General features: G+C 45.9%; 10 protein-coding genes and 3 long non-coding RNA genes across 25 annotated transcripts; 6 read left to right on the forward strand and 7 right to left on the reverse strand.

Moving 5' to 3' along the window:
* Positions 1-2,853: 2,853 nt before the first annotated feature.
* Positions 2,854-5,780, reverse strand: socs3a (suppressor of cytokine signaling 3a). Of its 2 annotated transcripts, NM_001267658.1 has the most exon segments (3): positions 3,889-4,624; positions 5,197-5,256; positions 5,284-5,359. In NM_001267658.1, a coding segment is annotated over 1 exon segment (618 nt). In that variant the 5' UTR covers positions 4,516-4,624; positions 5,197-5,256; positions 5,284-5,359; the 3' UTR covers positions 3,889-3,897.
* An 11,038-nt stretch (positions 5,781-16,818) lies between these two features.
* Positions 16,819-46,672, reverse strand: cyth1a (cytohesin 1a). Of its 6 annotated transcripts, none has more exons than XM_078083743.1 (14): positions 46,370-46,652; positions 35,911-35,962; positions 28,305-28,387; positions 26,575-26,639; positions 25,665-25,731; positions 25,451-25,569; positions 24,209-24,289; positions 23,892-24,004; positions 23,058-23,206; positions 22,841-22,952; positions 19,441-19,517; positions 19,290-19,358; positions 18,734-18,888; positions 16,819-18,534 (listed from the first exon to the last, which is right to left on the reverse strand). In XM_078083743.1, the coding sequence occupies exons 2-14, from the start codon at positions 35,936-35,938 to the stop codon at positions 18,456-18,458; spliced, it is 1,197 nt and encodes a 398-aa protein (XP_077939869.1). In that variant the 5' UTR covers positions 35,939-35,962; positions 46,370-46,652; the 3' UTR covers positions 16,819-18,455. The 6 variants fall into 6 exon arrangements, with proteins under 6 accessions (XP_077939869.1, XP_077939868.1, XP_040047143.2 ...); XM_078083742.1 differs by lacking the exon at positions 46,370-46,652 and adding an exon at positions 42,105-42,559; XM_040191209.2 differs by lacking the exon at positions 35,911-35,962 and having other exon boundaries at positions 46,370-46,672.
* LOC144384526 (uncharacterized) lies at positions 41,441-42,380 on the forward strand. The gene is made up of 2 exons (XR_013451315.1): positions 41,441-41,844; positions 41,983-42,380. It is a non-coding gene; the product is annotated as an uncharacterized LOC144384526 (long non-coding RNA).
* A 587-nt stretch (positions 46,673-47,259) lies between the features above and the next one.
* On the reverse strand, positions 47,260-60,292 carry usp36 (ubiquitin specific peptidase 36). The gene is made up of 20 exons (XM_040191207.2): positions 60,100-60,292; positions 57,124-57,389; positions 56,768-56,989; positions 55,989-56,099; positions 54,692-54,794; positions 54,396-54,463; positions 53,645-53,715; positions 53,441-53,523; positions 53,236-53,347; positions 52,998-53,138; positions 52,712-52,812; positions 52,494-52,632; positions 52,025-52,393; positions 51,631-51,837; positions 51,048-51,172; positions 50,220-50,930; positions 49,841-50,070; positions 49,380-49,559; positions 49,157-49,272; positions 47,260-49,038 (listed from the first exon to the last, which is right to left on the reverse strand). Exons 2-20 carry the CDS (start codon positions 57,374-57,376, stop codon positions 48,907-48,909), a joined length of 3,474 nt encoding a protein of 1,157 aa, XP_040047141.2. The 5' UTR covers positions 57,377-57,389; positions 60,100-60,292; the 3' UTR covers positions 47,260-48,906.
* On the forward strand, positions 59,589-66,580 carry LOC120827969 (uncharacterized). The gene is made up of 2 exons (XR_005713470.2): positions 59,589-59,752; positions 64,703-66,580. It is a non-coding gene; the product is annotated as an uncharacterized LOC120827969 (long non-coding RNA).
* Positions 61,102-67,871, reverse strand: timp2b (TIMP metallopeptidase inhibitor 2b). The gene is made up of 5 exons (XM_040191216.2): positions 67,350-67,871; positions 62,849-62,949; positions 62,646-62,751; positions 62,423-62,547; positions 61,102-62,333 (listed from the first exon to the last, which is right to left on the reverse strand). Exons 1-5 carry the CDS (start codon positions 67,477-67,479, stop codon positions 62,136-62,138), a joined length of 660 nt encoding a protein of 219 aa, XP_040047150.2. The 5' UTR covers positions 67,480-67,871; the 3' UTR covers positions 61,102-62,135.
* Positions 67,872-72,891: 5,020 nt separating this feature from the next.
* LOC120827963 (galectin-3-binding protein A) lies at positions 72,892-76,821 on the reverse strand. The gene is made up of 6 exons (XM_040191208.2): positions 75,721-76,821; positions 75,372-75,474; positions 74,878-75,084; positions 74,598-74,732; positions 74,233-74,524; positions 72,892-74,107 (listed from the first exon to the last, which is right to left on the reverse strand). Exons 2-6 carry the CDS (start codon positions 75,454-75,456, stop codon positions 73,045-73,047), a joined length of 1,782 nt encoding a protein of 593 aa, XP_040047142.2. The 5' UTR covers positions 75,457-75,474; positions 75,721-76,821; the 3' UTR covers positions 72,892-73,044.
* LOC120827968 (uncharacterized) lies at positions 74,918-76,318 on the forward strand. Its single transcript, XR_005713469.2, has 2 exons — positions 74,918-75,168; positions 75,314-76,318. It is a non-coding gene; the product is annotated as an uncharacterized LOC120827968 (long non-coding RNA).
* cant1a (calcium activated nucleotidase 1a) lies at positions 76,013-81,712 on the reverse strand. 7 transcript variants are annotated; one of them, XM_078083749.1, is made up of 5 exons: positions 79,060-79,184; positions 78,761-78,873; positions 77,522-78,178; positions 76,909-77,112; positions 76,013-76,821 (listed from the first exon to the last, which is right to left on the reverse strand). In XM_078083749.1, exons 3-5 carry the CDS (start codon positions 78,153-78,155, stop codon positions 76,451-76,453), a joined length of 1,209 nt encoding a protein of 402 aa, XP_077939875.1. In that variant the 5' UTR covers positions 78,156-78,178; positions 78,761-78,873; positions 79,060-79,184; the 3' UTR covers positions 76,013-76,450. The 7 variants fall into 7 exon arrangements, with proteins under 7 accessions (XP_077939875.1, XP_077939874.1, XP_077939872.1 ...); XM_078083748.1 differs by having other exon boundaries at positions 79,056-79,173; XM_078083746.1 differs by lacking the exons at positions 78,761-78,873; positions 79,060-79,184 and adding an exon at positions 81,505-81,712.
* A 1,175-nt stretch (positions 81,713-82,887) lies between these two features.
* On the reverse strand, positions 82,888-85,709 carry syngr2a (synaptogyrin 2a). The gene is made up of 4 exons (XM_040190999.2): positions 85,510-85,709; positions 84,647-84,884; positions 84,345-84,481; positions 82,888-84,242 (listed from the first exon to the last, which is right to left on the reverse strand). The coding sequence occupies exons 1-4, from the start codon at positions 85,606-85,608 to the stop codon at positions 84,033-84,035; spliced, it is 684 nt and encodes a 227-aa protein (XP_040046933.2). The 5' UTR covers positions 85,609-85,709; the 3' UTR covers positions 82,888-84,032.
* A 71-nt stretch (positions 85,710-85,780) lies between these two features.
* On the forward strand, positions 85,781-92,889 carry tmc6a (transmembrane channel-like 6a). Its single transcript, XM_040190998.2, has 17 exons — positions 85,781-86,632; positions 86,971-87,233; positions 87,333-87,576; positions 87,665-87,752; positions 87,835-88,083; positions 88,156-88,346; positions 88,423-88,567; positions 88,971-89,114; positions 89,731-89,879; positions 90,249-90,339; positions 90,496-90,593; positions 90,690-90,785; positions 90,867-90,942; positions 91,026-91,159; positions 91,336-91,512; positions 91,624-91,702; positions 92,166-92,889. Exons 1-17 carry the CDS (start codon positions 86,529-86,531, stop codon positions 92,265-92,267), a joined length of 2,430 nt encoding a protein of 809 aa, XP_040046932.2. The 5' UTR covers positions 85,781-86,528; the 3' UTR covers positions 92,268-92,889.
* A 2,458-nt stretch (positions 92,890-95,347) lies between these two features.
* On the forward strand, positions 95,348-96,811 carry LOC120827614 (uncharacterized). Its single transcript, XM_040190657.2, has 5 exons — positions 95,348-95,617; positions 95,779-95,892; positions 95,977-96,072; positions 96,187-96,327; positions 96,437-96,811. The coding sequence occupies exons 2-5, from the start codon at positions 95,809-95,811 to the stop codon at positions 96,569-96,571; spliced, it is 456 nt and encodes a 151-aa protein (XP_040046591.1). The 5' UTR covers positions 95,348-95,617; positions 95,779-95,808; the 3' UTR covers positions 96,572-96,811.
* A 763-nt stretch (positions 96,812-97,574) lies between these two features.
* Positions 97,575-99,126, forward strand: cenpx (centromere protein X). The gene is made up of 5 exons (XM_040190658.2): positions 97,575-97,687; positions 98,282-98,333; positions 98,422-98,475; positions 98,561-98,649; positions 98,959-99,126. Exons 1-5 carry the CDS (start codon positions 97,652-97,654, stop codon positions 98,971-98,973), a joined length of 246 nt encoding a protein of 81 aa, XP_040046592.2. The 5' UTR covers positions 97,575-97,651; the 3' UTR covers positions 98,974-99,126.
* The last annotated feature ends 30,842 nt before the right edge of the window (positions 99,127-129,968 follow it).

The raw sequence follows: 129,968 nt of genomic DNA on the forward strand, positions 1-129,968 counted from the left end.
TCTCTCTGTGTTTGCCAACCGTGGACCTGTACACAATCATTTTGTGTCGTCTATTTGGAGAAGCTAGAGTGCACAACATCCCACTTCCTGTTTGTAAGACGACCAAGAGGCTGACGTGAATGGATTTTCCCAGTCAATGTAATTTCTCATGAATTGATTAACGTTAATCCACCATGACATATTAAGCCTGTCTAAATTCAGTAATAGTGTGCTCGGGGAACAATTATCTTGAATGAAAAACGATCTAATCTATAATATTTCAAGGTCTCTGCAACCATTATACTTAAAAATAAAAACAAAAAAAAGTAATCTTAATGAATTGAATGAGGCAAATTGAAGAGATGCTGGCTGAAAAGCAGTATAATTAAATGCCTGTATATTCTCGGCACTTTAACAGAAACAACTGTGTAGCGACGATCATATATATACACACTGCTTGAGTGAGCGGCGCTCTGACTCTGCAGTGCTGGTTCTCTAGAATCACGTGACAAAGGAGTACCAGCGAATTTCTGCAGAGCTGCAGTTCAAGCTGTCACCCTTTAAATAGGCCAGACTGAACCTCAGACAGGTTCCAACTGGCCCAGTGTTCATACTGCATTATGCGATTTGTTTTTCATTCTTAAGGATGATTTTTAAGGATGTGCCATTTTACAGCAGCCTGCACTTATTTGGTATTATTATCTGTCCTAATCCTGCACTCTCCCCTCATTCAACCAGAAATTGTGATTCACTATGTTTCCAAAATCCTGTGAACTAAAGCATTTGATTTTGTTTATTTTTACCAGTAAAGCAAATGTTTTTCTAAAATTGCCATTATCACGTTTCACGAGTCACGTTTTTTCAAGTAAGTAACTTGAACCATGTAGGTGGAGATTGAGACACAATTGAAAAACTCACAGCACACAAATCACCTCAGAGACCCTAATCACCTTGAAACCGCCTCACTAAGCCCCTTTGCTGAGGGGAAACAATAAAGTGCTGCGAAGCACGTAGAGCAGGAGGCTGATTCCCGTAATAACGTCGGATACGGAGGTTATTGCAGATTCCCGTCCGCCCTCGTTTTAGCCGTTTGCCGTAAACGTGGACGTGTTCCTGGCCGTGTAGCTGCTGGTTATGAAGGACAGGAGGGCTCTGAGCTTTAATAGTGTATTGAAGAAGACACATCAGGGATGGCAGTTCATTAATGCATCTTTGAAGTAAGATTCATTAGATTCGTTTTTTAATTTAATTGTTTTTTTTAAACTGATTCATGTGTCCCAGGCCCCGCTGATCCTCACTGTCTTATCGAATTATTATTCTGACCCAATTATTAAACCCAATTTTGTAGAATAGCGTTGACGTGGTAATCCCTCCTTTGCCGCTAACTGGGTTTAGACATTGAATGCAGGTACAATACATAGATAGACATATATGGACATACAGTATTTAAAAATGTATAAGACCGGAATATCTTTGATGCTACATGATGATGACAAAGAGGTTGACCAGAATCTCTAGATATCCTATAAACAGTCTGTTCATAACAGACTTCTGGGATGTGAGAATATTGTATGTTGTATAATGCACTATAAAGAGCAGTCACACATGCAGATGTAATTCTGTAACATCGTGCCGAAACATGTCATCAGTTAAAAAATTATGTTCAGCAAATCTCACATAATCCGTTAAATCAAGGGGGTCTAGCTTCAGATTTCACTGACAATAGGAAACTAAAGCAAATACACACAAAATGATGAAAAACAAAAACTTCCTTTCGGAAGAGGGCCGGCGAGCACATGTGTCCGATGTGATCAATCCGAGCCCAATCTCAGCTGTTTGAACAGACATGACATCTTCCTCGAATGTGCACGTTGTTGGCAGGTGAACAGACCGTGTACAGGAAACTTTGAACACGTTGTTCCAGAGAATTGGCAGCATGATTACCAGCAGTAAGGTAGCCTGAGGTAATTCCAACCGCCCCTAATTTACATTAATAGGAGCCCAGACACGTGCACGCTGATAATTATCAACAGCCACAGTGAGTAATAAGATGCATTTGACAAACAATTGGAATGTAAATAATCACTAATGATTTACCAAATAATTTAAAGATCTCGCAGTGCAACCACTCTGCCTGCACTGTCTATACGGGACTATCGGAGGATAAAGGGATATTTCAAAGAGACCCTAAACGGGTGGTGGCCCTCGCGGCCGTACCATGGATCCCGTTTCCTCACACGCAATCTTGCGACAGTAAATACAACTTCTCTTTGAATGCCTTTGTGCCGAGGCATGCACACATTCACGCACTTCTATGTACGTATTTGTTAGTACAGGGCGGGGGACACTTCTCCGAAGTGCTAAACTTGTGAGAGTCATGCACGTTACAGGAAAGAATGATCTTTTGTGTACACGCAAGAACATGTAAACTCACGCTATCATCCACAGAGGATCCTGTGAGTCACAGCTGATCAAAGGAGACGCTCATTCTTCTGTGTATTGCTTGGTTACAGCTCTGGTGTATTGTGTTTTGTCAACTGCTCAACAAGCTGTAGGCTGAGAAAATAAAAAGATGTATTGTTTTTGCTTTAACAGATGACATGAGGAGACTGATAATTGTTAGAATTGACTGCACCTCTAAAAAGGAAATGAAATAAAAAGGAGTTTGTTGTCCGGTCGAGGAAGAAGACGATACTTCATGAGGACACTGGTGGTCTGACCTCCGTTAACTAAACCGAATACGATGATATCCGAACTCATCTGAAACATCAGTGCAAATAGTATGTAGTGTGATACACACACACACATTAGTCAGTTTGTCGCGCCTGTGGAAATAAACTGAGTCATCATGAAATAAATCAAAGACAGATTTAATTTCATAGAAAAATATGTCCTTTTTATTATAAATTAATGAAATGTTCATACAAATATAAATAAGTGCAAAGTCGTATCAGTCTGTTTGCTTTGTCACACACATCTCTTCACGCATCTACAGCCAGTGGTTTGGCAAACAAAGGTAAATCTTTATAAAAGACACCGAAAACAGTCTTCATCCATTTAAACTCTACCCCCTATTAGAAAAAGTCACATACCATGTTTGATACATTCATTTGCAAATGATGGCAATTCTGTTTGTGCCACTAATACCAAACACATCTTTTGGCATGTCGATATCCATCTCTTCGCTACTGAAGGCATATTAAGAAGTGGTACTGTTGTCTCAAGTAAGATCCCATGGGATTCAGTCATGTCGTTGTTTCAACAAGCTGCTAGTTATAGTTCTAGTCTAGTTTGGCGTCTTCTTTCAATATTTTCTCCTCTTAAAATGTCTTGTAAAAGTCTGATATGTTTTTCAATGTTTTTTCTATGCACCCTGCAGCCCATCCGTGTCCACCGGTCGGCTCTCTTAAGTTTCCGTTGTCTGTGAATCTCCTGAGTGGTCGGAGATTCCAGGATGCTGGAATGACGTCTGCAAAACGTTTAAGATTATCAGCATTTTTTTTTTAAACCAGACCGGCTTAAATGGACGGCGGATTCCATGAGGCCGTTGCATGTGATCCCGACGAGCCTCACAGCGCACTTGGTTCGCAGCAGCAGGGAGGAGGAGGGGGGGGGAGGAAGTTGTGTGTCATCAGACCGTAGACAGCTGACTGGGAGTCTCACTTCAGCTTTCGGTAAGCTGAATGTCATCAGTGAGGCAGAGGAGGACGTCTCTCGTTTCACACCGCCACATTACAGCTGTGCCCTCTTTCTCTTGGCGCCCCCTCCCCCCGCTCGTCGGTTAGTCCCCCAATCCAGTGTCTCTTTCTGGAACATGGACCTGCTTCCATGGACACCGTGTGTGTCTTTGAACGTTAGCCGCACCTAGCCGTTAGCCGTTTAATCTTTGCCCCTTCGAGAGCATCAGTCCTACACGGTCTAGATGGGAGCGTCATAGTCTTGAAGGAACTCCCGAAGAGGATGAGGAAGTTGGTCTCTTTTAGCAGAAATGTCCAAATGTCCATTGACTGTTTTCCGGCACAAGTGCTGCAAGGTGGATAGGCTATCGGACAGAGGTTTGACGAGTTCCAGGGGGATCTTCTCCCCTCCGGAGTAAATGAAGTACATATTCCCACCGCGAGAGTTCACTTTACTCTGAGGCATGTAAAAATGGACCAGCTTGAGGACGCAGTCAAAGTGGGGCACGGAGTGAATGTTCTTGGGGTCCGTCTGCAGGTAGAAGGACGAGGCGTCACATTGGATGCGCAGGTTCTTGGTGCCCGACGCCGTCTTGACGCTGAGGGCGAACAGGTGCCGGTTGTCGGAGCTGTCCCGGACGAGGAACGTGCCGATGGTCTCGTCCGCCAGCATGGCGTTGGCGTCCTTGCCGGTGATGGCGGCCCAGTAGAAGCCGCTCTCCTGGAGCTTGTGGAGGGTGGCGAGGACCATCTGGTACTGGGCCTTGGAGGCGAACGTCTTGTAGCGCTGAGGAAACCGCATGCTGGAGTCCAAGAGGCTGCTGCTCATCGCGGAGTCAAACTTGCTGAGAGTTACCATGGCGCTATGCCCGTTCTTCTGGGCAGCCCGGGGAGCACCGAGTGCCGCGCAGACAGGAGGAGGAAAAAAGGAGAAGTTCAGGAGGGTCGCGAAGCTGGAAGGGAATCACCTGAGGAGATAAAACGGAGGGGAGAGTTTTAGTTTGAGCTCAGTGTGACGAACCATGATGAACATTCAAAATGCAGTTTTAACGGTTTTTGAGTATTTGGAGTATAGCAGTTTTTTTAATAAAAAGGTCTAACGCTCCTCAACTCCAGCCGCCCTAACGGAAACTACTTTTCCAGATGTGGAGGCTCTTAAAACATCTGCGCCATTTCTTTCTTTTGTCATCTATAAAAGAAAAGAATGTACCCAAACTTAAATGATTCCTCGCTCAGGAGTTGTGCCTTTAGATAAAAAAAAATGCCTCTATGTAAATTCCATTCATTTCGGGGAAACTTGTGTGTGTAATGTGCCCTCGGGACTCGGTCAGTTCCAGTAAAGACGCTGGAATCCAGATTACGCAAGTCTCACGGCGCGAGCGGCTTCACCTCACTCAGATAGCACACGCCAAATGAATAAAACGTATTCATCAACATTCAACCTTACATCTTTGCATTGGTGAGGTTTTTTTTTTTAACGCTATTCGGGCAACAACAAAAAAAAGCAGAAGAAAAAAAAAACGAGAAAACGAATCCTCACCTTCAACGTTCGTCCGAATTCGCTCCTTTGAATGAAACGCGAGTAAATCTCGGCGTAAGTGGTCTCAGTTCACAGACGCTCGGAAGTTCTCTGGCGATAAACTCCTGACTTTGAAGGACTTTTTTTCTCTTGTTTGTAAGCAGCCCGACTGCTGCCAAGAAGTGTGAGAGTGTGAAGCGAGGAGCAGCGGCGTTATTATAAACGCGAAGGAAACTCCTCCCTCCCTCCCTTTGTGTTTCTCCGAGCAGCGCCCTCCCCCCCGCTGCTTTTCCAACACGAAGTTAAGGAGGAGTTCCAAGCAATACTTATTTACCGTTACTAGGAGTCATTGTTCCTTTAGGGTTACGCACACGCGTTTGAATAGTAGCAGTTCTCTTGTGTCATTTTACATTCGAGGGACCGAATAGAAACAAAGTATCTTACAGAGACGCGCTCGCGCTCTCGGTGAGTCTTCCGCCTCGAGCTGATGTATGAGGTAATGATTCAGTCTTAATTTAGTGTTCTCGGTTTCCCAGAAATTCACAGCAACGACAGGCTGCATGCCCCGCCCCCCCCCCCTCTCCACAGGGGGCGCCACATCTCCCAAACGGCACCAGTGGTAACCAGGGGCAGCGGGGATTATTTACTCACTGTTTGTTTTTTTCTTGCAGCCATTAGAAGCATATTTTAGTCCCATTCTAAGATCCGTAGCTAAGTCAAGTTTAACACATTAAATGATAAAATATGTGCTTTAATGTTGTTCTTAGTTCAGTGTATACGCAAGTAATGAAAATGTTCTGAAACACAGTTGGTTTGAAGAGTACTGTTGTTGATTACATCTAGCAAACGACTCAAATGTTCTCATAGGCTTTTAGAACTAAATTATGGTGTGTTTTGAACAATTGATTTAATCTTCATAGTGATTATCGCCGCTAAATCACTGTGTCTTATGATAATCCAAGAGGTTTTAAAAAAAAAAATGTAAATGATTGAACAAACTTGCGTCCATTCAGATTTTTGATCCCCGGAAGTCATCATTTCACAATAAATTCTAATCAGTATTAGAATGTCGAAAGGAAGCTGACCTCAGATCCTCATTTGAGAGGTCAGTCCTTTCTTTTTGCAGAAAGTCTAAGCTTTAGCAACATGCCCGTGACTGATGGACTGCTCACATCCCTCCTCTGCTGACTCAGCGATGAGCGGCATCGGCCTGACGTGAAGGTGTTACGGCACACTAACTGGTGTCATGTCACCCTTTGAAACACTTTAACCAACGCACCCGTCACAAAGAAGAGTGAAAACCAGACAATATATCTAAAGCTTCTCTTCTCTCGACCACAAACCTCTGAACTGGAAGGGGAGGGGGGCGATGGACGTAAGCCCGCTGACCTCCAGCGCGTTCTGGTAAAAGGCCGGCGGTGAGTCAACCGACAAACCAAAGGCAGTGTGCAGTTCACCGGAGGTAAACCCGGAAAATGGTTGGAACCAAGTGACCCCGAAAGCTGTGAAAGCGCTCTGCTGCGTGGCTGCAGCACGCGACGGGACCCCGGCCAACCATCTGAGCTCAGCATGCAGAGTCTTGCCGACGGCAGAGTTGGCTCTGTACTGTAGTGTATTTGCTTTCTGTTTCTTTTATTTTCTCCAAGGTTTGTAGAATTTAAGTAGAAAAAAAGCCCCTAAACAGCCTTTTGGCCGTGTATTCTTCTAAACGTGCAAACACCCTCGGCTTGACACACAAGGAGCCAGAGATTTTCAATTCACACAAGGTCAATGAAGTGGACTTTTATGTGGAGGATGAGACGAGGCCTCCAGTCGCAGCTCTAAACCAATGTTTTGATTTTCCAGCACCGACTGAGGAATGGATCCCGGCTCAGGTTCCCGTAAACCCACTGTGATTGAGGGAGGGGGGGCTCTCAAATGGATGGAGGGGCTGAAAGCCAAACATTTCCATACAACTAAACATTTCGGAGAAGCTCGGTCTCGCAGGGGTCCCACCACACAGGGAGATCTTTTGAAAGATCTGCGTGTTAGGGCCAATTTCCGTGAAATTGTTTGTTTACAAAGGCGGGAGTCCCTTATTGTTTGTACAGCTTTAGAGAGTGAGTTCAGGATGAGTCAAAAACATCAACAGTGTGTTAATTATTGAATAGAATCTGCCATTTTGCGGGGTTTTCAATAACAATACAAGCCGTTTCACTCAAATTGAGTAAAAGGGCTGTAAGAGGAAACGCTGTTGTTAAGACTCACTATGTCATGAGTCAAATGATGTACATTACAGTGGAACTGTTACAGATATGCAGGTAGGTTCCCAGCATATCGCTAAATCTAATTCCTGTTAACTCAGCTTCACTTCCTGCTTGTGCGGCACCTGCATGTCTCCCTTAATGTCACAACTCGCCACTATTGCTTCTCTGTAGTACTTTAAAACTTCCTTGTTGGTTGAGCAAGACTACAACTGTGTGTACTAATCATTCAGTAAGTTTCCTGGTATACCTCTCTCTCTCTCTCTCTCTCTCTCTCTCTCTCTCTCTAGGTCACCGTCTGGCTCAGCGTGAGTCTCGGCTTTGTACTGTATTGTATTGTATTTATCTTTCTGTTTCTTTTATTTCTAGAAAGTTTATAAAATCTAAATAGAAAATCAAAACCACTCTACTATTGGCCGTGTTTTCTTTGGTTTTGCCCTCTTCCTCTCTCTGTCTGTCTCTCTCTCTCTCTGTCTCGGTTCCTTCAGAAATGTCAAAATTGTAGGATATTTTCTTCACAAAGCACATTCTTTGCGTTGACTGGAACCGCGCCGAGGTGTAATCTCGTCCTGTTAAGCGTGGTGACATTCATTCTCTTAAGAAGGTGTTGTCCTTCACGGTGACTCTTCCTCGGAGCTTACTGTAAATTCAAAGGGAAGGACACGGTGTGTAAACCATCACAGGGAACCGACAAAGAGAAACAAACAAAGTAAGCAAAGTAAAACGGATGATTGGCATTAGAGAGAAAAGGAAATCAGAAAGGGCAGGTGAGCCTCCTCCCATTCTGGTACACCGTGCACAGTACAAACTGTGCAGACTGCTGTATCTCTGTCATCGGGGCAGATCCCATCTGTCTCCGCCCACTTTACCCCTGATACGGGCGTTTCCTCAGATCTATGAACAGGTTTGTACGAGTGGAGGAGTTCTCTTTGAGGGCGCGTGAGGTTGAGCGTGAAGTCTGACGCAATGTGCTGCGCATGCTTTGCACATGGCGCACTTCTCTGGAAGCTATTTATGGAACGCCCCTCTCCCACACACACTTTATACACCTTTAATACATTCGAGCATGATGTTTCCTGAATAGATCAATATCAATTTTGTACCTGGTCAATGTGGAGCAGATTTCCCCTCCTTCATGAGCTAATGATACTTGACTGTGAATGACTGAGTCTTTCTCACAACAGCTGTGAACCTACTTGAAAGGAGCCCATTGGCAGGGCCGGAAATGCCATTTTAATATATTATCTGATTCCTGTATTGATGACGTACTTTCTGCCATTGTTAGCCAATGACCCTGTCAGCAAATGACCAGCGGACTTTTCAACCCCGGGCGTCCCTCCAATATTTATACATCACCCCGCTGAGGGCCATTGACAGGGCCGGAGCAGGATCTACCCCTGTCAAGGTCAACAAGTGGAGGAGGAGGAGGAGGAGAGCGTTTGCCGTAAAAAAAGAGCTGTGATAAACTTACAGCACGTTGCCTTACTTCCGCATTTATTTTCCTGGCATAAGCGACCGAATGTTCAGTGTTGTTGTGGTAGCTTGCAGCTGGAACGGCACATTGACACGGGTCAGTTGCCAAGATTTCAGCCATGTGACGGTGAGCTGGGAACGTCGGCTGGGGCCGTCATTGAGACCGTCTTTCCAGATGACATATAGCTAACACAGTTGGGACAAATTCAGTGGAAATTGCTACAGGAATCGCACACTATGGGCCGAGTGATTGGGTTCAGTTTGACGGCACGTGTAGAGGAAGGAGTTAAAAAAAGAAGTGAACGTCATTAGGGTCTGACTTCCAGTGTGTCGTTATTTTCCGCCACGAGCTGGCTCGTGCTCGATGTGGTTGTGAGGAACGTTACCAGAAGGTTCAGATTATAATGTGTGAATCAACACATATCTCATTCCAAACCATCCAAAATGATAGATGATTTTCACATCAAGTATGAAACAGTCTTCCAGTTGTTGGGATACAAATAGATGTTACGGTGTAGTCATAGGTCTTACTTACGTCAAGGGGTTGTTTGACATCAGGGAAAATATGCTTAAGCTCTGTTTTGCCGAGAAGTAGGCGATAGCATTTATGTGCTACTCCCATGTCATTAAATAGGAAGCTGGATTTGGCAGAAGTGTAGCTTGGCTTAGCTTAGTTTAGCTCAGACTGGAAACAGGGTGAAACAGTTTGCAGTGAATAGTTGACGTCTTGTTTGTCTCATTTTAACCGGAAAATATCCGCAAAAGCCATACATTTACTGGCCTGTTTATTGTTCTGAAACCGTTGCCAGGCAACCATTCCAGTAAATTACTCGACTCGAAAAATAAATTGTTTCCCCACAACATACATTTTTCCCTCATGGATTTTGTTACTTTTGGCCAGAGCTAGTCCAGCAGTTTGCCCCTATTTCCAGTTTATGTTCTAATCTAAACTAACTGGTCGCCAGCTGTAACTTCTACCATCTCTCATCTACCATGAAGGTACGACAGTGGGATCGATCTTCTCGGAATAAAGTAAATATCCATATTATCAACCTGCTCTTTCAAAGTATTTTTCAACTTGTGAGTCACGTGAAAACCAGAGGTGAAATTAATTAACCACCCCTTCACCCCTTCCATCCCGACACTTTCTGACAGAAATTAGCAGAAATGCGCACGTGACGCCATCAGAAAACGCACACCTGCCACGTTCCCCGAAACTGCCGGCCCTCCAGATTGCGAACAAATGCCTCATCAAACCTTGGGATTGCATCATGCCCGATAATATGATTGATTAAAGATGACCGCCTGTCTGGGCTGGACAGCCTCTGCGGCCTCCGTCCGTTTATCAGTATCAAGTGCTTGGAGATAAAAGGAAGCCAATGACATAATGGGGATCCTTCAAAATGGACCATGATTCCCACAAACCCCAGAAATAGCTGGCTGATGTCATTGTGCAGATTGTAATAAATCTGTCTACACTAATTACAGCAGGTTGGCTGAGAGATGCTGTTACACACACACACACTTGTTTAGATGCATTCAGCAGAGCACAGAGCACACACACCCGCGTGCATGCAAACAGTACCCATTTGCATATGGAATTGCATGATGGGTAGGTATGTATACCTACACTCATGCGCAAATGGAAACTCAAAGACACACACTTCCGCTATAACACAGTAGTAGTAACTTGATCCTGAGCTGTGCCAGTAAGTCTGACATTTCCGGATGGATTCAGTGTGTGTGCAATGTACACACACGTCTTTGTGGTTACTGTCCAGATAAGAGTGCTGACAGCAGCTAGCGATCTATGCTAGGCACAGGACAAGGTCTTGGGAGGATCGGCGGGGGGGGGGGGGGGGGGGGGGTATTTACCTTAGAAGATGTCCCGTAAACCTAGACGAGCCTGATCTTTATTCAAACTTTTTCCCTTTTCCTTTTTCTTCACTATGCACATGTTTCTGTGACTCAGTCGCAGATGTTTGTGGATACTACCCAGGATGCATCACTTAGCGGAGGGCTTTGATCCTTGCCATTCCCTCATTTTGTAAATGTTTCCACGCGCCTGAAGGTCTAGGCCACCGAGGACTTACGAGAGGACTGTGAGCTGAAGCCACTGGTAGGCGTGCAGGTGTGTTTCTGTGTAGTGTGAGTTACAGGGCCGCTCTCTCATCTGCCACCTGCAAGTGTTTTTGATAGCTTCTAATAACCTTGCGGCTGTATTAAAGGTCAGTTGATGTGTATTCCTTGTTACAGGTCAGCTCCCTTGATTTTTAGCCGCACTAATCCCATTTTGCACTGATGTATAACTCCCACACATTGATGTTCGCAAACAGCAGCTCAGCGTGCCTAACTGAAGGAGCTCCGCCTACAACCTTCAGATGTGTATTCTATTTGGAAGCGTCACACAGAGCTCAGTGAGCCTTTTTCACTTTGACTCGGACTCTCAAAATGCTGCGGCAAACAAAAAGAAAAGGCCTGTCATACTTCTCTCATAGAGGCATTTCCTTTTGGCCCCTTCTAGTAAGGCGGTCCCTATCATTTGGAGGCTCTCCAATCCACGGCCTCCTCTTCCATCTTTTACTAGAAATCTCGCATGGACAGTACAGTCTGTCCCGATCTCAGCCATGCATGCAAAAAACAAAACAATATACAGTTCGAGAGATTGCTCCGTCTTATCAATCTACAGCGGCGCTCAATCTAATTTCCGCTACGCCTGTAATCACTTACTGTAGCTGTACAAAATACTGCAATCAACGTGAGATAATATACAAGAGGTTCCTTTGGCTCCTGAGATAAATCATAAAAGACTCACAGGAAGACATTTGCCGCTTTTTGCCGCACATTGAAAGTTTCCCAGAATATGAGCCACCCACTGTTCAATGAATGTGCAGGAAAGAACTACCACAATCCGCCCGGGACAAACAACCTTTTGTCTTGTTCACACAGTTATTCGGCAGCCTTGCATCAGCAAGTTCACTGGCAAGAATTATTGCACACAAAGAAAAAGTAGATTTTTCTTTTCCAGTAAATCTCATAGATGTGCCTCTCTTGATTCAGTAATCTACGCTAAACGCATTGTCTATCGGCTAAATCAGGTCCAGTATTTTCTTTTATTTTCAGCACACTGGATCTTGAATCAGAGTTTACGCTTTTGGTTAAAATTGTAGCAGGGAGGTGTGATATAACCTGATTTGATCTCCATTCTCTTTTATTACCTGAACAATCTCATATCTAGGTCACCATGTCACCCAAGTAAAGGAAAAAAAATGACGGCTCGGCATTTGACGTCCTGAACAACGTTATCTATTCGCCAAAGACAGCTGCTGCCCTTTTTCAACCACTTTAACCTCCCGAGGTACAATCCAGTCACGTTATTAAGAACAGACGCCATAGATCTTCATTTCCTTTTGGGCTTCAGCTTGTTTTAATGAAGGGATCTGCTTGTGGGCAATATGTTTAACTTACACTACAGTATGTTTGTGGGGAAATTCCCTGAAAACAAATCAGCATGAATTCCACATCCCAGCACTGAGCCCAAAATTTGACTGCCTATCAGTGTTTCACCCGCTCACCCCCTCCGGCTACGATGCTGTGATACACAGTACAAATGGGGTTTGCATGGTTATAGGAGCGTGTGTGAAGCAGCGGGAGTGAAAAAAATAGCTAGCTGATGTCATTGGAGAGCCAAAGGGGGAAGGGCGAGGATTTGTTTTGGTTTTCTCTTTAAGTCCCTTTCTCAGAATTCCTTCCCAGAGGAAGAAATTCTTCTTCTGAGCAGTAGATTCCTGAAGTGATTTATTTTTTCCAGTAAAGCATTGTTGCATCTGTCCACACAGCTCCTTAAGTGTACCTAAAACACTCCGGCACACAGCATCTCAAACAGTTCTGATGTGCACTTGGCTCCAGTCTGTCTGTGTGTAGGCTTGTCACATTTGTGTATAAACATGACCGTTTTGTTAAGGGAGAACAACAATCATGGCTCACACGATACGACGCAATTCATCCCCCCCCCCCTTTGAGAATCCCAAATGTGTGCGTGCACCGGCCCGCGTGTGGCCCGAGCCAAAAAGCGAGTGCCCCCTCTTCGGCTGAGGTCAGGTCAGGACACGGCGGGGTGTTTCCCCTCCACCCGGCGGGGTGGGGGGGGCAGAGAGGCAGGGGGAGGCCTTCAGCGCTTCTGGGAAACAGCCTGGGCCTAATTGGAGCCTCACATGTCTCCACTTAGCGGAGGATCCCACTGCCCAGCCTGTGAGACCGGTGCCGTTCTCCCGTCATCAGCATGACCGCACAGCAGTGAATTCAGCAGGCAGGCTCGACCCGACACCACTGACTGAGCCCAGGGAGCATTTTTTGGTTGAAAAGATGTTTAAAAGACGTCTATTCGTAGACGTTGAAAAGACGTCCATGTTTAGACCACATTTCAACGTGATTTTTATACGGTAATATTTTGTCCCCGCTTGTGTGCTATATCATTATTTTAGAGGTTTAAAAAGAAACTACGTCCACATTTGTAAGTTTACCACCGATATTATAAATCACGTTGAAAACTATGGAATGCCGTTTTAGTCACTTCTTTTGCACACGGCTCTGTTGTCTGTTCTGAATGTTAGATGTAGCCACGCCCCCTGATTTGCATATAAGAACGTGAAATGTAAAACGGCATTATGAAATAAGACTCTGGAAATGAAAAACGGCATTATGAAATAAAAGACTGGAAATGAAAAGTGGCATTATGAAATATAAGACTCTGGAAATGAAAAAAGGCATTATGAAATAAAAGTACCATGAAATGAAAAGTGGCATTATGAAATAAATATATTCATAAAATATTTATGTATTTATTGCCTCATTTTATTTTATGATGTATTTCAAATGCATATTTCATGTATTTATTAATTTATTTAATTTTGACTAAAACGCCATTCCATAGAAAACGGGTCTATACGTGAACGTCTTTTCAACGTAGGTGTGTAGAGTATGAACGACTTAAAGATGTACAGTGCTTTCAAATCCTTTGACAGAAATTATTCTAATATTGAGAGTAGTAAGCCAGGTGTAAGGCAGGACCACTGCAGGGACAACCTCCATCAGATGTAACCTCCGTCAGATGCAACCACCACCCACAGAAACCTGTGAGGAGGGAAAGCACTTCAAGGAAAAGACAAATCTGGTCATTTGGGTTTATGACAGTAATAAACTAATAACAGCAGCAGGTGTGTTATTAATTATAATAACACAAATTTATAGATTGTTTACTTATAACATTATAAACAAGATAACAATTCATCTGCAACTTATGGTATTTCTGGAGTAACATTTCCAGGTATATTACACAGTATCATGCTTTAAGCAGCAGTAACTTACAATGTGTTGGCCCTCTTGTTTACAGACCACAACTTGTTGAATTCAGCCTTCACCCTTGCAATGTATTTAGCCCCCATTGCTTTAAAAATGTATTTTCAATGTGAAATGCAATAATATTTATGGGTACGCATTAGCAACACCAAACACACAAAAAATATTCTGGGATGTTTACTTTTGGTCCAGGTCACCATGCTGCACACTATCATGCTCCAAGCTAGCATGCTAACTAGTAAACTACCTGCGCTAACGCTAACTAGCTTAACAAAAAGGACCGTCTGTCCCGTATCGGGTGGGCAGCACAAGTAAAACACCCGGTTATAGTTCCAGGTGTGCTTCATCCAAACACTCCCGTACTTACAGAGCATTGGAGCCGGTAGTCGTGGTTCTATCAGCCCGTTCATGTCGCTCTGCTGCCGTAACTTCGCCTCGTGCTGCGTCCGCTCGGAGCTCTGCAGGCGTCTAAGAACTCGCGCATGCGCGTTACAGATGTGAGCGGAGTTTTTAAGTTAAGTAATGTTTGAACCTGCCCGCATTATTATGCCTTAAACGCATCTTATTAACAGCACGCAGTCCGTAGTTTCATATTTATGACGTTTTAAGTGAAATATTAAATACGTTGAAATAACGTCTTCGCGTAGACCAAATTTCACCGACCAGTTCATTAATTATTATGAAAATCTTAACGTTAATATCGTCTCTCTTTCAACCTTACGTTACAACATGACACATTTATCAACAAATTGACGTTTTCTGGCACGTTGATGTTTTATCCCATTTTTAGCCGGTTGAAATGACGTTGAAATGAGGTCTTAGACGTTCAGACCTCATTTCAACCCGATTTCAACCATATTTCAACGTTGAAATTACGTCTTGTGCTCACTGGGAGTGGTGTGGTCGGGGGGGCCGTCTCGGTGCAGTGAGGTCAGGTGGGCTATACAGAGCGTCTTATTATGTTTCAGAAAGAACACAGTGACCTTGATGCCAAATGGGTTGCAACGGCTGCTCATCTGGGTTTTTCCGTGCAGAGCGCGGGACCCTCCTACGGACGTTCCCCTCTCGCCTCGTTCCTCAGCACGCAAATAAAGCCTGAACCTGACACAAAAGTAAAAGCACGTCGTCTTTGCATGTGCCTGTGTATGCAGGCTGCACAGCGAAATACAAGAGGAGCGCCGAGGGTGAAAAACAAAGACGGCTCTTCTCCCGCCACCTCACAAACACACACTCAAACTTTTTTTCCGTGTTTTTTTTTCCCTCCCTCTTTCCATGGCAACGGGCCTCTCGTTTCCCATCAGTCAGTCACCTCCTTGGCCCCGCTCTTCAGTTGTGACTCAAAACAAATTTAATATCGGAATGCGCAGATGCACACCAAGAATTTACCAAATACCTGTCTATTATAGCGTTGAAATGCACTGGAATAAACCCTTTCGTGATATGGCCACATTTCCCCCCAAACCATGCGGACAAAGGCCCAGCCGGAAAACAAACCTATTCATTTAGTTCTCAAATGTCTGACATGGTCTGATTTTCCTGGGAAAACAGCTACTCCAATCTTTAACACATCAAAGGGCTTCTCAAAAGAGATTAAACACGTCTCAACTTGATAAGTGTCAGGTGTGCACGAGACAGCGTCGATATACTTCATCACTGTGCTAACTACGCTTTCAGCACCACCCACGGGCCTCTGTCACTACAGCGCATGTCAATGTCAATGTCAAGCGCAATGAAGCGTTAACGGTGAATATTCAATGGCAATTTTCACTTAAAAAGTTTTGGTTTTTCTTCACATCACTTCCAAACATGCCGAAAAAGTTTGTCTCAGCGGGTTCAGACTGCTCGAAACTTGATGGAAAATATAAAGGTTAAATGCAGGAATGAAAACAACATGAGTCACAACTTTTTAAGAACCGACGTTTTGGCAACCGGGGTGTCTGCCTCTCGTGAGGCAATCACTCTTTTTATGGTAATAGACAAAAACTCCACGGAGGTCAAGATTGTGTTTTTTAGAAGGTCATTTAATACATCCCACAATATCCAAGGCTCCGTTGACACTAACCAACATCCAGCGGGGCCTGTGCAGGTTTCCTGCTTGCCCCTTCCATTGAGAAAAAGTCATTGCTATTGATTGCTTTTCCAGGCATCATTTAATATGATACACATTCACTTGTAAATATCGACCTTTCCCTGCTGCCACAAATACTTTAAGGGCAAGCTCGTAAAAATATATGAAAAGGTTATGGGACCTGTTTATAGTCTGGATTGAAACAAAGATTTGTGTCACAGCAGGTAAATGTGGTTGGAATAATTCAAACGTTGGCAAACGAAACAGGGAGGGAATTATCCAATTTCCAGTGAAAGCAGTACTCCATATTCATGGGGACCCCACATAACCCGTAATTTCATCTGTGATTAATTGGGCATGTCTGTAATTAGTAGGCGGGGAAACAGCAAGAGTTCAACTTAGGGTAGTTCAGATGCCGTGGTTATCACTTACCGCCCCCTGCTGGAGGAACGTTAGTACTGTAACAAGAGCTGCAGTTTAAACAGACATTCACAGCCAGCGTTTGGGACAAATTGGGCTTTATTTCAGCTCGATTATACGGCAATGATACAAACCTCAAATCAAACATTAAATGGAATACTAAAATAAATGGCGCGACTAACAAGAAACAAACAGACGACAAAATAGCCACTATACATTCACGTATGTACAACTTTGATAAATAAACCAATACTGTCTGGAATTATGATTGCTTTGCATTCTTCCATTTGTCTGTAGGATCCGTGCGCTGGGAGGAGCAGAGAGAGGAAAAGACCGCCGCTCGATGAGCGACTCGCAAAGTGGGACCTCAACGCAGTTGGGGGTTGTTTTGGGGTTTTTTGGGACAAAATGACGAGTCACTGCCTCGGTGTGACCGACCAGCTTTCCCGACGTCCACCTTTTTTTTGCTACCCACAGTACATTTCTGACGCAGCCGGCAGTTCTGCGTCCTGCTCCAAAGCCTCTAAAACAATATGTCATATATTATGTCCTTTACATAAACAACCTGAAGCACACAGTGCAAACTACTAATGAGGTCGGGCCGGCGGCCGGAAATAATGTTTAAATCGATAAATAGGTAACCCTCTATAAAGAAAGGACTCATCCAGGTGATTTACTGTCGCTAACCAGCAGCTTCTCTCATCACGTTTCATCACCGGGCGGCCGTGACGCCGGGAGGCTAAGCACTTTGAACAGGAGATTAAGGAAATCAAAGTGTTTGAAACAAAAGAGGAGAAAAAAAAAGCAGGGCCACCGGTTCTGAGTTTCCAAAGAGTTTCTCAAAAAGAAGCCTGAGGGGAGAGGACAGATGCATCTGCAGGACCTTCAGGCATCCAACAGTGACAGCCGGCACAGACGAGCAGACGCCTTCATCTGCTCGGCCGCACGCTGCCGCGTTACATTTACAAAAACGGGCGAGGTCTCGGACACCCAGTTGGCTTTCATTCCTCACGCAACAGAATCTGTGTCAACGGCGACACGGAACGTTTCACAACATCGGAACAATCTCCTGAGTGGCAACTTTTTTTTTTTTATGTATATACAGTTTCTTTTCTCTATAAAATAAACTGTTGGTAGATCAAACTCTCCCTCCTACGACCTTTTTTTTCCTCTACAAAAGCAAAGCAAACAAAAAAAGACTAAAGAGGAATTGACATTTAAAGCTGTAAAAACACAGGACACGTATTACCGTAACACATCAAAGCGCTTTAAGAAAGGGAAGATTATTTTGGTTTGAGTGCCCCACTTGGTCAGACCTGCTGAGTTTTAAACGACGTGTGCTACTGGGGAACAGCGCGCATGCCGTGTTTGTGCACAATGTCAATGGGAACCGTGTTAGTTTTTAAAGCATCTTCAAAAAGGATTTTGAAACAGAGGCTTTTGCCTCACAGCAACACTTCCCGACGACCTCAAAACGGAGCGCACACAAAGCACAGAGAGAGACAGAGAGAGAGGTTAAGAAGACGCTTTGGCCACAGCGTGTATCTAGAAACCCCCTGCATGCTTCCCATTTGTCTGTCCTGCAGACGTGTGTGTATCCTAGACAAATTCCCCCGGGGGAAGGTCTGAGTGGGACCTCCACCACCGACCCCGGCAGCGCCAGCGGGTCCCGGGACCCTGCTCTGCCGAGGGCAACATCTGCAGAGCTGGAGCAGCTCCTAGTGCCTCTTCATAGACGACACCTTCTTCTTCCTGGCTGCCAGCATGTCGTAGAAGGGGTCCCGGCTGATGGCGGCTCTGTGGGCACAGGGGCGGCTCATAGGTAATTGATTGGGCATGGCTTTAAAATGGCACCAAGCTGTCCAAAGGTAAAATAACAGGCAATCCACGACTGACTCACTGGCTACATGAAAACAAGACGCTTTTACGCCGTTTACGCCCCCTGAAAACTCTTCCATCGAGTAGCATGAGTATCAAACCATGTAAAAACATTTACTTGATGCTGTTCATCCATTCCTCCTTCTCCTCGGCCGTCGGTGCAGAGATGCGGTAGAAGTTGTGTTTGCCCTCGACGACGCGCCCGTCCGCCTCGGTCTTGCACGCTTTGATCACCTGGTCCTTGTTGTCAGGGATGAAAAGCTCGAAGCAGTTCTACAGAAGGGAGGAGGATGCAGGTTAGACGGTATCAGCATACCGGCTTTCATTGAACATGCTATAAACTGCTAGCTCAAATATCTATATGGGTCTAATGACTTACCATCCATGTACGGCGTCTTATGGTAAATCTCAACTAAGAAGCTGCGGCAAATATGGATGTGTATGTAACTGCACCTACCCATCAATTTAATGTTTAAATATATATTATATAAATAGGTTTGCACGATTTATAGTTCAACCTCAAATGTTACGAGCAAACAAATAATCCCAGGAGTCAATTTTCTAAAAAGGGACGGCTTCACTGTCCATTTAGGAAATGTGTTGAATGAAAGTCCTCATGTCGGGCCTGATTGTGTGTAATCACAGGAGGAAGCAGCAGAGGGAGCTGTGCTTACAGGCTTCTTATCCTCCACCTCCTTGATGCTCAGGTTCTCCAGGGGGATGATTCCTCGGGGCTCTTTGTCCTGGACACAAGAACAAAAAAGGCCTGTGAGGAGCAGCAACGGCCAACACGGGAGAGAGGCGACGCTCTCGAGCTGTACTCACCGTGGTGTACTCAAAGTAGTAAAGACAGTTGTCCGTGAGGATGAACCACCTCCTCTTCCAGGTTTTGACTCGTCCCCCTGTGAAGCAAACAGCCGGCGTCAGAGAAGCTCGGCGAGAGAAGGCAGAAGGGAGCACCGAGGCAGCGGGTCGAGCAGCGGAGACGGGCAGACGGATGTATGGGCAGACAGACAGATGACGGCTCCATAGGACTCCTTTTACCCCGAGCATCCCGCTACGCCCCCTGGTCCACCAACGCACCATGCCCCCCCCCACTGCATGGCCCTGGGGTTCTTTTTCATTACTTTAGAACTACTGATGCCCCTTGTATGTGCTACTTTCATTCGTCTATATTCTCAGAACTGGATCTCACAGCGTTGATAAAAAGGCCGTATTAAGGCTGATTGGACGCTGCACAATGAAGCTTTCCTTCTTTACTTTTTTACTCTATTTGGGTGTTAGTTTAATAAGTTCACTCAGTGCAAAACAATCCAATGACTATACGAGGGGTCCATGTGGAGACTGACTGAGGATTGAGCTCTCTTTCATGCCCAGTGGGGACTCTTTGGTTAACTCGATGCCCCGGAGATCTGTAGCTGACCTCTGACCCCTTTGTCACCCATACTTCCTGTGAGGGGGAAACCTGATCACATGGGCAGATGGCCACCTCGCGCTGGGAAGCCGTCTAAATGAGTGGGGCAAGAAGCCCAGCGCCTCCAGCGATGCTCGGTGTCTCTACAGGCATCTCCGACTTGAATTTCCTGTTTTGGCTTAGTTAAGTCACATAGGAGCGGGGTCCGGTGAGGGGCGGGGGGACTTTGTTTCTGATCATGACATAAAGACCTAAGCCTCGTCTAGACTAGGCTATCCCACCACCAATAACAGAAGAAGCTTTGGGAAACCCATCTACCTGGATAGGAGGAGGTTTATACAGACACGGAAACCACACACGTGTAATCATATAACAGCAGCGGCACTGTATATGATATCCCATCACGGACACCATGATGGGTCAAAACACTTCAATTGATGCTCGTTAGAAACTACAGACGCCATCGACACACGCTCCACTCGACAGGCGGAGATGGAGAGCTGCCCACCCTCCTCCACCCTCCTCCCTGCATCTCCACTCGTCAGTGTGTTGCAACAAAAAAGCAGACGGACAGAAAACACAAGACGCCACGGCAGAATCACACTGGACTGGCTGGACAGTCGATTGGGTGGTGTGGAGGTCGACGTCACTCAACAGAGGTGACCTCCTCCCCGTGCAAGAATGTCTAGGACGAGGCGGGACGTCCCAGCTGATCGTTGCAGAGATGCGTGGACGGTGCTGGGCCGGAGCGGAGCAGCGAGAGGGGGGGGGGGGGGGCGCCCATGCAAAATGGGACTGTGGGAGGCTGAGCGAGTAGAAGTTAAGAGGGTTGTTGGTGTCTTAGGGATTCTTTCTAAATGATTTCTCTTAACAGGGTGAAGTCTTACAAGGGCTCTTATTTTGAAATGACGACTCATAAATTACAAACCGCGCGCACTTTAGGCGTGCAGCCACGCGTGGATCCTTTTCGCTCAGCCCACGCTCCTCTCCCACAGTTTTGGTCCAGTCCGGTCCAGCACCACACCAACGCCATTACCCTTCAGATCCGTTTACAGCATAAGATAAGGAGAGCAGAGCCACGCGGTTGAAAAGGTGCATTATTCCTTTTGTTAACCAGAGAACAACATTTAGCCGATTGGGTGAACGAGTTGACGACCCATTTGGAGAGTCAAGCAACAGTTCTTTGTTGTGTTTGCCATATGGACAAAAAAAAAAAAAAAGAAAAAAAAAAAAAGGTATAATGCAACTTCCAAAACAAAAAGATCAGAGATCGACCACCACAGCGTAGAGGAGAAAAAAGGGTCAAACTGCTCAGATCGGCCACAGAGCAGCGGCGCCCCGAGCCGAGCCCGCAGGGTGACGAATGAAACCGCTGACCGCCCACAGAGACAAAAGAGGCCGCACAAACCAGCAGCTCAATGAGAGGCTGAACAGACAAACATCTGAGGTTCAAATGAGTCAAGTAGAGGGACTCAAAAGAACAAAAAGGTCTACAGACAAAAAGGAAAAGAAATAAAAATAAAAAAATACCCTGCGTGAAATGTAAAATATGAGGAAGAGCAACAAAAGCATGACGGACCACCAAAAGCACCCGAGAGCTGAGAGATGGACTAGCGTTTGGGAAGAACAGGTGTACATACCTCCTGAGGAAAGATAACAGCCAAAATCATGGGAACAAACAAACAAAGAGGAAAAGAAAACAAAAAATAAATTAAATGATAAGGAATTATTGCACCACAGTCCTGGTTAATCTGGTTGCAGGGAGGCTTTGATGCACTGCTTTACAGCTCTCATTTGGAATTTTACAATGGAGTTTAACAAATTGTACATCTGCTGTCATTATATCAGTTCCTCTCAATGTCGCTGTAAAGCACCACATTAAATATTGCCTCCACTTCGGTCCACTTCTGTTGTATCCAGTGATTTACCTTCCACCCCGATTGACTGAAATATGCCAAGTTGGAGTCATTGGAAATAAGAGTCATTCTTCCCTTTCTTGGTTGGTTGTTGTAAAGTTTCACAGTGATCAGACGATTTGATTTAACTTCCAACATTGAGGCGTTTTTATTGAATTCACTGTGAAACTGCACAACAGAGAGAGATCTCAGAGGAAACTGAAGAGTTCAGGGCACCAGGCCTGCGCTTCTCTACTTGTAGAGTGAATCCATGTTAGTTAGTATTTAACGATCAGGACAAAAAGGCCTTTTAAAAAATCATCAAGAAACACTGATAAAAAATGATTATGAAAGGCTGAATAATGATTCCTTTGCTGTTATGAAAATTGTTGAGTTTCCACGATGGGACAAAATAGGCGTTCCAACAAATTGCCAATCCAACTGTCCACAGAGAAAGAACTCTGATCAAAGCCCTTCCACGTGTGTGCGTTACGTCAATGTTGGTGTGTGTGTGTTCATACAATTTTTATTTACAAGCTACGTAAAGTCAATATTTGTGTGTGTGCTTGCATGTCCGCATAAGAAAAAAGAAAAAGAAAAAAAAAAAAAACGGTCTGTCGTCAATATTTCAAAAGCCTCCACATGTCTCATGGCCACGTATATATCATAAAGCATGAAAGGCGGCAGAGATCAGATCTTCAGATGTCGAGTGCGTACACACACACACACACACACACACACACACACACACACACACACACACACACACACACACACACACACACACACACACGTTATTGACCTCAGGGTAGACATTACTTCACGCGGCCTGGAGATACAGATACGTGCTGCAATGAAAACACATTTGGCAAGAGCAACCGTCATTTTTGGCGTGCACGTATCTCCACCCACTCACCCAGTTTTAGCAGCCAGCCCTCCCTGTCTGGGTTGAAGAAAGTGTGTGTGAGGTCGTTGCCGTCATCCTCTGGGATTTTGAAAGGCTCATTCTTGATGCTGTCATAAAGATTCTACAATGAAGAATTTAAAAATGAATGAATCCAGAGAAAGTGAAAGATGGCGGGGAGGTCAAATCCTTCACGAGAGAAATAACCGTGTTTTAAAGCCTCACTGACCCTGAGCAGGTCCTCCGGTAGGTCTCCTCCATCGTTGATCCCCCTGTTCATGGAGATGAATCGTTCCACAGAAGGCTTGTCCTTCACATTTGGGTTGTGCAGGCTGGTGTTTAGCATGATGATGGCAAATGACAAGATGTAACAAGTGTCTGCCACACACACACACACACACACACACACACACACACACACACACACACACACACACACACACACACACACACACACACACACACGAGAGGGAGAAAAAAAAAAGGTTGTTGTTTACCATAAAACTTCTGCCAGTGTTTAATTTAGTGTTTAAATATGCTGAAATCAGCTCAGCTGAAAGGACTGCACTTAGGGGACCACAGTGGAACATAGAGGAACACGCAGGCAAATCTTCGGTAGCGAGGAGAGTGGGTGGGAGTGAAAGGCTGCGAGTGGGCAGCTAAATATGCATGTGTGCTTTCTGATAAGCACTCTAATGTGGCCAACGCGCGGCTGACCCAGCAGCACTTTATCTGGCCCGTCACTGTTGAGAGGTCCCATGCATTATTCACATCCATCTGCATCCATGTTGGAGGCGGGCGGCTGCGTGCTATGGCCGTTGTTTCCCAGAGGCGGGACGCAGCGCTCACGTCGGCAGACTTTCCGTCTGCCAAACGGAGCCGTTTGGCTGCGATTTCCTCTGGCACGCCATTAGATCGCAGTGAGAAATGGAACATTAGGTACTTCAGGGAGGAAAAAGTTGATCAGGGATCCAACCGAGACAAGTTGGCAGTAATATTGGGAGGGAGAATTTGAAATAGGGAGAGGTTTGACTTGTCGGGTGGTGTGGCGCCACGCCGCTACCTGTGGACTGGAAAACACCAGGGTTGCATCGGCAGTAGCGCTGAGCGAAGGCCTCCATCATCCGGTCGATCTTCTGAGCTTCTCCCGGTAGCCGAAAGCTCCACAGGAACTGTCTGTAAGGGCACACGGCTCAGTAGTCACCAACAGACTCACTTCCAACGCGAGTGAGCAGCAAAAGACTGGAAGCTACCAGTAGCGACAGCTACAGCTTCAGGAAGCTCTTGGAGAAATGGACTTCATCACACGTGATTTAAATAACAAAGGGGAACTATGTAGCGGACCTGAAGATGGCAGCTGCAGGGGAGATGCGGCCTTACCTGAGGGCCTGAACCAGGTTGAGGTCTGTGAACTCATGAAGCTCCACAAAGGCATGAAGGACCTCGATATTGAAGTCATCTCTGCGTGAGACAAAACAAAAGCTCTATTGGGAAACATTTTTTTTAAGTATTTAGAAAAACGTCCGTTTAATAAAATAGAATAGCCATCACAAGATAAAAATAATTTCATTTTCAACCTCCGTTAATAGCCCATTATATAAAAGACAATGAAAAGCAGCAAATCCGCGCAGTAAGAAGATCAGATCAGGGAAGGTTCATTTTAAAACAAAAACACCAGAATGTGTAAGTGAGTTTCCCCTTAAAATTGTTATTCATTGCATAGCAATTTATAAAGAATTTAGAAGATTTAGATTTTGTTGATGGTCTGTATTACCCCCACGGAAATCTGTAGATGTGAGTTATTTAGTGGATGCTGAGGAAGACATTCTTAGTAGCTCTTCCAAAAGTTTCCTCGCTGAAGAAGGAAAGTATCCATCAGGAGCGTTTCTGAGGAATGAGGTGTGACAGAAAAAAAAGAAAAAAAAAACGGGTATGCGATACGATGCATACTCCCATCGAACCCAATGCAGCAGGAACAACCACACCTCACTTTGATTTATCATCCAATCTCAATCATGACATCATTCCCCACCTTCACGCCCTCCCGAGTAAATGATCTGCCCTTTGGGACCACGCGGGGGCTCCGAGGGGCTCTCGGTGACAAGTCATATCCCGACACCAGCGCTGACCAATCGGGTCTCAAGTCACTCGCGCTGCTACGGCCCCTCCTCACAGAAACCCAAATCACTCTGCGAGCTGGATGACAGTGGAACGAAGAGCGTACATCAACAGCCTGAACGCCACTTCCTGGTTTTGACCTCGGGGACCACTCCCGACTGTAACGGTACCCGCCCCGGGGGTCCCCGAGCGGCACGGTTCGCACACGAGGCCTCACGCCTATTTCCTGCGTTAATGCGCTCGCGCGCAATCCAGAGTCTCTTGATCCGAGAGTTATGAGTGAGTAAGATAATCAAAGAGGAGCTGGAGGCTGCAGGGTAACGGACGCGTCATGCAAGAATGTTCTAAGCGTGGAACCGGTAATCCGAAAGGGTGTGTGTGTGTGTGTGTGTGAGGCCGCCCAAGGGAACACAGCCCTACGGAAACATCTGTGCAATGCGCTTATCGACCACATGGATGAGTCACGATGGGCGGTGTTTAGATGGCGACGGTCTCCATGCTGACCTCTCTCCGAGGTAATCTCCAATGGCGGTTTTGTTGAGGCCCTCGCCCTTGTAGAGGAACTGAGCGATGTCGTCGCTGGTATTCTTCAGCAAGTCGTTCTCGATCAGGAACTGGATCCCCTAAGAACGCGACAAGAGGCCCGGGGTCACTTCCTGCCTCGTGCAACATGTGGGATGAATCACGCTGCAATCGTGAAACGGCTCCTTCCACCTACCTTTTTGGGGTCCATGTTGAATTTCTTCCGCCCCATGGCCACCTGTTTATTTCTCTGCATGTTTTTCCTGAAACGTAAGGGTGAAGATGGAAACAATATAATGTTGGACACGAATAAAACGGCTGAAAATGGCATCTCTTTACTGATTACACTTTTTTATTTAAATACCAAAAGGTAAGTCTGACATGGATGAAAAATTTATATTTTGATTGGATTTGATTGCCTAAGCATTAACATCCCCCCTCCCACACACGTTGTTGACAAAGCATTGATTATACACTTAACATGCGCAATGGGAACGTCTCATTTCTCAGGCCTCGAGCCATTCAGGGGTCAAAGGGCACTCAAAGAGTCCGCCGCTGCCATGGTTACCCCTCCATCACCAGTCGGCGAGAGGTCACCGTTTCCTCTCACTGATTAACCAGCGCTAACATTCCTTTGGCCCTCGCAAGCCAAAAGTCCAACACGGGGGCGCAGCGGCGCAGACTGCGCACACGTCACCCGGACGATGGATCCGAGAACGCTCCGATCACGAGAAAGGGGCGGCAACCCCCTTAATGGGTTCTAGATCCAAGAAATATTATTCGGGAGCTGATCTCATCCCAATCCACTTGAGTAGGCCAAACACCAGCACTCCCTCCCCCGGGACGGCGCATTGTCTGCCTGAGCGTGCACACCCACTGCATTATTCAATGAGGCCCCCGCTCCATTGTAGGGGTGTGCCTGATGAAACATTTAAACTGCCTTAAAAGCACAGCCAATTTGGGAAGCCTGTTTGGGGAGGCGGGATTGCCGCAAACCTGCCTGTCAAAAATGAATAATTGATCATTTAAATTAGCCGAGTTAATAAGACAAGCCGATTTAGGCAGAAAAGGAAATGTGCCCGGGAGGCGGATCCTTTTTTTCTTACCTCTCCTCGGTGGACCCCAAGTTCTCGATCTCACTCGTCACTTCTGCGATCTCATCCTTAAGCCGCTGCAGAAAAGACACAGATGTTAGTCTGGGAAACGCCATGAGAATATCAACTGTTAATTTCCACGACCAGTATTTGCATGGTCCTAATAAACAGTGCCGAGGGAGCGGCCGTCATCTCTGCATCACCTTTATTTGTCTATAAGCCAGGTGGCCTTTCATCACATCCAGGAAATACCCAACAAAAGGGTCCGATGAACTGAAACGTGTTACACAAACATCTCACATATCTCACCGTATGCGTGTTCCCTCATCCTGAATTTGATTAGGTGGAGAACATTCACGGATAACCTCAATAACCTCAATGGGAACGCGGATTATATTTAGTGATTATCGGCCTTTTGAGGCGGATTTAGTTGATCGAGACAGGACCGCCGGTGCCAGTGCTGGCGCAGTAAGGGCATTACAGCGGCTGGAGAGGCTGACGTCAGCCTGATGGAAGTGAGGAATAAACGAGGTCCTGTGCACAGACCCGGCTCGTTAGTGATCACGTGGGGCTGCAGCTCATCACGTAAAAGGACCTCATAGAGCCTCTCCACTCGCATCCAGACGCAGAGGTAGTTTATCGTCATGTATCATAGCAATTCAATTCAGGGCGAACCACAAAGGGAACATCTGTGTTCTCTTCTCTCAGGGCCTGCGCAGTCTCAACACATTCCTCAGATGCTTGTCTCCGCAAACAAAGGCTGTGTTCACAAAGGGGAGCGGGTGGGCTGGTTGAGGCGGGGGGGAGGGGGTTTGACATGCAGGACCAGCAGAGGAGGGCGTAGGAGTGGAGAAGGAGCAAACGGGGCGTTTGTGTGCAGGAACAAGGAAGAGGGGAAAGGAGCTGGGCAGCAGTGGTGGCCAAGGAGCAGGTGGGAGGGTCCACGACTGTGGACCAGGGTCATTGAGGAGAGGGGAGAGGAGTGGTGGGGGTCAGATTGGGCCTCTACGGTCGGTCTGGCAGTCCACTGGAAGTCGCAAACTGGGCCGACCGTCTGCCGGGGTCCCGGCGCTCTCGTTTAGCAGCTCCCTGCTTCAAACATCAGCTCGGCCCTCGAGCCCGAAAAAAGCAAATGAGGGAGGGCCAATGGACGGGAAGCAAACAAACCACTGCAGGGAAATTTAGCCAAGCTGATTTGAATTCTGGCTCTCTCAGGAAATCAGAGTACATGATGGATGTTCAACTGGCTGCATGAGACGGTTCCTCTTAAGAGCTTAATCCTGTTTTATCTGTACGCTTATTTCAATTTGATACCGATGGCCAATAGGAGACACCGAACATCTTTAAAAACACAGATCACTTAGCAGAAAGGCTTTGTGAAGGAAGTGAGCTCTGTGGGAGGAAATACCTCGCATTCCACTGGGGGAGAAATATTAAGAACGTCTCACAAGAGAGACATTTGTACAACTGGGCAGGTGTTTATATAACAATTGTAGTTTGTTAAAATGAATAATTAAAAAATACCCTTTGACCTTTTTAAACTGTAAATTATTTTATTGGGTGGATCAATTTAGTATATGGTTAATAAAAACAAACTGTTATAAAGTGTCAATTAGCATAGTTTAGTTGGTAGTTTAAGTGTGTTGCAGTTGGGTATAACAGTTTTCAGTTCATGTAGCCAACAAACGAATGTTTCTGTGTCATCAGATGACTACACATAAATCCAGCCCCCGTAGTATTACCTGAATGTCCTCCATCAGCTCCTGCTTGCGCCGGCGGATATCCTCCAGCTCCTGCTTCTCCTGCGGGGTGAGGTCATCCGGCACTGAGGAGAGACGAGAGAGAGAGGATGAAGAGTTAGTCGCCCGAAATATAATGCACCTTAATCCTTCTCTAAGCATAGCCATCCCCTGAGGCGTGTCCCTCACAGCGTCTCTTTGACAGAAATAACATCAGAATTCCCCTTGATATCAGAAAGGTGAGCGAACGCCCACAGGTTTTTAAAAAAAAGTTACTCCACAATTATTTGTAAGTACCCTTTAAAAGAGTCAACATTGTTGAAGAGCTACAGTTAAGATTCTATGGTTTTCTAAAAATCATTGTGACCTTGGGTTTGCTCATGCTGAATAAATGTGCAACTAGATGACGCTATTTTACTCAATGAGGAAGTCTGCTGTGGAATAAAGTGAAAGCCTGTGACCTCTGAGGTGGGACACCTCTGCGGCGAAACCGCCGCCTCGCGGCTTTCTTCAGCGGACGCTCGCACTGAGAAACGGTCGCAGCATCACAAAACCAAAAAGATGTTGAGTCTGAACCACAATTAAACTCTGTTCAAGTCCCAGCGCTCACGTAGGAACATCACTCAGTGAGTCCTTCTCCCATTGCCCCCCATCAGCAGGGCATAAAGGGACGGCGACTCTGTGGACGAGGTAATGGTTAGAGAGAGGAGGAGGGTGAGGACAGAGGAATCTTCAACACAAGGCGTTACTCATTTAACAAGTCTATGAAACTAAGGGGCAAACTAAAGGTGACACAGAGATCAATAACGCACAGTGAGGCCAGCCACACAGAAAGTTTGAGTTTCGCTGTGCTTTCAAACACACACAACTTCACAATCATCGAAACGCAAGATCGCAAAGAAGATTTTATACTAGTGTAAAATCCTCCATGAAGAAAACACGTGGCGCATAAGGGAGAGTGCGTGTTGGGAGGCGAGCCTCGACACGTTGAGGCAAATATCCACGACATTCGTGTGTCGATGTCTATCTGCTGATATCGAACGCAGGATGATGACACGAGTGCAACACAAGTGCCTTGAGGAGCTGCGAGACAAAGACAAGCGGTCTTCCTTGGACCAGCAACCACTGGATGCTGACCTCACGCACATACCTCACAGCCTACACATACAGTCTGCTGGATCCATCCCAAATGTTCCGGGGTATCCATGGAAACTATCGTCCGCGCTATGCAACGGTTCTCACTTACAAGGGAGAACGGACACAAAAATTGACAGACCTTTGTTTTGGGTCAGACGGTTTCCCCGATAGCACCTCTTATTGGGAAGGAGATTCATCTTTCTGATACAGACCGGGATGCACAAACAAGCGCGCACACACCAAACAAAATGCAGAGAGGTTTGACGATATGCTTTCTCCTGGCATGTCCCGCCGAGTAAACACAGCTCACACAGGAGCAGCAGGGAGGATGAGCTGGAAGCAGGAAGGCGAATCCCTATTCCTGGAAATGTGAAGTCAGGCTGGAACGAAGCGGCCGGACCCAACGGCAACATTTCAGTCCTAAAAGAGCCCCACGGAGTGAAGAAAGCGCAGAAAAGCACGATAATTATACAGAAACTTTATCTTTGAGGATGGGAAATTGAGGATGGAAAAAGTGGTGTCCCTCTGTAAGCTGGAGTCTGTTCACATCATGCAGCTGCATGACGTGAACAAACAAAAAAAGTGGGAAGCTTTCCACCAGCCACCACACTGCACCTGTTGTCTCTCACACATACACACACCAGGTAAACCCACCAAACCAATCGAGACCACGTGAGGGAAGGGAGCGGCTCCACCAACGCACAGGCAGGAGCTAATTTTCCAGAGACGCCAAAGACTAAAGACACGCCGGGTAAAGAAGGTCAAGGAAAGAGGAGGATGGAGATAAAAGACGACTAATAGATTGATAACATCCACCTTTTGCTGATGCAGGGATGGGAGTTTGAAGAGTAAATGATACGAGAGGACAAGTTGTGTGATATTCAGACGGGACCCATTACTTTCTGTCAAAAGTGTCTCAAATAAAGAAACTTTAAACACAGTAAGAAGGGACATTTGTAGTGTCAATAAAAGAAATATGGATCCTTTTGTACTGGATTGAGTAACTTGTTCACACCAAAGAGGTTTGGGTTGACCAGTTTGTGATGACTAACTATTTTAAGAGTCACCTCCAGATCTGGGCCATTTACAGAGAGTGTAACCGGGTCTTCGGCCCTGGACCGCATTACTACCAAGTAATTAACCGTTTGACCCTCAAAAAACCCAACATTTTTACCTTTTTACGGTTCGTCCTTTGCTTTATGGAGTGCTTTTAGGACTGAAGAGTTCCTAGATGGGCAAAGTAGCTCTTAGTGAGGGTTGGGTCAGCGCAGAGCATCAAGGGAGATTCCAATTATAGGTCCGTCTCCCACAGCGGCTGAGCCCACTAATACACATCCTGATTGAAAAGACAAGACGTCTCATTTCCACCCAGATCACTGAAGAACTCTCCTTGGAAAATAAGAAAATTAGAATTCTTGAGTGCTTCGGATCGGCTCCCCCTCCCTGCAGATGTGACCCAATTTAGGCAACTCCTCTCAGATCAAAAGGACTCCAAAAGAGGAAATCTGCATTAACTAAATAATCTCCTCACCTAGACGTCCCTTGACATGACTGGTCAGGATCCAAAGACACGCATTGAGGGGAAATTAAAGAGACAAATCTGTGCTCCACGCCGAGCAGAACGGGGAAAAGGACACGAGGGTGAATGTGAAACTGAATTTATTATTTCTAGATCTACTGGCCCAGATGAAGACGTTATGCATTTACAATGCCACGACGCTACCTGTCATCTGCTGACTGAGGGAATATGCAAGAAGATGCACAGCAATTCCTGCAGCCGAGTGACTGTGAGCCTGCCCTGTGCAGAATTACATTTTGATGATCAAGTGATGAAGTGCTCCATGCACACGGTCCTTCATGTGTTCTGTAACTTATTTTCCTTTCACATCTTGCAGAAATCCCATCCATCTGTCGCTCACACCAATCAGGCCTGATCACCCTTACACTTCATCTTCATCTTCTCCCCGGCTCTCTAGCAATTCTTCAGCCAATCGGACCACTTTTGTCCAGCGCCCCCCCCCCACTCCTTAATGCCGCAAAATGCACCCTGCACCCTCAAGGTCCCTGAAGGCCACAATCAATCGACCCTTGGCCCAAACCAATGAGAGCGCCAGCTGCAACGAGACGCAGTACTCACAACAAATGCATTAGGCACACGCACACAATCGACTATGTGAGCTGGTCAAACACACACATCTTTCCTGCTGCTTGAACCACAACACACGCGCCGGCCCCTTCATCTTCTGTACCAGACAGCTTGTAACAAAGTGGATCACAGAGCTGTGAAGGTGTGCCGGCCTTCACCGCGACCACTGGCCCAAAGCAACTTGTTCACCTCCGACCTGCAGGCCGGAATGGACCACCGGTTATGGATCAAGCAGCCAAAAAAAGCGCCCGGCAGGACCCGGCATGAGGGTAAGAGTAGGTGAAGAGGGTTGGGGGGGGGGCAGAAGGAGCCTTGTGTTTGGCGAGGGAGGCGTAGGACGGCCCGTGGCAGCGGTGCACAGAGACAGTGGGACGATCACAGCTTTCTCTTTGTGTTTCCCGGCATCTCAGGCCATTCCTCAACAAAGGCCCTGGCAGGGCGACCGATGGCTCACGCCGCCTTCGGCTGCCACTTGTTACATGATTTGTCGCTCATCCCCACCCCACCCCCCACCCCTGGCTTCCACACGCCTCGGTGGCCTGCTGCCATCATCTTCAGCGCCAGTCAGCAGAGCTCCATCCACCGGTCCAAAGCACAACACAACACGGCTGCAGGATGCCAGGAGCGAGAGGAGCGCATTATGACCCGACCCCGCTGATTTCATCTGCAATAGTCAGTGTGTGTGACTGCCGGTGGACACGCAGTCCAGAACTGACAAAAAGTCACATGACAGCGGAGAAGACAAGAACACCGCGATAACGGTTTAACAAATCAAACATGAGTTCCGACAAAGTGCTGACCTGCGGGAGAAATCCTCCAAAAGTGTCAACGCGGTTTCCTTCCAGAGAGAGATCCTCTTTGGCGCTCGCCCTCTATTAAAAACAACTAAATTAAAAACCCAGACCCGGCATCCGTTGTTCTGTCAGCGCCTGAGGCTGAACGCGGACGAGCCGGACGTCCACATGTCAAGAGTCGGAGGGAAGGAGGCCGCTCCTCCAGTCGGGGGAGAGCGACACCGGCCAGCTCAGCTATCAGCTCCCAGCACGCTGCCGGCTCACTGACACGCAGCCCGTTTCGGGAAGGAGCTTTAGTCGCTGCCTCCCTCTCCACCTCCCTCTCCACCTCCCTCTCCCTTTCGGGTTGGCTGTCACTGCCGTTAACATGGAGGCTCCACCCAGTGGTCATTCCTTTTCCCTGCACACCGCCATGTAAAAAAAAAGGTCTATGTAGCATTAGATATGCAGAGTTGTGATTGATCAACACATATTGACTCTGAAGAAATTGAAGAAAGACGTACAAAAACCAGTGGAATTGATTCAGATTCATTCTTCTTCTTCATGTGGTCAAACACAGTGAGGAGGTCCAGGTCTGTCGGCATGTGTCAGCACTTTGACTCAGCTCGCTCTAAATCAGTCATCACTTCCAAACTCCAGCTCAACAAAGGAGTCATCCCCGCGCTAATGACGCATCACAAAACGACACACACACAGACACACGCCCCAGGTGCGTCTGCCTCACGGGGCAGTTGGGAGCGCTTCCCCTTCGTCTGTCTGGCCGTCTCGATGAGTCAACCTGCTGACCTCTGCTCCTCTGACTGGTGTCAGTACGGGGGAGGATTTATATCCCGCATTAGACGATGAAACAGGACCACGCATTCGCTTGGTTATGTCACTATTCATCTTGTTAAAAGCATGATTTATTTTATTATTTTGTTTAAAACTGCAGACTGAGATCAGGCACTAATGACAAATGAATGAAATCACAGTAACAGAAACAAGAAGATGGGCCAGAGAAGAAACGCTAAATGAACACGGCGGGTTCTCGACCCTTTTAGCTGGTGAAATGAAGCCGTGGGAGACAGAATCCACATCCCACGATCCGTTCCCAGGCGGCGTGGCGGCTGGCTGCAGCAATGCTGGGACCAGAGAACGAGCCGCAGAACGTATGGCGGAGGCCGTTGACCCGAACTGGTTGGTTGTAAAGAAGCCGACATCCTGCAGCTGCGCGCGCACACACACACACGCACACAAAAGAGAGCAGCTTTCTTAAATAATCTCCACTCTGGTTTTATTGCCATTTATCAACGTCAATGTTTTTCCTCAAAAGCGGAAGTGCTATTTCAACCCACAATGCACGCCTTTGTCCTCCAACATTGTCGGCCTTGATCCTTATCGGGGTTATCCCAATATCAACATCCTCTCTCGCCACCAGTACGCGCACAAACACACGCACACACACCCAGAAAACACACCATGGGAAAAGTTTTCTCTTCTTATTTCTGCCTGTGCGTGCGTGTGCTGCAGACGGAGAGGCGGAGCATCGCAGATGTTTTAGCCCACATGCAGGCCGTGGGATGTCACTTCCTGCCGAGCACATTGTCAAACTCTGGGCTTCCTGTTTGTGAGATGGAGTGAAAGCTGTGGCTAAACCCGCCCATCCTGTGGGAACAGAACTGAGCCGTTCGTCCTTCTTCATGAGTCCTAATCCTTAAAAGCGCCATCACAACATGGCGGCATGCGCGTTCCACCGAGATGGGAACGGTGAACAAAAAAAAACCACTAAGAACTACAGCTCCACATCAGGAACAAAGTGGGTTTGTGATGATACTGATCTCTTCAGGTTTTGCATCGCTTTAATGCAGCTAAAAAAAGAAACACACACACACACACACACACACACACACACAAACAAACAAAAATAACAAAACTATTCTGAGCCGACCAATGCGAGCACGACCAGCCACCGACCTGCAGGCGAAACACCACGTTCTCTCAAAAGGCTTTCTGCGTGCAGCGCCTAACGGGCGCCATTTTGACTTCCCGGGGCCCATCAACAGGGCAGAGTTTTGTCCTGGATGACGACCAGGCGTGCCGATACCTGCTGCAAACATACAGGAAATTCACGCACATCAGCTCTGAGGGAGACGAAAAAGAAATCCGCTGCAGGCTCAACTGTGATTGTCAATTTAATGAGATCATGAGCTACAATACTACTTGTTCTTAATACACTTTGCCCTTCTGATTTTCTTTGGTATGAAATTCTCAAACGTTGCCTTAGGAAAATGTTGCTCTACAACCTATGTGTGTAATTATTGTTGTTACGGTTGTCTTGTGTCTTCCAGCTCCTTCATTAACTGGCCTGAAACATTTCAGCGATGCAGCGCGTTTCTGTCCTACAAAAGAAAAGAAAAAGCACCTCGCTGACTGCACACAAAGTAAACACACAACAACCTTCTGTCCAATTGCATTACAGCAGTCGGTGTGCGTAACGATCGCCGGCCCGAGAGGAAAGACGGCCGCAGAAAGATGGGCTGAAATATGATTATGGGGAGAGAGGGTGACGGTTATCGAGCCAGCGGGAGGCCTGGATGCCAGGCGGGGCTCATTGCTCTGGAGGGCCCATTAGAGCTCTCAGCGGCCCCTCGTTAGGGAGCCATTAGCCACAACTGCTTTAAAACTTCCCCGACCTAAAGTGGCAGAGACGAATGCACTTTGTCTCCAGTCTTGATAAACACACAATGCAGCTGTGTGCCGGTGGGGATCATCCATGACTGGGTGTGGGTGTGTGTGAGGGGGGGGGGGGGGGGGGGGGCAGCAGCACATAACAGGATCAGTCAGTCAGATGCTCACTGTTCTCTGACACGATTAATGGTGACGCAAGTTGAGGGCGCTAATTATTGCTGCCGGGCTCACAGCGGGGGATTCGTGTCTGACGTCACACACCGTGCACGCTTTACTTACTTCTGTATCGCGATACACGCTGCGGTTGTGATATTATTCATGAATAAATAATACGGATGTGAATAAAAAGGAATTTCGACCATCCTGTTATGCAAATAAAACGCGAATACGGCTGTGGGGGTTTAAACTAATTCGAGATAAGGTATTCATGTTTTGTTTAGCCTCGCTGACAGCACCTGTTGCTGCAGAAAAGATCGGCATTCACTGAAAAAAATGGCTTTAAAAAGGATTTAAAGAGGGTTTTGCAGCAGGGGCCAAAGAAATAACAAGTATTGCGGGAGTAAATGTGATTAACGCAATCCAGACTGGATCAATTGTTTAATAGCATAGCTTAACAACGGGGGTGTCTATTGAAGTCCCTAAACGCTATAGTGATTTTTTTTTTCTTCTGTAAGTTTATGTTTAGCAAAACCACAGTGGTTGATCAAATGTGCACGAAGTGTCCTCGGTGGACGCTTACAGGCGGGAGAGTGAAACACGAGACAGACATTATTGTCCTTGCGTCGTGTGAACACAGTGCGCTGCTTCCTAAAAAACACGTTTACACGATATTCAAAAGAAAGTTATTTTAGTCGGTTTCACTCACCAACACCGTCTTCCGATTTTAACACCATGCTGTCTCCGCCTGGTGGGTCCGACTTTTAAGAAGAAAAAAAAAAGTTTCAATCGATTTCCGAACGACAAAACTTGTCTTGATACCAGTATCGACGAGTAATATGGACTCGTTTTTTGTTTTTTGTTTTTTTTAAGTTGTTGTGCCGAGTTAAGAAAAACACCAAAGGTCGACCTCCTCTCTGTCGACAGCTCAAGGGAGTGGTTACAAGAGACGGAGGACTTTAACCAGCCAGTCCTCCTGCGTCAAGACACGCTGAATCAAATCCGCTTCCGGTTTACCCTTTCAGAATAAAACGCCCACGTACCACTCGTGGGAATTAACGCTTTACCAGACGGATTGCTGTTGAGTAGTATTCAGTATATTTCCGAGTAGTCTGGTTATTTCATTGTATCAACACGTATGAATAAACGTACGCAAATTGTATTTTCACTTTAAGGGAATGTAGTGCGTCACACTAAAATAAAAATGAGTGTGATGATCAACCACTTCACCCTGTGTATTATACATACTATTCAATTGAAATGAAATACTCAAATTGCACAGAATTGATCATCCATTGTATTGCATGCAGACTCAAATTATAGCAAATTAAAATATTTTATTTATGAAGGGCGGGCTGCTCCCTTTCCGGTAGCTGCTGAACCATTGCTCAATAAAGTGCGACAAAAAATGACGTTTGCGTCAGCAACTTGTTGCTTTCGGCATTGCCCCTTCCGTTTCTCACTACCGCACGCGCACAGTTGGGACATGGCTGTGTGTGGGGGGGAGACTGTGATTGACACACACAGGCTGCGCAGTTCCTCACTGCTGATCTTGCGCTTGTCGTTGTGTTTGATTCACCACATCCGCTGGTGCGTAGGCGCGTGTTTTCGGTCAGACTTTTCTTTAGAATAGAAAGAGCGTTTTCCGGATGAATTTGAGATAATAAAAAAAAAATTCTGGCTAAAATAAATGTTCATATTGTGTAATAACGTATAGCTATTTCACGTTTAAAAATGGCCTAAATGCATTTCTCCACCCACCACTTCAAGCTATGATGGAAATACTGCAGCTTTCCATCATTAGGAATGTTTCAGGTGTTTGCATAAAGAGTACTACAATCCTGTATATGTGGATGTGTCATGAATGAGGGAACCTGTAAACCCGTTTCAAATGTCAGGTCTAACCTGCCAGGTGCCAGACTCCCTCACAAATAACAGCGTCATTTATCACTCCCATGTTTCATCACTGCCCACCGACACGCAGTGTATTCATATTTTACGCTGCCTGGGAATAAATGTGTATCTGATCTAAGGAGACATTCCTTCACTGCATATTTAGGAGTCTCCCACCCCCCTTGTTAAAAGTGAATAACTCGGCCTGCTGTTTGTATAACACCTGCTTCTGCTGTCAGATCGGAAAGGGCCGGGCCTGCATGTCCCTGCCTGTTGATGAACACAGGAGAGCCAGAGCGGAATGCTGCGCTCTCAGCCAATGAAGGGAGCCTGGAGATAACGCCGCCTCTCTGTTTTCCTTTCCACCTAGAGGAGGAAAAAATGCGGCCGGATGTCTGGCTGCAAGTGAGAAACCACCGACGAGGGGGAATCAAGACCGGATAATTGCATTCTCCCCTTTTCGGGAACAACGTGTTGGAAGAACGGCGGTCAGAAGACCCCTGAAAAGCATGAAAGCACAGACGTGGCCGTTGGTCCGCATGGCCACTTCATCTGAGGGGCTTCAAGCTGTGGCCCGTGAATGCCTCCGTTGTGCGGCCCGAGCTCAACAACTGACAATGCAGTCTGTGTGAAGTGAACCCCCTTCACACAAAGTTTCAATTCATTGTTAGCAGTTCATCCATTCCCCAGAGCACTGCTATTGATCTGTGCATAAGAACCGGGAACAAGTGAGACCAGAGAGCCGTTTGACCTTTAAACAAAACGGGTTGATACCAACACATTGTTGTCTGCAACTTCCTGGCTGAAACAATGACCAGTAGAGCTGGTCCTAGGAGAGATGACGTGTCAGTGGAGAGCAGAGGTCTCAGCAGCATCATATCGAGTGTGAGGACAATGTTTTCTTCTTTATTCACCTCATGATTCTGATTATGGGCGCATTGAGACGAATGGTCCCTCTGCACTGGCCTGTTAAAGAGACACCTCTCCTATACGACGCTTATTAATAGTTTAGACCCCTTTTTTGGTTGTTTCCTGTCACTTTGTAAACGTTTTGCTCTTTTGTGAAGTCATTTTATGTGTCCCGCAGTTCACAAACCAGGTTTTCATCAAATAGATGGTGTACATCCCTACGTTTACTTTCTTTTTTTTTCTTTCGCTTTGGAAGAGAAAACATTATAATACAGATTAGGTGACCTTGATGTGTAAAATGAGTTTAACAACCCTGTGATGGGACTCTTGCCTGAGTAGGAGAAACCGAGAGTGACCCCTGCTGATCAACTACTGTAATTACAACTAAAACTATAAAAAAAAAAGGCATGAAGGACATCTAGTAGAAGGGAGTTCCTTGTAGAAGATCTCAATGCACACATTGCAAAAACAATGCGTGAATGACAGATCCTCCCTAAACACCAGACACTATTACATAACTACCCACGAGAAATGCCTCACATTTACCTCATATTTCAACACGTAGGGTTTGACGTACAAACCATATGATTTCCGAGAAAATAACAGATTGAGAACCAGGGCGTTGGTTTCCACACTTCCACTTCACAGGCGTTAACACGACGCCTGAAAAGACGTCTCTGTTACCTTTGACACTACGACACGCATGGCAGACACTCGTGTGGCATCAGTTTTATCGCTCCGTTCATAATGACTCGTTGCACAAGCTGATTCTCAAACCACTCCTTTGGGCCGGTTGGAGGTGATGAGAACTTCAATTCATTCGATCATTCCCCAGGTTGGGAGGATGTGCAGTCCTGAGCGAATGAGTGCTGACATGAGTCATAATATGAATAAAAGAATATAGGCAGCCCTTGCATTCTAATACTGGTTCGCTCCACATATCCTTGACAGCAAGACGATTGACTTTTTAAATCTTTTTCTTTCGCAGCAGCCCAGAGCAGAACTCACCTTCACTTTGGAGGATAAACACACAGGAATACTGCTCTCTGAAGATGAAGCGAATCAGTTGCTCCCGCCGAAGTAGGACAGTCCGTCTACGAGTCACTCTTCCTCAGGCTACACTGGCAGCATTCTGCACCGCATACATTTCTGCCGTTGACATCACCGCAACCAGCCGTGGTAAACTACAGGCTGACGAAGCATTGTTCATCTGTAATTCACGATGCATTAGCCTGACGAACAAGGCGTCTGAGGGGAAAAAGGCCAAACGAAAGTGCCCTTCTGCTCAGATGCATCGTGACCTCGGGGCACGAAAAAGCTTGAGGGGCGGCGTGTCCACGCGTTTACAGTACAACTCTGGGAGTCACAGAAGGTGTCGTGAGTGTCCGAGAGAGTGCAACAGACACACCGAGAAGCCCGCGAAATTTATCAAGATCAAAAGCACTCAGGGGAGAACAAATCCTGCCGTGCGACCAGAAGGATCGCGATCGGCCTGCGGAGCAGAGTGCATTTCATCTGCCGCCGCCTGGAAGGGCCTCGCTCCACTTTCACAACGCGGGGAACTTAAGTCTTGCCAGTCTGATACAGATCACATGAAATCTAATACATGGTATTGTTATGTAATTATGATGTAAATGCGCACAGGAAGTTAGAGGTTTTAATCCCGTAGTCCAGCAACTCAGCAATGTGGAGCTGCGTAGGGTTGCAAAGAAGACGAACAGAAGCATTTTATAATTTTCAGATTAGATATACTTCTTTCCTTCAACATTACATTTCTTTTATATTAAAATACTGTATACGTCCTTATGTGTAATTAGTAACATATTTGGATTATGTGAAGGCTGGACATCATACTTGAGGGATAATGTCAGACACAGAGGGAGGTGGTCGTTTTTAAATCATGAGGTCAACTAGTAATAACCTGGCCAGCGCAAATAGGGCGTAGCTCTTCTCCATGGAATGTGTTTTTATGATTTGTAATCATTATCATTGCTGTCCAACTTTTCCGTCACAGATTCACAATTTTTAGGATTAAGACCTCCGACGCACGTTTCTAGACGCTAGAAATGTCACTCTGTTACACCTCTACAACTACTATGAAGCTCAAATAAACCCATATGCTACTAATATTCATTATAAATGTTCATATTATACATTATTTGGGATTTTTGAGAGGTATTACTACGCAAAATAGTTAATTGTTAAAACATTGGCACGTTCTAATTTAATTGGAAGCATTTTAGCATGTTGGTTTTAACATTTAACTCAAGATGCAATACATTTGCAGTCTTCAATCTAAAGTCTTGTTATGTACCTAATACAAGCAATTTAAAGGGAAAACAAACAAAATGTAGAATTTCTGCTGTACTATTTTGATTATTTATTATTTGACAGTTTTTAAAGATACCTACGAATAAATCAAAGATTACGGGGTATGATAATCGATGCCATGTTTTATGGCTGGGGTGTGTGAGACCCCGACCAGAGGAAAATAAAACAGTCCAAATTCTTGTTTGCAAGCAAAACCGAGACAAGTAATCGACCATCAGGCCCAGGACCCGGAAGCAGATGTGAGGCTTTAAGGGACACAATGCAAACAGCTGGGGAACCACCACCATAATCAGCCTCCTTTACAACGAGCTGATTGGGGAAACACTCTGGACCACCTCAGCAGCTGACGGGCTTGTTTATGCTCCCTAACAAGAGATCACTTTGATGATGATCAGCTAAAGCACGATCACGTGGATTTGACCCGAACGGCGCCCTGTGAGGATGAATTGGGCCCGTTAGTCACGCTCACAGAAACATTTACAGTGCGGAAGAGTGAAAGAAACAAAGACTTTGAGGAATAAAACTTTCACGAGGTCCAGCAACTTAGTTTCTCAACTTCTCACTCGTGTCTGCACTTTTTCACGTAGAACATCATTAGTCTGTATTTCAGTTGATAACGGCTGCCGACGCGATGCCAACGAGCCGGACAACCACCCGATGAGTCACACATGAATCACTTGCATGATTCACGATTAAAAACAGAAACGCCAACACCAACACGACGCTGCCCAGTCTCCCCCCAGGCAAGAGAGGCCCAGAATGCAACGGCTGCCGTCACCACGTGCGCGTTAATTTCTTTTCAATTATTTTTTATTACAGTCCGAGCAAAAACACAGACACATGCAGGAAGATGACGGCGGGGAATATTCTGCTTTCAGACGACTGCCACACCAAAAACTCTCTCCTCAGAACAAAGCAAAAAAAGCAAAAGCAAAGACGAAATAAAAGAATTCCCCTCTTTCCTCACTGGTTCGTGGTGCTGATTCGTGCGTTTAGAAATCCCTGAGACAGCACTGTTTCCCCTTCACACGCACTCAGTCAGCTGATTCACCACATCACCCCCCCCCCCCCCCCCCCACCCCCCTCCCCCAAAAAAAGCTGCTTTCGTCTTGTCAACGCGCTCTGCAAACAACACGGGTTTCCAAACACACCCGCCGGGGCGCTGAACAAACAAGACAAACAAGATGCACGCGCAACCTCCATCGCAATCCAGGCCCTGCTGCTACTACGGTGTAGCAACACACGTCTGAGAACAGAAGAAAACGGAAGAACCCCCCCGAGGAGGCCAACGTCCGAGCCGGCTCCTCTCGCGCTTGTGTCCAGGTTAATCTCCAGTAAGCGCACACCTCTCCTGACCCCAGGGGCCAAATAACAGGGACAAGAAGACACCTGCGTACGCGCGGCGGAGCGCTGTGTGCGGCTGTAATACGTGGATCTGCTGCGTGTGTGACTGAGTCACAGTGAGCAGTTCCCAAGGTGTGTGAGACCTGCTGGAGATTAGATCTGCTCAGTAAGTAATGACATTAGCTCTGTCTGTCTCAGTGTGTGTGTGTGTGTGTGTGTGCGCGCACAGAGAGCTGTAAGTTGTGCCTAATGAGGCACAAGAAGCTCCCTCTATTTCCGTCCCGACTGTTTTCATCCCCGGCAGGTGCGAGCACACACGCGCCGTCAATCAACAGGCTCTTCACTCCAACAACTGAGCCAAACGGACGGCGACGGGGCGGCCCTTCGGGAAACGACTACAACTACCGCAAAGACGGCAGGCTTTACCTGGGGGAGGCTGGAGCGGCTTCACGGCTGGACACAAGAAGGTCTGGAGGCTGGACCCGCAGAGCTTGCTCACTGACCCCATGTCCCCGGCGTGTAATTAGGGTGTCCGCGTGCGAGAGGCGCGTCTCCGCGAGCGCCTCGAGTCGACGCTCCCTCCTGTCGACACAGAAAAAGGGGGAAGTTGCGGAGGGGCCCCCCCGGGGCTCCCCGCTGCGGCTGCCGAGAGTCACTCCGAGCTCCGAGTTCTTCGGTCCACGGCAGATCCTCGAGCTGTATGAGGTCCTGTCACTCAGCTTCGCATAATCCACCTTCCTCCCCCCCCTCCACACACACACACACACACACCCACCGCCCTCCTCCAGCTGGGCGACGACTCACTCACCTACTTTCTCTTCCCCCTCGATTAGAATGTGCAACTTGCAGGGATGCCAAAATCACTTCTGCTTTCTTCCCCAGTTCCCCTTTTGCAGTGGTGTCTCAGCCACCCTCTATCGTCCTCTGCTTTCTCTCCATCCCTCTCTCCCTCTCTCTCTCTCTCTCTCTCTCTCTCTCTCTCTCCCTCCCGTCTCGCTCCCTTTCTCTCCCACTGGCACTCACTTGCTACTTTCCATACTAATTGAAGCAGATATTCTTGGACGTAACACAATGCACACACACAAACGGAAAAGGTCCGGGGTAAATTCTAAAGTGTTTATACAACTTGATGTACCTTCACCTTCTTTTTAGCTGCATCTGAGTTTGGACGATAAAATGAAACAAGTGGTCAATTAAAGAAACGGTGAAGCAGGAGGTGCTTTCCCATTAGAGCAGTGGGTGAGTTTCAGCGGCACTTTGCCCGCTTTGTGCAGTGCAGTTGTTTGAGTTGCAGCTTCTAGTCACTCTTTATTTTTTTGAAATGTACATGAAATCAAGATTCCATGGTTGCCTGGCAACGGGGTGGAAGAAACCATTTGCTCCTGGGCAAAACAACGGAGAGCAATTTGTTTTTATTAGATTACATCTTCAAAAGTAATGCTGTCAACCTCCACGAGTGTCACATTTTTGGGGTCTTGGAGACAGATTACACACACACACACACACACACACACACCAAATTAAACTGGGCTGGTTCTGCCACACATGCGGTGATAGTCAACGGCAATTAATTGAATTCTGAATTTTCACACCTCCTGTAAAGCAAATGAGAAATGTTTTGACCCACTGCCACTCTCAATCAGCCTGTCCGTCAAGTGTCTCTCGCTCTTCAACACCGTCGTCTCTCATTCCGTCGTTCTTTCATTACTCTTTCCAGGTCCGCCCTCTCTCCGTGCTGCATTCCTACAGTCTGCATGGCCACGACATCCCCGACGCTCTAACAATCATTGGCCGGAGGGCCGAGTACCTCGGAGTGACCCGAAGCCGTGACCACTTCGTTATGCTGCGGCTGCACATCACCCAGAGGAGCAGCTTTGTCACGGCAGACAGACGGCACACAGTGAAGTCAGCACACATGTTTCTCTTCTCTTTCTTTATACTACCCCAATGAATACTGGGCACTGAGCAACTGCAAATAATAAATCGGTACACGGGTGGGAAGATGGATAGATGGAAAGCTTGTGAGTAGGTGTAAGGAATGTATGCGTGGCTCTATACCTGCTCCTTCCTGGTGGCAAGGTCAAACATATACATCAGTGCGTTGCATGAATTCTCTATATGCAGGCACGTTTTGCAGAGTGGCTACGTTCTCGCGATCTCTACATGCAGGTGGCGGCAACTAATTGAAAAAGTTCAAATAGCGAAAGATGCATACATGCCCCACCCTCCCCCTCATCAAAAGAAGTTCATGTACGGTAGGTTGCCCAACTCTTGTTCAACCACCGGAAGCAGAAAACCTACAGCTGCTTTGGCTGAGAGTACAGAGGTAGGAAGACGAGTGTCCTGGGTGACGGAGGAGATTCCACACGTGGCTTATGCAACCTACGGAGAGCTCGCCGATCCGTGTTGGTGGAACTCCTACATGGCAGCAAAGCGTTAGCATCTTCCTCCTGTGACTAACTGGCTGGGTGGGAGCCGAGCAAGCACCGACGCTGGTGCGACTCTCGCATGGGCGCAGCAGGTTAAATGTGGGCGGCGTGCGGTGAGCTGCATTATATCGTGGCCCACTATTCTGTTCAGCCGTCTCAAAAGCTTTAATGGCTACACGTTGTGTGCTTCTCTACAACTCTTTGTGATTGATGAACAAGCAGAGGGTGTTATTCATGGCAATGGTTATTTTTAGACTGATATATCTTGCATGGATCAGTAAAAAAAAAAAATGACTGCGAAAAAGCAGAACAAATACAGATTGGAATTTTCTAGGAGACATATTTCAACTTTCCTTTTCGTCTCTTGATTTTCCTGTCACGTTTTCTATCGTGAATACGATATGCGTGTCTAAGTCCGTTGGGATTTTTGCAGCTGCTGCTTTGGCAGTTTTCTCAGCGAGTGTCCTTTGAAGGAGAGAGGAGCTTATAGTGCTGGAGCAAACCTGTGCCATCCCGCCGGTGGAGAGCGACGGTGTGCAGCAGAAAGAAAACGGCACACAGGCCACTCGAAGCGACTTTATCACAAACAGAGAGGAGCGCTGACACCCACGACCAAAGCAACCACAAGTACGTGCCAGAGTGCCGCGCCTATAAGGCAGCACAGTTTCCTTTGTGCACGTGTGATGTGCATGTGAGCGGCATTGACAGGTGCAGGTAGATGGAAAAAAATAGCACAAAAGGAATTTTAAAAAAAGATGATTTTGACAACTTGCAGCTCAGAGCCTTTGAAGTGAGTCGCGAAACAGAGCAGCGCCCAATGAATCCTAAAATAGTTGGTTTAGGGTTGCAGCACCACAGGAAGAGAGTACGAAAACACATTACATAATCCTGTGGTACACATACACCCGCCGAGCCGTAAAAGACAAAGATTAAACTCAGAACACGTCAAATGCTTAAGACTGCATTCTTTAAAAGATAGAGGAAACAGAGCTTTGTCAAAATAAAGGGAAAAAACGGGTCTTGACAGCGGATGGATTGTTTCTATTCTGCCTCCTATGCACACCTCAATCAGTCAAAGGTTTGGACACCTTTTGTCATTGAGTTGAATGGCAAAATGTGTCCAAACATTTGACTGGTACTGTGCACTTACACATTCAGATCCACAAGCCACTGATTCGACAGAGGAGCTGTCAGCATGTGCCTCGCGTTTACCTCACACTTTGACAGATTATTAAATAATCGTGGACTGAGTTAGCAGCAAAAAGCAAAGTACTGACAAGGGAAAATAAAAAATAAAAAAAAGATCCTTGCTAAATGCCAGAAGTCACAACTGAACCATGTGTGCCTCATGTATGACATCTGAAAAAAAACTGAACACACCATAAAAAAAAGTGAAAATGCACAGCATTAGAAGGGGATACATCCTTTATTTCGTTTAGAATGTTACTTTTTCTGTTTTAAGTCTCTTGAGACTCACAGAAAGCGGTGTGGGGATTATCAACCCATCCTCGGAAAAGCATCAGTTTTGCAATGAGGCCATTGCTGGTGATTCTATTTTGAGATGCATTACGCTGAGAGAAAACTAAAATGCTAAATAATTGAGATGAAGCATCTGTCAGAGCCTAAACCAAGCCGTCCACCGGCTCATCGTGGCCTGCGATCATCAGCGGGTTGGTCACCCTGTGCATGATGTCAGGACACCCAACTTCCTGTAAAAGGTTCTATGGCTCGACAGTGGGGAGACTTTTGCAAGACAACATTTTGTGAAACTGTGTCACTGTGAGAGCCACTGCGCCAGATGCAAACATGGTTTAAATAAACGTGTTGTGTTTTATTTATGAACTTTTGTTCTATAATACCGGTTAAATATGTGGATTTCTGAAGCGGCCTTCATGCTGTCAGCTGCAGCCTGATGCTTAACATTATCATACGTGTATCTTATTTAAATCAATTTAGATCCGTTTGACAATAATCTACACTGGGCTCACCTGTTCTTATTAAGATGGCTCATAAACTGCCACAGGGCCCTTTCCTGTGAATGCTTTTTTAAAGTTCAACATGACGTGAGTATCGAGCCCCTTTACGACTCGATGACAGTACCCATGTGCAGAGTAGTCAGCCATGCTGCGATACCAGCAACAGTGGGACTGGCATGCAGAATAAACACTTCTCAACACTTGAGCATCGCATCATTACTGTAGACAGCGGCGCAAAACGGCATTAACCCACTGGGATGAGCAAACAGCTGGATTAGAGACGTACCGTGATTCTCCCCCTCCATCCCGGTACTGGTGGTCCTGATGCTGCTGCAGGCGTCGCAGCCCGGGGATGTCTCTCTCTCTCTCTCTCTCTCTTCCCCCCCCCCCCGCAGCAGTCTTCCTCTCCCGTTCCGGTCTCTTGCGCAAACTTGCAAACGTCCCCTTGACTGCGGGCTCTCCTTAAAAGCAAACAGACGCACGCGCGCTCTCCGGAGGGGCCACTTCTGTGTCCCTCTTGTTGCACTTCCGCTCGCCCGTGGCCGCCTTTCGAAACGTGTCGATGTTGCCTGCGTGCTGATGCGCATCCGGAGAAGCCGGTGTTGTGGGGGGGGGGGGTGGGAAATGTTAGGCCCGCCCACCCACGTGTGACGTCATAGTCTAACTTCCCTCACCGACAACTGAACGCTTTATTTGATGCGGTTTGTTTTTGTATAGGTGCTAAGATTTGTGTATTATTTACATTGTTCATCATGAGATTTCATTATTACAGGAATTAAATTCTGCAGGTTTTGGCATCGCTTCTTTGGACAGTGTTCTTTTTCCCGGCCACTTGGGGGAAGCAACAGCCAACAGTGAACACATTTCATCTCATTACACTTGATGTTGCCAACAAATCCGTCGCTACGCAGCATCAGCATTATTTATTTGGAGACTGGTGAATTTAAGTCTAATATTCGCTCAAAAATATTGACTAAAGCTGCTTAAGGCTTTCGGGATCTCTGACGCCATATGTGTGTTAAGCCTCGGCTTCTGAATGGAAAAAATAGCCATTATGATAGAGCGGTTTTTGTTGTTCAAATGGGACAGAAGACTGTTACAGCAAATAACTTTTGGAAATGACCTCTTTTCATAACCACATGCTATTAAATGACAAGGAAAAAGAATAATACATAATCAGCTCACAAAAGTCAACTTTATTGCACCTTCATAGCCATCAACTATAGTGTGGCAGGAGCCCCTTTCATTATGAAAGGTCTCCTGCCTGGTCAGAAAAAGGTGGTGCAAAATTTAGAGCCATCAATGCAAACATGTGAATCGTCCATTCACAAAGATAAATGTTCCTCTGTGTCAGTTTGAGAGTGACTCCCCATGTTGATTTCACAGCCCACAAACACGTCCTGTGGAAATGAGACAGTCCTAGTCTCTACAGTGACACAGGGAACCTCTTGACAACAGAACACGCTCACAAATGATCGAACACATTTGCAGATTAATTGTCAAGTTAACATCCACCAACTGATCCAGGTATTAGTAGCACATTAAAGAATCATCGTCTTTTCATCTTTAAATTATATATATTTATAACACTAAATCCTACATCTTTTTATAGCCAATTCAAGGCAACATCTCTAGAATGAAAAAGAAATGCATGAGCAAATCTTTACAGCGTTGAAGGGGAAACGGCACAAGATGGACTGTACAGGCTTCCACGCTGGACAAGCAGTTTGTCATAACATTGGTTCCTCTACGCATCTGTGCCCGGATCGGTGAGAGACGATCTCATGGTGTCCACACCTGAAATGCTTTAGTATAAAACAGTTTCTACAGGATGTACAAGATGTAAAATGTCAGTCCCCCGGGGGAGGGACTAATCGAACATGAACCGGGGAGTTGGATCATTGATGGAGTTGGGATGCAGGATGTCTGGGTTCCTGAGTCTTAGCCCAGTTTCCAGGTGACCAGCATGAACATCAGTAAATTGCATAGAGATAGAAGATACAAGAGAGAGAGAGGGGGTGGGGGGGGGGGGGGGGGGGGGCATTGGGCATGTGGCAGTCCCATCCCAAACACGGCTCCTGAAGTATAAAATGTGACCCTCCTCTTTCCCGCAAAAAAAAAAAAAAAAAGGCATAACCAAAAGAAAAACAAAAATTCGCCATAGCCATTTTTAGAACCAATTTAGACATACGTCTTTAGAGGGGAAAGTGGCAATTTTAAGCATAATTTTTCACCAAAATAAAGGCAAGATGTGGTTCTTAAAAACGAGCCACGCGGCAGAGGCACTGCTGCAAAATAAAGACAGCAGATAAGAATAAAAGAGGAAAATCAGTTATTAAAAAAATAACATGTTCTAATTATTAAATTATTTCACGTCTTTGAAATTTGGAGTAGAATAATTTCAGGGTACGGTTAAAAAAACCTTTTCATTCTCAAATATATGACTCTGAATATCTGCTTTGTCAGTCAAAGCATGGCAGGTATACTTTATCTCATAAGGTCACAGGTCAAGATCGTTTGGGCAACGGCTCATAGGGTGCCAGCATAAATATTTGTTTGGCATGGAGGTGTCGGGGTCTCAGGTAAATATTGCATGCAGAGAGAAGCTTGAGCCGTCTGGTATTTGAATTAAAAAGCCAGAAGAAGACATTTCATGTTTGTTGCTAATGGAGATAAAAGGGTCCGTCTGACTGCCAGTATCCTGCTTCGGAACTTCTTATTTCAGGAATTAAAACATAAAAAGGAAAACAAAAAAGAAAAAGTACAGACATTTGGTATACAGTATTGTTGTCTATTTCCAATCAGCACAACCTCAACAGCTTCTCATCGACGGACTCCAAAACCCCGCTTTCCTCCAGGTGTCACAGACCACTTGCTTCGCCGGTCCTGGATCTTCTGGAAGATGCTGCCGTTATTTCTCCACTTCTCTTTCTTATAGTTTTTCATTTTCTTTACCTGTTCATTTGAACAAAACAGAAGTTACGGTTCAGGGACAGTGAGCTTAGCCTAAGGTTTAACGGACACAAACACTTTGATTCAATACATTATTCTCATCTACTTTTTGTACTCTCACCTTTCCCCTATCAAAGTCTTCATCCCACTCATCGATCACAGTGTCACACCTGGCGTGGCGGACATCTTCAGCCGCGTCTCTACTGATAGCAGAGACCTCTCCGTCCCAACTGAGGACTAGAGAAGACAAAAACAACAACTATAAAACACATACAAAAACATATTTCTGCTGCAAATTGTCAAAGAAATGATCCAAGTCACGTGTGTGCATGTGCGAGTCTCACCGCTGGCTCCGTAGGCTTTGTCTGAGGAGTTTCTGAGCAGCTCCTCCACCACCCCACTAGTCTTCTTCCCGTCCCAGCCCACAGGAGTCGGGGCGTCTCCCGATCCACTTCCATCAGCCGCGGGCCCCCGGCTGCGCTTGAAGCCGTCCTTCACGTGGCTGTCCCAAACTACCACTTTGGCTGGATGGAAAACAATGGAAGGTAGAAAAATAAATAAATACATTTAAAAAAGGAAATCTGGAATCCTTTAATTGCAATAGACCATGTTCTCTTGGAGAGTGGTGAAAGGAATGGGGACATTAATGAAGCTGTGGTGGCGCAGCGGTTATTGGCAGATGGCTCTAATCAATGCAGACGGGCATTGTGTCTTGTGTTGGCATAGAAACCAGCTTGCCTATTTCTCACTGCAGTTTACGCTGTATGGCTGCATGTGTAATATTGCTGTGAGTGTGCTCGCATACCTAGACCGTGTTTCCTTACTACGCCGTTTTCTGTGGGGTTCTTTTTGGAGGGGGGCTCCGCTGCTTCGGGCTCCTCGCTCTGCCCGTCGGAGCATCGCCTGCTCTCCTCCCACAGTCGAACCTCTTCTTTTAGCCGCTTCTTTTTCTTCTTCTTCCCCTTAGATTCCTTTTTCAATGTTTCCAAATCTCCCGTATCATTCGGAGTGGCGGCGATCTTCGTCTCAGAAGTGCTGATGGGGGGGGAAAGGCGTGGTGAATTTATTGCGCCGCGCTGCTTTGTTAGAGCTACTAGAAGTCAACTGGCTGTTACACACAAAGTTTTATCTCCCGGTCTAAAAATTCCACATTTTGGACAAAAATGTCCATCAGTTCCACCCACCTTTCTGGTGCAGAGCACGCTGAAGTCGTCCCCTGCAGAACCTCCACCAGCTGTTTTTTCTTTTTCTTCTTCTTCTTCTTCGATTTGAAAGATTCCCTTCCCTGTTCTTCCTGACTCGACTCCTGCTGCGTTGGGGGTGCGGAAGCCGACTGGGGTTTTGGCTCGGACTGTTCTGTACCTGGATGCGACGTTAGACTCCATATGCCGCCCTGACACCAATCCTCTTCCTGGTTTGATGTGTCTAGATGGGACGGGACACACTCCCTTTCCTCAACTGTCCCTCCGTCTTCGAGCTCCGTCTTTCGCCTTTTCTTTTTCTTCCTGCGCTTGTTCTCGTTGGCCGATTCCGGGGGCTGGGTCTGCACCACCGGAGCCGGGGAAGCCTCTGGCTCTGGGTCAGCCTCTGGCTCTGGGTCAGCCTCCACCTCGGAATGGCGCCGCTTCTTTTTCTTCTTCTTCTTCTTCTTCCTTTCGTCGAGCGTTTGAGCGCTGTTGAGGTCTGGTTCTTGGACCACGTGGCTGAGGTTGTTGGAAGACTTGGGGCTCTTGGGGCCGGCGCTGTGAAGCCCGTTGGTCTTAATAGAAAGGCCGGCGTGTTGTTTTTGCAGTGAGGAGGGAAGGGACTGTTTCTGAGGGCTCTGCTGTTTGAAGGATCCACTTGAGTGGGCAAAAGGCGATGACTGGACTTTAGGTGAATGGAATGGACCAGCTCTGAGGAGACGACAAAAGAAAAATATCTGGATTTACCCGGACGATTTGCGCTTGAGGAAGACAGACCTGCATTTCCTGGGCACTGTGTGTGTGTGTGTGTGTGTGTGATGTTCATACCTGTGAGTGTGACTAGGTGAGGCGGAGGTGAAGGGGTTAAGTTGATTGTGATGCGTGGGGTCACTGGACAGCTGGCGCGGCGAAGAGGGCGGAGCATCAATGCTGCTCGGTCTCCGGCTGCGAGCCTGCAGTTATCGACATAAATAAAAACTTGGTGGTCTAAAAAAAAAAAAATAGCCATGAATGTGACAAAAATAACAATCCAAAAAAAAAAAAAAAAAAAAGGAATGACGGGAAAAGATGGAGGGAGGAAACAAAAAGGAGAGGGTATGGCAGAGAAGAATTAGAAATGGTTAGAAAAAAAGAACAAACTGAAAGAAGACGACGACAAACTCTAAACAAGTGCTACCATGTGGTTGATTAGACGGGACACCGGAGAAGTTACACATTACACACAGGAGAGAATCTAACGAGAAAAGGAGGGTTTACTTGCCTTGATTAAACTACTAACTGAAATCAAGGGTCAAATCTGGACTAGCAGTGTCGAGTGAGGCAACAGGAAACCAACGTGTGAGCTTTCACTAAGACCGGAGGCGCTGCTGCTGCGGCGGCGGCGGCGGCTGTGGACGGGTATGAAGTTCACCTTCTTGGCGGAGAGGGCCAGCTTCTTGGCCGGCGGCGGCGACATGGCGCTGGTGGCTTCGGACGTGATGTTGTTGAGAGCCGGGGATTTTATCTTCGCCGTCTTCTGCTCCTCCGCGCTTTTGGCCGGAGACGCCACGCCGTTGGAGCCTTTCCGCGGGGTGGAGGGAGTCTCTCCCGCTGGCGCACTCCTGGCACCCGCCGAGTCCTGGCACGAAAACAAAAACAAAAAAGGCAACCAGGCCGCGGTCACGCTTCTGCGCAGCTTGATAAATCACATCGTGAAAGTGTGCAATATGAATAGTTAGTAAGCATCTTGAAGACACACTAGGTTTTAAGTTTTCATGATATCATCAGATGAGTAAAAATACGTCCATCACACTGCAAATTCTTACCTTCGAGTCGGTGGTGTCGGCAGAAGAAGAGTCAGACAAAGACTTGTACGAGGTAGACGCCGACATGCCCCTTCCCTCGCCACCTTGCTTTTTGTCTCCCTCCGCCCTGCCCACCCCGTTGTTGGCGGGCGGCGCGGCGGCGATGCCCCGGGACGCCGGCCCCTGCCCCTGGGGAGATGGCTTCTTCAGCTTCTTGAAGGGCTCCTCGATGACCGCGGGCCCACCGGGCAGCTTCGGCGGGCCGTTGGAGGAGGACGCCCAGCTGGAGAGTCTGGGCTGTGGCGGAGCGCTCACCCCGTTCCTGGCAAAGGGCAGGCCCAGGCCGCCATCCACGGACTGGATCTTACGCAGCTGCGCGGGCTCGAGTTTCTGAAAAGAGGAGCGTTGTAATGAGGATCCCTGGTACGCATCAACACAAACGGCGAGAGCGAGCGGGGGGTGGGGGGAGGGAGGTCAGCTGGAGTTTTACCTTGGTGACTTGCGGCGAGGAGAGGGGCCCGTTCAGGTTGGCCCTCCTTATCTGTTCAGAGGACACGCTGTTCTTCCCAGAATGCAACATGCCGTGCTTGGCGGTCTGTCCATCTGCGTTTTTCTTGCTTTCGGGGATCCTGCGACGACACAAATACAGACTCTGCTTTATTTAATTATGGATCCAGGCAACGTCTTGTTTGATCTCACGCGCCTCACCTCAGATAGAAAAGCACGTAAGCCTGCTGGTTCAAGACCACTTTGATGTTACTACAGTGCACCATTGAATCATTCATTTGGTACCACTGTCCGTTGCTTGCCTAAGAAGAAACAACAAAGAGATTAAAAAACACTTTCAAAATGGAGCAGGGTGTGAAATGTATTAAATCTTTATTGATTTACGCCCGACCACACTACCAACAAGCTGCTCTTTCTAATCTCATCGCAGCTCACCTCAAGGGGTTTTTTCCTCAGATCTTGACGTGCGTATTGCAGCTCGTCTTACCTTCACGTAGCAGTAGTAGTGGCCAGCGTGACAACTGTAGCCGGAGTGCACCAGAACCGCGTAGAGGCCGTACATGACAGGATCGCCTGAGCTCTGGGACATGTAGGGGCGGATGTTCAGAAATTCTGGGTAGCCGACGTCCTGAAAAAAAAAAAAAATAAATAAAAAGGTCGACGTGAATATGAAATATCCGACAGCTCTTCCCAAACGGTCGATAATGTGAGAATAACTTGTGCACCTTTGTTATTTTCCCCCCGCTGAAGTTGGCGAACCTCTTGAGGGAAAGCGTCAGCACGTTAGACGTCCGATGGACCGTGAAGCGCTTGGTCGCCGGCACCTTCTTTTTGCACCTGTCGAGAATCAAGGATTTGAAATATGAATCATGTTAAAACGAACATGCGCTTTTTCTACGATGCTGCCAGAGGAGATAAAACTACACTTACTTTGCACACATGTAGGCATTCTCCCCACTTAGCATGTCAGGCTTAACAAACAGCTCCAGGGCTCGCACAATATTCGCCGATTGCTGGCAGACAAAAACAGAGGGACACATGGTGTTGCAGAGGAAGGGATAGGACATGTATATTTATTATTTATATAATATTTCCATGGTATTTAAAGTTAGATTGAGATCTTGAGTAACGTACTCGAATCTCCAAAGCGATGTCCAGGTAAGGGTCATATGTGTCTGACACACTTTTACAAATAGAGCACTTCACTGAAAGACACAATTAAAAACAAATGTGATTCTCTTGGGGCCGATTCTGAAGAAACACAATGGTAATGTCATCAATTACAGGACTGTTTCACCCGCCTCCGCTTCACTTCCTGTAAACACAAGAGTGCCAAGAACCTCAGAGCAAATGCCCCTTACTCTCCCATCAAACACGCCTTCATTCATTATTATATTAGCATTATTCTCAATGTTTACATTTCGGATAGGACCATCATAAAATACTCAAAGCTACTGCCTTTTTTGAGAATGCATGTGCGGATTGAACTTAAGATCCCCGAGCACTCGGAGGTAAATGTGTCAAGTATCAATGAGCTGAAAGGTCAATGCAGGTCTTGTCGCTGTCAGTCTAACCGCACGTAATGTGATGTAGAGAAATTTAAAGGATTAATTTGATTTATTTTTGGCGGGTTAGGTAGCAGTTAAGGCCCTTTTGGAATAACATTAGCATTAGTAACAGAAACATCCTGCTACTTTTGAATCTGCATGTGTGAACTTTAGCAGGCCGCTTTAGGCATATTGTATATTTTGTGAACACCAACATTGGTTTAGTCTGATGGGCGACTGATCAATACGCAATACCAAAAGCAACATATATAGAAAGTCACAAAAAGTGCACAGCTGTGGAGGTTTTCTCCTTCTTTCTTTCTGGGGGAATGCGTTACCTCTTGACCTGAGGTAGCCTCCAAAGATCTGGTGCACCAACGTGGTCGCCTGGGTCTGCCGGTCAAGCCTACAGACGGGAAGAAAAATCAAAAAAGACATTCAGGGAAGAAAAAAAGAAAACGAGACATCTATTTTCTGCCGCTTGAGCCAAAGCGGCAGCAGCTTAAGCAAGAAAGAGTCTGGTGCAAAAGGCACAAAACATCCTTCAGCGCTTTACTCCGAGCTGCTGCCTGACATTCTGCTGACTGCTCGCTGAGAGTTTCAGCGCTCCTGAAGAGCCAGCGTAGAGCCTTACTTGGGGTAGCCGTTGAGACAGGCTTTCTGCATGGCGTCGATGGTGTAGCGCAAAAACTCATGGGCGTCCTCTTGGCTCCCAAAGCGAAAATGCCGGGCTATTTCTATGGGAGACAAGAGCAGGTTAGATGTTATCTTTGTGCTCTGCACAAGAGCACCGGCATTCACATACATTTAGGGCTTTCTTACAATCTTCCATGCGTAGCTACTTTAATTACTGAAGTCATTGCATGAATGGTTGACATCAAATGCTCTGACAGCTAATGTTACTAATGTACTCGTCAATAAAGGAAAACGGGCCCGTCTGTATTTCTAAAGGCATTCAGAGTAGCCGGTGTATTGCGGCTTCGATTAGTCAGGGTGCTTAAAATGACGCTCGTGCCTCTCGTAAGCGGCGCGCAGTCACTTAGTGACTTTGTCTAAAAGCCTCACATGAGAGAGACTGTTGCTCTAAACCCTTTGCCTCCGCCGTCAATTCCTAACAGCAATATGGGAAAGTGTTAGCCGCTGGGATAATGAGCTCACCCCCACATCCTCACATTCCCAGCATCGCATCCCGGCGTATTAACGACTCAGTGAGTCACACTTGACTGGCAGAGAGGAGTAACACACTCTGCTCCGATGACCTGTTCAGGGCCCTTCTCAGAAATGAGGGAGCCAGATGTTGCTGTAACCCCTTTTGACGACATTGACCAGTTTTCTTTTTTTTTTTTAGGGAGGGGGGAGGTCACGAGCGAGTCAGATCTTTTTCATTTTCATTACGTGCTTTCACGTCAGGGAAGGGACGAGCGACTGGCTTTGACGAATTTAAAGAGAAACCCTAAAAGAAAAGAAAGCGCATCGCTCGTTCCTGCATTACAAGGAAGGGAAAAGCTGAACTGTACATTTTTGTGCTAAAGCTGCTCAGCCCGCAGTCACAAGGAGACAGAGAGGGCATTGGGGAGGGGTGAACGGGGGGGGATAGAGGTAGAAAAAAGAAGAAAAAAAGACGCAGGAGGGGGGGGCATGATTGCAGCAGCACATCAGGACGAAGCAGGGAGGCAGGCAGGTAGTGGGTGGGGGAGGGGGAGGCTCCTGTGAAACTACAGCACCTCGGCGCGTCCCGGTGCGCCTCACACTTCGCTACTCTCCACACGGGGGCTCAGACGCACGCGGCCCCCTTCGCACTGCAGCGAGTGGCCCCGTACCGCAGCCGCCACACCAAGAATCGGGCATCCGTGACTCGAGACACGACCTGCGTCCAGGCTCACGGGCACAGACCTGCTCAGGCAAAAAGAAAAATTCATCTTAAATCTTACTTTTCAGATCTCTGATGAAGGAGACGGGCTTGATGGCGTTGGCCGTGTTGGCGAAGGCTTGGATGATGTGGTTCTGCATGATGCAGATCATGCAGAAGCCCGACTGGTGACCTTGAACACAGGCAAGGACGAGAATATCAGAGTCACTCGGGGGGATTGAAGAGCAGCAACGTGTTCTTGTGACAGTACTGGGATCCAGAATGTGAAGCCCCACTGCTCATTAAACACGATGATGTTCCGTTGAAACACAATAAAATGTTTTATAAAACAAAGAAAGTCGAATTAGGCTAATTGAATTCATAGATATGTGTGTGTGATGGTTGTGGAGACTCTTTTCTGGCGGTTTTCCACTCATAACATTGTGGGCAAATCAAAGCCTTTAAAAAAAAAAAAAAAAGCTTTAGTACTGTAAAACAATATTTGATAAGATATTTGATAAAAGGGCCACTTACTCTAGGCTTAGAAATATATATAATTTAGGGTACTTACTAATTTACAATACCACTTATAGCCCTGAAACGGAGGCCAGTGAATCTTCGCTTTATTGGTTTGGAAGAACAGATAAGTCAGTAAATCACAGACCGCTGAATGTTTCTGTTGTGCAAACAAACCGGCCAAACTGAAGCAGCTGGGTTTTTTTTTTTGCTTCTTCGGCTGCTTTGGGTTGCAATCCAGGCGTTTTTTCCAGCCACGTGCATCTGCACACGCCGCTTTACAGTACTTTTAAAAACCACGTGGGTTCGCGCAGCGTTAAGAACAATACGACTCAAAATACTCACAGGCGCGGCTGTGCTCCTTGGACAGCAAGTAGTTGGCGAGTGGCGGGGTGTAGGTGAGACACTGCACCGTGGAGTTGAGGAAGCAGGTGTTCCCCAGGTTGTGGAGACCGGCTCCCACCCTGTACACACCCTCCCACTTGAGGGCGAGCTTGCTGCCCGGGAAGAGCATCTTCTGTGGTGCCGGGATGCCGTCGCTCTGGCCGCTGACCGTGTTCTCTGAAACTGAGGGACCGGTGCTTTTTATTCTCGTGCGGTTTCCACCGGGACAGCAGCCCCGGAGGCTTTCGTGCACAGCAGCAGGGGGACAGAAGGGAAATTTGGGGGGGGGGGGGGTCCAGGTCTAAAAACTTGCTTACCGTGCCGCTTTATTTGGGCAGGCTCGGTGGCCCTCTGCCCCGCAGCGCCCTCATTCCTGGGGTTGAGGATCACGTACTTGTTCTTCAGGCTGTCCAGTTGATAGGAGAAACCCTTGCTGGCTGGCTCAAACTCGATCTTCTGCAGCAGGACCTTCTTGGCAGAGGAAGCCAAGAGTTTGTTGAGGTCCCCCTCATCGCCCGTCTCCTTTCGTCCAGGTTTTAACGCCTCTTTGAGTTTATCCACAATCGGCATTGTTGGAACATCACTGCAGAGAAGGTTGGATTGAGAGTCGGCGTCAGAACTTGTCACTACGCCAAACATTTCCCCCAAAAGGACCAATCCCATACGATCTTATTAGAAAGACACTATTCGAAACGAACCCAACAGTACGACGACTGGCTTGTTCTATTACTAATATATAATTTAAGTGCTTAATAACGGCCTTTCAAGGCCACACATCATGACGTGGCTCCACGAGAGATATCAGGACCGTGTGCATCCGAGGTGCCAACTGGGTCTTGGCAGCCGTCCCCACGGTTATGAAAGACAGCAGGCTTTGGTAATGTACCGTAGCGAGGGCCGGCGATGAGATTAGAGGACAAACATTAGAGCACATGAGCCGTAAACAGTTCAATGCCAGCAAAAAATTGTTAGCGGTTATTCGGATTGCATTCATGCTTTTTTTTTTTTTATTGTTATCCCCAATTGACATGTGCCTTCAGTAAAGCCATGTGTCATCAAAAGTTATCACCATCATGTTACCAGTGGTATGAGAGCCGTTCAGTCGTCCCCTTTGAGTCTGAGTGGACCAGGAGCATTTCCCTGCAGATAACAACAGCCGTCTGCCAATCAGCCCACAGATGGACCACTGACGGGTCACTTTCTACAAAAAAAAAAAGGCAGCAGCCTGGCGAATCTTGCTCAATGCTGACCGAGGGATGAGTGAATAAATCAGTGTGCCACTGTGATAAGGACGCAGTCGAGACATCATCGAACCAGCCCTGGTTCCTTGTGAGAGCATTACACCGCGAAGACGTTAAAGTAGCACGACACTAAAGCGCCGAAGGCACGGAGCGCTGTGAGAGCCCTGCTCGTCAGAGTGGGCAGTGACGTCAGAGAGAGGGAAGGAGGGCTCGCCATGCATTGTATGCACAAGGGCACAATGACCTTCACGTGCTGCGGATCCGGATAGAAACCATAAATGCTGGAACCCACGGGGACACCGATAACTGCAGGGATGCAACTGATTGACCGGGCGGCAATAGCATTGCATTGACCACAGCAGCTTATTCGCCTTATTGCCCCATTATATAGTAACTAACGTGTACGAAACACACCAAAATATTGATTTTTATGTTTGCGTTTGTAACCTGAACAGTCACGAAAGGGACATTTTTGTTGTTTTATGTTATATGAGCCAGCAGTGATAAGTCAGCCAATAAGTGCTATTGTCCACATGTGTGGTGCAATAGGTCAACTCCAGCTTACATACATTAGAACACACTGTACGCCTCGTTTGGATTTTAAGACGAATGGTTGGATATTTGCAAATTCGAAATCCCAAAAGATGTCACAGATGTGAACCATTTTAAAAAAGGACTTCAAATGGTCCTAATTCCATAGAACACGGTCATCTCACGAGTTCTGCATCCAGGTGCAGCCATTATCTCGAGGTAAACCATTTCCAGCAAATTCTGTGTGTTGCATACGTAATGACCTCTCAATGTGAACATGACCATATGTCTCATTGTCATGTCCTCTCTTGGCACTGGTTCAAAAAAAGAAGCCCATTTCGCTCCTTCTGCTCCTTTCATCTCCTCATAAAACTTGCTTATTTACATCTGTGGAGTTGTCAACATTGGACCCTGCAGGTCAACGTCAGCAAAGAAATCCTATTATCCTCAGGTTCTGACACAGTACAGTTAATAAGAAGATTGGAAAAAACTAAATAGAATAAACGTGTCGGTGTCAAAATATGTTGACTAGTAAAAAGACACCCTGATCCGCATTAACAATTTAGCAACAAATGCATTTTGAAAATGCATCAGACCAATGTCTCTACTGGAGACACCATCTAGACATAAAATAACCATGTGGGCAGACAAAAAAATAGGGACGAAACTATTAGTCGGGTTACTCGATTCAGCTGAAAAAATATGAATAATTTATGAAAATAGTTAAGACATTTTTTCAAGTAAAAGCTAAAACTGTGGCGATTTATGACTGTTCTGTTTTGAAGCATTGTAATGTTTTTTTTCACAGGCTTGCTAACTAAATAGACAGAGTTGCGGGACAAGTCAATGCTTAAATGAACCACAGCATGATAAAAGCTCGGGCTGTTTTCGTACAGTAATAACCAACTCGGTTACAAAAAAGGCAAAAGATGGATTTTATAGGGAGCACCTGAAGGCAGCACAGCTATTGCTGTCACTTCTAAAAAGCTCTGCATGGTTGTTGCTTCGTTAGACAACTAACGTTACCCAAGTTCCCGTTGCGGAGGATCTACAGCTCTGCTGGGTCGCAATTTGTCGTCATCGACTCCACCGGCCGGGGCAAGCCTCCGTACACCAGCCCGGGCCACTCAACGTAGCTTGAATGCTAGGTTGCTAACACCGACCACAGCTAACGGTAATGTCAACTTGGACGGTCCCGCGTTTGGAGACAAAACGTCGTCATTACTTCGATACACATACACCCTTCTGTGTTAGATCGATATTGGTGGTGCGGAGTGGTGACGGTGCCGCGCGTTCTGTCGTTTACGGTATTTTTACGCTGGACGGTAGCAGCAGCAAATTAGCCACCGAGCTAACTTACGTGGCGAGAGCCTCTAGGTTGCAATGTGGGTTAGCATCTCGGCGCCCGGGTGGCTAACACATCCCCAGCAGGCATATCCCGCCTGTTTGTTTCACCACCTTATCTTGTAAATATATGCTAACAGATATTGGCTACACTACAAATGCGTTTTTTTCGCTCACCTTTCGATCAATCGCGTGAAAACGTTGATTGTACAGGAGTCCGTTTCCTCAGCTGTAGCTCTTGGGTCTGGTATTTTCGCCCATGCTGCATTATCAGAGGGCGGGGACAACAATGACTGACAGGGATGAAAGGCCAATCGGAGAGAGGATCACGCCTTAGCTGAAAGGATCAGCCAATCAGAGCTGAGAGTGGCGCAGCTCTGTCGGGAGGAAGCCAAAAGCGGCTTCAGGTCGGCGTTATCACTGGGATACATGAATGGGGTTGTGTAAACAGTTTTTAATGTTATAACAAAGGGCACCAATAAATTGTATGCTGCAGCTATGTTAGTCCTGCATCTCGATGCTTTAAGCATAGCCATTCGCTCAACTTCCATTGATAATTGCTTCCCTCGGTTTAATTCCGGTATTGCTAGTGATTTTTTTTTTAAAGTAGTAGTTCATCATGCTTGCAAATCTCCTACACATTTTAATTTTTAATTCTAATTTAATCGTCGATAATAATGACGATGGAGTCCACTTACAGTAGCATCTGGGAAAACATTGCGGTTGAATTTCATCCTTGCACACATTTAAATGAACGCGGTATCTAGCGGGACTATTTACCGCAATTAACTCAACTAATTTCATAATCGTGAAATCCCCGACGGTCATTGCGATGATTACGTGTTTGGGCACGTGGATGGGCTCGTGAAGGAATGTGTGTGAAATGTCAGATTATGATGTTTCCACTAAGCGGCAGCAGATTGCTCTTTTTAGTGTCACAGTAGTCGATGTCCCTGCCTTTAAGTCTCTTTTAATACTGTGTAAAAACACAGATTATACATGACACTGAGATGTATTTGTTTGTTTATCCTTCTCTTGGCTTCTGCACATTTTGTGCCTGTCTGGGTCCTGTACACAACCAGCAAACAAAGCCATGCTGATTCTTTAATGAAGTTGAGTCTCGTCAATCTGCACACAATAAGCATTGATGTAAAAAAAAAAGAACACATGCAAGATATCTAAACAGGGTTTGACATTTAATGTAATAGTCAAAAGGTACAGTATTGTTTCATGCAAAAGAGCGTCTCAAATGTCTCACGTGAAACCAGCACAAGGCGTCATATTTGAGTACAGTTTCAAATGAAGAACCTTTTTTTACACTCTCATAATAATTATCAAAGTCACATGGCATTTGCTCAACACTTTTCTGGTCATATAAAAGGCTCTGCAAGCAAAGAGATGATTGGTTACAATATCTTAAACCAATCAGTCAGGCCCACAATTGATCTCTTTTTTCTCAACAGAATGTGATGAATCATTTAACCCTCTTAAATAAAATAGGTTCTTACGCTAAAGCATTACAAAGAGGACAGCTGTAATATTAAAAAAAATAAGTACAAAATGGAGGATTCAATCCTCCTTTCCAGAAAAGTTACATTAGAGACAATATGACTGCTCTGACAATTGTGTTCAAAGTGAATTCTTGTCTGTTCAGGATTATTTAAAGAAAACATTAGCATAAGCGCTGATTGTGCTTCATCGAAATAGGTTCGTCACATCAAGGAAAGAAGAAGACGTGTGTATAGTTGGGAATAGTAGTATTATTATTGTGATGGCTCTGCTGTCAAAAATCAGGGCGCCAATTGCCACGTATTATTGTTATTATTATACCTGAACCAACCGATTCAGTGAATTGTTACACTTTGAGCTCTTGGTATTATATTATAGGAATTCTAGTTCACTTAAAAAAATACCTTTTGGCTGACAAGCTAAAAATAGAGAACCAAAACAGCATTACTGATTGTGATGATTATCTGCTTATTTCAGCTGACGGACGAGTGGTTTTTGAGGAAGTGCTTTGGATTTAGGCCTACGAGTTTCTGAAAGTGCTGCAAGACTGTTGATTAAACACATAACGAGTGCTGTAAATTAAAACAACCTCCACACAGAGACCTTATTAACAAAAAAAGGAAGAGGATTTATTTGTGTATTTTTTTTGGTATTTGTATCGCATTATATCTTAGATAAGTTTGGACTGCTGGTCGGCGGTGGAGTTAAGGGTCTTCGATGTCCAGGAAATCCTTTTTGGGTGACGCCTCTCCTCTGTACCAGGCGCAAGAGTCGTCGCTCCTCTTGACGCAGGCAAAGTGTTTGGCCTGCCCTCCGTTGACCGTCCTCTCTATCACCCAGTCCGTCCACAGGCACTCCGCCGGGCCGCTGATCATGCAGGGGATGGAGGTGCAGCGGGTGATCTGAGGGCCGGAGAATGGGCAAACATCAGGGATCCAAATGACAACAAACGGTCCATCTGATGACTTTTTGTTCGCACTCGTATTTCTACCTTGCAATCGCAGCCCATTTCATAGCGCTGGGTCAGGCTCTTCTTCTGGGTGGCGCTCAGGGCCTCCCAGGGATGAATGAAGTCACACAGCGTGACGTGCATCGTCCCGTCAGTCTCCAGTTTGCCTGAAGAGGAAGAGAAGTGCATTCGATGACATGGAGGCCTAACGTGAGACGATGCATTTAAGGGAAAATGGTGATTTGAGACGCGGTAAAAGTTGTACCTGTGATAAGATACTCCTTGCCATCGTTTTCAAGAGTCACCCCGCACAACGCCGAGATGGGAGGCGTGTACACGGCGTCAAAATCCTGGGTGGGACCTTTGAACATCTGACAATTCAAGCAGAGAACAGAGCGTTTAGATTCATATGGCCAAAAAAACAACAACAACGTTTTGACATGAAGACGTCAGCTTTATCCAACACACCTTGATTTGTTTGAGGTCATATTTGATCTGCTTGACGGGGTTTCCATAGATGTCGTTGCCGACGTCAACCGCATGCCTTCCAACCACCTTTGCCTTGATAACTGTGAAGTGAAGAAAAAAAAACAACAACCCACATTTGAATTCGCTGTGATTGAAGACAGAGTTTCAAAGTCATGGAAAAAGCCCACGGGATCCGGGTCTGTCATCTGATTGGGGGCCCTCGGCGTGTTTGCTGCAGTCAGCAACAACACATTGCTGCGGCTTTGGATACGAGGAGCTTGCATGTGCTAGGTACTGGGAAGACAGAGGCAACATGAGTGTTTCATCAGCTGCAATCAGAGGGAGGAATGCGTGCTGCTCCTGGGCCGACGCAGGAGGAAGCCAGTCAGCAATCTTTTGAAAGGGTCTCTCTCTCTCTCTCTCTCTCTCTCTCTCTCTCTCTCTCTCTCTCTCTCTCTCGCACTCTGAGGTTCCAGCTTACAGTTTCAGGGAGCTTTGGACGGGGGGGAAAAAAATATAACGGTTCAAGTGGAAAAACATCATCAGAGGCATACCGACGAGCATTCAAGCTCAAATATCCAGTGTTCCACACAGAAATATGTGCTTAAAAAACATGGCGGTTATTGCATCGTTTGCGGGACTACCTTACATACTAAAATCACATTAAAAAAAAAATCAAGCTTTTGAGCGAAGGCTAATAGCGACAGATTTAATGCTGACCAGATGTTCCGCCTGAAGTCACAGATTAAGTCCCTGCCTTCTCAAAGTTGCAGCTACCGGCTGCTCAGGACCACCGCCAAATAAGATCAAGCCTTTTCATTTGCCCTTTTCATACGATGGAGGTACGGAGCTGCGAGCCACATGTGCCCTAATTTGATGACAATTAGAGGCTTAGAGAACAACTCCTTTTAAGGGTCTAAACACGCGACCCGTAGAAATAGAAACTGTGAAAAAAGGAGAGTGAGTGTGAGTGTGTGTGTGTGTGTGTGTGTGCGTGTGTGCGTGTGTGTGTGTGTGTGCATGGACGGGGAGAGTGATGGAGTGACGAGGGCGGTCGGGTTTTGTCTGTAGCTGGGAAAGGGAAAGGTCACTTGTGCAGGCCGCAAAGCTGCATTGGAGCAACGCAAACAATGACAAACACGCTGTACATGCGCTACTTCACACTAGTAGAGCTGATGGATCTGTTTTTGAGATCCTGCACACAGATCAATCAGCACTACTAGTGTGCTACATTGTTACATTGCATTCGACATGCTGAAAAAAAGAGACTTTCCCCCCCATTAGTGATTTGGGTTTGGCTTAAAAAGACTCCAATGTCAATTACACTGAATCACAACTATATTTGGTTTTCCTTGAGGTGGCATGGTGTGTTTTATTCTAAGGTAATCTATATATGATTTTCTGTGATATAACGTCTGATTCTCAGAAAAATATGAATAGGTTTTCTGGGAATAAAAGAACTAAAATAATCACGGCGCAGAAAACTGGGGACTAAGGGAACTATTTCCTTTTCTAGTTACTAGTTAGTATTGTGATCCTTGAAGTGCTTTGAAAAACAGAAAACGACATGAAAGCAAATACATGTCATGTATTTACAGGGCCTTTACATCCATTAACAAGGTGGTCAGACTAGAGATTTCATTCCAGATTTAAATGGACTCCTTTGCTTTTGCACGTGTCCACAAATCCACCTTTCCATCATCCTTTTCCTTTATTTAAAACAATTCCCAGCTCCATCAGTGCATTATCACAGCTGATGCTTGGGTTTTAATGACTGACAGCACACGGTAGTAGTGGAAGTAACGTTAGAAAACTGGCTTCCATTCAATAACTCAATATCCTTCTTGTTCACAGGTCTACAATCGCAGAGATTTGTGAAATAAAAGTGGAAACTAACGAGCGGAGCATATGACATTCCTCTGCCTCAGCCGAGGACCCACGGGATGGATTTCAATTTATGGGGGGGAAATCTTTTTTCTTTCTTTTTTTGGTTTATGCTCCGTTTTGAGGGCAAACCAATGGAACTACATGTTTACAACCAGAACTGACCTGGTAAAATGTTTATTTTGTCCAATTTATGGAGAGAGAAATAAGTGACTGCTGAGCAGAGGTGCAAACTACACTTTTCTTTTAATCTGACTTTTTCATCATGGATTTTGACCTCCACATCTACCGCTGTTCTTCACTGCATCTTGATGTTGACTCCCACAAGGAGAATACTTCATCAAGTAAAAGCTCTTCTTCAAAAACGGAAGTTTTGGGGGCCCACTAATTTAACGATCCACCACAGATGCCTAGTTTCGGCTGAATTGAACTGTTCTTCCCCATTTTTAAGTTTGTGACGCTGTGACCCCACGTTTATGCAACGCAAGTAGCACTTTCACTTCAGCAAACTATCTGACAGCGCGTAGGGCTTCCTCAAGGCGATGTCTCACCGAGCAGTAACCGCAAGGAAATACCGTTAATCCATGGCAGATGCAATTTTGGCTAAACCCTGACACACAATAGATACTACACTACACGTGCATGTATTGTAGGCATACGTGTCATTTTCCTAAACCTAACCCAGTAGTGTTGATGCCTATAAGCTGAACCAGGGGAAAATACCCGAAGCATCCATCAAAAACCTACTTTGTCCCTCCTCCTACCACCGCCTACTACTATTACTACTACCGCTAAATCAAATGCCGCTTTCTGGCGGAAAACTAAAAGGAAGTACGATATATTTAACTTGGCAGGTTGTAAATGGCCAATTAGGAAATAGACACTCCATTATATTGGGTGTAGGCCAATAACTTTTGAGTTACGGTGCAGAGAAGAGTACACCAGGAACTAAAGTTTCTCTGGCGTGCAGAGCGCAAGCAATGGTTGTCTTTATGTCTAGTTTAGTAAAGAGTCACCTAACCAAATGATGGAAAGCCTTGTTCCCTTCTGTTGTAGTTCTGTTTTGGAAAACTCATGACATGAATTACGTCTCTGTTTCCTTAAGTAAGACAAATGTAATACTTTTTGTGTTTTTATTATTATTAATAATATTGTTATTAGCAGTGGCCGGCTATGCTCTTTTACAACAAATGCTAAAGTTACATTTTCTCCTTAACTAACCAACATCCTTCACGCTTTGTGTGTGTCTTTCGTTATGTGGCTGCCCTTGAATAGAGGCAACTTTTAATTCATCCCAACAAAAAAAGTAAAAGGAACTTCTGATAAATCCGGACTTTCCATTACAGAAAACTATCCGGCGTGACGGATAATGCGGTTTCTTTACCCTCCAGAGTCATGGAATCCAATGGTAAAGAGAAACCTTTGAATAAACTAGCGTCTGTACACATACCACACACGCAGCCAGCCCACAACCAAGAAAAAAGACCCTCAGCAAACCACTAATTCAAATAGCTGCACAGGCTGGTCACTGTTAAGACTCTCTTTAGCTCCAGGCCGGTGTCAAAGGCAGCAACAGGCGGTGTTTTGTAATAGGCAAGAAAAAAAATGAGAGGGAAAATATCAATGTGACCTTTGGGAAAGGGCAAATCAAATTGCCATTTAGCAGTAGTTAAGGAAGTGCACTATAAAGCTCTCAAGTTGAGGATGATCATGTATTTTCTGTATTACTTGATCCGCAGTTCAGTCATCACGATAAAACATGTACAACCACGTCTGAGCTGTTTATCGCACACTGTGTGAGAACAAAAACTCTGATCGGCCTCAATAAACGGGCAACAAAGTGGCAAACATGCTTCTGCAAGCGAGCGTGTAAGAACTGTTTGAAATATTTAACATTTTCAACATTTTCTGTTTCTATTATCACATCGTATTAAGCCCGTTTGAAAATGTCTGTTAGTATTATCAACACATTGTACTTTGGTCCTTTGGTGACTCCAGCCCCCCCCCCCCCCCCCCCCCCCTGTGTGCAGGATAAGCGGTTTGACAATGGAAGGATGGATGGATGTTCTTTGGTCCATTTTTATATAGCAACACATCTTTAAATAAATGTTTAAAGTTCCCTGTCAGTGTTTTACACTTTTATGTGGAGCAATAGTGCTGATGCATTACTGCCGTAGGTGTTTAAGGTTAATTTAGCTAATTCCTACAGTTATACTGTTCATCTGCTGCGATGATACAATAAGCGCTCAGACAAATGTCCCTCTGAGATGTAGTGGAGAAGCAGTATAAAGAAGCACAAAAAGAAAAACACTCACTGGAGTGGAGTTTTTCTTGCATAATTCAATTCCTCCACTGGTTATATGTCTGATTAACCAGATGAGTCGAGACAGAAGGAGGAAAAAGAGGAGGGCAGTGGAAATAAGATGAGCGACATTCCTCCCTCCTTCCCCTATAATTGTAAACACTAGAGTAGGGAAAGTTTCCCTCTTTACAGTTTCTTTCACACACACACACACACACACACAAAAAAAATCAAATACATTAAAAAAAAATCTTATTTTCAAACGAATCGAGACTAAATCTTGATTTTACATCGATTACTCGTGAGTTAACTTACCGACGTCGGAGTTGCAAAACGCCTGCTGAGGATGCGCAGGGGAGCAGCTGCAGGCTTCTGCTATCTCATCCACTCGCCACAGAAACAGGATGACCAGAGTGGCCAGACCACTGTTCGCCGTCCAGGTCATCTCGGAAAACGGTTTAATTTGAGGGGATTTGACGGGGTGGGAAATAAACGAATGCTGAGCAGACTAGAGACACAAGGAAGATGACACCGAAAAACGTCCCCCGATCTAAGCTGCTATAAGACGCCGCCCGTCAGTGGATGAGATGCGCAGGACACGAGAGGGTCGCACTCAGAAAGCTCGGCGGGACTTGTTGCTTCGGGTCGCGCTTCCAACTGCACCGGGATGAGCGGCCAGCCGCGTTTTATGGAGGCGGGCTGGCGGCCGGCTCCTCCCCCCCCCGCCGGGGGCGCAGCCAATGAGCTGCGGCGGCCGCGCGGAGGTCAGAGGCTGCCGGGAGTTGCCTCAGCCGCCCGCCTAACCTCGTCGTCACCTTCTGTCGCAATGCTGTTTGCACGGCGAGGGTGGAGGATCGCGAGTGACCTCGACCGCACGCGCGCACGCATGCACACACGCGCGCACACGTGCACGACTTGACTTTGGACTTTTCCCTTCTCCAGTCCCCGCAGATAACACATATTAATGCAACTTAAACTCAGTTTAAACTTAAATTATAACCTTTCATCGAAAAAAGTTGTTGTCAATGTATAATTGTGTTTATGAAATCAGCAAAATTACTATTTATATAATGGTGATGGATCACAAACAGTGACGCGGTGCTGTTTAATGTGTTAAAAATACATTCAAATTCAATTGTATTCATACAGTGTAATTCATATTCATTCATACATTCATACAGTGTCACAACTGACAAATTTGCCTCAGGGGGCTTCACAACCTGCACAACATACAAAATACTTGTTGATACCTTGATTTGGAGTAAGAAAGAAACGCTCCCCCCTAAATGTATACTCTTCCCAAATAAGTTAGGAAAGTTTCCTTTTAATGCCTCTTTGTGCATTGGATTAGAAGATTGATGCTGTTGTGTATGTTTGGTGAATATGAATCTACAGCCAGCAGCCTGTTATCAGTAACAGTGTAACAGTGTAACGGCCATCACGTCTCTTTTTATCCAAAGCAACTTACATTGCATTTTTGACCCATGGCCTTTCACATTTTTGCCAATTAGGGGAGCAATTAGGGGTTGGAGACATGGAGCAGCCGGCACTCAAACAGCCAACCTTGTGGTTCCTGGTTCCTCTCTGCCCATGCGCCACCGTTGACCCCATTTTAAACAAATAAATAGAGTTAAAATCATACAACCAGCAACTCTAAAGCCAGCTACTGTAATTGACACTCTTGATCTTGTTAGTTTAATCAGTACAACAAACAAGTAAACAAAATAAAATTTGTTGCATTTCAGAGATGATATGATATGTGGTAGGCTGTTTCATCTTCCTGGTTGCTTGGCAACTTCTGAGAGGTAAGAACTAGTTATCCCCCCCACACACACACACAAAGACAACCAGGTTCCCCCCGCTGCTACTTAGCACACAGACGTGACCGTGCTACCAATCACTTCTCCCTCAGGATTTGTTTAATGGAAGTCAATATCTGGACTCTCCTCCATCTGACCTTTTACATTGAGGCGCCCTCTCTGTGGTAACTCTGACCTTTCAACATCTTACCACAGTTGTGAAGACACTATAAGTCGGAACATTTGTATGTAGTTTCCGTATGATTTGTGGTTCTTCCCTTTCTTGTACAAGCCTAATTGTTTGCATCCTTCGGCAACAGCAGAGGGAAGCTGTTAACACAATACTGGCATCTCAGCGTTTGAGTTGAGATGTTTACCTTCGTCAGCAAACAGCAGCTTCTGGCTTTTAGGGAGAAACGTCATCATTTACCTGGATTTTTGTGTCATGCCACTTGAACTTGGTAAATTGGATCTCAACCAACCGTTTACATATATCTATATATCTATATTGTTCCCCAGCTTGCCACCAGCCATGTTTTTTCTCCTGTTTGATGCTGAGCATGTAGTCGGTGTAGTGGTGAATTTGGACATCATTCATTGAAAATAGAGGCAGAACATCTTGCCGTGAGAGCGGTGACTAAAACAGTTCTCACCATTGAAACATTGCTCATTTCAACGTCTCTGTTGACATTCATTTGAACGTTTTTTGGATGATGGCGCGAGTCCTGTCGAGTAATCGTCCGGCCTCATGCAGCCAGGGTCATTTTCAGTAACTGTGAAACACTGTTGGTTTCGGATCATGGAATTAGGAGAGAGCTGGAGGGGGAGGGCAGAGTAGTGACATCATCCCCCTGAATTTAATAGATTCAACCTGGGGCAATTCCCCTAACCATATGCTGCCCAAGCCCCCTCTGCTCTTAGGTGAAATAAACATTAGGCAACAGTCAAATTCTTGAGTGGTTCCTCATCCCTCACTCATGCACAACAACAAAAAATAGATGGCTCCTTAGCTGGAAAGTTTGCCGCTGCAAAAGGACCTCAGAATCTCGAGAGTTTTGTGCCTCACGTGTTGATTCTGGCTTAGAACAAGGAGCGATGGCGGCGAGGGCGTGGCGTGTTTGATGATTGGAGCCGGTGCTGAGTAATGCCGAGGACTCAAGAGGGAGCGCGAGAGAGGACTGTGTCTTCTGTGGCTTCCTCCCTGACATCATATTTTGGCCCGTTGAAAGCCGGTCTTCCGGCCGCTCTCCGGCAAATATTTCCACTCTTCTACGCCTTCTTGCCGTGCGGCTTAGCCCACTTGACTTCTGTGTGAAAGCTGTCCGGGAAAGAGAGTGAGAGCATTCATTCCCTTTGGGAGCGAGGACGGCGTCAGTCCGATAAGGAAAATTCCCAAATTGCCCAAAGTTTTGCAACCCTGGTGTGACTCGTAAGCCGAGCGTAAGTTTAACAGATACAGGAGACGGAACAATGACAACAACACAGTCGTTAGGGGTGGGACAGGAAGTAAGACACATTAAAACAAGAAGTGACACATCCGAGGCGGTATATGAGAAGAAATGCGTCTGGCGTCTCTTTCCACCGTTTGCCAGAAAAAAGCGTCCGAGGAACAGCAGACGCATTCTCCCCCCTCCCCTGTCCAAACAATCGGCTTCCTTTGCACTGAGATCCTGCCCGGTGTGGCGGCCTGCGCTCAGATCGCCGTGTCCCCCGGCTCCTGAACATATTTCTGATGACCTCACAGCACGAGCTATTTCCCACACTGCAACTCCCCCCTCTAGGACAAAGTTCTATTCGGCAGTTAAGATCTGGGTTACTGTATCAACATTTGGTTTTAATTTGTTGAGAGAGGGCAGATTTGTCCAAGAATTGCAACGTAAGCAAGCCCCCCCCTGTGTTCTTTGCAGCCACTACAAACTCCAAAAGGGGCTCAGGAATGGCCGTATATCCCCTAAATTATAGGCTTGCAAGGCCAGGAATACTCTCAAAAGGAGGTGCCCGGTAGGATGGAAAAAAAGAGGGTCTCATTGCGGGAACTGGTGGGCGCTGTGGCAGTGACCCACATCCTCCTACTCCCACCTCCTCGGCCCCATAGTGCCTGCACACATCTCATGACCCGACCAATGGCTCCTTCGACCGCCCCCCCCCCCTTCCTCTCTGCCATCCCCCGTTGTGATGTAACCCACATCTTTTTCCAGGTGCGCGGCTATTCCGATTTTGTTAGTGACAATGTGAGAGGATGAATCAGCTGTGGTCAATTCACCTCAGGGCTGAAAAGCACAAGTGGGACCGGAGACTCTGAGGTCAAATGGTCCGCGCTGTGTGCGTGTAAGGGGTCACGATGTCGTAGTGATTCACCATGAGTCGGCCGGCAAACGCACGCAAAATCTGGTCAGCGGTTGTGGAAATGTGGAAATGTTGCCCGTCAGAGAAATCATTGAATGTACCGGGACTCTCACTTTTTTGCAAAAAAGTCATGTGGTAACAAAAACTGATTGTTGTTTCCTCTACAATGCTATGGAATGACTTGGGCAATTTCCACCACAGAATTCATTATTTATCCAAGGCAATCATTTATTTATTTGTATATTTATTTTAAAATCCAAAGATCTTTGCTTATTATTGCCATTATGATTTTAAACAAAACAATAAATGCTATCACAGTGAATGTGTAACTTTTCATGCATAAATATATTCCTCCTTTAGTTAATATCTAGTTTCCTTGTGCAATACCTCACAGAACAGAAGCAGAAGGATGTGGTAACACTGGACAGGACTCGCTGGGACTTTAAACTCCACCAGGCTCTCTTCATGCACCAGACAATACACCACGTTCAACACCCACTTATTCACTTTGTGTGTCTGGGATTTTTCTCAGGAAAGGAAGCAAAGCATTGGCTTATAAGGCCTTTGATTTTCAAAAATGGCTGCCTGCTGATGCTGGAGAACCCGCCAAATTGAATGAAAAAAAATCAGGGCAACCCAGACAAACACAGCCTGTCGTGCCGTGTGGGGCAATTATTTGTGTGCTAAAATTACACAATAATAAAAGATAACAGCCAGATGTTCCTGGCGGGGAAAACAAGTGATGACTTTCCCTCTTTCCGTCTGAGTGGAGACATCGCATGGTGAAGGTAACCTGGCACGGGCTTACTTGTGATTCATTCCTCTGCAGCACTCTCCCCCCCTCTGGCTGTGAGTCTGCAGAGTCCTGACCCACGATTGCATGTGGAGGAGTCGTTTTTGCACGCGGAGATAGTGAAATAAACTCCCGAGGCTTTTGACCAGTCATCTTTTTTATCATAAAATCCTTTGGTAAGCCCACAGTCATCACACTTCTCAGAAACCACAGAGTCACCGTTGAACCCAGCTGTCCAGGCATGAAACACTCGCCTGCCAGTCGTGTGCCGGGACTTGAAGACACAAGCGTGATTCACAAAGAGGAAACTGATATCATCCATAACCCGTTATGCCTCATAATGTTGATAGAAGCCGATGTGTTTGAAGTTTGCTTTTTACATTTGGAGGGAAAGTTTTTTCAATGAATGGGACTTTTTACATCCATGATTAACCGAAATTGAATTATTTCAGCGAGATACAATACTGAAGCTTTGTCGTGCAGTTGCAGGGAAACCAGCAGCGACAGGAAGACTTTATTTTGAACATTTCACTTCTTACTTTTTGTGGTCGGTTTTCTGCTAAGTATTGTAACTGCTGTTTGGCCTCATTTAACAAACGTTGAAGCGAGTAAATTCCGAACTGCAGTGCACTTTTTTTCTCCTTCACAAATATGTAATATTTCTTTCCTGTTTTTCAGTAAAATGAAAAATTGCTGAATGCATATTAACTCATCTTCTTTGGGCAGCTTCTGCAGCAAAATTGCTGAGATCATGACAGCCGATACAGATAAAGCTCAGGAGGGAGCACAACCCCGGTCCGTGTCCAGCAGGCTGTTAATCAGTCTGAGGATCAATTTCACGTGGCCCTATTCGCCATTTTGTGTGTGCCACATCTGGATGAACATGACGTTAGGAACAGACAGACGCTGAGAAGAATGCTTTGCTTTCTTGATGTTGCTTTATTTATTTGCCGTTAAAAATACAAAGCAGTCAATGAAAATTCATATGAATCAAATCACAGCCAGGAGATTCAAGATTTATGAAGCAAAGACAAAAGAACCAGAATATATTGAGCCCGGCTGAGCTTTTGGATCAGACATACTCCGGTCTGACCACAAACTGGTGGGTGTACTGGTCATCGGGACAAGGATAAGCAGGAACCCGGCTCCCGTTCACAGCCATGTTGTTCTTGAAGTCCTGCACCTGAAAGATGTACGTGCCTTGACACATCAGCAGGAGACGATTACGAAAGAGGATGTGGCGCCATTCAGTCAGACTGCTTTGAGGCGCCAGCCTCGCTGAAGGGAACGACTCACATGTCACGCCTCGGTTTGAACATTCCTGTTGGTTGTTGAACACATTTGCCTCCCACTGGATCTTGTTGTTCTTGAAGATCAGGCTGTTGTGGACAGGTGTGGTGATTACCTTGGAGGAAGGATTGTATTGATTGAATTGATTGTATTGATTGTATTGATTGTAACGATCGTATTGATTGTAATGCATCCGGCGGTTTTGGGTGCGAGTCATAGTGGTGCTCCACGGTTCGGCGGTGTAGATCCTCGGGCGGTAATCGTCGTCGTCCTTGTCGAACTTTGGGTTGGATTTCAGGTTGCTGAAGAGCAGAACATTAAACTGGAAGGCTTTCAAGAGGTTCTTCTGATACATAGCCTCATGAGTGGCGTAGAGGGAAGAGTTGGGCTCCAGGTTGTAGAGTTCCTCGGCGGGGATCATGGGGAAACGAATGCGCTTCAACAGGTCGACCTGGGCCTCCGAACTGATCGAGGCGCCCTTCTCTCTGATCCAGCTCTCCACATTCCAAAGCAGAAAATATTCATCTGGCACCACCAGGTCGGAGCGCAGTAGAAGGGCTCCGAGGAGCTGGACGGAGAGTTGGGTCCAAGCCGGGGAACTTGTCAGATTTTGGTAGTTCCAGGCCAGATACTGAATACAGTTCTCCTGGAGAACAATGTCCCCCGTCTCCACTGCATATTCGTACAGGGACACCTGCGTGTGGAACGAGGCGTCCTCTGGGAGGATTTGAGTGAACAGACGGCCTGTGTCCTCCATCAGCTGCTTCACCCCGAACTTAGAAGCCAGCCAGTGGAGGCACTGCACAGAGGAGTAGGTCACCTCCATCTTGCGGGTGTAAATGTACCTAATGAAATTGAAGAGGGTCGATTATATTCAAGTGATCGTGCGTCCCATTTCCATGCTCACTACACACCTGGGTGATGTTAACAAGAATTGTGCAACTTAAAACCATTGTAGTTCAGTTCAAACCTGATGAAGGAGGAGAAGTTCGGCTGGCAAGCCGGGCTGATGTCGACCGTGATGCCGGCGGTCCCCTCCGAGGCATTGAAGAGGGGGAATTGGGAGAGGATCGCTTTGTGGGCGCAAACCGTTGTGCTGGCCATCTCCGGCGTGCCGTCCTCCTCCGTGTTTCCGGTGGCAGTCATGACCGAGATGGAGAAGTCGCAGCCGCTCCCGCTGTCAAAGATCTGGCCGCGCTCATCAGACAGACTGATGCTGTGGTCCAGCGAGTACGTCGAATTACCGTCGGTCGCGTTTGAGCCTGGAACCACAAGGCAACGGGGTAAACATTTGGATAGAGGGAGAGAGGGTCCCGAAGAGAGTTTCATACGTACCGCTCGATTCACAAATGACTCCAACGTCCTCTTTGTGGCTGCAGTCGGTCGTCCCCCAGCTTTTGAAAGCGCACATGGAGACGTAGTTCTCCGTGCCTTGACATTTGAGATCGTCCAGCCAAATAGGTCCGGGCGCTGTAGGAATGAGAGAGGGAACCACACTCACGCATTAAAACAGTGACCTCGTGGCCTTGGTTTGTGACGTTCGTTCAAACCCAAGGCTCCTCATTACAACAATGTCACTGCCCTCTGGTGGTCGATACGTGGAAGTACAGCGCACCTGTGCCGTAGTCCTTCCCAATGACAACTGAGCGAGCTCCGGGGAAGCGGAGCTGACGACAGACCACCTGGGCCTCGGCCAGGTCCCAGCCGTCGTCGCACACCGTTCCCCACTGACCCTCGTGGTAGACCTCCACGCGGCCGTCGGCGACACCGCCGCCAAACAGCCTCACGTCGCCTTCCCGCGGCACGGGGTTCTTTTTGTGGGCTGTAGGACAACAGGATCGCCATGTTAAACCGAGGCCGTGACAGCAGAGAGGTTGTGCAAACATCTGGATAATCGACGGAATGTGTGAGTGAGCGGGGGTCCGCATAGATTATATATACACACATACGCACACACACATTGAAAACTATGAAAGGCATTTCCTGGATTGCACATACACAATGAAACTAGTATATTATGACTGTATCCTTTGCATGCATTTTATTTCAAGGTAAAACATGTGGGAATTGTGTTATCTTCACACGAATGAGACGCTTTGGATGACTCACCAAAGAGGTTAAATCTGGCTGCGCTTCCAGACACATGGAGAAGTAGCAGAAGCCACAGAGCAAGTAGGTTTCGGTGTACGAGCATTTTCAGCCCCCCCAGTGTCTGATGCAGACGACGAAACAAAGAAGAAATATGCAGCACTTTATAACTCAAATGTTTGCCTTTTATGGTTTTGAAAAGGAACAACAGTAGAAACGTGGTTTTGTTCTTGTTCTTAATACATGCTAAACAATTCATTAAGAGGGAATACAATTTATGTTAGCGGTTTTGTTTTAATCGTACATTATGTTTGCATTAAAAGTTAAAGACAAAACCTAAAAGGCTAAATGTACTAAATCCTCAATTTACCTTCTCCTCACTGGTTTAAAGTGACGTCGTCCAAATGTGCTTCTCTCTTGAAGTGAAGTGTGTGTCTTCAATGTCTCTCCTTATAAAGTCTGGCTGAAAACAGGTTTCACTTCTTTATTCCCGCTGCTTTCCCGCTGCTTTCCCAAAGTTTCGTTTCACATTAAGCAGTAAATCAGGGTGTTGCGCAACACTTGTTGGTTTAGTGGCCGGCCCCTACTTGTTTGAGGGGAAGGTTTTGTTGAATTAGTCCCTTAAACAAAGTCACATGACTTAAACGACAAGAGTCAGAAAATAGGAATCAAGCTATTTTACTCAGTCATCAAACTCAAACAAGTATAGCACTCATTGTCCTTCAAATAACATGGGTGAAGAATAACAGCCTTTTAGTTTTTTTTAGTGAAATCGGTGTGTACAGAATGATGTTTAACATGGAGCAAAAAGGGACAAACAAACCTTTTGAGAATGTACAGTATGTGCACGCACTTGAATGCTTTGAGAAAATAAATCACAGTCCGACCAATCGATCTTGTGTACATTCATCATGAGAAACGCTGCAGTACTGTCGAGGGCCACATCTGTGCCGGTGAGGAGACGGACTACGGACCCGCTGACATTGTTTATGTCGATCCGTGGAATCTTTGCCTCGACGCGGAAGCAGCGAGTGCAGTAAGTTCAACGGGGGAAAAAAAAAAAAAAGACAGTGCAGTGTCAACACAGCGAGCCTCCAAGTTCATATGAACTCCAGGCCCTCGTACTTCACGTCCCCGATCAGGGTCTCAGGCATCAGGATGCGTCCTTTGAGCGTGAAGGCCGTGATGTACGTGGCGACCCTTTCGCCGTCTTCCTCCGACTTGAGGGCCACGACGATCTGGTCGTCCGTGTTGGGGACGAACTTGAAGGAGGAGAACCCGTGGGTGGGGTTAAGCGGACCCACGCGGCTCACCAGGATGTCGCGGAAATCCGCCGAGCAGCTGAGGGCGAGGTTGGTGCCGCGGCGCTCGTCCGCCATCTCCTCGTAGCGTTCCTTGCTGGCGCGCCGGGGGAGGAAGAACCAGCGCTGCAGGACGTCGCTCCACGCCGCTGACTCGTGGATGAGATACCCTGTTGCAGACGGACACAGCGCGCGATTAAAAACAAAGAGAAAGGAAAAAGGGGGAAGCGAGGGAGAGAGCAGATGTACATCCTCACCTGGAGGCTCCAACCCTGCAGCGGCCTTGAGAGATTTGTAGATGGGAACCCAGTCCTCGTGTTGCACGTCCCCTCTGAAGCCCAGTACTTTCACCCAGCTCGGGTTGTTGTTGACAAACTCGCCCTCAGTGGTGGTCCACTCTTTCCCCAGACCGCCGACGTACAGGTGTTGGTCCTTCACCGCCATCCACTCCGCTTTGAACCCTATGGGGAGAATAGCAATTAACCACGCACACACACACAAAAAAAAAACATACTCCATGACAAGCAAAAAAACTGAATTTCAGTTAAAAAGACGTGTCGGAAATATGATTATGTTTTAATATTAGATTGTTAAGAGTGATGAGCAACAGAACATTACGGTTTTAAGGTTTAGCTTGTACTATAAACACTTCAAATACAAAGTCAAGTGATGTCCAAACAGCAGAAGACTATGTGGTCATGACATGGACAGACATCACATGTCCCCTTTTGGAGAGTTTGGATTGTATCGAATTCGCCTTTTTTCTGAATTATTGGATGACCTTTAAAGGCCTCAAACAGTTATTCACACAACATCGGAACAGATCTCTCTCAGTCTCAAAAAGCACGCGCAAGGTCGAGGAATGCCGACCTTTGGCCACGCTGCCGTCGCCGTCGGCCAAGATGACCCAGGGCACAATCTTGTCCCCGTCGATGTGGTAGACTACGCCCGTCCTGTCGTCGACGCTGTACAGCTTCCCGTTGAACGCGACCAGCTCGGACAGCTCCATGCCCCGCCCCTTCTCCGACAGGCCGCTCTCCAGCACCACCCTCTCCGCGTCCCACTCCACCGCCACCGTGTCCCCGCTGGGGGACACCGACAGATGCCCCCGCCGCATGTAGCTGAACCACGACAGCGTCTGGTTCCGGCGAGACTTCTTGTCCAGGTCGGCGATGACTCCGATGCGGTAGCGGGCGCCTTGCGGCGTGCGCTCCGGCGGGCTGAGCGGGTAGGTGTCGTTGTAACGGGGGGCGGGCGGCCGGGCGTCAGCGCGACCGGCCCTCCAGCCGCGCGGGTCGCCGGAGACGGAGCGCTGGTGCATGAAGAGCGCCAGGAAGGTCGCCAGGAAGAAGACCACCGCCACGATGGGTTTCCATTTGAGGCGGAAGCGGGGGTCGGTGGTGTTGGCCATGGACGCCAACATGGGGAGGCCTCCGACAGAGATGAGCAGATTGTTCACAGGCTCATTCTTCTCCGGCGAAGCCCCGCCTGAGGGAGCAGGCATGGAGGACGGAGGCCCGGAACGAGCTGCGGGGAAAAGCGGAGAGAGACGAGGAGTCCACTTAGAAACAACAGCTAAAAAGAAGTTCATTCGTGGATAAACTGATTACAGCCTTTTCTTGCCTTTCGTTTACTTTTCACCGTGAACGCGAGACTGTGTGGCGTTTGTTGAACAGCAACCGACAGGACAATGTAAATCCTCAAACGGCGGCATCACTTCCCCTCATCAGTTGGCCTCATAAACCAAGTCTGAGTCCTCCGCTGACATTACACCCCCAAGATATATGCACAGTGGTTTATAACCATGGACATATATGAACGTAACGAACGTTATTTCACTTTATCTTATATCAGTCACCAAGACAAAACCCTGTATGTGTAACACACGTGGCAATAATCGCCTTATGATTCTTAACTGTAGAAGAGTCATAAAGTCAGCAAACAGGCCCGATATGCTCTGTTGTAGAGCAACGTCTGCCTAAAGTGTGCTAACATCAGCTAACATTTAGCGACATTGACTTCTGGTTATACTACGCATGAGTGTATGACCTTGTTTTATTTCCTCTCAATTCAAAGAATTGAATCTGCGAGAGAAAGAATATGACTTGCTTTTTCAGTAGTAATGGTTTAATTATTTCCTCACACGCAGTCACCATTCAGGTTCTACTAGATTCTTCATCCCGGTAACACTTGGACCGTATGGACGCAGCAGCTCTGTAAAGCTGGAGAGTTTCAGGTAGAAGGAAAAGGTCAACCCCAAAAGACGAAAGGTGAACTACAAGACAAACTTGTGACAAATCTTCAAAATGATCTCAAATGTCCTCAGAAAACTTGTTCAAACAAAACTTTGACCCGGCCTACAACTTGACGTGTAGATAATAAAACCGGATCTAATGCGACTCACATACTCGCCATTAACAGACGGCGTTTGCCGGTCGGATCTGTGGTCCCGCTGGCAGGCCGATCGCTCATCCAGCCTCCGATACAAGTGACAGTATGTGGTATCAGTGACAGTATCCAATGTTGGACGTCACTCGACGGGAAGCAGGAAGCAGGCCTGACGCGGGATAGGTGAGAGGCCACCGTGTCAACGTGGATGTTGGGAGGAGCCCAGTAACAGTGACAGAAAAGGGGAGGGCTTATGTGAACAGGTAAATCAGGAAATACACAGCTCATAGAATCCAGCACGTGACAAAGTCCCTATTAGTTATATATTAGTTATAAAACGATACGGAAGCCATCAGCAGCCACTCGGATCATCTATTCTTCATTACAGTAACCTATAAAGCAAAATTACTTCACCGTTTTGACATTTTACAGGTTTAATTCCGAGTGAGCAGAACTAAACTAAAGTCCCTTTTAAGAGGCCACCTGGGTTTCAGAAGGTTAAGCTAGTAGTGTTAGTCAAGTTAACAGAGAATGTCAACAAAATATCAAACCCCGTTTTTGAAATAGTCTACCAACTCTGCCTTTAATGGACCTTCATTCATTTTCGCTGACGCATCGTAGATAAGCAAAGAAGTTGCGAAGTGGTGCAGATGCTTTGAACAGAAGGATGTGACAGCGCAGGCGGAAAGAGCTCAAAAGTTCCTTTTAAAAACACAAGAAACTGTATTTCTTAGTGCCGATTATTGATGAAGCAAACATTTACTACCCACAAACCCCAGGGAACTGTCGAATCTGCCTCGGCAGCTTTCACACGCCTGCGGCCTGAACGTGGCTGCATTTCTCCGAAAAGGAGGCTGAAAGACTCTTTCATTAAGAGGGGGGGGGCAAAACAGTGCTGGAGCCAAACAGCAGCCCATTGTGGCGGAACCATCTGGGCCCTGCACCCTCAGGCCGGCCCCCGGGATACACCACCCAGTGGCTGATGCTCAATGGCTTCAAGGGCTGTTTTGCTCCAAATCCACGAAGAAGAAGACGAAGAAGAAGAAGAAAAAAAAAGCGGCCAACAGAGGGCTTACCCCGTCGTCTCCTCCTGCCGGAGGGCTCACTGTGCGCCATCCGATCCCCGTCAACGTCCTCTGACTAGAGCCTTCCCGAGCGCCGGCTGCTCACCGATCACTTGCAGAGCAAACCGGCGGACTAACGATTGCTGCAGCGCTCGTGAACTTTGACTAGACTGAGGATTACGCTCGAGTCCAAAGGGGCAAGCCAACACAATGCGTCCGCGGGCTCCGTTCATCGTTGCAACCCCAAGGGGGGGCCTGATAGGCCCCCGGGAGGTGAGGGAGAGGTAGTTGAGGGGACGGAAGTCCTGTTTTCTTTTCAAAGGAAGAAGGTTGCTGTGGTGCTGCATAACGGAGGTGTTCCTGGGAGGCGATCGGCGCTCTGAAAACTGGACTGAGGCCAGAGATCATTTCGATAACACACAGCTTCACGACGCGGTTAAGTTGGTTAATAACCGGTTCAACACGTTCTGAGCTTCAGTCAAGAAACAGAAGGGGTTTCTTTCACAAGTTAATAATTCATCAATGCGCGACGGTCTGGAGGGAAATCTCAAAAGGGTTTCATATAAAATCAACTTCTATCAATAAAATAATGACAAATCACCGAAAGACCACGGTGACATTATCCTGGTGGTTGTGAGAAAGCGTGGAAAATGGTCCAGTTGAGTGATTCTCTGGGTTGTTTTTCACTGAGAAGCTATGATTCACAGATTGAGTTGGCAGTTGTCCTGCCCAGACCTACGTTCACCTGGTCCCGACCTCGACCCGACCTAGACCTAGGTCCTGACCTGGTCCTGACCTTCTCAAAAATAAACCTGCGGCTTTCCTCTGATAAGAAAACTCTGTGCCTCCATGAGAGGAGGACATCTGGGGAGGTGGTCTTCAGAGGCAACAGATCAAGGACACCGCGTCGGGCCTATAAATCAAAAACACTTCTTGCTGTCAGTCACACTCCCGGAGCCTCTGCATGTCAAGGCACAACCCAACAGATGTGCATCTGAATGAGGACTCGATAGTAGGTGGTTACATCCACAGACAAGGCACCGTATTAGGCATTGATCAGCTACAGCGATATTTGAGTATTTATCATTTAGTCTGCAGGAGGCTGGGGGGAATCTCGCCGGCGGCCCTTAATTCATAAACAGCAGTGAGAGAAATAACTAAAATACCGCGAGTTACTTTATTAAACATAGTAGAGGGTTGAGTTTTCTCTCTGTCTTCTTATCACGCGTACACACGCCCAAACATCATATCTGCAAGTGTGTGTGTGTGTGTGTGTGTGTGTGTGTGTGTGTTTGCATGTAAGCGTTAGCTCGTGAGCGCAGAGGTTAACGCAGATGCCGTCACAATTGGCTGCTGCGTTCAGGGACGACGCGAAACCTTCTCCCGCGGCCTCTCACTCACCGCGTTAGATGTTCCGCTCACGGTCCCGCTGGCGGTTGGAGCTCACATGTCATTATTCGGCTCCTTCTTCGGCTGCTTCACCTGCGCTCCCCGTTCACCGGACGACCACTCATTACTTCCTGTATCAGCTGATGACGACGGCAGCAGCGTGCACCGCGAGCGCGCGGCGGGGTGGGAGAGGGATTGCCGAACGGTGCGTTCAGGTGCCGTCGGAATATTTGTTAACGGCTGAAAAATAAACTGCGGAAATCGAGTTGTCTCTTTTTGTGTGTCTGTGATGTGTGTGACTGAAGTAGACAGGCTAAATAGAAAATGTAAATGGGGTGAATCTTTTTACTTGAAGATACATAATGTAAATGTAACAGAATACTTCACTAAATCAAGGACTAGAATGTATTAATATATTATATATTACCACGTAGATGATGCATCAGATATCATCCGATTTAACTAAACTTCTATAGATACAAACTGAAGAAGGAATAATTAATGCACCATCTGATCAGTGAAAAAAATAAAGTAGTTATTAAAAAATAAATAGCTACAGAGGTTAACAATAATCCATGCTCTTGTTTTTAACGATAGCAGAAAACGCAGGTTACTAATAAAGATTTACTAGTTTGCTAAGAAATTTGCTTTGTTAGGAACGGTGTCTTTTTTAATACTTATTTGCACGTGTACTTTTCTACGTGTGGAACGGTGTGTGAGGGGAATAGTTAACTTCCCCTTATGTTGTTTCCGGCTTAATCTGATCGAGTACGTCTCGGTCCGATTGCCCAAACTAAAGAACGGCCTGGATGTCGTCAGAAGATGATGAGTAAGCCAATGAAACCTTTGTCTTTTGAAATAGAATGAGATACTCTGTTAAAGGAGCAACCAGAGGGAGAATAAGACCAACCGTACCTTTGTCCTTTGTGCCAAAGTCTGAGCAGTGACAGTTTACATTGTTTAAAGATTGTTTTTTCTCTTGGTTTACAGTACACTAAATGTTAGGTATGCTTTACACTTTAAACGATTCTCGAATTTCCCATCAAACAGCACTCCGTGGGGACATTAATTCTCCAGTTTGGAATTCATAAAGTTGTTGAGTTGTTGGTGAACAATGCACTGAAAGAATTTCAATTGAAATGAAGGCAAATAATTCCCTTTAGTATTTTCACTCTGAACTTTCATTAATTCAGAAGAAATCTGCTTCTACATCACAGAAGGCATGGTTCATTTTTAATGTTCTTCTGTAAAACGCGCATTGTCTTTACATAGTGAGTGCCACCTCCACAGTTCCTTTGCATTCACTTATCACTATTCAAATATTTGCCGAGGGAGTACGACCCTGCACCGACTCCGGTTCACTCATAAGAGGATCGCAAGAAGAAGCCGACCCGGTTTAAAAACATCAACAGTTTTTATTTGGCAAAACCTGCGTGATACAGAATACTGTACAAAGGCAATGGGGAGTTATTGTAAAGCCACTGAGCAGCGAAACTGCAACACATGCAAAACTACAGTGTACGAGAAGCAGGAGCATAAAGTCATTTGGAAACAAATATAGTTTGATTGTCATGTAGCTGGACTAAAGGATTGAGAAAAATAATAAATATACCAATTTAGCACAACATCACCGAATTCCTGAAAACTATTCATGGCTGGAACATTTACTCAATTAGATACTTAAGAGTGAACTCAAGGAGAGCACTTTATACTTCTACAGAGGTAGCTGATGAATACTAAATAATAGCTGGCAGAATTGATTTAAAATCATAAATAAAAATTCCAATAATGGCAACTAACTGCCCTAAAGAAATTAACTGAGCTTTTCAGTGCATGAAAGCCATTTTCAGTGGTTGATAACTAGGAAAGGAGCATGGCATTACAGTAGTTGTAGAGGGCACATTTCAATGCAATCGTTAATTAAGTAACATAGGAAAAAATCTACTGAACTCTATCAGTAAATTATAGTTGAACTGCCGTATATGACTGGCAGTAATGAAAAACAAAAAAACTATGATGTAGTCAAAAGTAACACATTTAAAAGACAATTAGTTGTTATTAATCTCAAAAAAGGAAAAGCAGACTTCCCGGCATCTCTGTGAAGCTGATTGGTTGATTAGTGCTTAGAAGTAAACAGCTTTGCACTGATGTCCTAAACAAAAAAGTGGCATAAAAAGAACTTCAGCTGGTTTGGTACAATGACAACAATGTCTGTCCATGACAATCTCTGTCTATCCCCCCCAAAAACCCATATCTATATCTATCTATATATATATATAGATAGATATAGATATATCCATATAAATCTCCAGAGTTCCCCCGCTCTGTGTGGCACATTGAACAGCGCAGCAATCCGCCACCACACAACTTACAACACTATGAAGTAAGAACACCTCAGTGCAGCCAAACTAAACGCAAACACGTCCTGCAGAGGGTGAAAGGGAACGCAGAGAACAGAGTTGTGGATGAAGTCGTTGGCACACGTTTATTTAAAAAAAAAAAAAAAGAAAAAAAAAGAAAGCAAACTCCCCTGTCGGACTTCAATAAGCTGGAGGCTGGTACTCTCCCGGCTGCTCCTGGTTGTTGGAGAAAGGCGACTGCTGGTATCCCGCCGGCCCGCTGCTGCTGCTGCTGGCGTACGGAGACGGCGGGTACGGCGTGCTGTGGTCGTTGGCCGGGTCCCTGTACCCCTGGTCAAAGTCGCTGACGCCCTCGAGGTACCTTCCGAACGCAAAGTAAAACAACAGACCCTGTCGGGAGGAGATTACAGTTACAAAAAGGCGGAGCTTCTGCCGCCACCCGGCCCGCCATCTTTGTCAGTCGAACGCCGGTCACACAGACGAAAGGCTCACCCAAGTGACGACGGAGAAGAATGAGAAGGTCACGATGGCTCGGGCGGCATCCTTGGCGATGACAGACGAGTCGGCGGTTTTGGACCACTGGTTGGCCAGCAGACAGGCGCAGACGAACCACAGAAACGTCCAAGCCCCTGTAACCCCGCCCCCCAATGAGGAAAGTTAAATAGTCAGGATTAAAGTAAAATATGATGACAGAATTAACCTCCACCAGGCCGCGCTTCCTGTTTTTTGGGGAGGGCACAAGCTTCCTGTATTCACGCAAGTAGCAGTCGTCTACAGCGAAACGTGACGCTCACCTGAGAAGATCAAATCTCCCATGACAATCATTTTTCTCTCCTTGGCATTGCTGATCTGTGGGAAGTAGGCATCCAGTACGAGGAAGACCACACAAGCCAGGAAGGCCAGGACCCCGATCCCGACCCCGTAGCTGCAGGCGCTGTCGTTTTTGTTGAACATGCATTTGGTGTCTTCCGCCTCCAATGGGTTCATGTAGCCTTCTGCCGTGATGCTTGCAAAGACCACGATGGAGAACACCTGCGAAGGAGGGACGCGCGGGGTTAACAACAGGTGGCGGCGGTGGTAGTGAAGCAAATATTTCGTGGCTGCAAGGGCCTCGTGACTCCCATCACATGATTCCCATCAGCTGCCACCATAAAAAAAATAGATTTAAAAAAAATCGAACTCAAAACATCTGACGAGGCAGTTTTGGTTGCACAAAGGAATTCTGAAGGTGTAAATCTGAGTGATGTTTTAGGGCCGATTGGTGCAGATCAGGGTCCCTCCTCACACCTCGGAGGGACAGAGCTGCTTTAGGGCCAAAGTTATGGCTCCTGGATGTGAAAAAGACGTGCATGGAGAGAAAAGGGCAGCAACTCGGCATCTGCTTCCAAACCACGAGACACGGCACTGGACGCGCTAGCTGCCGCTAGCCGACGTCAACAAGCGCTACAACGGGATAACGTTACCGTTACGTTGCATGACATTTTTTCCTTCTTGGTGTAACTTTATTTAAGTGTCCTGTGTCGGCGGCTCACGTAGCCGAGAGGCAGCATCGCTGACGGACTCTTCCCCCCCCCCCCCCTCTCTCTCAGCGCACATCTGTGAGCACAACACGGTCGGCTAACGCGCGATGCTAACGTGTTTCCGTGGAGTCACTCACCCAGCTCAGGCAGCGCAAGATGGTTTGAGGCTGTCTCGCAAAATTCACCACATCGAAAGCACCGCCAGCCAGCGAGGCCCCGTAAGCGCTGCCCTGCATTTTGTTTTGTTTTGTTTTGTTTGGTCAAAAAAAACTCAACTTCTATATAAAGGATTTAAAGACGAGTAGAAGTCTCCCCTGTCAAAGTTTGTGACAGTTTCGTTTTGCCTGAGCGGCTTCCGGAAAAAAACTTTTTCTGCTCCGACGTGTTCAAGTGCCGCTCGTAAAATGCGGACTCCAATCTGAGTCACAATAAGCCGTGCCCTAAAACATGTAAATGTAAATGACGTAGGTGGGTTCTGTACTCAAGGAGGCAGTGGGGACGAGGCATGAGTCGAAGCAACATACAACATAAACATTTCAGGGCTATTTATTTTTTACAAGGAGCAAATATTCATATCGTACACGTTATTGGGATTTGGCCAAATGCAACGGATATGAGATTCAACACTGAAACCCAACAAAGGAAACCATACGGGTGGAAAACGAGAACTCGCTGGGTGCCTACTGCGAGTCCTTCCAATGTTATTGACTCCAGATTGATGCGATGTTGAAGTTCCTGAATGTGACCGCTAGAGGGCGCCGACCACCCGCTACTCTAAATTCACTCAGCTCAGACTTCCCCTCCACTTTTCATCGGAAGACACACACTTCCATGTTGGTACTTCCCTCGAACTGTTTGCAATGAGTGCTAGATTTGAGATACGTGTACACCGTGTTTTTATTTTTTTAATTTTTATTTTATGTGTGGATGACACACAAAACAACAAATGGCAGCTATGTGTAACTTATTGCAGGCTGCAGGCCTAAAGCTCTGCATCTACAGGCACAGCTGTTTGCTGAGAGAGAGAGAGAGAGAGAGAGAGAGAGAGAGAGAGAGAGAGAGACGGGAAGTCTGCATGATGTGTACCGACAATTAGTCAAGAATAGACAGTCAGCCTTATCACCCTGTTCTCTGGTTGTCTGTGTGACTGGTGCTGATGGCCGAGCCGCTGGGAGCCGTGTGTTTGCGGTACAGAGATCATTCGAGGACGATGGCATACGGAGGAGACATCTGTCAAATTGATTCTGACTCTGACTTTGAGTGAGTTGTCTTAAAAGAGTTGATTTACTTTGTTTTACGGTGCTGTTTCATTTACACAAGTCATTCTCTTTTTGTTTTTGGGTCCTTCAAAAAAAAAAACGTTTAGCCATAGCTTTGAAGGATTTTAGTCCATCTTGCATTATATCTGAGGCCTCTTGCTCTTTTATTATTCTGAACTGGAAACCCATAAGGAGACTTCCATGTATCTGGTTTGTGGTGGGCGAGGTGATCTGGGAAATCAGAAATCTCTTCATTTTTAATCCAGCATAAAAATAAAAAAAGGTATACATGCTACTGTACTGAGGGTTTGTTGGGCCATCCCGGTTCCTCTCCCTTAGGAACATGGGGGACAATGAACCAGGTCACGACTCCTTCCAGCTCTTTGTAGAGCCAGCTGCCAGCACCCAGAGGTGCCCTGAAACCCTACAAATGGGCGTTTTTACGGGCTTTATCGGCACAAATGCAGAACATCAGCCATTTCCTGCTGGCGGTCCCACGAGAGGCGAGCCCCTCGACGTCAGGCAGCCGAGGTGTCTGCAGAGGAATCGCTGGTCGGCCGCCACCTTAAAGGTCCTCTCCGCAATGCCCAGTCGCGCTGCTGGTGAGATGAAGCCTTCTTCCGATTATCGGTCCACAAAGTTCATGGACACGTGTAAACTGACTTTGCTTTTTATCCCCACGCGGATGAGCGGCGCTGCAGCAGTCCCACGGCGACACCAGACCTCGTCCCGTGATGCCTCACGCCCCGCTGGGACATTCCAAAGTGACCGGGAACTGGCAGATGTGGAGGAAATAACTTCCGAGAGGGTACAGAAAATGTCAAGGTTCACGGAGGACACGGAGAAGCAGCAGTTGGTCCTCCACCTCCGAGGCCTCCCGGCGGGCGAGGGGATGCGCAGGCTGCGGGCCGCGGCGCTCAGCCTGGCCGATAAGAAGGACGTCAGGTACACGTGGCCCAGAAAAAACATCCATAATGTTCTGCGAACAAACCGAGCATCGCGGTAACCGAGCAACCGGCCCGTCTGTTATCAGGCGACTTGTTTTCAGCGACGCGGCCCAGAGTTCCCTCGTCAGCAGAAACGCATCGTGCAACTGTCGCCAGTACGTGCGCGTGTGCAGGGTGAGTACACACTGTGTGCCACACACGTGTTTGTGGGTATAAGTCCTTCACTCAAAGGGTTCTCTGTCTTTCCTCCCCTCAGACTTGGGCCCATTGCCGCTCCGGCCTCACTTCCCTCCAGTTGTGGCATTCGCCCATGAAGAGACTGAGCGGGCGCTTTGGGACCGGGGTGCTCTCCTACTTCCTGTTTCTTCGGACCCTCCTGCTCTTCAACCTCCTCCTCTTCGTCATCTTAGGCCTGTTCCTGGTCTTCCCTCAAGCCGTCAACCCTCCTCCTCCTCCCGCTGACCCTCCTCGGCCTTTCACCGGCCTCGGGCTCCTTACGGGAACGGTGAGGTGCAACGCGGCCCACGCGTGAGGGATCCTGTGGCCCTGTCCTGACTCGAGAGTTATTGTCTTGCAGGGTGATTACATCTCCCACAGTGTGATGTTTTACGGCTACTACACCAACGGCGTGCTCCAAACCTGCCGGCCCGCCGGATCCCCGGAGTGTGAAAGCGGCGGGCCCCAGCCGGGGACATACAGCATACCCGCGGCCTATTTCTTCACCATCGTCATCTCCTTCGCCATTATCTGCATCATCCTGGTGTACAGGTTGGAGCAATAACTTAACTACTTCCCCATGAAGACTCGTGGCAGCGTATTTCATGGCGATGTTGTTCCCCCGCAGCATGTCCAAGTCCTTCGGGAGAAATTTTCAGGTCCTCGCGTCTAATGGAAACTGGGCTGTAAAGGTTTTCTGCTCCTGGGACTTTAAAGTCAGCAAGGAGACGCCTGTCAAACTGCAGTCTGAGAAAATCTGCACTCAGCTCAAGGTAGACGTTGGATATTCAGACTCATTTTCAATATCATGCACCATGAAACCGACTCATCTCAAACATGAATAAACTGTCAACGCTTACTTCTTTAAAAGCAGTAAGCTTACACCCTCAGAACGTTGCACGCTTAAGTTCAATGCGACATGTGTGTTCACACATTTTTTGCAGTTTTTTACACCCAGGAAGCTTTTAATGGTGCATTTCCACCACCACATGTAACCTTTTTTTGGACAGCGGGAGGCTAAAGAACGCCATTTTGTTGGGAAGGAAAGCTTTTCAAATATCCCCTTAGACTAAAGGCAATCCATACCCGGCCGGATCACACTTTCAACGTGTTTTTGAACATGTTATTCAATAAACAGCGATGGCTCGACCTTACAAACCCCTGCTTTTCCTACAGGAGCTGCTGTCGGAGGTGATCCGTGGAGAAACTAAAAAGAGCTGGAGGCAGCGACTCCGCCGCCTGATCGTGCACCTGGCGGCGTGGGCGACATGTCTGAGCAGCATCTTTCTCGGCGCCTTGGCAGTCTACTATCTGTCAGAGGTGATAGTGAACTACACAACGGATGTGCATTTTTTATGCACATCTGAGCAGCTACGTGAAATTTTTTCAAAAATAGCCACGAAAACGTCCGTTTTAAAGAACCCCTTTCTCACCGCACGCAGTGTACTTCCTTCTCCTTTTACCTTCCTGGAAGATTTTTATCACACTTCGTTAGGGCCTGCTGCTGCTTTACAAAACTGCCATGCATGAGAACCACCCCAAAAGATGGACTTGGGTATTTTGAGGGTGTTTAACACAGGTTTGCAAACTTTTTCCGTCTTCACAGCACCACTGAAACTCATGCTCTCATGCCACCTTTAACCAACTGGATGTGCTGTTTTATTTCCAGATGTTTCTCATGATTTCTTGTACAAATGAAATCCGCGTGTTCAACTTTGCCCTCAAACTGCCAGCCTCCCGATACGTTGTTGAAAGCAAGATAAGATCAGTCAGTTAGTGATTGCTTCATCACCAATCTTTCCTTGGTTTACTTTCACATTTGCTTCTTTGTCATTCCCAAACGTGACAGCTTCCGCTGTGTTATTCGTGATGTTGCATTGAAGGAATTATTTCCCCCAGCCGGTGCTGAGGTGATGATCTGTCCATTCCTTCACAGAGTTCTTTCTCTTCCAAAGAAACCCAGCCGCTGCGCTTGTCTGCAGGGGTGTCCGCCTTGAACCTTCTACTTCCCAGCTTCTTCAACCTGTGTGCTTGGGTGGAGAATCGTGACTCGCCCAGTGTACGCGTCTATGTCTCCATCTTCAGGTGAGAAAAACAACTGAACAAACATCAACCAAGAGATAAGACACCAAGAACCGACAAAGCAAGGCGAGACTTGTCAAGCATAAAGAAGCAGCAAAATGTACTATTTATTAATAAATATGTCTATTGTATAAATTGCACTAAACTACGGTAAACACATATTCTCTTCAATTATTGTTTTAATTGCTAAGAGTAGTCTTTACTTGTTTGAATCTGATGGCTCCAATGCATAAAATAAGTAAATAAATATGAACGCTTTAATGGCACGCAAGTATTACTATAATGGGAAGCTATTTATGTAACACGGACTTTAACTTGACGCTGTTTTTTGTTTTTGTCTTCAAATGAACATTCAAACAATTCCTTCCTCAGAAACCTCCTGCTGAAGGTCAGTATTGTTGGAGTGCTGGGTTTTCGCTGGCTCGGGCGAATTGCCTTGGAACCAGAAAGGCTTGGTTTGTTGGTAAAAAAAACTTCCTTGTATTTAAAAAATTCCAGTCTAGCGACGCTGAAATGTGAAACTCATTCCTCAGTATCTCCGACCGCTTCCTGAGAAAAAAAAAAAAACCTGATGCCGGATATGATGTGACCTTTACTTCGCTGTTTCTGTCGTCTTCAGTGTTGGGAGAGCTTTGTGGGGCAAGAACTGTATTGCTTGCTCTTGATGGACTTTATCTTCACAGTGCTTTACAGTTTTTTGGGAGAGTTCCTGTGGAGGCAAGTTGGTCCCCCTCCCATAAACCGCGTAACTTGATTCCCTTGTTCACTGTTAATAACATCGTTCCCTGATCGTTAAATTATTTCCCTCTTCAGGCTTTTTTCCACAAAAATTCTGAAAAGGAAGCGGATGCCAGTGTTTGACATCGCTCGTAATGTGCTGGAGCTCATATACGGGCAAACCCTTACTTGGTAATAACCCCATAAGGCCCATCAAGTACTTCACCACAACAAGAAGCCCATTAAACTTTAACGGCCCTCACTTCTTCCCAGGCTCGGGATGCTGTTTGCGCCACTGCTTCCCGCGGTCCAGATCATAAAATTGTTTTTGTTATTCTACATGAAAAAGGTCAGTACAGAACATCTTGTTCCTTAACATCACACTTATACTCATTTGCCTTTACTTTAAATTATTTTTTTCTTTCTTTCCAGACCAGTCTAATGCTCAACTGTCAGGCATCCAGAAAGCCCTGGCGGGCCAGTCAGATGACGACAGTGTTCATCTCTCTGTTGTGCTTCCCCTCGTTTCTTGGAGCTGCTGTGTCCGTCGCTTACATCATTTGGAAGTGAGTGCAGGAGAGGAGAGGGGTTGAACGTTGGTTCTCCTCTTTACTTTTGAATTGTTCAATAGAGAATAAACCTGGCTAACCTCCGATTTAAATGTTGAAAAAAAGGGTCTATTTGTACAAACGCTTATCGAACCCGCGCGTATCTTCAAAATCCCTCCGCCTGGCGTCCTCAGGATTAAACCCTCGTCGAGGTGCGGCCCTTTCAGGAATCTGACCACGATGTTTCAGTCGGGGCTGATGCGGGACGAGCAGCTGGGGAACAGCCACCCGATCCTCTCTTGGCTCAACTGGGCCTACAACGCTCTGCTGGAGAAGCCACTCTTCTTATTCCTGGTGGCTGGAGTCTTTCTGTAAGTGGTGACCAGGTGAAGTTATCATTCAAATGTTTTTTTTTATTTCTAACAGTTTATTTATCTAATTTTGTGCATCGTGTCTCGATGTTTACGCTTTCTATTTTTCAGATTGGTGATATACATTCGCACTCAAGTTGTTGATGGCCAAAAACGAATCATCAGTCGGTTAGAAAAACAAATTGAAAATGTAAGCATGCGGCGTTCTAAAATGCTCACAATGACCATCCAAACATGCAGAAGTTTAACATGTGGGAGGTTTGACACGCTCGCAGCTGTAGAGTAGCATTTTAGAAGGCTAACATCTGGTCATTCAGCTGAAATAGTGAAACTGAGGCTGAACATATTTTGTCAGCCTAAATATAATATCAGAATTCCTCCAGAGTGAAACACAAATGGTGATCCATATCGTAGATTGAGACTAAGCATATAAATGATGTTCTCGTAGTGCTGCAGAAAAAATAGTGACCGATATTTGTACCAAATTTCCCAGCAATCTATCCAGTAGTAAAAGTCCTAAAAACAATCCGGGTACCATAAATGTCTGTAACACATGTCGTGGAAATCCACCAAATAGGGAATTTGGTAGAATGTCTAAATTGTGTGTTGATATTAGTCTTCGTTTAGCTTGTGTATATTTTCTATTTTTACAGGAAGGTAAAGACAAAGAGTTCCTCATCGCCAATTTGCAAGCCGTCTATGAACGGAGTGGCCTGGTTCCCCCTCATAGTGGAAGTGATCCGAGTCACCGCTGAAAACTCTTTGTGGCCGCAACACAACTTCGTTGTTTGCCAACTTTTGAATGACCTCGTTTCTAATCTGGAAAGGCTTTTCTGTGTGAACACTATCCTGCATGTGATGCGTTTTCCTCTTAATTTCTCTCCCCAGTCTGTGGCTGAACAACATTCCCAACAAAGGCTCTAGCAACGCAAAGATATGATCTAATCGGGGATATGCATCTGGGCTGTAGTAGACGGTTGAGAACAAAAGCGAAAAGCAAACCCTGTAACCGTATCACAGTGTTAAAATTGAAATGTTCCGCATGAGCACAAATGAATCCTGGCCATTTTCACAGTATTATTGATATATTTATTCATGCAGCTCCCTTACATATCTCAGGATTTGTTTTTGTATCTGTTATTTTGTCATTATGTTTATAAGAAAATAATTGTTAAATCTGAAAAACAAATACATGTGAATACATAAAAATGTTCTGCGTTGTATATGTGCTATGTAACGTATAATAGAGGCGTAATATATTATTGCTCCGTATCCCATATTGCACCTTAAAGTTCATCCAGCTGAATGGAAAATAATGCCACCATATGACATAGCTGAATAAAAAAAGAAAACGGGATGCAATAACACCATACAAAACATTTCTTGAGTGTTTTTTATAAGATAGTAGTAATAATAATATTTTGGCAACTGGTTAAGTGCTTTTGTTTTATCAAAAGACGGTTACAAGACATTCAACTTTTAAACGTGTTCCACTGCAGCTGAACAGCTGACTGTAAACTTGTATCCTCATACCACTGAGGGGAAAGAATGTATGTGATGTCATACTTAAAACGAATAGCTGCATTTCCAAGTAGTCGGTGTCAGCAATTCGCTGGTAACATGTTTTGGCACACATGCCAAACACACATGTTTATTTTATATTTTATTTAACCTTTATTTAACCAGGTAAAAGTCCCATTGAGATTGAGATCTCAATGGGACCTGTCCAAGAAGGCAGCAGCACACGTCGTTAAAAAACAGCCATAAAATACATATACATGACATGAGTAAAACCACAATACAAATTAAAGTTAAAAAACTAAAATACAAAGAAAAAATGGTCAAAAGCAGAGGCACCGTTCAATAGATTTTTGTTGTCTGTCCATTTAGAGAACGTCGGAAAACATTAAAAGATACGAGTTCAGACATTTTCAGTTCAGCCTGGAGATTGTTCCATGTTGATGGGGCGGCAAAACTGAATGCTTTTTTCCCCCAATTCAGTCCGCACTCGTGGAGTGTACAAGCAGTAAATATCACTGGACCTTAAAGCGTACTGGTTTTCTGCTCCACGGAGGTGTGAACATAGATAAGACGGGACCATACCGAGGAGAGCCTTATAGATCAAGGACAACCAGTGAGTTTCTCTCCGAGTGCTCAAAGATGGTCACCCAGACGTCATATACAGCTGACAGTGATGTGTGAGGCGACCACAGCCAGTGAAAAACCTCAGTGCACTGTGATATACAGAAAAGGGTCCAGAGCTGCTAGGCTTTTGGACGAAGCACATATATACAGCACATCTCCATAGTCAACTAAAGGTAAAAAAGTTGACGAGACAAGCAGTTTACGCGCTCTCAAAGAGAAACACAAGCGATTTCTGTAAAAGAAGCCAAGCCTTAGTCTTACTTTTTTTTTACCAGGTTTTCAATATGTAATTTAAAAGAGAGCTCCCTATCTAAAAGAACACCGAAGTATTTATAATTGGTGACAATCTCTATTGGGTTACCTTGGGCCGTTTTTACAGAAGATATATTTTCATTTGAGTAAGGAGCTTTTGAGAACACCATGATTTTTGCTTTGTTGGCATTTAAAACCAACTTGGGTAAATCTCTGACGAGCCAATCACATTCACTTAAAACCCCCCAAACACACCTGCTGAGACTAAGGAGACAAACCCGTGGGCTCATTCTACTTACAACTTTGAGTTGGTCTATTTGGAAGAGCTTTGGATAAAAGCGTCAGCTAGATGACCTAATGTGATGTGATAAGAAACCAAATGTTATTTCATCGGTTTAACCCTAACGGTGTATCGATGTAATACAAATTATTCTCCTTTTGTTATAATCTGTGGATTTCCATGAATAAAGTTATATTTTAATGTTTGTCAAGGAAATGGAGGGGGGGCATTGCATCCACTGTTGGACTCAACATGAACATGAATCAGTCGGTCGGGCGATTCAACTTGGGGCCTTACGTTAACTTTAGATATTACTCAGCAGATTAATAGACAGTATATGTGTGCCGAATGGAAATGTGCGTCACAATAGCAAAAATAAAAGAGCTGTGTTCATTATTGCGGGATAACACTAACGTCAGGTACGTTCACACATGAAATTATGGTCTTTTCCGAAAGCAGTTTGGTTTGAGGAAGTCGTGATAGCGCGACGTTTCAAAATACACGCAATGATGTTTTTTATACTCACAATAAACAGTTTAAAGAACTTTTCCTTTCTTGGTCCGTTTACTTTTCACTAAACTCTCGGGTGTATTTAGTTCGCCTCATTGATAAACATCAACGTACAAAGTGAAAAACAAACTTCTGCGCGAAGAAGGCTTATTGAATGTCTATCACATAATCACATGCAGGCCTGTTGCGATATGCAATATATCGACTTAACGCACAATATATGAAAATGAGTGCGATCATTTTAAGTGGTGCGGTATTCATTTGACATATTAATGATCGTCACCAACATTTCAGTGGATTCCGGGGTCCTCTCGTCTGCTCCCATCGTGGAAAGCGGAGGCCGGGCTTAAACAGCGCCTCCACGCACGCGCACGCAGCTCGGACACCGACAGGTGGAGGTAATGCGTGAACCCGCTGTGCCGTGAAGGGTTGGTATTGCTCGGTATCCCATGTTGCACCTTAAGGTTCATCCAGCTGAATGGAAAATAATGCCACCACTACAAAGAAAACATTGAAGAGACGCATCAACACCATGCAAAACATTTCTTGTGCGTTAAGTCTTGTGACTTGGGTTCAGTGCTGTTGTTTGATCAAAAGAGGGTTACAAGACATTTAACTTTTAAGACCTGATTGTGAACTTGCGTCATCATACCACTGGGGGGAAACAATAAAGTACAAGTATGTGATGCTGTTGTTGTTAAAACAAGTTGCTGCATTTCCAAGTATGTCAGCAATTCCCTGATAACATATTTTGGCACGCATGGTTGTTACACAAGTTGGGTAAGTGTCTGACAAGCCAATCAGTTTCAGTTGAAACCCCCAAAAACACCAGTTGAGAGGATATAAACCCGTGGGCTCATTCTACTTACAACTTTGACTTGGTCTATTTGGAAGAGTGCGTCTCACTACAGATCTCTGGTAAGTTTTCTTCCTGTCTTCATTTCATCACTTTGAATCCCTTTGTTAATTATGAATATACTTATTTCTAAATAATTTGAACTTAAATTCAAATCGTTGTTTTTTTCTATTTCATAATTGTAATTTTTTCCTTCTTTTGTAATCACTTTATTACCTTCCAGATTGCAAATCGTATCTTCCCTCCAGTTATTATGGAAGTGAATTCAAAAAAGAAAAGTGTCTTTATCAGTCTTCCAAAGAAACACATGGCTGCTTTTGCCAAAGACTATGAACTGGTAAACAATTTTTCTCATTTTTATACTGTCATCACTTTTAGACCTAAGGAAAATTTTATGGCATCATTTTCTCTCATTTAACAGCACCATGGGTTGATCATAAAAGGCCTGAACCACTTCATCAATGCAGGATATGTGCAAGCTTACTTTAAGGAATGGGGAGTTGTCACAAGGTGTAAGGTAAACACTGACACAAGTTATGCTTTTTGTTGAATACGTTCTTGAATAAACTATGAAGATATATATTTTTTAATTGAATTATGCAAATTCCTTATATGTTGACTTGGATCCCAGATTCTGAAGATCCAATCAGAGGAAAATGAAGCAATGGCCTATGTGAGGTTTTCTTCGGAGGATGAAGCTGACCAAGCGGAGTGGGCCGGTCCCCACGACATTGGAGGCGAAGTGGAAGTGAAACGAGTTGTTAGTCCAAAGGTATATATCTTTTGCAACTTGAAAGAAATGTTGATTAGCAGTATTTGATTTTAAGTGTGCATTTGTGGTCTCTGTTTCCATTGACTGACGGAAAAGATCTGTGTTTCAGACAGAGGAGGATTCAGATGAGGAGAACTCCCAGCAAGCCCTTCCCGGATCTCGATCAAAGCGTTCGGTGGGCTTGGGCTACTTACTGGAAGATCCTCAGTGGTTGGACGATGAGGAGGAGGAGGAGGAGGAATAAGCAAATACTCTGTGACTTTTATAAGCTTGAAATCATAAATGTATGTTCAAAGAATTTAGGGACTGTAAACTAATATGGCTCATAAAAAATAGTGGAGCTGCAATAAAATACCTAATGTAATGTAATAAGAAACCAAAATGTTATTTTATTTATTTGGCCAAATTGTGAATTGCTGTAATACAAAGTATTCTCTTTTTGTTATAATCTGTGTTTTTTCATGAATAAAGTTTTATCATTTTATATGTGTTTTGTAATGTTTGTCAAGGAAATGGGGGATTTAGTTTTAGATTAAGATTGTTTTTTCCCTTTTATCCACTGTTGGACTCAGAAACTGGATTCAAAAAGGTAGGTTGACAACCTCATTTTGCTCTTTTCTTCCTCTGACACGGGCGGCACGGTGGCGTGGTGGTTCGCACTGTCGCCTCACAGCAAGAAGGTCCTGGGTTCGATTCCGCCCAGTGGCCTTTCTGTGTGGAGTCTGCATGTTCTCCCCGTGTCTGCGTGGGTTCTCTCCGGGTTCTCCGGCTTCCTCCCACAGTCCAAAGACATGCTCTGGGGATCAGGTTAATTGGGGACTCTAAATTGCCCGTAGATGTGTGAATGTGAGTGTGAATGGTTGTGTGTCTCTGTGTAGCCCTGCGATTGGCTGGCGACCAATCCAGGATGTACCCTGTCTATCGCCCGAAGATGGCTGGGATGGACTCCAGCCCCCCCGCGACCCTGTGTGCAGGATAAGCGGTTTGACAATGGATGGATGGATGGATTCCTCTGACACCAATATTAACTATTTAATGTTAGGACTATTGAAAATATTAACAGCCATATAAAAACTACAATTTTAGGTATTTACAAACTGGTGAATTTAATGTCAAAATGAAAATATATCAAAGAAAATACCTAAGAAAACAGTGTAAAAATAATTGTCTAAAGTTGTAAAACGATCATATAATGAAATAAATAAAGACAAGAGGCTTCATTTTATCATTGTTTTTCGTCGATGGAGGGCGTTTCGAATGACGTCAGAGATCAACGACCAATCGCGACGCAGAGCGCCAAGTTCCTCTCGCGGCGTTCACAAACATGTCGGAGAAAGACGCAGAGATTGGATTCAAAAAGGTAGAAGGACATCGCTGCTTTTTTTAGATTTGTTTACACGTACTCGGTTTCCCCCGTTGTTCAATAAAGACGAATATGAAGAGGCTAAAATGTTGTTGTTGTTTACGCGAAGTATTCACGTCGAGGCTGTTTGCACATGAATCAGTCCGTCGGGCGATTCAACTTCGGACCTAACGTTAACTTTAGATATTACTCAGCAGACTAATAGACAGTATATGTGTGCCGAATGGAAATGTGCTTCACAATAGCAACAATAAAAGAGCTCCGTGTTCGTTATTGCGGGATAACACTAACGTCAGGTACGTTCACACATTAAATTATGGTCTTTTCCGAAGGCAGTTTGGTTTGAGGAAGTCGTGGATAGCGCGACATTTCAAAATAAACGCAGTGATGTTTTTAAACTTTTCCTTCCTTTTTCTCTTGGCTTTCCAGTTTGTTGTCCTCACAGAAAAACCTGCCGGTTTACTTTTTTCACTTTAGCTTTATTATTTATGCCTCATTGATAAACATCATCTCTGCGGGAAGAATTCATTCCTGAATGTCTTTCACATATTTATATGTTACGGTGACGTTCTGCATTCTGCTCATTTACAGGAAACCGTAAGCAAACTCTTGTCCAGTTTCTTCAAGGAGGACAAAACCAGACGTGGGTCAAATGAACATTGTCTCAATAGGTAACATCTCAACCTCTCCAAACTGTTTCTCTTGGCTGAACGCGTCTCCTTCTGTTGCAGTAAGTGGTGATGCTGTGCTGCTCATGACAGAGATGCTGAAGATATTTGTCCAAGGTGAGTCTAGTCGTCCCCTTCTGTGCAGTCGCACACAGATCGCGTTATGAATAAAAAACCCTCCGGTGTGTTTTCTCATTTCCAGAGGCTGCCGTGAGATCACAAAAACAAGCCGAGTCTGAGGACTGCGACCAGGTGGACATCGAGCACTTTGAAAAAATCCTGCCTCAGCTGGTGGGTAGCTCGCCATCGTTGGGGATTTATTATTTATTATTATTCAAAATCCATCCAATTGTGATTATGAGGCTGCTATGGTTTTCTTTGATCGCTGCACCTGTTATTCTAATGTTGTAGTTTATATTGTTGATGTATAAGAGAGATTTAGGGCATTTAAGCCTTTAGTTGAAGCTGAAAATGCTTGTAGTTCGCTTGTTAAATTAAAAAAAGCAGGTGAAACATAAAGAACTACTTTCACACAGGACGTCATCAATGCACAAAACGCTTCTACTACTCACTCGCCTTTTCTTCCGTCTTCCAATGCAGCTGCTGGACTTCTAGCACACGCGACGCCACAAGATGGAGCCAGAGCGTTGCCCGCGTGTTCCTGCTCAAATCCTACACTTTCAATGCCCAAAATGTTGAATTTCGTCCGTGTAATTTGCAATGTCTTCATTGTTGGAATGCTAGGTAACATAAAAAATGTTCACCCTGTATGTTTGTTCCAGTTGTGTGATTTCAAGCTGTCGCAACACCTCCGAGCGGCCACCTCCGAGGCCCACCTGTGCTGCCCCGTGCAACAACAGGTGCTTCCAGCGTGCACGGTGCCCTTCATCAAAGCCTCCTGCAGCAGTTGGAAGCAATTAGAGTAATAAGGGGAGCAGCCAGTCCCTTAGATGATGACAAGTGCCAGAAAAAAAAAAAAAAAAAGGATTACCCCCCTCCGGCCACTTTGAAGTTCCCTTTTGCTGTCTTGCGATGTTTAGTTAGAGGTGGTGGTGGGGGGGGCAAAGGGGACCTCTGGCACAGGGAGGGGAGGGGGTTGAATGGGAGTGTGTGTGTGCACGAATGTGTGCACGTTGGCCAAACACGGCAGGAGACCACACGCGTGGATATTCTGTTTGGAAGGAAACATAACAAAACACATTGGAACACGGTCCAAGAGGAGCAGGGTGTAATTCTGAAGGTAAATAAACAGAAAGAGGCGAGTAGTCGAGGTGCTTTCTCTCCTCCCGCCACAGCAGGAGGGGAAGTCAGGCCTACAGCGGAGAGGGTAATGTGGTTTTTTTTTTTTTTTCTCTTACCCGAGTGCCTCAGATGGTTTTCCACCGGCGGTGTATCTGACCAACGTGTCTTCGATGTGAGTCAGCATAGCTGCAGAGCACCTCACACTATTTGTTTGTGTGGCTTTGTGACTCACTACGCTCACAAGTGCCGCTCACGTGCAGCCGGAGGCTGAATTCAAGCGTCCGGGGCTCTCGTAGTTGTGTCAAGGACACAGCAACCTGGAATTTGACCCGGCACCCTTTTAGTAGGGCACGGATGGGATTTGTGTTTCCCTGGAGAAACTTTCTCAGCAGGCCGTCATGAGTTTGGTTGAGTGAAGTTTGTTTTAATGGTGCCATGAGGACCAGGTTAATAATTATTTACAGCTCCGCCCTCGTTTTGAGTAATACAGTAAAGTGTGGATCTATGGCTTTGACACATGTACACAGTTGAAATGATTTATCAGGAATCAGTGCACTTCAATTAATTAAATGTGAAGGAATAGTTAATCTTATTAACAATATAAAATATTTAAAAAGAGTGAATGGAATGTATACAGGCTGGAAAATGCATTAGAGATGAAATCTCCAGCTGTCAATCCTTCCAGATGAAATAAAAACAATTACTCTTCCGTCTTTCTCCTCTCCTGCACAATTTGAGTTGTTGGAAGGTGTCTGTCCTGGTGAAGAGGTGCACTACTGTTCACCTTTTCTCCTGATGCATCATAGTGGAACAAATTACATCTGAAGGCCGTATTATTAAACATGCGAAAGCAGTTAGGACAAAAATGGGGAGGGGCGTTGAAGAAAGTAATGAGTTAAAGCTTTTCTTGATCATACTTTAAAGGCGGGGAGTGTCGACAGCCAGTCCAGACGCTTTGGAGAAGCTTTTCCCAGAAGAAACTGACTGATCCGTCTCCAGCCCTTTGGCTGCTCTTTGGACAGCGCTCATCACAACCCGCCCCAACGTAGCCATCAACACCCGTACTGATTTTATAGATGCACCTAGCAACTGTCAGGAAGCTTCGTCATGATAATATCTCATTCTTTATGAAATAAAACTAAAGCCAGGTCTAAATTATGTGGTTACCTTTCCCTAATACAAAATACCGAAGGATGCTTACCGAAGGCGTCGTGGCAGCTGTGATCCTGGTTTAGGGTGAAGAGTCAGATGTCAGTGGTGGAGTTGCCTGCATCGCTCTCAAAAGGTCCCTGTGAAGGATGTCAGATTTCACTCATTTATTTTTTTAATATTAGAATGTCACAGTCTCTTGTATCTTTCCAACTTTCTGTCATCCGTCAGAGCTCCTTTCTTCTCGGGCCCAAACGAGAGTCACCTCTAACACGAGTGATCATAAAACTATTTTTCTGACTGCGGGATTTTCTGAGACGGCAGTAAGAACATGCAAGCAGGACAAATATAAAGCGCACAAGCTACATCGAAGTGTGTGGGCTCGTATGGCTCATTGGACTTCTCGTACAGGGAATGTGTGCATCAAACATGCACTGTACGATGGGCAACATTTTCATTACCACTAAGTCCTTGCTCGTTTTAATTAAACTGACCTTTTACTTTTGAATCTGCTTTAAATATTTGACGTCTGTGAAAGACAAACAATTGAAATAAATGTACAGTTCTTGCAAAAAAAAAACGGAGAAGACGGGACAGCTGCAGGTGTCGTCTGCCGTTTTTAACCCCACATTTCATTACATATGTTTGTGAGTTCTTATGTAACAAATATCTGATGGCATGCATCTGCTCTCAGATGTTTGTGTGTGCACGTATGTGCTTGCATGCATGTTGTGCTTGATCTGGGGCTGCGATGCATTAGTGCCGAGGATACAAGAGGCCCTTGTGGCCCCCTTATGGGCATGGAGCTGTCTAACCATGAAGGAATGCTGCAGGGGACACAGAGCAAATACATTCCTCTTAGATGCTCCACACGCAACTCACGCACACAGGAAGAGTTACAAACATTTACATATCCGTCCAAAAAAAACAAAAAAACAAACAAAGCGTCGCGGCTGTTTGCTGCGCACATCAGTGCTTCAGAAGGTTTGCGTGCGTGTAGAGAATGCAAATACAGATGCAGCATCTCTGTATGTTCTGCGGGGACATGCAGGTTTCCTCTAGGCCCCCCGGGCGTCTCTGAGGGACCTGAGCTGAGCTTTGTCAGGGGGCCACGGGGCCCACGCCGGGCATGATTAGAACATACCTGGAAGTTTGAGCCACTTGGGCGCTCTGCTGGGATCACTCCTAAATGATTGTGGCGCTTGGCTGTTAGTCTCAGGTCGGAGATGGTCTGCCGCTGTGCTCTGCGTATCGGCCTGGGCTTTTGTAGCCGCGGGGGGGGCGGAAAGGATTCTTCCGGAACCATTGAGGTGGATGATAAGGTCAAAGACCTTCTCATGCAGCTCAAGAGGGAAAAGGGAGGAGGAGAGATGTACAATTAGGCCCCCAGCTGGGTTATTTCTGGAGCCCTGCACTACTACCTTAACTACATTACCCTCCTCTTCCACCCCGAGGCCCCTCAACTCTCCATCTCCACCTCCATCCCGTGGAGGCCTACACGGTCAGAGCATACGCAATAACAACAGAGTAATCCTCTTACATAACACTGCACAATCTCAAGCAAACGAGGCCGCTCAATTATTTTTGGGAGAGTCTAAAAATAAAGAAGCAATTCGGTTGAGGTGACGTCAAAAGCGCCGTGTGTGTGTTTGTGCGTGTGTGTGGGTGTGAGGGGGGGGGTCGACCTCAAACGAGCCGCCAAGACCGACTGGACCGGAGGTCAGCGGAGCACTCTATTTTTAGGTCCCACCAACAGCAGTGGTATGAAATTAGTCAGGCATCGGACCCTCGCAGGATCCGTCAGTCACGCTTAGAGAAGCTGTGAACTTGACGGTCACGCGCTCAGTATGATGAAAGGGCCGATGTTTGATGATATTTAAAAAGGAGCAAGTAATGACCAAAATCTCTTTAGCTGGTGGCAGCTCGCACAGTGTGAGTTCGACCTTTGTTAGACTAGTTCAAGGACTTAATCAGAAGGCACGTGAAGCCCTCTGCGACGGGCTAATATTAACTGCAATAACAGCGCACATGCTGTTTCTGGACAGAAGTGGTGCAAGGGGGCAAAAGGTTGCTTGATTTTGATGTAAAGTTTTGGCACTGAGTGTCCGAGAGTCCATCGGCAGAGGTTCAGCATCAGATTGTCCCCCTCAGTGTGTGTAGATAAAACAAATCTGTGGCCGGAAGGAGGCTTGCGTAAACAATGGTTTAGGGTACTGGGTCAAATTAAGTCTGGCTTCCAAATTCCCTCCACAAGTCCAGAGGCCAGCATGTGGACTGTCTGTCTCCACATTGGTTGGGGGGGCACCGGAACTCTAAATTAGCCCGGGCGAGTCAACGGGACAGCTTTCATGTAGACAAGGGATCATGTCAGGTTGCAGGAGAGGTCAGGATGTTAGGGTCAGAGGTCAGGATGCAGAGTTGGTCCTCGTCTTTAACAGCTTCCTGTCGGCTGTGTTGTGCAAACCTGAGCGGTAATCCCTGGTGATACAGGTTCAAAGCGAAGGGATTGCCTCACACTTTGGTACAGGTATGGGACTCATCACTCCACGTGTACTTGGTCGGTACAACCCTTTGATCCGGGATGAACTATCTCACTAACCAACGGATGGATACAAGTGACTTTTGTTGCTAATGTTTTTATGTTTCCGAGTGGTTTTGAGTTAGTTGTGATGGACCCATTGCTAAGAAATCTGGCACAAACGTTAATGTCGGGGACAATCCTTGAACCTTCAGTGATCTCTTCCTCATCTCACACTATCACCATTCAAAGACGCGTCCATTTCTTTGGTTTACGACCTGAAACCTGCCAAACTAACGTCAATCATATCAGCTTCAACTGTGTTTGGTGGTAATTAGCGTGCTAACATGCTAACCTCAGATGTTAAGCATAATACACACTATACCTGCTGAACGTTTGCCATTATAGTGCTGGATTTAAGGAGTAGTAAACATAATGGATCAGACCAGGTCGTCTTTGTGACCCTTTGAATAAATTAGCTTAAAATCCAAGACCTGTTGCAGTTGACTGCCACCATCTATTGGGAAGACATTTCTTCAAACAAATCCTGGACCACAACCTTTCAGATGTCAGAGTCTGCTTTCAATAATTGATTTGATCTTTGACATGAATGTTTCGTATCAAAAAGTTGCTCCAATGCTCCGGCTTGCCCTCAGACTTTGAAAGTGCACCTGTTTCTGCACATGTATTGCTGGAGGGAAGGTGAAACTTCAGGGTCAACGGGAAACACAGCAGGGTGCTCGGCTGCAAGGTGTCTATTTTCCTGGAAGAGCCAATTCGGGCTCTTTTTGTTTCTCCAGCACGCAAACAGGGCGACCAGTTGAGGCTGAGGTGATTTACCAGCTTGTCTTGACATCAAACTGGAAATGAACCAGAGCTGATGGAAACCCACTGGTCTGGAGGAGCAGGAAAGGGACACAGTTAATGGGACACAGAGTTACACATCACACAACTGGAGGTCGGATGGCGAATGGTTAATGCAGTCGGCTCCAAAATTCACACGATTGGATTTTTTTCTCTTTGCACGGTCAAATGTAGAAAAAGAGGGGGCCAACACAAGAACATCGCTGACCTTTGCAGACACAGTGCATTCCGCAGGCTTTCCCCCGAAATGTTCTACCTTAATCCGACCGAGAGCAGAAGGCGATATGTTTCCAGACATAAAATGAAAGCCGTTCTCCAAAAACAGCAAAAGAGCAGATCCACTCACAATGAGCTGTAATTTAAAAAACGCCTCTCCTAGAAAAACAACAATAAATTTGAAGGGGCTTCAAAAGGGACCGCTGGCGCTCTTACTTTTCTGTACATAAAACAAAGCGCTGGTATTTTCTCAAACCACTCAATCGCTCACCCTGCGATGAAACACACCGAGGGAGAAATGTAGCAGGCAACTCCTCTGACTTAATGTGCAGAGGCTTTTATGGTGGCCGACTTAAAGACTGTTGGCTAAACAGTTAATCTCTTTTCTCTTCACCTGATCTTATTTTTTTCCTCCCTTTTTTCTCTTTATATGGTGATCTTATCCATTAAAACAGTCACATTTCCAACAGAGCATCAAAGTTTCTGGATCTGTCTTTTTAGGGTGCGAAATTTCCGCAGGGCAGGTCCCTAATTCGGTGCCGATTTTCCGCCGTGTATAAAAGCATCAGAATGACTCGCACGGTGCAAGCACGACCATCTACTGCGACCAGATAGCCCAGTGCTGCAGTGGGACGTTGCATTGATACACTACACCGGCTGAGGAGCTTCATCGGTGGGAGGGCGACATCCTGCATCCTGATTCTGTCAAGAGGCAAAGCCGTGACTGAGCACCCAGAGAGAAAAGGCCAGGTGTCCCCCCGTTACCCTTCCATTTCCTCCCATCCAGCACTGATCCTGCAAACTAATAGCACCAGGGAGCTGCCACCCATGGAACGGAAACCAGAGGTCACTGAGCCGTGGAGATAGGTGGGAGTGAAGACTTAGTTGACTTACAATCGCTCCCTGACTGGGGAAACTCAGAGATACATTCACAAAGAACAAAACAAGCGACTTGGTGCGAAATTTCTATGTATGAGGTGTCCCACATTATATCATCACTGCATGGATCCAAACACATAACCACGGCGTATAATCCACTGATCCTGCCGTTTGGCAACTGAATAAAAACTTAACCAAGATGCATAGCAGTGGCAGGAGTGACAATTTTGCTCAAATGTGCTTTTGATTAAGGTCTCTAAAGTGAGCTGCTGGTTTCTATTTTCTGGTCTGGATGAAAACCCTTCCAGAAGAAGAAAAAAACGTTCAAAAGAGACATGGTTCAGAGCGATGGTATGAAATGCATCAACTACAAAAGAAATGATCCACTGAGCAATTACTGATAGAAAGATATGCCTTTACTCAATCATCTGTTCAACACACATTTGGCCCAAAACACTATGGCTGCTAGTTGTTATAGATAAAATTAAATATTCACTCGCAACCACGGAGACACATGCACCTAAAGTGATGTTATCTTAATCACCCATCCAACATCATTTAAACTCTGTAACTCTGTAAAAGAATCAGAAAAATTCAATCAAAACCATTTAGTTGTCAAGGATATGGAACATAACAATTATTTTTAATGTCTGGTGGTACATACGTTGGGCAATTGGACAATAAGAAAAAATTACACAGTCCAAGAAACAAAGAAAAACAAAGAAAATTGTTCTGGTGAGGAACCGATGAATCAATTACCAATTTCCCGTCAAAAGGAGATGTTTCTGGAACAAGATATAGATCTCCATCACGCTGAGGTCATGGGAAAAGTTTACACACTTGTTTTATTCATGGGTAAAGCCAGGGTGTAGAGCTGCTGACCCAAGTGGAGAAAGCACAGAACGCAACATGCGCTGTGCTTTTCAGGTCATGATACCTTTTTATTTGCTGACCGCAGCCATATCTCCTTCTTTCATCTTCCTTTGTTGAAGAAATGTTCTCACAATATCGAAGGGAAGGTCAGATGCTCGGCAATGATGTAAAAACACCGGCCATCAGAGAAATTTTATTCTTCATTACGTCTCAGCGGCTGGGAGGGGAAGCAGAGCTCAGCTGAGTAAACTACTTAATTCTATCTTATATAGCTGCAGACATCAATTTTGTGATGCAAAAACCTCAAAATGTGGTAATGATAGAGATAGACAAACATAGCCATGTTCGATTGGCAGACTTCCTTTTGTTATTTCACTGTGCGTTTGAAGTCTGGCGAGAGTGAGTGAAATCTTAGCAAACTCACTTGTGTTTCTGCACTTTCTCTGAATAAAGAAACTGGCGATAAAATCAGCTGGACGGGTTTCACAGAGCGCTTTGACAGCAGCCTACGCAGCTACCCAATACTGCACAGGCAGCCACAGCCTTGTCTTTCCTTGAAATCTCTTGTTGTCCTCTCAAACCAGCTGCGCTGAACCTGTCCGCAATAAGACGGGCCCCGGGTCTGTTTCCCGCTCTGCCCCGTAAATACGTTCCAATCACTCCGGTGAAACTGCTGTGACAGATGTTAAAGTTGCATCCCCAAAACGACGATGAAGTACACACGGATGGTCCGCAGACTGTTTACACTGTCTTCATTCATCTGTGCTGTGACTGTTCCCGAAATTGGATCCATTTGCCAACACGGCTCACGGGTGGTTTACATAGCAGAGCCCCCCTCCGGCATGTGGAGCCCGTGTTCCTCAACCTGCGCTTGTTTGGGGACTGCACACAAGCAAATAAATAGAAAGTGAAGATGTATGTCCTCAAGTGAGCCGCGGAGGACTCTGGCCTGGCGGGGTTCAGCTTCTAAACAGCATCTGATGATGTTACGCTTTGATTTGCTAATTATAGTGGGAGAAAAGCTGGCAGACAAAAGTGCTCTGATCAGTTGGACTGCATTACCTGGATTTTCCACCTTGCTGAAACGGCCCGAGACATGAATGTGGAGGTCCAGCAGGTGAAGCTCTTTGTTCTAGAGAATTTTCCAAGTAAAGCGTTTACAGAATCACAAACGAGTTTACTATGATCCCGATGACATCCCTTGATGGCATCAAGACTTTAAGATGCTAATAACCCGCAGAAAGAGACATTGACTTGTCCTTTACTTTCCCTGTGTATTATTGGCAAACAGGTGTACGTTTGTGTTTTCTGGCTAGCAGGTGAAGTAGCGGCAGCCCAACATTCACTCTTATTTAGCTCTGCTTCGGCTCTACCAACTCCACAGAGTAAAAATATCTGGCTCTTTATCTGCTTAATGCTCGCTTCACTGGGCCTGTCTAATATGTGGTGTCAAGCAGGAGGTGTACAGTGAGTTTTTAGAGATTCTTTTGACTTTAAACAGCTGCCTGCTGGGGCCGATGCAACGAGAGGAGAGCCGTGTGAGAGAACTCAAACAGTAAAACAACAAATCTCTGCGTTTCATCACAACAAACGGCCCCTTTCATCATGCTCCTGCTGCGATGTTTTCACTTAAAATGATTAATTACAGACACATTGTTACTTTGCATGTTCAAATGCTGAATAAAAGGTTAAACAGGGTGACGGCTTAGACAAAGCGTATCTTTCCTCCAATGGCAAAGAAGACGTTCGATTACTGTTTCGCTGTTTTTCTTTTTATCTTTGTGTCTTTGTGCTCCCCAGAGGCATTAATATCTGCACCTTGGTGATGCCTTTAATTGCCATTTAGCATTAGACTGCCTGAACAATAAAGCCCAGGCCGAGGGGATGTTGTCAGGTTTAATGAGGCATTTGGTGAAAGAGGGCTGCTGTGTCGGCTCCACCAAAGGCTGCTGGCTGAATTCGCCTCCATTGGACCAGAGTGGTCCTGCGGGGATTTGATGGGCTGAGGGAGCACAGGCTGTCTCCCCCCTCCTCACTGTTGGGGTGTGATGGGCTGCAGTTGCATCAGTAGCCCTGGCTGTGCATGGCTAGGCGGGCAAAAAAAGCTCAGAGTGGAAGAGGTTACAACCGCAGCGCCACAGAGCGAGGAGCTTCAGATCACTGAAATAACGCCGATAAATCAGAGGAGACTTGCACCAGGTGCAACAGCAGCTTTTGGAGTCAAACGTGGGCCTTTTTTTAACCCAGTTGTTTGGCACAAACACTGAGAACATACAGCGGCAACAAAGGCGAGGACAAGCGTGGCCACAAATCGCCATGTGGAGACGAGCACAACAGGCAGCAGAGCCCAAAAACAAAACACGACGACAAGTGTGAACTCCTGGCCCATTTTTTAAGAGGGTGCACGGTTCGCAGTCTCACATGGAGTCTTCCGCCTACAAAACCCATTGCAGTTACTTTGATTCTTTATTCGTCCCGCCATCCCCTCCTGACCCCCCACCACCTCATCCTTAAATCCAGCTGATGGAGGCTCTTTTGTCCACCAGTACCCAGGCAACAACATCAAAGGGCTTCCGGGTGTAAATGCAGAGTGCCTTAAAAAAACATAGAAATAAAGAAGCCCCCGGAGGGGATGAGAGATGTTCACAACAGCACCCCAGAGAGGGAAGGTGAAAGGCCTACCGGAGGAAATAATGAGAGAAGGGAGATGAATAAGAAGAAATAACGAAAGCGAAACGCACTTTCTCAGCCCGTAAGACATTCATCATCGTTTACTGAGCGCACAAAGGTGTGGGTTGGCTCATTCTTGATTTATGGACAACAATAAACAAATGAAAAACAATGACTTTGTATGAGACCATTAGGACGCTTCCTTTGTGCTGGATCATCAAAGCCCATTAGGGGACAGTGAAAGGCCTTCCATTGTCGTCCACGACCACTTCCTCATTCACCGACAGCTGCATTGCACACTTGATGGATTGTTGTGCGAGACAATGTCGCGCTTTTGAACTGAATGCGTTGCTTTGATCTCCCACTGGATGCCCTTGGAGCCTCAACAACGGCTGATATGTTAACAACCGGTCTGGTTGTTCTATGTCTATCCTCCACCTACTGGCCTGCCAGTCAGAGACGCGAGAGGAAGGGGTTGGTGGGAAGGGAAGATTAAAGTCTTTTTTTATCTCTGCCCCCATGTGGGACCCCTGTAGAGTCACGCTCGGCGTGGCGGCATGAGTATCTGCCAGTGGCCCGCTGACTCCAGAGCCTGGCACCGGGTCTCCAGCCGGCGCAGAGCAAGCCCTCTATTCAGCAGAATGGAGGAAACACAACTGCACCGAGCCCACAGCTTGTAATTAAAAGTCCTCAGCCTCAAAGAGCACAGCATCTCCATCTTAATGGTAGGCTTCCATCTGAAGCATTGGTTTAATACTTACTCTGTTTCCCATCAGATAGTGATGTGGACGGAGGAGGAAGAGAGACTACAAAGAACACATGTGTCCCATCCAGGATTATAGGTTCACTCTTCCCTCAGTAGCTTAATTGCTGGATCGGTCAGATCAAAATCACTTCATGGAGATCAAGGCCACTGTTTTCCTCTTGTCTCGATACTCGCACAATAACTCAACAAAAGAAACAATGAAGGAAGGGGCGGAGGAGGTGGGGGGGTGGGGGGGGGGGTGAAAGAGTCCAGAAATCGCAGAGCAAAGATGAATGTAGTTCATGTTTAGAGAGCATGTTGTGTGATTAAGGAAAGCCCACATCAAACATCGCGGCTAAGGAAAACCAGCAGTTGAAAAACAAGATACTTCTTCTGTGTGGAGCACAGCGGAGATGCTGTTGTTCAGAAGAGGGACCAGCCCAGACTCACCCGCCCTTCTGTCTCTCTCGAGACAAACAGGGGAAACAACATCACGGATTCACAAAAGAATTTTATTACGAGTAAGAGAGAGTATGAGCTGCGCTTGTTGGGGAAACACAACAAACATGCGAGGAATTTGGAGGACTAAATCCATCTCAGTTCTCTGTTCAACTCGTGTCTGATGTCCAACTTCATAGTGTTGGTGGATGTAAAAGGAAACCCATGAAGTTGATACAGTTACATCATTTTGCAGAGTGTGAAAATATATATTTTCAGTAACCTTTTTGGCACAACCTCTGCGTACATTTGAACAAAACCTCTCGAGGCCCTTGTGGGTTCTGTCATCTGTCAGCGGGAAACGCTGGATGAAAAGGATGGAGAACACCCCCTTTTCCCACGGAGAGAACGTCTCTGGACAAAAGAACAGCAATATTGTGGCCACATGTGTGAGCTTGTTTACTTACGCTTGCCTTTTAACTGCAGGAATGTCAGGATTCAAACCACAACATAACAGACTAAATTATTAGCATGTTACCGCTCTGCACACTTGTCAAGCAACATCAATGAGCATGCTGGTAGATTAACACACGGACGTCTCACAGCGTCTCTCTCTCTCATGCTGTCCCACTCACTCACACGCTCACGGAGGAACATATTGGACTCTCCGATCTCTAAGGTGAAGAGATGGAAGGTTTATTTCCAAAAATCCTAATCATGGAAATCTTCCCTCTAAACAATAAAGTCATCTCCCCTCCTTGCCAGTGCCACATCAAACAAATCTCCAGGTCAGCGAGGGTCAGCGTAAGGATTTGGGTAACGATGAAGCTCAAAGAAAAAGATTTAGGGCGGTGAAAGACAGTTGGTAAGAGGAGGGGAGGGGAGATGATGGGAAAAGGAGAAAAGATGGGCCCGGTGGGGAGAGAGGGGGTGCAAAGGATAGATATTGTAACGACAGCCCCTCTGATTACATTGTTGCACAAATAAACAGGCCCTTTGCAGGCTTTGCAGAGTCCAGCTGTGGTGCAGGAGAGGAAAGCTTACATTTCATGGGCTTGAGGTCGAGGCAGGTGAGTGAAGTTACGGGGCCTGGATTTCTACCGCACCGTTTCCTCGAATCTCCGTCACAGGGCAACGGGGCAACATCTCACTTGAGAAGCTCGCTGATTACGTGCCATTTCCTGCACTTACAGGCGCCCCTAGGAAGGCGTCAATAACAATCAATCCAAGAGAGCAATGGCGAGGACCCACTTAGGTTGAAAATAGAAAAGATCTCTGGATATCTGAGCTTTTTGATGATGATGGCGATGATAATGGGGAGCCATCTGTATCGGGTCAGATAAGTGTTCGAGGAAAGAGGCAGACAGAGAGACAAGGTTCAGAATCCCCGGAGCCACATCTGCAATCGTCTTTCCTTCACCTCCGACTATTACAGGGTCCTGGTCCTCTCTTCTCTCTGTGTCCTGCAGCTACCAAGGCCCACATCAAGGCATGCCCCTGCCAAATGTATGCCCCCCCCCCATTAAGGGCCCATCATCAGATAAACAAGATAAACAAGTCCAATTCTTGGCAGGACTGATCAAAGGACTGAATGTTAACCCCATGGCCAATTACAAGTAGGCAGAAAAATCAAACACAGATGAGGTCACATGGAAATGGGGGGGTTGCTATCCCATTGTCCCTTTATGGGTACAGAAATGAGGGACAGTGAGGAGTGTGGGGGGAAGGAAAGGAAATAGTTTGAAAACCAGGAGGTGGGGGAGGGGAGGGGGGGGGCAGATACTTTCCCATTTACAATGTTCGCATCCTCAGTTCAAAAATAAAAATCCTGCCAGGCCGCACAGACAGGTGCACCTTTTTAATCACCACAGGAATGAAAGACAAGAAACTCTCAGATACGTCTTCTTAGTAAAACCAAGGGCAGCACTCCAAAGTTGTAAAAGTCCTCTGATCTACAGTGCAGAGACTCTGAATCCACTAGAATGAAACATACGCACCCCTCCGATTTCGTCTTTCCGTCCATGAATTTCCTTGGTAGACAATTGCGTCGTCAACTCTAAAAAGCGGGCGTATGTCGCGGTATTCCATGAATCCATTTCCAAACTTCAGTGTCATGTTTCTTTTGTAAATCCCTTTTTCTTTGAATGTTCAAACTCTTCTCAGAAGCACACGTCAAACCAAAAGAACAGATTATCTTGCCAAGAACGCATACACATATATATTTTCCTATTTCTATCCGCAGACGTAAATACGTGAAAAAACGTATAAAATACAACCGATTCGGGCATACTGTATATCCACGAGAGATGTGGAACCAAAACTTGTAAACTCACCAATTTCAAAAACTAATTCTTTTTTGACTTTCAGGTATAACGGGGAGAAGATGCCTGCTTGTCCTCATGTAATCAGTTCTTTGGCGTTCACACAGGAGAGGAAGAAAAGTAAATTCCAAAGGTTTTTGTTCTCTTAAGAGGGTCATATTGAATTGTAATCAAAAGATTATACCAGAATAATCAAAAAGCCCCCCCCCATGGGACCACCCACAAAGAGCAGAGAGAAACATCAGACTGGCCACATGTTTTGAACCAAGTCCTCCGTGGCTCGGCCATTACAGGACTCAGCCAGAAGGACAAAGGTTTTTCTGTCTCATCATCTTTGAAAGATGTGGCCCTTTCTTGTGAATTCACACAACTTGCATTGGTCGAATGGATGGAATCATCTTAAGGACAAACGTCAACGTTTTTAATTTTTTTATTTCAAAGCACACCAAACATATTTCATTCCAGGCTGTAGTTCGGTGAGGCTCCCGCATTGCGCCGTATGTCATCACATAATGAGAACAGCTCTACTCTCAAATGATCCCGATAATGACGGGGCCCGGTCTATATTTGGCTCCTGTCTCTCTGACAGAGCTCTCGACTGCCGGCAGGCAGAGCCGTAAACAAAGCTGGCAGGGCTTAGACGAGCATGTGATGGCTGCACCGCGCCGCCCGGAACCCTGGGGTCTGGAGACAGAAAAGGGGTGGAGGGACACGCAAGTGGCTGCGCCATGTGAAGTCTGCAGACACCACCATCACCACCACAGACACCCGGACTGAGGCTTGTGGTTCGTCTCTCGGCTTTGACTGACAGAGACGTCGCGCAAAAGACAGGGACGGGACTCCGTCAGTTGTCGCCGGGACGCTGATGAGGGTTTTTCATCCGATGTGGCGGTCTGAATGAGGAGATATTTTCCCAAAGTGAAATGAAAAATCCCTATGAAGGGATGATGTTGAGCTTATGCTTTGGGGTCAGATGAGAAGAAGCTGTTTGAGCATTAAGAATGAATTCTCCTCTTCGTCTAGGGTGTTGGGTGGAGGTGCCTGTGGGTACTTGGTAGACGGACCCCACCCAATTTCTTCAATCCTGGCTAATTAAAGGACCACAAGACATTTGTAGAGATGACATGGGTTCAAAGGGAACTGGGTGTCCTCTGGTGTAATTTCAAATTACAGATTTTCCTTTGAAGAATGCTGTCCTTCATCAGGAAGACATAATGTCTGGGCACCAGAAAAACAAAACAAAGCAAAAAAAAAAACCAAAGCAGCTTTAATTCATTGGCTCTGAGGGAATCAGAGCTTCCAAGGAAAATCAGCAGCGTCCTATTGAATAATTATTATTTTTAGTTTTTTAAATTTTATTTCAGCAAAACGCCCGCATCTGATGATTGTCATTTCAAGAGTGGTCTCGGGAGAAGAGCAGGGTTGTGATTGAACTCTGAGAGCTGCCCCGGAGCTTTACTCTGAGGAAGAAACCACAGAACCGCAGATAATGCTTTACAGTCCACTAGTCTCGACTACTGGCATCACATTTTTACTTTTTAGGACACTAGAGAAAGATTGTCTTTGCTCCGGAGTAAAGGTCGAGAAAAGTCAAAAGTCGCCAATGCTGAATCACGGACACGTTGATTGGAATTAGTGAGGCCTGAGAAGATAAATGAACCCTTGTCTCATCCAGAGGAGACACTTCTGACACAGTGTCCTGCCAATCAGTCATCTGAGCTTCTGCGTTCATGGACCAAAAACAAAAGCATCACAGTGTCGGGCACACAATAAAAACTAAAAACCACCGCTGTTGACAGGACGAGGACGAGGAACGCACGAGAAGTTCAAACACTGCAAAGTGTCCTTCTCGTCTATACTTTGCAGTGGTGTAAAGACTTTTCAGGAGACAGGGGAAGGCATCTCCCTTTCATCCTTTACCACAGACAAACACAGACACATAAAAACATCCATGTTGAAAAGTGGCAATAGTCCATTTAATTCCAGACAAAACCCAATGTGAAGAACTTAATTACAGAACGGGGGCAAATCAGCCCTTTTGAAAATTGCACTTACAGTAAGACCTTTGAAGCAATTGGTTCCTTTATCCTATTTTTTCTTTTGTTCAAGGTTTTGTCTCTTGTAAAGCCCGCCATTGACTTGTGTGGTTTGCAGTGGGTCTCTGTCTTCTCTCGTCTGTCTCCATCTTTCCTCAGGCATTTGCTCATCAAAGGGATGTCTCTTGGACGAGCATGGGAAGAGAGGTACTTAAAACCCTGGTTAGTCTGTGGATTTTAGGCACATTTTTAGTCACACACCAAATCCACATTCAGATTCAAGAATTTTATAATGTGTTGCTTTTGCGGTAGAAGTTACAGTAACTCACAATGGAACAAATAAGTTAATTCCAGGTCAAATCTAGTATCCCGGCAACATAGTTTAGTTGAGGCTCCTTGAGGCCTTGGACAATGCCGCAGCCACTGCAGTTATAGCCTGTGCTCAGTATTCAAAAAGATTCTATCGTTTGAATTATTTAGTTGACTCTTCACACCTGACACTGTTTATTGTTCAAATCTCTGACCCATTGTTTAGATGGTTCAGTTAATTTAACACTATTCTATTTTAGTTTTTCTATAAATTGTGTTAATTGACGATCTTTCTAACGCGTTTGGTCCGTTTGATCCAAACCCTGGAGCGCTTCCTCAGACTGTTCCTTTAGGGTGGCTGTCAATCGAACCTGAGGGTAGACCAACGATAGAACCCGATGAATTGATAGCAGCTTGAACCTCAGAGGAATTTCATTTTGTTCAGAGTGGGACGCATGATGTGGATCGCCAAAGCAGTTCAACCACGGATTACCTGTCAGTCTGTGTGACGTATTTGCTGTAACGAGAGACAGCCAGGTGATTTCTTTCACTTACTATTTCATCGTCACTAACATGTGGTAAATAAACCCACCACATTCAGGTGAAACTACTAAAAGTAGAGTGCGATCCCATGACGTAATGCCCAGAAATGAAAAACAGACTTTTACATTTTCTTTGACAAGAATTCTGTTAATTCCTTCCTATTAAGCGGCCTGATACGAGCTCAAGATTCCCTCTGCATCAGCTCATTAGTTCAATCCAGCACAGGCCGAAGCTTCGCGTTTGAAAACGGGACCAGGAGGCCTGGCAGCGAACCTCCACCTGAAGCCACAACAAGGGAACCACGGGGGAAAAGAGAGAGAGGGAGGTGTGTTGCTTCACTCGTCCTCCTCTCGGGCGAGCGTGTAGGTGATGCTCTGCCAGGTCCAAGCGTAGCGTTTGGCAGCGAATCCGCTTGCTCTCTCCGATGATCAAACGCTTGTCGTTATTTCCCGCGCTTTCATGTGATCTCATAAAAGGCCGACCGCTCTGACGGAGTCGAGCCCGCCCGCCCGCCAAGCCGGCCCGGGCCTCCCATGCTGACACCTCAGTGTGCGTGTGCCTCTGTTGGTTTGTTCCTAAAACTCAAGAGCTCGGGAGGAAAAAACGACAACGATCCCTGTGAGGATGCATTGAAAGTACATCACATCCTTTCCTCTGGATGCACATGGGAGCGCGTGTTGGAAATGAGAGTCTTTACTCATCTGAGAGTTCTCCACTGGGCCTGTGTGGAAAGTCACGGCCATTTTGTCCCAGTAAAACCTAAAACTTGGGTGTGAGAAATAGGTGGAAGGGAGAGACGAAGCGATTGAAGACTAATAAAATCTCGGGAAAACCACCTCGACTCAAAGCGAAAGAGACAAACATCAAAGTCAATGGACCCGCTGTTTGATCTCCCCAAGCTCCGGCCCGTTTACGTTCTGGTCTTCATTATCCTCCTCTGCCCTTAAAATCATTTGAATATATCAGGGTCTAACACGAGAAGCTGGTGCAGTGACCACTGCGATACACAACTTTTACCAGCCCGCATCACTTCATCTCCTACCAAGTTAGACACTTTGAAGGAAGCGGTCGGTAGTTGTAATGGATGTTCTGTTCTCAACCTCCGTGGAGGTTTATGGCTCGCTTTTTTGACAAATGGGCACGCGGGAGATAAAACGCACACAGACACCCGCTCGCTCCTCAAATAAAGTAAATCAATAAACCATAAAAAGGCAGCTATTAAAGCATTGCGTGGCGACACGTCAGGGAATAAAACTAGGATTTTGGCTGATGAGCAAAGGCGTTCAAAGAGGATGCAGGCCGCACACATCACCGATAAGTGGACGGTGCGTGCCGGTGTAGTTGGGATGTATTAAACATGTGCTGGTAAGCCAATAAAGACCGAAACATTCTGGCAGCTGCAGGAAGACTCATTCACAGCTCTTTGAGATTTGGCCAGCTCGAGGCGGGAAAGTTGCAGTTTTGCTGTTGAAACATTCTCTGTGCCAATAAGTATTTGTTAAACACAGATATGTTCTTGTTCTTACAGCTGAGAGTGTTTTTTTGTGTGTATATCAGTGTCATTCGTAGTAGTACGTCGGCATGTGTGCATGTGCGCGGAGCCTCAAAGAGACAAAGCCACTCGTGCCCATGGCGTCTGGTGGAGCTCGTGACTGCGGCTGTTTAACTCTACCAACAGAGCACCGTTGCACAAAGCCCATCACGCAACCCACAGATGTCCCACAGCACAGACAGGACAGCAGTAATAAGCCCCCAGCCCACACATCAATGCACACACACACACAAGCAACATAACTAACACATACACCGACACAGAAGGATCCAGTAGACTGCAATGAGGCTTCTTCAGAACATCAAATATGGCTCCAAAGCCTTTTTTTATGTGACCCCCATGCGATGATTTGGGTTTATGTAAAAAACATTTGTGTTTCGTTTAATTGTTTTCATGAGTTATCGTTGGTCAATAGTTGTTCAAAGCTCAATGGCAAATGCTGAATTTGTGTATTTGGCATAAAAACGGAGACGTATTCTTTGATCAAAAAATAGTTTTTAGCTATTAAGTTTGGAAAACAAGCCAATACTTTTGACAAAAGCTTGCAAATTACAGAATAATTATTTAAGTCATTTTGAGGTAATTACACATCGATTCAGGGTCTAAATATTTAATGAATGCAGGTATTGTTTAATTGAAGTAGTAATATATACGGCCTACTTGGTACTGGGTTATTTTGGTTGATAACTTGAAGGAATTGGGCACCAGTGCCTGAGCAAAAAAGCAAATAATTCACAAAACAAAGTGGTAACAAGCTTAGTGGGTCGGCTTATTCAATGGTCTTCCTCATTAAATCCTTTGGATTGAGCTGTTGTACCTTTTACAATAAGAACAAAAAAATAAGCAGGTCGAACTTGTCGAAGTTTTAAAGTATATAATCCTCTTTTTTTCTTACAATGGGAATGTTTTATCCGGGTGAAATGTAACCTGAGGACGGTTTATGTACCAATAGGTTGTCACCAAATATCTCTGAATGCAAGTGAACTGTGTTCTTCAATGTCAACGATAGGCCTTCTCCTCAGCACCTGTCACCCCGTGCAAAAGTTTACTTTTTTATGGCTCAAATGTAGGAAATTCTTTTAGTGAAAGTCCTCACAGCAGGGGTGAAATCAAGCCCTTTCCTTTTTTTGGGGGGGTGTCCTTACATTCACAGCTAGGCTTCTTTCCAGAGGGGCCTGGGGCCGACACGCAACGTGGGCTCTGGCTTCAAAGCCTCCAAAGAAAATATCTAAATAAAAAACATTAGCCAGCTTGTTTTCTTTAGTTAACATTTTCAACACACTGCAGAGAAGATGGTGTTTTCAGTCTCTCTCTCTCTCTCTCTCTCTCTCTCTCTCCACAACGCAAATGTTGATGTGGTTCTTCTGGTGGTCCTGGTGCAAACTTGAAGGCCCAAAGCCCGGAAAGTCCTCAGTTCCTTTAAAGAAACGACTGCACAAACACACGCGCGAGCCGGGCAGAGCAAAACCTCCTCGGGCCTGCGTGCATTTCCCCGCCTGCCGGCCACCACGGGTGTAGGTCCCAACACCGGGGGGGTGAACATACACAAACCCAGAGGTGGTGGCATCACGGAGGAGAAGTGACGGTCGATGCCAATGCATCATTAGATGGGACGTGGCGCTCTCCACCATCGACTTTTTTTCATTAGAGACACTAAGAAGTGAATAAACAAAGCCACTTGACATAGTGAACTTAAGAATCGAGGTTCATCCTCTATGTAGACAGATTACCACTTCATTAAACAAACCAAGACCTCAAGGACTAACAAGCCCTTGGATGCGCATACCGCAGGGAGAGCGAGCAGCCCCGGTTCGCTGAGCCACACTAGACAATAACATGCTGTCTGTCCCAGAGGTTATTACAATTCCAAACATTTATTGGAAGGAAATCAGAAAATGTGTGTCTTTTTTGTCTTTCCTTCTTACTTCTGCCCACAAAATTACATTCAAGCAATAAAAATGTTTATGTGTTAGGTATATAAATGCTTGGGAATAGCACTTTAGGTCTATTTCTGAATCCGCTCTGAGCCAAACTAACATCATGAAAAGACACATGAATCAGTAAAAATAATTCTCTGAAGGGCAGAAAAAAGACTTCCTCTGTTTCAAGTAGCTATTATAAAAAGGCGCAGACAGCTGTCGAGAACGATTCGATGTGTGTGACCGCAGCTCGAGTTTGACCGGAATAGGCAGTAAAAAACATAATGAAGCACTGGCATCAGCAGCATGAAGGCATGCGTGACAAAATCTATAAAGAGTGAGGAAAGGCATTACCATCACGGCCTGGTCAGCTGACTTTGAGGAGGGGACATTTTTGTCAGTTAGTCGGGTTAAAGTGAAGCGATGACATTTAAGCCATTCTCGTGGTCATATGATGCACAAGGAAACAGCCGCTAGTTAGCTTAGCTTAGCATAGCATAGAGACTGAAAATGGGGGGAAAGTTTCCCAAATATGAGGAAAAATTCAAGTTTGTTACACGTCATTTGTATTCCCTGTATAAAAAGCAAAGTGCAAAGATGTAGCCTTTCATAAATATCTATATTTGTATTTATATATTTAAACGTAGATAGACGGATATTAAAAAAACAATCCAATCGGAGACAAGAAACAGATGAGCAGTGACTTAGTGACAACAACGCAGACGAAAAACAGACCTGTTCTCACTTCAAAGAGCTCGGGGGGGGGATGCTTTTAAAAATCACACCGGCAATAAACTACAACAGAAGTTCATCGCTTTTCCATGACATGAAAGGGATTTGGTTCCCGCTCTCACTCTGGAGCCCTAAACAAAGTCCATATCGGTGGCGGGTCAGCGCATGAGGGTGTTTCCATGGGAGCTGCCTTATTATTTACATTTCAAAGACATTCTGCTGTTTAATGTAAGGAAGAAAAGCAAGGCCTTAATTCCAAAAAATACTGTGTGCTGAAAATGCTGAATGCCAAACAACTGCAGGTTGTCAAAGTCTGACTGTGCTGCCATGAAACGACGCAACGGTCAATTGACGAGAAGGCTTTCTCAAAGAGACACGAGGAGAAGCTGACATTTCGCTCCATCCCTTAATGTACAGGCCACGCTGTTTGCTTTTCGCTTCATGTTGAGAGGGCTCGTAAGGGAATAGGGCGGTAGCGGGGGGGGGGGGGGGGGGGGGGGGCGGAGGAGGTGACAGGTGACGGAGCTGCGGTCCAATAGCTGTGACTGAAATTCAAGCAGAATCCTGAGCAGTTGCAGCTCCCTCCTGAGGCTGCTGTTTGAAACAGCACATATTTTCAATTTCAAATTCAGCTGCAAATTCAGCTGCAAATTGAGCGAGCGTGTGAGAGCTGATGTCCAGCAGGTTTAAGCACATTTACATGTACGTGGCACCATATCATCAAGACTTTAGCTTCAACGGTGTAAAAATGTGCAATGGAGTACTGACTGTCCTGCATTCAGACCAAAACTATACAGCAGAATTTAACTTTTCTCCTCATACCATCAACGGAGAAAATGCAACACGTTTTCGATTTTCAGTCTTCTAAATCTTGTTTTGCTCGCAAAACGGTACGATCTAACAATCATTTCGGTGTGAGATGAAGAGCAGTGACACACATGGTACATATAATGACATTAGCACTTTGTGTTTAACTTTTTAATTTTTAACTTTGATTTCTTTATTTTTAAACTAATGCATATCCTTATATTTTATTTTATTTTCTTATATTCCTCTTGCACTATGTTGTCTTATCTGTCTTGTTGTCCACTGTCTAACTGTCTGATGTTACGCACCAACCGCCAAGTCCAATTCCTTGTATGTCTGACATATTTTGGTGATAAATGTTGTCCTGATTCCTGATCCCTGATTCATTCTTGTGTTCGTTTTTTAGCCTGACGCATTCCACAGCTTCCTTTGCTTCCCGCTCTTCACATGTGGCGGCCACTCTGGGCTGAGAGAGAAATTAGAGGTAAAGATGACAAAAAGCCTTCTGCAAATTACAAGGCTTTGTATTTACTATTCTGAGCTCAAACATGACATTCAGTCCAGCGGCCAACTAGTCGTTTGGCTCTTTTCTTTGCCTCAGAAGAAAAAACGAAGAAAAAAAAAACATCGAGAACAAACCGCAGCCGACTGGTAGTACAGACTGAAAAAAGAAAGGCCATAATTACAGCAGAGGATGAAAAGAGAAAGTGAGTCCCCATCAGGAGCTCTGATCTGCTCATCTTCATTTGTACCTCGACTCTGGTCTTGTTTAGCGGAACATGTCAACAGTCATTCCAGTAATGACTATATATGCCCATCTGTCAGAGTGTCTCTGAAGACTTCAATCCACTCGCTCAGACTGATTTAAACAAAACCTGATAATTGTAGCTTTGCATCGGTGTTCTCAGAGAGTTAATCAGCTGTGACAGCGGGTTTGGCTCGTGGGCCACAAGCGGCTTCAATATTTGTAATTGTTTACATTGTCGTGCATGTGAGAATGGATATTATCAGTGCATTTCTGTTTGGTGGGATTTTTTAAGTCCGCCATCTGGACATGCATGAAAATGGACTGTCACGTTTGACTAAATACGTATTCCAAAGATAAAAGAAATACCCTCAGTAAGAGTGAAAGAAAAATCGCTGAATACCAAAACAGACTCGTTGTGCTTTGCCATCACTGAAGCATGTGTTGAATGAAGTGTTGCATTCTCTGGTTCTGTTCTTCTTCAATTCATCCTACACTTTTTCTAAGAAATAGTAATCTCAACAGCCCCTTTGTCTTAATTTTTCCTGCTCTCATTATTCAGACATTATTGAACATGAACTGTTTGACAGCCTTCATTGGAGCAAAACATTTGAGTGAGTGAAAGCAGATAAAAAATGTATCCAGATGCAAACAGATGCTGCTGCTGGTGCAAGATTAACAAGAAGGAATAGATACAAAGGACAAGAGACAGGGACTAATTCCATTTAGTTGAGGCGAGGCTTAAAGAAGTTTCTGTTCCCGGCCAAGAAATAGTCTGGCATACAAAATCTAATAAGACCACAGAGATGTAACATGTTGAATATTAACATTTTCAGTTTTTAGTTTTCTTTTGCCACAACGGAGCCAGATTTTTATCAAACTCTCCGCCCGAAAGCCATCGGGTGTATTTCCTAAACCGTTGAACTACTCCTCTAACGATATGAGGTCACATCAATAACAGCTCTCATGTCTTCTGCCACCAGAAGATTTAAGGAGATTTCATCAGCATCCCAGCAGCATGTGCACGCACAAGCTAAAAGGCCCTTCAGGCTCATGGCGGATATCAAAGGCCTGCATTTACAGTTATCTCTGCTCGGCTGCGCCACGGAAGTAATCACCGCGGGTCAAAGGTCAGCGCTCTGGACCAACACTGAAACACAAGTAACTGACATGGACTTCAAAGGAAAGCGATACTCTGACAGACTGTTGTTTTAGCCGGGAACTCTGGGTATCATAATCAGGAGGGTGGAAAGGGACAGTAAGAGGAGAGAGCGGCCGAATGTGTTGTAAGAGACCGGCGGCGCGAAGAAGAGGAGAAGAAGAAGAAGAGAGGAGGACTACCTTTGAATAATTAGAGCCAACGAGATCAAAGAACGGGCTCAAGTTTGGTCTGCTTAACCTCTGGAACACAGAAACACAGCAACAACAACCAAAAAAAGAAGTCCCGTTGTTATTCCTCTGGTTGGTGAAACCCCAAAGCATGTCGAACATAATGGAAAATGTTTGAGGTCTTCTTTTATTAACCCAGAAAAAACTGCTTTGATGTTTGACGTCTTTATTTGTTTTAGGAAGAAGAAAGAGAGGGTGCAATATGGCATGCGAGCGATCTCCTTTTGGAGAGAGCACACAAAGGAGGGTGGGGAGAGAGGGGGGTGGGGGGTGAATGGCATGAGAGCAAATCACGCTTGTTCCTTCTACATAATCAATTAAACATCATTATCGGCTCTTTCAAGGGTCCCCGGTTCAAAGAGCAGCAGGAAATGATCAAAGTGACAGCGTTTTGTTTGAGCACTAAACCCTTCCTGCTACCGCCGCTCGCTCCCCGCCAACTCCACGGCTTCACCGCCGAGCCGAGCAAATGACCAAAGTCTACTTCACTGTGTTGATTTTGCAAAGAAGATAAAGCAATAAATGTATTGCAACACCCCGTCACATGTTTTGTTGTTTCTTGATATCGTGTGAAATTAACAGGCTTCTGCTGGCAATTGTAAATTGCAGAAATCCACCCAATCTCTTCAATGTTTGCGGCTTATTGTGCAATGGAGGAATTATTCACACCAGTTGACTACCGATGTGTTGTGGAGTACAGTAGGCAGGCTCTCATCACCTAAATTAGAGTTGCAATAAGGCAAATTTGTGGAAATTACAGCAGGCTAAGTGGAAACCAACCTGAACTTCCCTTATTAAAAAAAAAAAGAGGCTTTGTTGCATTTTAACGTCGGAGCGATGTAAGAAAGTCCAAAACAGCATTCCAACTATCAAAAGGCGGGAAACCACAGACCGCCGTGAGTGTACGTGCTCAGCAACTGGACACTTCAAATGCATGTTAACGGCAGGAAAAGGAGCCTCTTCGGCTTGCTGGGTGTGAAAACAGGTGGGGGAGGGTGGGTGGGGGGGGTCTTTCACGGACATCCTTTCAAGAGGGAAGGGACCACGGGTGGAGCAGCATCACAGCGGGCGTAAGAAAACTCAGCGATTCACGATAGTCAGCTGGAGGGTGCGAGGGAGGTCAGAGAAACAGTGTGTGAACGATTCAACACCCGTCCCGTCCAGGTCTTTAGACCCGCAGACAGATCCACGCCACCGGCGCCTACGGATTGGACCGGTCAGTTAATCAGAATCCAGATGTCAAGACTAAAATATGTGGTATGGGGCCTTTTCAAAGGGTCTGAAGTGACCAAAACGGTGTGACATGGGTCGGTTGTGGTTCCACCAACATTTTCTTTGTCACGTTTGCTCTTTAATTGTCCTCTAAGGGGCGTATATGTGTTAAACATGTCCACAATCACCAGTGTGAGACAGTATGTGTGGTAATGTCGATAGCACATTTTAAAACATGGCCTAAATATAAAACTTGGAGTGCAGTAGTGGAGACAACAACGGGTGTTGCCTTGGCGTGTAACCTCTTAGGCTGGGCAATATAGGGGCACAAATGGACATTAGATCCGTAGCCCAAAGGGGTGGTGAGTTTTATCTGTAATAATTGGACCCACATGGATGCTGAATAATAGCAAAAGGCTCAGTGATCATTGATAGACACGTGAGAGGTGATGTCCCATCCGACAGGATTCGCACGCTCCCTGCTCTCCAGCACAAAAGGGCAGAACAACAATGTTATGGTGTCCACTGAGTGCCTACACCCCCCCCCCCCCCCCCCCCCCCCCCCCCACACACACACACACACACACACCTCCCCCCCAGTAAAAACGTTTCTGCGAGAGTGGGCTTGACCTACCTCTTCTCTCGTATAAAAACACAAAGCCGAGTGTATTCCGACAGCTGCTGCCCGGGTGCCCTGCGGAGAACAGAAGGAGAGCTTTGAAGATCTTGACCTTCTGGAACAATAAAACCCAATCATCAAACACTCTCCCGAGACAGACTGCTGACCCGCAGATCCAAGAGGCTGCTCGACATAATTCATATAAACTGTGGGCTCACTCTTTGTATGTATGCCCGCATGTGTGTGTTTGATGCTAGCAGGGCACAGATAATGGAGATCTGGAGCTTCCTGGCGTTTCTGACTGACAGCTGGTGGAGTTTGCTGCTGGCATCTGAATCAGAATCGGGGGCCCACCTTCTGATGTGTTTCCTTGACACACGCCCAACTACATTTCGGGATTAAAGTATGCATTTATGTAGTTTGAGAAAACGTGACGCTTGCATCCTCCTTCAAGGTGGAGTCTCTGTAGTTTATCACCAGTTTTGCAATTCGTAAATTATACTGATGGACATTTTTTGCTGAGTGAGATGAAACAATATTAAATGGTTAATATGAAGTTAACTTAGTCAAAGTCACACATAGAAAGCATTTAGTCTCCGCCCAGGAATCTATACAGCTGACTAACACTACATCTTCTTTAATCTGTACAATGTATCAGTGTATTTATTAAAACAATGAATCCATTAAGCTGACGTGTAAAATTCATGGGCATCGTGTTTTATCTTGGCTGGAACCAGTTGCTTGGCAACCAAAGGGATTCCAGAAAGTTACTAATCCTGACTAAAATATTGAGCAAATAACCTATAACCTGAGAAATAATGAGCTTTCAGGGGGGCCGGTGGCATCAAAAATCAAAATACCCTTTAAAGTTCTGCTGATAGAACACACTTGATCACAGGTAGAAATGATGGTGTGTCAGATATTAACTCAATAAACCTTGATGCTATTTCCCTGTGGTATCTGCCTACTGGAGGCGAGGTCAGAGTGGTTCGGGGGTAAAGAGGCTCCAAGGTCAACGCAAGCGCTCCACCTTGAACGGTAAAAGGAGGAAATGCTGCTTATTACCAACCCAAGTGCACCAGGTGGCCGTTTTTTGCGCAGTGTGATGGTGTTGATGGTGACAAACGATAAGCTACATCACACCGATCTCCATCTACCACATTCTTATAGTATCCATGAGTAAATAGATCCAAATACAAGAGCCTTTGATTTTAAATAACCTCACATTAGCATAACTGGCAAAGAGGGCAGAGATGACAGCTGGGTCCTCCTGCTCGTCGCGCAGGGGTCCGATTGCGAAGGCCCCCTTGTCTCCGTCCACATGTTAATCCTTAGAGGGCACTCAAGGAAGTGGCGTTGACAGCCTAGATTTGAGGTCAGGAGGGGGGCAGGGGTCAAGCACTTTCTGCTGACATGAAAGAACATCCAAGCACACCTTGCTCTTGGTATCTGTCGCCCCCCCCCGACCATCTGTACCTACATAATCTAGGGCTCATCGGGCCCAAACAAAAGCCATGTGTTAATTACCTTTGAAGGTGTAATGACTTCAGGACCGCAGCCGATCTTCATCTGGTTTCAAAGCGAGGCCCGCCGAACAGGTTACGCTTCAGACGCGTTGCAGTTGTCCTCTCCTCTACCTGCCCGCCGCGCGTACATTGTGGAGGGAGAACCGTGCCCTTTTGGTTCGAACACTGTCCCGTATCAAATCGAGCTCAGGCCCCACAGACCTCTTCACTCTTGCTTTTGTGCACCTCTTAAATAAGTAAATTAAGGAGAAAGTTCCGACACATGTGGACCGGGCCCACACCTGTCCTCCAGATGTGAGGGCATTCACTTTAATGGAATTTTATTTGATTCTCCTTGCTTAATTATTTTTGTAGACTGCATTTTAGGAATATCAGTTGATGGCAACAGCATCAAGTATTAAGTTCTACCTTTATTCAGTTTGCAGACCTGAAGGATTATGACTCATAAACTACATAAAATTCACATGTTTTGTCTCACCCGTTTTTCTCTCATCGATTCCAATGATTCCAATGATGAATTATAAACAGATGAAAACCAGGCGGACATAGCGAAAGTTTCCGGTAGCATCCGCTCATTAGTCATCGCAAAAACAAGTTTCCTGGTGGCGGCTCTTCTTGTACCCTTTGTGAGTAAAGCCTGAACACTTGTTTCTTCCCACACATGACCACTTTCTTCCTGCCGCAGGGGAAAAGGGAAATGAGTGCCGAATATCCCCAAACAGATACGTTAACGTGTTTTTGACTAAATGTTTCCACTGGCCAACCACAGCTGACCTCATAAGCAAAGATGAGATGGGGAGAAATGCGGATTTTAGAGGCTTGGGTGGTACTTAAGTCGTGTTCTACCTCTTTGGAATTGACTTAAATGTGTGTCAGTCAATGTTTCTAGTTGGATCACACAATGATGATTATACCTAATGGTGTTTGTAAGGAGGACATGCGCTGTATGCATGAGAATACATCAAAGAGCAGCGCAACCACATGAGTTATGTACCGTCATTCTCTACATCCTGCTGAGAATAAACAAACACACTCTAATCCTTTGAAACACTTTTTTCTTTCCTCTGGAAAATCCTCAACTCCAGTTTCCAGTCAGCGGAGCGTCCGCCGCGGGCCCCGCAGACCCGTCTTCGGCGTCGGGGCATCGGCGGGAGGGTCTGTATGATGTGGGGAAGAGCGCTAGACTGCTCTTGACCTACAGGTGAAGACAGAACGAGGTCCTGTGAAGGCGACGCCGCGCCGGGAGGCCACGCTGCCAGCCAGAGCAGTTGGATATAAATATCCACCTCCCATGGCAGTTTCTTCCAAAAACAAACACTTCAGATTCTACCTTGTAATTTATCACTTCTCCCTCCCCCATAGGGAGAGAAATCAAGAGAAGGCAAACGTTGCTTTGAAAGATTGCAGTGTGGAGAGTTCTAATGTGTTATAAATACATTTTCCGTATTTTGTTTCGTCTCTTCGTGTTGCCTATTAATATTTATTGAGCTGCATTAGAGCCAAACTAACTAAATCTTAAGGCAAATACCTCACAGCACAGTTGGAGTATTGAACTGAAATACTGTGTTTGTTTTTTTCAAATTCCCTTGCCCGAAAGAGCCTGTGGGTATTAATCAAGTAGCCGAGTGACGTCGTTCTGCTGAAAGGCAGCCTGTCAGGCAGTTGTGCTCCACACACCGAGATACGACATCAAAGCGGGTACCAGAGCCGGGCGAGAGGCTGGCGCTGATCATTGTCTCCTGTGATTACAGTAGCCTCTTCCTCTTGCTGAGAGGGGGAAAAGAAAACGGATGCTTGGTGTTAGGAAGGTGTCAAAAATAATGAGGCACATACGGTGTGTTAATAGTGTCCCAGTGGATGGAAGCGCACAACGCGTACAGACAAATTCACATGTAGTGTTAGAATAAACCTCATCCTCTTTAGTGGATATTTCCAGTGGATGTTTGCCTTTAGTCCTTTATTCTAGAACTAGCTTTTAATCTCTGTCTGAAAAAATAGGCACCAATAGTTATTACCAAACTTCAGATTGACGTTGCATGTCAATAACTCGTTCTTCTTTGTGTGTGTATTCTTCATCACCTCCTTCCTCCAGCCATTCTTAACGGTCCACAGTCTCAAACACAGCTCTCACATAATTGAATAATGACCATGTTTTACAGCAGGGTGTGGACTTCAAAAGAATCTCCCCATGGAGACTACCAGGTTAAAGGACCGAAAATGAATCATGTGTTGTGACTCTGCTGTCACGACCTGTAATAAGGGCTTTTCCATGTACTTTGTCAAATCTTTGGCATAAATAAACATTTCCGGGACAAAAGGGCCTAATTCTCGCCGTGTCTCGGTGGGGATGAGAATAAGCGCACGGGAAGGACGGGCCGCCGCCTCTCTGATGATGATAATAGCTGTTTTTTTGACTGGTTAGTGGTCTCTGCTTCCTCCTGTTGTTACCTGGCAGAGGGCATCGCACAGGCTGATTCAGGCTTGAGGCACGAAGGGAAAACGAGGGAGGCCAAACGGCCGCTTTCCGCCTCGCTCATCTTCCCGCGCATGCAGCTGTGCGTGTTTGAGATGAAAAACATAAAGGAGAGTGAATGAAATAACACTTGCGTGTGTCTACATGTGTATGTAACCGTGGGGTTAAATTTGTTTCCAGGCATAAATAGATAAATGAATAAATAAACGAGTGAACAAATAAGACAACGCATTCCTATACGCGCGAATGTACGTCCACACTAACGCGCACAGAAGCGTCCGCCTCGTTTAGCACGAAGGACATGACAGAACTGTTTGAAGTGGACAGCAGCGATCGCGTGAGCATCATTCAGATGAAAGATCAACAACAAACATCTGACCCGAAGAATTTGAGTACCCCTCGGTGCCGGAGAGACCCTTAACGCAAGCTGTCCTACCTTGAAAGACCTCATTTCATATCAAACAGGGCATCATCTGTAACCAATAGGCGGGCCTCCTCTTGCAAAATCAGAGCCTGCTCGACAGATGTCTCCTGCCTCTCTCGTACTCACCATTTACATCCACGTCTTAGATGGCACCTCTTGACTTAAGTCAGGATCAAGGTTGTTTACCGAATCTCTGGATAATATCAGGAACATGTGGTTGGGGGGCACATGAAAGGAACTCTTTGGTGTGTTAACACCCAAAACGTCTGTACGTGTTTGTTTGACTGGTTTTAAACAATAGTTGCAGCGTGGTTTTACCTGCTTACGGGGGTTTGCCCCAAAAGTGACTCAGCACAGAAGCCGAAGTGTCTGAAACGTCAAAGATTCCTATCATTACACACATCAACTTGTAAAACTGTCACTACAATAACGCATGTCATATATTTATCTATATCTATATATTTATATATAGTTGTTTGTTTCTAAGTGCAGTTAAGTTACTCTATTCTTGTCAAATGTAATGTCTGTCTTTGCAGAGAAGGGGTAACCACAGGAGAAATTACTTAAATTCATGCAAAACCTGCAAAAGTTGTAACGCCTGAGCTGTTTTCCATACATGTCCAGTTCCTTTTAGCGGATATCCACACTTAAACACTTTGTGTAACACCACTAAGTCTCAGGCTTGGCTGTTGTGACCTTCGTGGGATTTAGTGCGGCAGTTGAGTCAAACAATCCTGAACCCGATATCGCGACGTTTTATCCCGGTGCTAACTTGTGCTAGCACTCCGTATAGGAGACGGTGGCAATATCAGGTGATTTAAAGAAATTCTTCTATGAAATACACAACGTTTTATAGATGGCGATCTCTCCTTTGTTCTTCCAATGAGGACCTCCACCTGTTTCTGATGATGTGAGCCAGAGTCTGTCCCTTTCAAGAGGCTTATCCCTCCCCATCTCTTTGATGTAACCTGACCTAACAGTTCCAAATAGCCGGATTTGATGATCTCGGATGGGCCCTCGACAACAGCATGTGCAAATCAAAACTAACAGGCATGAGGAGACGGACAGTGGGGATATGTGTGAGCACAAATGGCCGGCTGCGCAGACGGTGGGAGCGCTCACGGACCCATGATGTGTTCCAACACCAAACAGGCAACGGTCACACGATCAATGCTGCCAGCCCAGACTTAAGCAGTAAAACCTGTGGATCTGTGAGGGCACATGCAACTGATCGGAGATGAAAGACAGGCTTTGACTTTCACAGGAGGCCTAGAGTCGGGGAGGAGGCCTTCGGGGGGCGCTTCTGAGGGACTGCCATCGCAACAGCTGGGTCATTTTCAAATGACCTAATCCATTCGCACTTGCATGCTTAGCTTTGTGTCCAAGCCACACGGAGAGACGACGGGAGT

Source organism: Gasterosteus aculeatus, chromosome 11 (assembly GCF_964276395.1).
Source record: "Gasterosteus aculeatus chromosome 11, fGasAcu3.hap1.1, whole genome shotgun sequence".
NCBI classification, from domain to species: domain Eukaryota; kingdom Metazoa; phylum Chordata; class Actinopteri; order Perciformes; family Gasterosteidae; genus Gasterosteus; species Gasterosteus aculeatus.

Bases quoted from the DNA above. Each gene is read 5' to 3' on its own strand.
- socs3a (XM_078083533.1), bottom strand. From the start codon at position 4,515: ATGGTAACTCTCAGCAAGTTTGACTCCGCGATGAGCAGCAGCCTCTTG.
- cyth1a (XM_040191209.2), bottom strand. From the start codon at position 46,670: ATGCGCATCAGCACGCAGGCAACATCGACACGTTTCGAAAGGCGGCCA. The intron at 24,005-24,208 runs GTAAGGCCGCAT...GTGCCCTTACAG, and splicing joins AACCTGGTTCAGGCCCTCAG to ACAGTTCCTGTGGAGCTTTC. The intron at 23,207-23,891 runs GTAGCGGCGTGG...TGTGTGTGGCAG, and splicing joins TGGTGTTTTCCAGTCCACAG to ACACTTGTTACATCTTGTCA.
- usp36 (XM_040191207.2), bottom strand. From the start codon at position 57,376: ATGCCGATTGTGGATAAACTCAAAGAGGCGTTAAAACCTGGACGAAAG. The intron at 53,139-53,235 runs GTGCACAAGTTA...TTTTTTTTTCAG, and splicing joins GCGGGGGGAAAATAACAAAG to GACGTCGGCTACCCAGAATT. The intron at 52,813-52,997 runs GTAAGACGAGCT...GTTTCTTCTTAG, and splicing joins ACTACTACTGCTACGTGAAG to GCAAGCAACGGACAGTGGTA.
- timp2b (XM_040191216.2), bottom strand. From the start codon at position 67,479: ATGACCTGGACGGCGAACAGTGGTCTGGCCACTCTGGTCATCCTGTTT. The intron at 62,752-62,848 runs GTGTGTTGGATA...TTGAATTGTCAG, and splicing joins ATGACCTCAAACAAATCAAG to ATGTTCAAAGGTCCCACCCA. The intron at 62,334-62,422 runs GTAGAAATACGA...TCCGGCCCTCAG, and splicing joins AAATGGGCTGCGATTGCAAG to ATCACCCGCTGCACCTCCAT.
- LOC120827963 (XM_040191208.2), bottom strand. From the start codon at position 75,456: ATGCTCGTACACCGAAACCTACTTGCTCTGTGGCTTCTGCTACTTCTC. The intron at 75,085-75,371 runs GTGAGTCATCCA...GTTGTCCTACAG, and splicing joins AGCCAGATTTAACCTCTTTG to CCCACAAAAAGAACCCCGTG. The intron at 74,733-74,877 runs GTGCGCTGTACT...TCATTCCTACAG, and splicing joins TGGGAAGGACTACGGCACAG to CGCCCGGACCTATTTGGCTG.
- cant1a (XM_078083745.1), bottom strand. From the start codon at position 79,327: ATGAGCTGTGTATTTCCTGATTTACCTGTTCACATAAGCCCTCCCCTT. The intron at 78,179-79,059 runs GTATGTGAGTCG...TTTTCCCCGCAG, and splicing joins ACGCCGTCTGTTAATGGCGA to CTCGTTCCGGGCCTCCGTCC. The intron at 76,822-76,908 runs GTGAGGATGTAC...CGTCTGCAACAG, and splicing joins TGCAGGGTTGGAGCCTCCAG to GGTATCTCATCCACGAGTCA.
- syngr2a (XM_040190999.2), bottom strand. From the start codon at position 85,608: ATGCAGGGCAGCGCTTACGGGGCCTCGCTGGCTGGCGGTGCTTTCGAT. The intron at 84,885-85,509 runs GTGAGTGACTCC...CCTCCTTCGCAG, and splicing joins TCTTGCGCTGCCTGAGCTGG to GTGTTCTCCATCGTGGTCTT. The intron at 84,243-84,344 runs GTGAGCCTTTCG...TCCTCCCGACAG, and splicing joins TCTTCTCCGTCGTCACTTGG to GGTCTGTTGTTTTACTTTGC.
- tmc6a (XM_040190998.2), top strand. From the start codon at position 86,529: ATGGCCGAGCCGCTGGGAGCCGTGTGTTTGCGGTACAGAGATCATTCG. The intron at 86,633-86,970 runs GTGAGTTGTCTT...CCTCTCCCTTAG, and splicing joins GATTCTGACTCTGACTTTGA to GAACATGGGGGACAATGAAC. The intron at 90,943-91,025 runs GTCAGTACAGAA...CTTTCTTTCCAG, and splicing joins TGTTATTCTACATGAAAAAG to ACCAGTCTAATGCTCAACTG.
- LOC120827614 (XM_040190657.2), top strand. From the start codon at position 95,809: ATGGAAGTGAATTCAAAAAAGAAAAGTGTCTTTATCAGTCTTCCAAAG. The intron at 96,073-96,186 runs GTAAACACTGAC...CTTGGATCCCAG, and splicing joins GAGTTGTCACAAGGTGTAAG to ATTCTGAAGATCCAATCAGA. The intron at 96,328-96,436 runs GTATATATCTTT...TCTGTGTTTCAG, and splicing joins AACGAGTTGTTAGTCCAAAG to ACAGAGGAGGATTCAGATGA.
- cenpx (XM_040190658.2), top strand. From the start codon at position 97,652: ATGTCGGAGAAAGACGCAGAGATTGGATTCAAAAAG. The intron at 97,688-98,281 runs GTAGAAGGACAT...GCTCATTTACAG, and splicing joins CAGAGATTGGATTCAAAAAG to GAAACCGTAAGCAAACTCTT. The intron at 98,476-98,560 runs GTGAGTCTAGTC...TCTCATTTCCAG, and splicing joins GCTGAAGATATTTGTCCAAG to AGGCTGCCGTGAGATCACAA.